Below are 144,179 nucleotides of genomic sequence, written 5' to 3'. Positions count from 1 at the left end.
TGAGGTGCTTCCTGCAATTGGACTCCATTGGATTTAACTAAGGATGAAGCAGCTCTGGTGTTGTGAAAGTTTCTTTTGAAATGAATTACATCCAAGTGCACATTATATAGACTGCTTTTGCAACTGCATGCTCTCAGGGTTCTCTGTGCATTGACACATTGCAGGCACAGATGCCTCCAGAAGGAATTGCTCATCATTATAGAGCAAATATTCATACACTGATCCAGGTCCTGTTGCTTGCATTTCTAGATTTAGATGAGTGCCAGGAAAACACAGACACTTGTGAGCAGATCTGCACAAATACGTTTGGAAGTTATAACTGCAGCTGTGAAGCAGGTTATGCAGTAAATGCAACAAACAGTTCCATGTGTGATGGTAAGTTACCAGAGTTTATTATCTGAAGAAAGAATATATTTTATGGAGGAAAAGAACAAGGAGAAACATACTTCATTGTTCAAACCTCTTGAGGTGCACATTTTTGAAATTGGTCATACTGTCATTGTTGTAGCAACTAATTTTGATTGCAGTTTTAATGCATTTGTTTCAGACTTAATTGAATCATGAAGATAATTCAATTTGTTTTCAATTATCCTAAAAAATTGTAATACAATAAACACACTATATGAGGGTATTCAATGAATAATCAAAAGCAGCGAATTTGCATCTTAGGATATCTTTGCATGTCATACACGCTGTAAAATCTATCTGAGTTTGTACTTTATAACAAAATCTCAAAACAGTTTTGTTTGAAACCAGGACTTTATTGCAGTTTATGATCATAGGAACTCTTTCACCAGTGTCTTCAGCTCATTACAAAAATCAAACTTCCATGTCTACAACATCCATCTCTTTCACAGTATGCCCAATTATAAACCAGTGCATTTACCAGCAGCTTCCCCGTTACAGTACGCTTTCTTCAAATCCAACATGTAAAAATATCACAGGCTATTATGCATTTTATTACTTCTAATAGGCAATATTGGGAAGGGATGGGGGTATGTAGGCAAACTGAAAAATTCACTTATTTAACTCTTTTTTTTCCCAGACATCGATGAATGTAGTGACCCATCTGCATGTCCCAAAAATGCAGACTGCATTAACACAATGGGAAACCATACATGTGTGTGCAAGTCTGGATACGATGGAAAGCCATACGAGTTCTGTGTTGGTATGGTATTTTTTTTCTTTATATTGCCATTTAATATGTAAATAATGAAGACTAATTGTAAAAATGTGAATATTAAGGTAACTGCATATCAAATTTTCTACAACTGCAGTTCTTCAAAACACTCAGAGCTAGTTATTCTCATTTACACTTGCAGCATGCAATGTATTCCTGTTTAAATAGAACAATGTATTCTGATGGTTGAGATCCTGAATTGTATTGATCTCATACAGACATTGTTACAGTATTCACGAGGAAATCTGCAGATGCTGGAAACTCAAACAACAACACACACAAAATGCTGGTAGAACACAGCAGGCTAGGCAGCATCTATAGGGAGAAGTGCTGTCAAATTGTTACAGTATTGTTACTTCCTGTCCAAAGTTAAAATAAACTATGAGCTGATTGCTACTTTTAAAGAAACAATTTAAAATGGCTTCCGTTAACTGACTACATTCATTGCATCAGATAATTCTTTTCGATCCTTATAAATCATAATTTTGGAATTGGTCTCTTTTTATATATGGAGTTAGTCCTCCCCCCGAATTCATTTTTTATGTGGCACCAAGCAAATAGTTCATCTGCTCCATACTTCATTAAGAAACCAAAAATCTTCCTGCAATTTCTGAACTATACACTTTAATCCCAGATTATAAAGCATTTTTAGATTGTTCATTTCAATTTCTGTTTAGTCCAGTAGTCATTCTAATGTACAGAGTTCCTAAAAAATTTGTCGTGATTTTTTTAAAAATAGTTAGTAGATAGCACAAAAATTTTATTTCTCATGTTATGAGTAGGAAAGATTTTAAGGCCAAAATCATCAAAGAAATTTCTAATTCATCCTGGCCAGCTGAAATGTATCCCATGTGGTTAAAAGAAGAGGTTGTGAAAATTCTGTATCTTTTTACAAATTTTCAGCCCTTTCTACTTACAGGAGTGGTGCCAGAAAACTAAAGGGCAGTTGATGAAGCATTGCTTTATAAATGGGAGGGTTTATGCCTGGTTAGTTTAATGATGGTGGTGAACAAATCTTTGTAATCAATTCTAAAGAAAATAGAAACCTCCAATGAGAAAGGCACAGATTAATCACTTTGCCTGACAGACTCTCTGTTATTTTGACTATACTTCCCACTCAGTCACATGTTAAAATGTTATTCCTTTCTCTCAGTTTATCTGTCTCTGCTACATCTTTTCTCAGGCTTTCCATTTCAGAACATCTGAGTCCTCTTATTTTTTCCCCAAAAAAGGGGGTTTTACCACCACTGCCCTTACCTGCACATCCTCCATTTCCACTGTCGTACCTGAGATAGGATTCTCCTTGACTTTACTAGCCCCCAAGAAATCCCCTCAGTTCTTCCACATAGCCAAAAATCCTGCCATTAACCCTGTATTTGGCCTTCAAAGTCAGCCTTCTAAAATGAATGACCTCACAGTTCTCTGGTTTGAACTGCTTTCTGCCACTTCACTGCCCAGCTGTGCATCCTATCAAAGTCCTATGGTAACCTACGACTATCTTCCATACTACCCACAACCCCACCAACCCTTATGTCATCTGCAAACCTACTAGCCCACCCTTCCACTTCCTCATCCAGATCATTTATTAAAATCATAAAGAGCAGGGATCTCAGAATAGATCCCAGTGGTCATTGGCCTCCAGGCAGAATATGTTCTATTGATAACCACATTCTGTCTTCTGTGGGCAAGTCAAAACTGAATCCTTGCAGCCAAGGGTCCCTGGACCACCATGCCTCTTGAATTTCTGAATGAATCTACCATGGGGAGCCTTATCAAAAGCCTTAATAAAATCCATATACAGCACCAATAGATTATTTATTCTTTCCTTGTCCACCTATTGCCTCCCAGCATCTGACTTTTCCCCAACCTAACCTATACCTGCCAGTTTATACTTTGACCACTCCCCCCACACCCATCTTCTTACTCTAGCTTCTGTCTCCTTCCTTTGCAGTCTGATGAAAGGTTTTGGCCCGACACGTTGATTATTTATTCCCCTCCATAGATGCTGCCTGACTAGCTGAATGCCTCCAGCAGCTTGCGTGTTGCAAGTAGATTAGAAGTATCTTCTTCCCTCGGAATGGTGAAAATTTACATCCTAAAACTCTGACGTCTCTTGATCAATCATTAAGCATAATCAAAGCCGACTTTAACAAATAGTTGGCATTGAATGGATATTAGGATAAAGAAGAAAATGGAGATGAGGCATAAGAATATAAGAATACCAAGTTGAATACCAGAGCTGGTTCAAATGACTATGTTGCCACCATGTGTTTCTATTCCGAAGTTCATTACTTTAGATTTTCTTTCAAGGATGCTTGTTTTTACTTTACTACACTTAAGAAATAATTGTTCACTTTAATTTCATTATATTTTCATCCCATCCTCCTTTTCCTATTTCTAATTCTCTTCCTTTCCAGGACTTGACGTAAGTTATACATTCAAAGTTGGACTTGCTCGTTTAGAATGTTTAAAATGTACTTAATTGACAGTGGATTTTTTTCCTACTCACTGCTTTCACTCAATAATAGGGTAGTCTACACTGTAAAATACACAGAAACCCAATTAATAATTGTATCAAAGTGGTGAGGTTCATTCCTTTGTTGAGGATTGCAAAATCCAGGCAGACATTTTTATAACTATGTTGTTAAATTACTTATTCTTTCAGATGTGGATGAATGCATTGAAAGTACTGACTGTTCAGGGAATACCTTCATCTGTACTAATACTGAGGGCTCTTTCAACTGTACGTGCAGAACGGGATATGGAGGGCCCAACTGCACAGGTGAGTACACAAGTGTATTCCACTGGAGAGAACTGCAACACTGTTATTCATTTTTTCCTTTTGTTAAAGGTGACAGAATCACAATTTGCTTACATTATATTTGAAAAAGATGAAAAGGGAAATAATTCTGATGTAAAAGGAATCAATGTTTACTTCATCACTGGGATGTAAAATGTGAAAAATAAACTATAACTGAAGTTGCAAAGTTACGTACTGTCAACATTGTACAGTAAATTATTTGTCGTCATTTCTGGCTGTTGTATGCAGTCACCTGTCCCCCTCATTCTTTTGGCTTTATTTATATTTCTTACATGGTCTGCTCTCCATGTAGGAAAATTATTGCTTCCATAGTGAGTAATGTTAGCAGAAAACATTTGAAGTGTCATCGCAAAGGTGGGTGTTGCACAGTTGGCAAAAAGAATCTTTAATGGCAAATTGGGTAACATTTTTTCATTGTTGGGATAATGAGAGGGGGGTGAGTAGTGTTAATTACTAGCCACGTAGATTCCAGCTCCAGTGTTCTTTAATGAGGATTTCTAAATGTCTCGTGTGATGGAAAGTTGGAAGATTTTCAGGATAGAGGAGGCCTAGATTTTTTTCTTGAGCCCAAAAGAACATTTCATAAAAATTGAAGACAGCCAATTAACAGTAGTTAGGTCACTTTACACAAAAATACAGCAGTTCAAGATACTGGTTCATCACCATGTCATTGAAAGCTGTTGGTGAATGCCAAGACATATTTGCTTTGTTACCAATGCTTTCAATGAACAAAATTAAACTTAATTTTTAACTGTCTGCTCTCCTGATCTCTTTTGGTTGGATAAAGTTACTATTGGCTTCCAGGTGGCAGGGAGTTCCCAATTTACTCAGTGCTCAATGATTTCCTTGATGTATGTTTACTTAGCTCTTATACCAGCCCAATGGTTCTGAATTCCTAAATATCTTCAGTTCCCACTCTACTATTTTCCTCTTCACATCTCCATCATTTCCAAATCTCTCAGGTTTCTTCTGTTTCCTGTTTACAAATATTTGCTCTCCAATCTTTGTTTCTCCCTGTATTTTTCTTTTTGGTCTTGTCTTCAAAATTTTCCCATACTTGTCATATTCCCTTCTTGTCATCACAAGTTCTTCATAGTCATCTCCCCATACTCTTCTTCATTATCAACTCTTTCATTGTCTCTTTGAAATGTTTTTCCACTCTCTGAATGTTGTTCAGATACTCCATCAACATGTCCGTGTCATTTCTTAAATTGATTCTTAGACGATCCTAATTTCAGATCCACCCTGATTCATTTCACATTAATTGTTGCCTGTCTCCTGGTTTCCATGGTACCTTCGTCATTCAGCGGAAAATTGTAATACAACTTACAGTACATAGAACAAAATAAGCAGATAAAAATTTACCAAGTGATCTTGAGACTACTAAATAATGCATCCTACGACTTCATTTCACAAAATTTAATATTTTTGTCTTTATTTCATATAAATATAGATATTGATGAATGTGAACAAGGTCAGAACAATTGTCCTTTGAATTCCAAGTGCAACAATACAGAAGGCTCATATGTTTGCAACTGTAATAGTGGATATGAAGGTCCTAACTGCACTGATATTAATGAATGTACCTCATTACTGGATAACTGTGACAATAATGCCGACTGCCAGAATACCCCAGGTTCATTCAACTGCTCCTGCATGTCAGGAACGAAGGGAAATGGGACGTTCTGCGAAGGTATGTGATCCTTAGCTATATGTTGGTTACCTCATATATATATTTGTAAGAAGACTAATAATATATTAAGTACATTCGGAATTAAATATTTGTATGTTTTCAGAGTCAATCCTTTATTTCCCCAAAATTTCACAGACTTTCCCCATGTTTCAGTGTGGTTTCTGGCCATCTTTGACCAGCCAGGGGCCCAGCTCCATGAACCTATTGTATGGCCCAATATGACAAGGGCTCTGACATCTTACAAAGTAATGAAGTAATTCGTGAAACATGTACTTTTTCTTGGGTGCTGCCTGTCTCTGTTCATTTAGTGAAGCACCATTGCTCTTGTACCTGGCTTTGGTTCAGAGTCAGTTTTGCCAGCTTTAAGAGATGGGAACGCTGTGTTTGAACACACTGTCTTGTTCAACCCTGTGAGAAATTAGCTGGAGGAACACAGGGCAGGCAACAAGGCAGAAGTTTCAAGTGCTGACAGAGACCAATGGCATCATTGGAATTCACAGATCCCTGATGTGGCTTGGCGTTAACAGTCGGGATTAACGAGACCTAACTTGTTTTGTAAATGAAAGCACTAGTAAATTCAGACCTGGCTGTAAGTTCAGAGCTGCATAGTACCTCTCTTAAATTCTAAAATGTGACAAGTATCAGAATCATCTAGCCCAGAGTCTCACTAAAATGAATCAGTTATGAAATCAAAATGAATGTTAAAAATGTAATTGTTTAATAAATAGAAGCATCTCATGGCATTATCTTTGTTGCAGATATTGATGAGTGTTCAAGCCAAGCAGGAAATTGTTCTGCAGTAGAGCGCTGTGAAAACAGCTTTGGAAGTTATACTTGCATTTGCTCTGAAGGTTACAAGGGAGTAAACGGTACTTGTGAAGGTAGGCATCAAAAAGTCTGTTAATTTCTAGCATCCTTTAAACTTTAGAACTAAAAATCCAATTTTCTCCAAATAACAACACTGGGACATATGCCTTCAAATATTGTGTGATTAACAAATACTAGCAGATTATATTTTTCTTCCACAGTAAGAATTAATTTTATCTCTATTTTTGATTGTCCACTTAAAACATGTCAATGCTAGCAAAAACTGTGCTGTAGACCTTATAAAATGGAATGTTATTAGGCTGTTACTTTCACTCTTCATTTTAACTGAGGCAGAAAAATTAACAATTGGTTAATAGTACACTATTTTGAAACGCTTTTTGTTAATTTCCAATTACTAAGGATTTGAAAAATAAACTCTTCATTCAATTATTTTATTTTATTATAATTTCAGATATTGATGAATGCCAAGACATGACATCTTGTCCAGATAACGGCCAAAAATGTGTTAATACTGAACCACATTTTACTTGTGAATGCGGAAGTGGATTCCAGAGTATAAATGGAACATGCAAAGGTACTAATGAATTGCCAACTGCTTCCTGCTCAAATAGTGGACAAAAAAAAATTGATGATCACCAGGTTAGGATTCAAGTTTGCTTCGTCAGTGTGAAAGAATCTGGAAGATTCCCAGTTTACAACAACCATTCACTTGAAGACTTGTTAAATTCATTCAACCATTTATTTTACTTGGTACATTCATAATGTTTTAAATATCAAAAGTTACATCATTTCACTCGGAGAACATACCAATGTAGATTACAGTCCTGATGTTTGAGAATGATGAAATTAAATATTGCACATCAGTGTAGAAAACAGAACAAACTTTTCTGTGCACATTCTACATTGTGCTTATCATCAAGTCAGTGATAAAGGGATAATCTAAAAACAAATCGTCCTTAGCTGATTAAGATCATGACATAGGAGCAGAAATAGGCCATTCAGTGCATCACGTCTGCTCCAAAGTCACTTCATGAGTTCCTACATGATTTACATCAATTGCTTCCCTTATAACATGACCTGCAGGGTAAGATTTTGCATGGCAAAGAGAACATACAGCACAGAGACAGGTCCTTTGGCCCACCAAGCCCATTAAAATCATCAAAATGCCCATTTCTATGCCATTACTACCTTAACTCATTTTATTCTATCCACATTCCTTTCTCACTCGATTCTACACACCCCCCCCCCCAACTTGAATGCCTTTGGGATTTGGGAGGAAGCTGCGTGGCCACTGCTTTACTCGCTGTACCTTTGTCCTATCTATGAAGGAGATTTGTAATGGACAGTTGATGTTTCAGGTTGGAAGGTTCCTGGTGAAGGATCACCACTCGAGGCATTGATTTCCTATTGTCTATACATGCTGCCTGACCTGCTGCAGTCCAGCTTTGTGTATGTTGCTCCAGATTCCAGCATCTGCAGTCTCTTGGGTCTCCAAGGAGATTTATAGGCTGTTATCTGCAGACTGTCAGGATTTGCATTTTGTTGTGCCATTTTCCACTATTATTATAAGTACTCATCTTTGATATTGTTTTTCAGCCCTGTACCCTCCCCCACAGATCTCAGCAGGTTGACTACTTAAAGTATGCAACTCTTTTAACTATAGCTCCTTAGAAGCTGTTCCTAATCTTCCCTGTGCCCATTTGACTTGCAATGCAGAAATCAATACACCCCAATACATCCTTCTGCTATTGATCAGCATCATGATTGCAGGGCAGTGCGATGGACATCATTATATGTGCAGCTGAAGATGGAAGTAGCACCCTTAACCTTGGCCTGAAGATTCCAGTCCAGTTTTATGATTACAAAGTTGCACATAGAAACATTCTTTAAAACAGTTTACTTTGACTTGTACAGATGTTGGATTGCATTGCTCTAACACAGGGCCATCAGTTAAAATTCTACATAATGAGGTCTTGGTGATGCACATCGTTTAATTCAGAAAATTTGTTCTGCAGATATTAATGAATGCCAGAATGCAGAAGCAAATAACTGTTCCAAAAGTCAAGGACTTTGTGCAAACTTGGAGGGATCATATACCTGTCAGTGCATAGCTGGATATGCTGGAAATGGTTTTACATGCTCTGGTAAGCATAAATTATCTTTTTTCTTAACTTGTGTTGCCCTCTACAAAGGTTAGTAAAGCAGATGAAGGGTTTTGACCCAAACGCCAACTATTTATCACTTTCCATTGATACAGCCGAACCTGCTGAATTGCTCCAGCATTTGGTGTGTTACTCTTAATAAAGCAGATGTATGCCATTAATATATTCAAACTATATTGGCATAGACCTTGCTGGTGTAATGATGGCAAGCCCAGCTGCAACTGCACAAGTATATAGTGTTACATACTCGTGACATGACAGTGGAGCCCTTGTCACGTGACTGGGGTTGAAGCTATACTGGACTTGAGGTAATGGTCTTGTGATGGTGGAGTGATGTCATTTTCCCGCCAGTAGAGATCATGTGACAGTTTTTTTTTACAGGCTATAAAAGGAAGACCCCACCCTGTGAGGAGGGGCAGTTCGTGGCTGGATTTGCCATGTTGACTTCATGCCACTGCGTGATTTAATGTGATGACGCAGTTTAGTTGAAAGATGAAGTTTTATCTAATGCCTAAAGTTTAAAAGGTCATTGCCAGCAGTTTCTTTACAATACCACTAGTTGAGGATCAGTGGAGAGTGAAGATCGGAGTTCGGGAGTTAAAGATCGAGGAGAATCAATTTTCAACGGTGAAACGGGTTCGACCTTATTTAATCCTTATTCGGAAGGAATTCGTTGACTGTTCTCGTGTTAATCTCTGTGGGATAGCAGAAGATTGAGGATAGTGTGATAAAGGAAAGGTCAGTGCCTTTAAGCCGTTTCGTTTCGTTTCATAAAGTCTTCGTGGGAAAAGTTCGACATCGGGGATCGAAGCAAAACGAAGTGAAAGAGAATTTGAATCGTCTTAAAAAGTCTCTCCCTTAAATGGACTGTGAGCATTTCAGAAGTTTTGGCAATACAACTTTTAAGAACTGTTTGAGCTGCATCGCTTTAAGAACTGTTTAAGCTGCCGCGCAGCAGCTGTTTCCAGTTACGTTAGTGTTTGTTTACTTGTGGGGGGTTTGTTTTCAGTGTTTAATAAAAGTGTTGTTTGTTATAAAATCCCTTGCCGAACTCATATATTTATTGTTGCCTGAATACGTAACAATAGAAGTAAATAACAAAATCTTACTAAAAGTAGCAGTTACAGCCAGTTCCATCATGGGTAAAGCCCTCCCTACTATCGACCACATCTACAGGGAGCGCTGTCGCAAAAAAGCAGCGTCCGGCATCAAGAAACGCCACCATCCATGCCAAGCTCTCTTCTTGCTGCTGCCATCAGGAAGAAGGTACAGGAGGCTCACAACCCATATCACTAGTTCAGGAAAAGTTATTACCCTTCAACCATCAGGCTCTTGAACCAAAGGGAATAACTTCACTCAACCTCACTTGCCCCATCATTGAAATGTTCCTGAAACTTATGAACTCACTTAAGACTCTTCATCTCCTGTTCTCAATTTTTATTCCTTATTTATTTTTAATTATTTTTATCTTTTGTATTTGCATAGACAGTTCTCTTTTGCACATTGCTTGTTTATCCATCCTGTTGGATGTGGTCTGTCATTGTTTCCATTGTGTTTCCTGGATATACTGTTAATGCCCAGAAGTGAATTAATCTCAGGGTTGTATATAGTGACACGTATGTATTTTGAATATAAATTTACTTTGAAGATTAAATGTTGAACTTTGAATCCTTAGGCTGCTATTGGTGATGACTTTACCCTCCATAAGTGATGTTTACAACATTATTCAGTCTATTCACTGAGCAACTCACTTTGCAAATGACCTAAAGATTTGAACTATGTTACAGATGTTATAATTGATTTTTATAATAGAAGTCTTAATGTTAGTATAAGTGTTATTAAATTTAATTGATGTCAGTTAGTTTAAGACGTGCCCACTTACTATGTGTAAATCTTTCACATGTTATTGCCACCAAATTTCATCCAAGGTCAAGAGTAACAGATACATTTGTAATAAGGAGGACGGTTGTAAATGTGCATCTTCCCTAATGCAACATCTTGGTTCTGGATTGTTTCTTTCAGACATTGATGAATGTCTTGATAATAACACCTGTTCCATGAAAAACAATTCCCATTGTGTCAATACCGACGGCTCTTTCAACTGCGCATGTCTGAGTGGATATGAAGGACCCACTTGCACAGGTGAGGAATATAATGAAATATTGTATAGTCCCTGGAGAAGGACTAGGTTTATTAAAACAGTTGTTCACATTTGCCTTTAGACTCTGAATAACTTGATAGCATTTGTTATTTTCTATAATTAGCTTCAGCTCTGCAAACAGAAGTTGGATAGCAGTAATTTCATCAGAAAATTAATTTATCGAGAGAATAATTTGCAAATACAATATCAAGTAAATACAATTTACATGTAGTACCTTAAAATTGTGGACAATGTTTTATAAGCTATTTCTGCACAGTCTTTGTTGCTTTGGTGATGCCAAAACCAACAAGATCTATGCAAATAACTCCCAGTGAAATCCGAAACTGGTTTTGGCAGTACTTGGTCCTCTGTTTTCAGCCTTGTCATTTGTAATCACTGACTGATGTTCTGTGCAAGCTCTCCTGATGATGTGAAGCTCTGTTGTAGATAGTTTAATTAAAAATTGAACATGCAAGCTGCAGAACTAAAATACACACTCTTTGGATTGAATTCACGGCACAATTTTGCAGGAAGTGTGCCCATTTTTCACATACAAATCTTTAAAATGTTACACACTTGCAAATTTAATCTTGAGTTGAAACAACTGGATACCACAGTAAATCTAGTGACAACTGTAAACATAGATGTTCTAGCGTTATTTTGGAATAAATAGCAATGTGTTGTTTGTGGTTTATTCTTTCAGATGTGAACGAATGTCTTGATAGTAACATCTGTTCTTGGAAAAACAATTCCTACTGTGTCAATACCAAGGGCTTTTACAACTGCACATGTCTGACTGGATACGCAGGACACAATTGCACAGGTTTGTAGCAGTGAGTAATAGAAAACTCGCATTGAAACGCTGTCTTTGCTGAGTAAATTCATCTTGTTAGTCGCTTTCGGCCAGATTTTTAAATAAATTATAATCAAAAGGGAGAGACGGTGATATTGATAGTTCTAGCTGGTTTGGAAACTTGCGGTCAAAGCCCTCCCTACCATTGACCACATCTACACGGAGCTCTCTCACAGCAAAGCAGCACCATCATCAACGACTGTCAGCATCCAGGCCATGCTCCCTTGTCGCTGCTGCTGTCAGGAAGAAGGTACAGAATCCTCACAGCCCTCACCACCAGGTTCTTCAACCAAGGATGATAACTTCACTTGCCCCATCATTGAACTGTTCCCACAACCTGTGAATTCATTTTGATGGACACTTCATCTCCTGTTCTCAATATTTATCCCTTACTTTTTTTTTTCTCTCCTGTACTGGCACAGCCCTTTTTGACTTTTGCACATTGCTTGCTTGTTTGTCCTGTTGGATGTGGTCTATCATTGGTTATATTGTACTTCTTGGATTTATTGTTAATGCCTGCAAGAAAATTAATCTCAGGGTTGTATGTGTTGACACACATGTACTTTGATAATAAAGAGTAACAGGTACATTTGTAATAAGGAGGACGGTTGTAAATGTGTATCTTCCCTAATGCAACATCTTGGTTCTGGATTGTTTCTTTTAGACATTGATGAATGTCTTGATAATAACACCTGTTCCATGAAAAACAATTCCCATTGTGTCAATACTGATGGCTCTTTCAACTGCGCATGTCTGAGTGGATATGAAGGACCCACTTGCACAGGTGAGGAATATAATGAAATATTGTATAGTCCCTGGAGAAGGACTAGGTTTTTTAAAACAGTTGTTCACATTTGCCTTTAGACTCTGAATAGTTTGATAGCATTTGTTATTTTCTATAATTAGCTTCAGCTCTGCAAACAGAAGTTGGATAGCAGTAATTTCATCAGAAAATTAATTTTTCGAAAGAATAATTTGCAAATACAATATCAAGTAAATACAATTTACATGTAATACCTTAAAATTGTAGGCACTATTGGCAAAGCCTGCATTTACCTACTTATTTTCCTTTGAGGTGTTTTGTTTTGCTCTTCACTTGATCCCTGCTCAATTTCTGCCAATCATTGCCTCATTTAATTATATGAAGAAGATAATAAACTTATTGATGGATGGATTAATTGTGAGGGATTGTAAGATTGTCTGTCATGGCAATAGAAGTACACTTGCTGTGCTGAAGCATCCTTTCGTACTGACAAGAAATCATAGAGACCGTATACAACTCTCTGTTGCAAGGCATCCTGCATCCCTATCTCCCACATGCTCCATAAAAATGCAGTGGCCTCTTGCATCATAAGGTGTCCCTTTAAAAGCTGAGTGGCCCTTTAAATGGCACCAGAGCATAAACTGGAGCTGTGCTCCTTATTCCATAATTGACTAACAAGTAACAGTTCTGATCTGGGGATTCCAAATGGGTTGCGAAATCAATAAACCTGTTGCCAACCAAAACTGATTTTATTCGTTACATGTCTGAAGCTGGGAAGATATCAAAAACAAAATGCAATCTTGCTCAATTTTACATACAGTGTAAGTTTTTTTTAATGACCCTGATTTGAATTACTTTTTGATTGGCTAACTTTTAACCATTCTAAACAATTCAAGTTTCGTTCATTCTGATTATAAGGATGTCTGTTGACTCATGTATGCTTAAATTTGAACCAAATAATAGTGCTAATGCCAAGGATTCTGTGCTAGTTTGGAGGGGTTTAACAACTTTCAGTGAAAGGGTAGAAATATATGAATTGTTTTCCTGAAGATGGTTAGCAATGTAAGTAAGTTATCATCATAAGTAAGGTAACATCTGAGTTATCTGTTTTAGTTTGTGTTGCTCTTCGGAAAGTTAGTAAGACAGATGTATACCAAGAATATATTCACACTATTTCTGCTCAGTCTTTGTTGTTTTGGCAATGACAAAACCAACAAGAACTATGCAAATAACTTACAGGGAAATCCCAAACTGGTTTGGGCTGTACTTGGTCTTTTGTTTTCAGCTTTATCATTTGTAATCACTGACTAATTCTCAGTGTAAATTCTCCTGATGATGTGAAACTCAGTTGGAGGTGGTGTAATTAAGTATTCAACATGCAAGGTGCAGTATCAGAATACACACTCTTTGGATTTAATTCACGGCACAATATTGCAGGAAGTGGTCCCATTTATCAGATGTAAATCTTTGAAATGTACACACTTGCAAATTTAATCTTGAGCTGAGACAACTGGATACTGTGGTACATTTAGTGACAATTGTAAACATAGATGTTCTAGCGTTATTTTGGAATAAATAGCAATGTGTTGCTTGTGGTTTATTCTTTCAGATGTGAACGAATGTCTTGATAGTAACATCTGTTCTTGGAAAAACAATTCCTACTGTGTCAATACCAAGGGCTTTTACAACTGCACATGTCTGACTGGATACGCAGGACACAATTGCACAGGTTTGTAGCAGTGAGTAATAGAAAACTCGCATTGAAAAGCTGTCTTTGCCGAGTACATTCAGCTTGTCAGTCACTTTCTGCCAGAAATGTTTAATAATTTTATAATAAAATGAGAGAGGCAGTGAGATTGATAGTTTTGGCTGGACCAGCTGTTTTGTCTATCTCTTAGTACTAGAGATGATTGAAGTGATTGCAACAATCCTTTCTGAAAGCATGGGAGTCCAAAACTAGCGAGCATAGATTTACGACGAGAGTGGCAAGAATGAAAAGGGATGTGAAGGGCAACTTTTTCACACAGAATGTGGTGATACATGGATTTAACTGCCAGATAGTGTCAATAATATAATTTAAGAAACACTTGGACAGGTGCATGGCGCAGAGTAGCCTGCAGGAGTATGGGCCAAACATAGGAATGTGGGACTAGCTGTCTGAGCATCATGGTCAGTGAGCTGAATGGCCTGTATCCATGATCTATTGCTTGATGATTCCTCAATTCTAAGTCATGCCCACATATGATCTGAGATTGCAAGCGTAGGGATGCAGACGTTCCATCACTGGGGCAGGAGATAGCTGGTAGGGTGAGTGGTTGGGTAGTTTGTGAGGGGCTGTGTTCTCCTGTAAAATCCTACGGTTCTCAATATTATCAGAATGTTGCTTCTCCACTTTTGAGTGTTCATGGGACAAGGATTTGCAGCTGTCCTAGTGAGCTTGAGTTTTCTAGCTATGGGGGAAGCTTTGAGCACATTCTAGAATCTTTTCCTCTGCTTGATCATCTCTTACCATGGCAAGTTTTGGTTGTCTCCAGTTGATCATGTGAACAACATGGCTTGTTAAAAGGAACTGACTGAGATTTGCAAGAGACTCACTACAGGCATGGTTGGTCCTAGTTACTTAGTGTTTAGCTGACCATATCAATTGTATGCATAACAACAGCCGCTGCTAATAGATCTCTACTCTGAGCTCTCTGTACTGGTGATATTGGCTTGTGGGAGTATTTACTTATCATTTAGTGATTAGAGGATTTATCTGATTTTTCCAATGTCTTGAGAAAACTACTGTAAGTAATCCAGGCCTCAAAAGCATTAAAAAGAGACAAATACTGCTGCTTGGTAAACCGAGTGCTTTATGCCAAATCTGAAGTCTTAATTTTCAAGCTTTCCTTCACTTAATCAAAGGCTAATGGAAGGCACTAGTGAGTTCACTATTGATGTATGCTTTCACCAAGATAAGGCTCCCACAGAGTGGTAAATGATTTCCAGGTTATCAATCTGAACCTTTATAGCTGAGGACGGTGTGATGCAGAAGTGACACGTTGGTAGAGGACCTTGGTCTTGATGTTGATAATAAAGCCCATCCTCTTGTATGATTCAGTGAGTGTGATGACAATGTCTTGCAGTTCTGCATTCGAGCTTGCACAAACAAAAGCATAGTTCATAAACTGCAGGTCAGCTACTGAAGTTTGAATTATCTTGATTCTGGAATGTAGTCATCATGTATTGAACAGTTTCCCATGAGTTATGAAGACTCGCTCCACTCTGCTAGAAGTGAGGTAATTAAGGAAAGTGCTGGGGCAGTGACTCTGCCAGGTTTGATGTTGGTCCTTTCTGAGATAAGTTCTGTTGTAGATTCATTGGTTTTATTTCATAGGCTGCTTGCCTTCGTGGAGCAATTGTAAAATCAAGACAGATTTCTGTGGCCTGCAGAAATTGTGTAGAATGTTCCAAGGTATTAGTGACTTAAAAGATAGCCTATGTTATGCTGGCACTAGTTCCTGTGCTTTCTTGGAAGTTGTCATGGTAAAGGTCAACTTCACTGTGCATCTCAATGGACAGAATTTGTAATATGATTTGGGGAAACATTGCTTAGCATATGGAAGAGGTAATACTACTTGGCTTCATTTGAAGCTTCCAGGGTTGAGGTTTGTGCACTGATAACCGTAATGACCATGTTAGAATGAACTGAAAGAAAATAAAGTGTTTGCCAATTCTGTTGGAGGAGCCAACTAGACAAGTTCATTCTTATTGTGTGTACAATGTACTGTGTATGTTAATCAAAATGGCTTCTTTGTTTTGTTAAGAGTAGGAATGCTTCTTTGTCTGATAAGTGCTTTTTCTCGCAGTTGTTTAGCTTTAGACTTGCTGATATTGGGATTGTATTCATTTGTTGACCAATGGGGAATGTTATTTTGTCTTGAGGGTCTGGGAGCGGGGGTTTCGCGGTCTTTTCAGGGGAGTTGGGAAGAAGACGCCAAGGAAGATGGACGTGCGCTGCACTGCTCGGTCGACCACCTGGGTGGTCCCAGGTGTGAGGATGTGGAGGTCGGAGAAAAGTGACGAGGGGTCGAATGGTTCGATGGTTGAGCTCCAACGATGTGCACTAAACTGACTGAACTTTGATAAGTTGGCACCTTTTACCTTATTTTCTTTTCCTTCATATATATTGTATAGCATAGTACTCTTTTAGTTTTAGTAAAATCTTTAAATTGTATTCCATAATGGTATCTGGTGTGAGTTTGATATGGTGTGTGTGTGCGCAGCATAAACTTGATTTTCACAGCACCTGCATGTACGGGAGGTGGGGTTGGTGAGTGGCTGGATCTCCTTATCCCCTAGACATATACCAGCCTGTTGGGTAAGTGTTACATTTGTGGGGGCTCATCCGGGATTGGATTGTCAGGAGCTGTGGAATCGCATATGCAGCAGTGTGGAGATGGACAGAGATAAAATTGTTAGCTGGTATGAGTTGGAAGATGTACTGGTGCAGTATGCCTGTGTAGTGAGCGGAGTGGATTTTCGAGTTTTGGGAGATGCGTTAGTGCAGGGGTTAAGTTTGTTAAAAGGTATGGGGCAGTTGGTAGCTAGATGGAGTCTAGTTGGGTGTTGGTTCGTACGAGTGCCGTCGTCATGATGTTGGAACTGCCAGCGATGGTTAGTGTTCTGGGGGAGGCAGGGCCGTGGGGGCTCCACACTCTCTCCGAGGGGGAGGATGAGGAGACACCAGAGGAGGAGCTAGAGCTAGAGGTGGACCCCAGAGAGGTGCCCGTCACTAGTAAAGGGAGGTCGGAGAAGGGAGGTGTGACTAGGCCCCGTCCCCCAGGGATGGTGGAGGCCTCAGAGCTGGCAGCCGCACTTAATTCCCTGGTGGGGGTGGCCGAGAGGCCACGGCTGAAGCTGGGGGTGTTCTCCGGAGCCAAGCCTACTCTGGACGGGGAGGTGGACTATGAGACCTGGATCGAGCATACATCTTTGATGTTAGAGGAGTGGCCAGGCTCGGAGGAGGAGAAGAGGTGGCGATTGGTGGGAAGTTTGAGGGGTTCGGCAGCCAAAGCAGTCCAGGAGTTGAAAGCTGAAAAGCCTGGGGCTTCAGTGCAGGAATGCATAGAAGTTTTGGAGGGAGTGTTTGGGTTGTCAGGGGAACCCTGCTGCTTTTAGCAGCGTTCCAACACCTGGAACAACAGAGAGGGGAAAAGCTCTGTGAGTTCATATTGCGGATGGAGGGGATGCTTACGGGGTTGCGGCGCCGGGGGGTAGTGAGGGCGCCTGAAGTGGCTAGCGTGAGGTTGAGTCAGATATTCAGTGGCTCTCTGGAGGAGGACAAAGTGGCGTGGACCATCCGGCAGGCTAATAGAAAGGGCCCCTCTCCATCATTCGGGCAACTGATTAGAGAGGTGCGGGAGGAAGAGAGAGCGTTGGGGCGGAAAAGGGGCTCAGGCCACCGGGAGCGATCCTCAGCGATACAGGAAGTAGTGGCTGGGTGGAGGACTGAAAACCCCCAGGGGATTAGGGACCCCCCTTCTGGAGGGAAAGGACAGGGAAGGTATCCACTCCCAGGGGCGACCCGTGCAGTGGGTTTGGAGCAGGGGCTGTCCTGGGAGAGGAGGGACGGCGGGCAGCATGTGCTTTAACTGTGGGAAAGAGGGGCATTTCAGGTGGGAATGTGGGTGGCCGAGGGTGTGCTATAGCTGTGGAGAGGAGGGACACTTTTGGTGGGATTATGAGAGACCAGAAGTCCCGCGGAGGGCAAGCCCCCCCTACGACTAAGGAGGGAGAGGTGTCGGGAAACTTAGGAGAGGTTCAGTGACGGAACAGACTGGAGCCTCTGGAGGAACATATTCCTGGAGATCAGCCAGGGGACTACCGGGTGCCCACGCCTTTATTCTGGATGGGCTGGTAGGACCCCATGCCAGTGTGTGTCTACAGATAGAGGGAGTTTACGCAAAAGCCGTTCTTGATACGGGATTGCAGGTGACCTTATTGTACCAGTCGTTCTACAACCAATATCTAAAGCATTTGCCCATAACCCCATTTGATGCTGTGCAGATTTGGGGTGTGAGCGAGGGTGATTACCCATACGATGGGTACCTATCGGTGAGATTGGAGTTCTCGGAGGGCGATGTGAGAGTGTCCGAAGCCATTGAGACTTTGGTGTTGGTGTGTCCTGACCCGGTGGAAACCGGTGGTGCTGCCCTCCTGGTGGGGACTAACTCCCCCATTGTGCAACGGCTCCTGGGAGCTTGTAAGGAGAAAGGGGGGGAACACTTTCTGGAGACCCTCTTGGTGCATCCAGTGTTTCGAGCAGTGTTCGAAGAAGGGGTTGCCTCCCAAGGGCTGGACCCGGAGTGTAAATGAGGGAAGGTGTGGTGTACGCAGGCGAGGCCCAAGGTGATCCGACCAGGGGAGGTAGCACTCGTGATGGGGACCCCCAGATTCCCCGAAATGCCAACAGGTAAAGCCCTGTTAGTAGACGCCCCGGACGATCTTGAAGGGGAGACACGATTTCCGGCGGGGGTGCTGGTGAGGCCGGAAGTGCAGAGACCAGGGGTGGAACATGCGAGGCACATAGCCGTAAGTGTCAGGAACACCACGGCAAGAGAAATCACCTTTAAAAGGGGAATGCCGCTGGCACATCTGTTCCTGGTGACGATGATGTCTAGCACCCCAGTGAGGACCCCTACCGGGGAGGGATCGGAGCATCAAAGGGAGCTGACCGTTGAAGCCTTTAACTTCGGGGATTCCCCTGTGTTGCTGGAGTCGAAACACCGGCTAGTGGAGAAGATGCTGAAGATGGAAGCTGTTTTTTCTCGGGGCGAGTTTGATGTTGGCTGCTCCAAAAGCACTCACCACACCATCCGGGTGACGGAGGACACCCCGTTCCGAGAGAGATCCCGGCGGCTGGCTCCGGCAGATGTTGAGGACGTGCGGCAGCACTTGTGCAAATTGAAGGAAGCTGGAATGATAGCTGAGTCCCAAAGTCCCTATGCATCCGCAATAGTGGTGGCACGGAAGAAGAATGGGCGAGTGCGCATGTGTGTTGACTACAGGACGTTGAATCGGCGAACTGTCCCTGATCAATATACTGTCCCAAGAGTCGAGGATGCGTTGGCCTGCCTGAGCGGTGCGAAGTGGTTCAGTGTGCTGGATTTAAGAAGTGGGTATTACCAGATCCCGATGAGTGCGGGCGATAAAGAGAAAACCACTTTTATCTGCCCACTGGGGTTCTTTCAGTTCGAATGAATGCCCTAAGGCATATCGGGGGCCCCAGCCACCTTCCAGAGGCTCATGGAGAGAACTGTGAGGGATATGATTCTGCTGGAGGTGCTGGTGTACCTGGACGATTTGATAGTGTTTGGATCGACTTTGGAGGAACATGAGGAGAGGCTGTTGAAGGTGTTGGGCCGGCTTAATGAAGAAGGGTTGAAGCTTTCCCTGGACATATGCCAGTTCTGCAAGTCGTCGGTTAGTTACGTTGGCCATATCATTTTGCAAGAGGGAGTGGCTACTGATCCAACCAAGATAGAGGCTGTGACCACCTGGCCGAGACCCCAGAAAGTGAGCGCTCTGCGCTCATTTTTGGGGTTCTGTGGGTATTACCGGCGATTTGTGAAAGGATACTCCAAAGTGTGTCACCCGTTGATTCAGCTGTTGAGTGGCTATCCCCCGGTGGGAAAGAAAAGGAAGGGGGACCGGAGGCAAGACGCTGGAGGATACTGGAACCCGGCGGAACCTTTTGGCTCGAGATGGGATGATCAATGTGAAGAGGCGTTCCAATCTTTGAAAAGGGCACTGACCCAGGCTCCGGTGTTGGCTTTTGCTGATCCCCAGAAGCCATATGTGCTGCACACAGATGCCAGCCGAGAGGGTCTCGGGGCTGTTCTGTACCAGGAGCATGGCAGAGCATTGAGACCGATAGCCTTTGTCAGCCGAAGCTTGTCGCCCTCTGAGAGAAACTATCCCACTCACAAGTTGGAGTTCCTGGTGCTGAAGTGGGCGGTGGTGGACAAGCTGGGCGATTACCTGTATGGAGCCAAGTTTGAGGTGACAACGGATAACAATCCTCTCACTTATATTCTGACTTCGGCTAAACTGGATGCCACAGGACATCGGTGGCTGGCGGCCTTGTCGGTATATGATTTCAGCCTGAGGTACCGCCCCGGAAGCAAGAATGTCGATGCAGATGCTTTGTCTCATCGGGAGCCGGGGGAGGAGGAGAGGGACGAGGAGTGGGAGAGTGTCCCTGCCCCTGGAGTAAAGGCGATGTGTCAGTTTGCTATCACCGTGAAGGCCGAGGGAAGAGGGAGGCTGGAACGAGCTGTGGACCATTTGGGGGTTTTTGACGACACCATACCCCTAGCTTACTGTGACCTGACCACACTGCAGACTAAATAGTTGCTGGAATTGAGTCCGGGGGAAGTGGCAACTGCTAAGCAAAATGACCTGGGTCTTGGCACTGTGTGGAGGGCAGTAGAGAAGGGGGATGTGGCGTTGGCTGAGAAGGCAAAACACCTGTCCGTGCCTCTGTTATTAAAGGAGTGGCCTCGGTTAAAATTAAAGAACCAAGTCTTGTACCGGGTCACGGCGCCTCCGGACCAACCCCGCTGTTGGCAACTGGTCATGCCGGAGAAGTATTGGCAGGCTGTACTCCAGGCCTTGCATGATGATTCCGGACATTTGGGGGTGGAAAAGACCTATGGATTACTCAAAGACCGGTTCTACTGGCCCCGGATGAGGGGGGACGTTGAAGAATATTGTAGGGGATGCAGTCGTTGCATCCAGAGGAAGACCCTGCCAGCGTCGGCGGCTCCACTGTCGCACTTGCAGAGTGCGGGACCTCTGGACCTGGTATGTATGGATTTTCTGTCGATTGAGCCTGACACCAGCAACACCGCGAATGTCTTAGTCATCACCGATCATTACACTCACTATGCTCAGGCATTTCCCACTAAGTATCAGAAGGCGACGACAGTGGCGAAGGTGTTATGGGAGAAGTATTTTGTGCATTACGGCCTTCCCAGGTGAATCCATAGGGATCGGGGCAGGACTTTGAGAGCCGGCTTATCCATGAATTACTGACTATACTTGGGGTTGAGAAATCCAGGACTACCCCTTATCACCCACAGGGTGATCCTCAGCCTGAGAGGTTCAACAAGACCCTGTTGGTTATGCTCAGGACACTGGAGATTGTGCAGAAAAATAAGTGGAGTCGTCGTATTGGACAATTGGTTCACTGTTACAATTGTACTCGCAATGATGCTACAGGGCACTCACCTTATTATCTGGTTTTTGGGCGGGAAGTGAGGTTGCCCATTGACTTGTGTTTTGGGGCTGAAGTGGGTGAATTATCCGGGAAGCCCTATCTAAAGTATGTGTCTGATATGAGGAGGGAGTTGCAGAGGGCGTATGAGTTGGCCGAGGTGGCGGCTACCAAACAAAATCAGAGGAATAAGAGGAGATATGATCAAAAGGTGAAGTTTGCTCAATTATTGCCAGGCGACCGGGTCCTTTTACGGAATTTGGGACTCCCCGGTAAGCACAAGTTGGCAGATCGATGGGCGGCCATCGATATTACATCGATGTAATAGAGAGCCAGATGCCGAATCTACCAGTTTACCGGGTGAAACCTGAGGATAGGAATGGGCCTGTCAAGGTACTCCATCGGAATCACCTGCTGCCCCTGGGCCAAGCGGTGCAAGTGGACAAGGAGCCAGAGTGTGAGGGCACAGAGTGAGGGAGGAGGCTGCTGCTGAAGAGCGGGGTAGGGTCCTCAACCCAGGAATGGATATCGATTCGGAAGATGATGACTCAGATGAGTGGCCCCTGTTCCCATTTGCTGGCACTCCAGTACCAGAAGAGGAGGCTCCTGGTCCCTCCCCTACTGAGTTGGATGAGAGGAGAGAAGGTGTTGATGGTCAGATGGAGAGGCAGCCAGCGTTGGGAGGAGAGAGGGTGGAACCAGAACATGAGCCAGAGGGTTCTCAGGTGAGGGGGGAGCCCCGTGGGGGAAGGGGTAAGGGTCTGACAGGAGTGTCCCCCACGGGGTCTGAGGCGGAAGGGTCGGCAGAAGGGGTACGGAGATCTCAGAGAAGTAGGCGCCCCCCGGTGCAGTTGACATACGTGGTGCCAGGAGAACTGAGTGTGATTTCTACTGCTCTGGGTAGTTATGTCGCTGCTTTCTGCACCTGGCTTGGGTTTTGTGTGTTGCAAGAAGCCTTGGGGAACTCTTGTAATGTCATGAGGGCATGACATTTGCTGGTGGGGGGGGGGGGGGGGGGGAGAATGTACAATGTACTATGTATGTTAATCAAAATGGCTTCTTTGTTTAGTTAAGAGTAGGAATGCTTCTTTGTCTGCTAAGTGTTTCTCTCACAGTTGTTTAGCTTTAGACTTGCTGATATTGGGATTGTATTCATTTGTTGACCAATGGGGAATGTTATTTTGTCTTGAGGGTCTGGGAGCAGGGGTTTCGCGGTCTTTTCAGGGGAGTCGGGAAGGAGACACCGAGGAAGGTGGATGTGCGCTGCACTGCTAGGTCGACCACCGGGGGTGGTCCCAGGTGCGAGGACGTGGAGGTCGGAGGAAAGTGATGAAGTGGGTGAATTATCCGGGAAGCCCTATCTAAAGTACGTGTCTGATATGAGGAGGGAGTTGCAGAGGGCGTATGAGTTGGCCGAGGTGGCCAAATGGTCGAATGGTTCGATGGTTGAGCTCCAACGATGTGCACTAAACTGACTGAACTTTGATAAGTTGGTGCTTTTTACTTTATTTTCTTTTCCTTCATATATTATATTACATAGTACTCATTTAGTTTTAGTAAAATCTTTAAAGTGTATTCCATAATGGTATCTGGTGTGAGTTTGATATTGTGTGTGTGTGCGCGGCATAAACTTGATTTTCACAGCACCTGCTCCCTGTACGGGAGGTGGGGTTGGTGAGTGACTGGATCTCCTTTTCCTCTAGACATATACCAGCCTGTTGGATAAGTGTTACATGTGTAAGTTCATTCCTTCTGACTGAATTCCCCCTACAGTTTGTCCAACAGAAGAAAGTGTACCCAGCACTTTGTTCTTTAAACTAGCTATTTCCTGATTGACGTGCCTCACTCATTGTTAAAATGTTGTCAAAATGTCTGGATTGCCATACTCTTATGGAATCTTCTAGGGTGCTCACTTACCTTCTCTGCCAAGGTTAATTTGTGTCTCCTCTTGCTTTCCTGATTTCTTTCCTGAGTGGGCCTGTCGATTTTAATTTGCAGAATATTAACTGCAACTGCCTTAAAGTCAGAGGGGGTGTAATTTTTCAGGACTGTCCAGGAGAGTGCTTTGCCAGAGTAGGTAGCTAGACCAATGGAGAAGGACCATTAGGGGAACTTATCTTCAGGGCTAGCTAAGTTATACAAGAAGGAATATAGGTTTTAAATTGGGAAAAAGTTAATTTTATTAAAATAAGACAGAATGTGGTAAAGCTAGACTATAAGAATCTAAGTCTCCATCTCCACAGTGGGAAGCACTCACAGAAGGCATAGTCATTTTTCTGTAGGGATGAAAGACAATGGTAACAAGTAAATACAACACTAAATTCTGAGGTGTATTGAGGACTTGATAAAGTGGAAAATATGAAGCATATGGCAAGCTTAGAGAAATAAAGAAGGAGTAAAGGCATCAAGGTTATAAAATGTGTAAGGTGGCACTTAGAAAGGAAATTAATAAAGCAAAGAGGAGTCAAAAAAATCACACAGAATTAAGATAAATCCAAAGATTATTTAACTTGTATTAAGGCGGGTAAATAGCCTGGAAAAGAGTAGATCCCATTAGGAACAACTATGAAAATCTATGTGTGGAGCTTGTCATGGTATTGGTAAAGTCTTAAATGTGTACTTTTCAGTAGTATACAAAGGAAACATATTTTGTAGATGTGGAAGGAAAAGTAGAATTTTAGTGCAAATTGCCATAAATGAGGAAGAATTACTTGATGCCATGGCAAACTTAAAAGTGGATAAATCTCAAGAGCTAGATGAAATTTATTGCTGGTTGCTATAGGAGGCAAGGGAAAAGATTACTGTGGCTTCTGCAGAGATTCTTTAATATTTGGTAGTCAATACAGGAGGACGGCAAAACGGTCCCCATTTTCAAAAGAGGCAGCAGGAAAAATCCTGGTAATTGTAGACCTGTGAGCCTAACATCAACAATGGGGATGTTTTTGGGGAAAAAGAATTCTGAGGACTAGAATAATGATTACTTAGTTGCTTTTGGCTTTGTCAAGGCAGATCTTAAATGACCAATCTGATAGAATTTTCGAAGAGGTAGCTGAGTGTATTGATGAGAGCAGGGCAGTAGATGTGATTTACATGCAAGTCCTTTGACACCCATGGGCTCCAGGGCAAGTCAGTATATTGGCTTCAAATATGTCTGCCATAGAAGACAAGAGGGTGGAGATGTAGTGATTGAAATATGTAAGATCCTGAGGGATGTTGACAGGGTTGATATAGGGAGGATGTTTACATCGGTGAAAGAATCAAAGAGCCACCCATTTAAAAAAAAACAAATGAGGTGATTTTTCTTCTCAGAATTCTGTGAGTGTTGGAAACTCTCTTCTTCAAAGGGAATTGGAAGCAAAGATTCTTTTTGACTATTTTAAAGGAAAAGTTAGATAGATTCTTGTTAAACAGAGGTATGTAACAATACATTCAGACCACTCATGATCTTATTAAAATGGTTGAGCAGTCATGGGAGGCCAAATGACCTTTTTCTTCACTTGCCACCTTCTGTTGGAAATATATCACTGCTCCAGAAGGACGTGGGTTAAGTAGATGGTTTACCGTCAGCTTCTCAAGGATAATTAGGGATGGGGAATGAATCTTTGCCTTCCCAGTGATAGGCTGATCCACAAAATGAATGAATAAATGGGATAACTACTATTCATTTTCAGGGGTCATGGAATGGTGTCGGGAATTGGCACCAGAAGGGGAAGGTATTTTTAAATTAGAGCAAAGCTCTTAGTTGGATGACAACACAAAGCTTGTATCTTCCATTCTGCTTCCTTGCTACATACACCTACTTCAAAACTTCCTCCAAATTTATTTCCTTCACTGAGATATTAACTGCCTTTGCATCACCTTACATTTTGAAATTTGTCTGGACACTGTTGTTTTAGTCATTATATAATTGATTGCTTTACAGAGCTTCCCTCCACCACCAGTGCAACAGCAAGTCCTTCAAGTACAACACTAAATCAGACATCCAGTCCTGCAAGTGGAAGTATATCGACATCTACAGTTACCTCAGTTCCACAACGGGATTCTACAATTGCCTCAGAGCCAGCAAACATAACTACAACTACTTCAGAACCAACAGGCACCACTACAACTACTTCAGAACCAACAACCAATTCTGCAATTGCATCCAAACCAACAAATATAACTAGAACTACTTCAGAACCAACAACCAATTCTGCAATTGCATCCAAACCAACAAATATAACTACAACTACTTCAGAACCAACAACCAATTCTGCAATTGCATCCAAACCAACAAATATAACTAGAACTACTTCAGAGCCAACAACCAATTCTGCAATTGCATCCAAACCAACAAATATAACTAGAACTACTTCAGAACCAACAACCAATTCTGCAATTGCATCCAAACCAACAAACATAACTACAACTACTTCAGAGCCAACAGGCACCACTACAACTACTTCAGAACCAACAACCAATTCTGCAATTGCATCCAAACCAACAAATATAACTAGAACTACTTCAGAGCCAACAACCAATTCTGCAATTGCATCCAAACCAACAAATATAACTAGAACTACTTCAGAGCCAACAACCAATTCTGCAATTGCATCCAAACCAACAAACATAACTAGAACTACTTCAGAGCCAACAACCAATTCTGCAATTGCATCCAAACCAACAAATATAACTAGAACTACTTCAGAACCAACAACCAATTCTGCAATTGCATCCAAACCAACAAACATAACTACAACTACTTCAGAGCCAACAGGCACCACTACAACTACTTCAGAACCAACAACCAATTCTGCAATTGCATCCAAACCAACAAATATAACTAGAACTACTTCAGAGCCAACAACCAATTCTGCAATTGCATCCAAACCAACAAATATAACTAGAACTACTTCAGAACCAACAACCAATTCTTCAATTGCATCCAAACCAACAAACATAACTAGAACTACTTCAGAGCCAACAACCAATTCTGCAATTGCATCCAAACCAACAAATATAACTAGAACTACTTCAGAACCAACAACCAATTCTGCAATTGCATCCAAACCAACAAATATAACTAGAACTACTTCAGAACCAACAACCAATTCTGCAATTGCATCCAAACCAACAAATATAACTAGAACTACTTCAGAGCCAACAACCAATTCTGCAATTGCATCCAAACCAACAAATATAACTAGAACTACTTCAGAACCAACAACCAATTCTGCAATTGCATCCAAACCAACAAATATAACTACAACTACTTCAGAACCAACAACCAATTCTGCAATTGCATCCAAACCAACAAACATAACTATAACTACTTCAGAGCCAACAGGCACCACTACAACTACTTCAGAACCAACAACCAATTCTGCAATTGCATCCAAACCAACAAACATAACTAGAACTACTTCAGAGCCAACAACCAATTCTGCAATTGCATCCAAACCAACAAATATAACTAGAACTACTTCAGAGCCAACAACCAATTCTGCAATTGCATCCAAACCAACAAATATAACTAGAACTACTTCAGAGCCAACAACCAATTCTGCAATTGCATCCAAACCAACAAATATAACTAGAACTACTTCAGAGCCAACAACCAATTCTGCAATTGCATCCAAACCAACAAATATAACTACAACTACTTCAGAACCAACAACCAATTCTGCAATTGCATCCAAACCAACAAATATAACTAGAACTACTTCAGAGCCAACAACCAATTCTGCAATTGCATCCAAACCAACAAATATAACTAGAACTACTTCAGAACCAACAACCAATTCTGCAATTGCATCCAAACCAACAAACATAACTACAACTACTTCAGAGCCAACAGGCACCACTACAACTACTTCAGAACCAACAACCAATTCTGCAATTGCATCCAAACCAACAAATATAACTAGAACTACTTCAGAGCCAACAACCAATTCTGCAATTGCATCCAAACCAACAAATATAACTAGAACTACTTCAGAACCAACAACCAATTCTGCAATTGCATCCAAACCAACAAACATAACTAGAACTACTTCAGAGCCAACAACCAATTCTGCAATTGCATCCAAACCAACAAATATAACTACAACTACTTCAGAGCCAACAACCAATTCTGCAATTGCATCCAAACCAACAAATATAACTACAACTACTTCAGAGCTGACAAGCACCACTACAACTACTTCAAAACCAACAACAACTACTACAACCTCTACAACTACAATGTCAACAACTTCAGAAAAGACAGGCACCATGACAACAGCTTCAAAACTGACAAGCATTGATACAACCACCTCAAAACCAACAAGCTCTGGTACAACCACCTCGAAACTGACAAGCTCCACTACAACTACTTCAAAACCAACAAGCACCACTAAAACTACTTCAAAACCAACAACAACTACTACAACCTCTACAACTACAATGTCAACAACAGCCCGACCAATACAATCTGATGGACGTAAGTACATTAATTATCTCAAATGATATGAAATTAAGTTTGATGTAACAATGTGATACCACCATGGAATAAATCAAATAGCTTTGAAGCAAGAACTGAGTTAAACTGCAAGGAGCAATGGAAATAATGTTTTAAAACTGATTTGTTGTAATCTGTAATGCAAATTCACTAATAGCTTTCAAAGGATTAAATAGATGAAGAACTAAAATGTATTTTTCTCATTTTGAGCAGAGAAATGAGAATAACTGGATAAGTCTTTCCCAGAAACAACAATCGTATTGGAATGAATAGCCTCTTTGAGAGAATAGTTTCTATGAAGTCATAGTATCATAGAGCTCCACAGTAGGCCCTTCAGCTCAAATGATCCATGCCAATCTAGATTCCCATCTAAGCAAGTTTCATTTGCCATATTTAGCCCATAATCCCTCTTCTTTTCCCATCCATAAACTTCCTATCGAAGCACCTTTTAAATGCTGTTAATGTACTGGCTTCAGCAACCTCCTCCTGCAGCTCATTCCATGTACTGACCATTCTAGGTGAAAAATTTGTCCCACAAATTCCTAGTAAATCTCTCCCCTTTCACCTGAAATGTATGCCCTCTACTTCTTCATTCCCCAACCCTGGGGGATTAAAATTGTGTATATTCACCCTATCTTTGCCTTTTGTGATTTATATACCTCTATAAGGTCACCCCTCATTCTCCAATGCCCCACTGAGTATGTCCTGCCCTGCTTATTCGCTCTCCATACCGCAATCCCTCAAGCACTGGAATGTACACATGAATCACCTCTACTGTCCTTAAAGATTAATGACATCTTTTCTATATCAGGGTGACCAAAACTGAACACAGTCTCCTAAGTGTGATTTCACTAATATCTTAACAGCACCATAAAATCTTAACTTGAATACTTGATGCCCTGACCGATGAAGGCTAACGTGCTGAAAGCGTTATTCATTGTCCCATGAACCTGTGATGCCACTTTCAGGGGACAGTGTGCTTGTTCCTCCTTTATTTTACAACACTCCCCAGGGTTCTGCCATTCACTATGAAAGTCCAAACCATTTACCCTCCAAAATTGCTGCAAGTTAGTCTAATTTAAGCTGTATTTATTTTTCATCTCAGCCCACTTACCCTGCTGATCCAGATTGCTTTATAAATCCTGATGACCATCTTTACTTTCAATTACACTGCCTATTAGAAACATAGAAAACCAGTAGCACAATACAGGCCTTTCGGCCCACAATGCTGTGCCGAACATGTACTTACTTTAGAGATTACCTGTGGTTACCCATAGTCCTCTATTTTTCTAAGCTCCATGTACCTTTTTAATATTATTGGCAAACTTACTAACCATTCTCATCCAAATCATTAACATAGATGTCAAACAGTAATGGGCGTAGCAATGACCCATTGTAACATCACTAATCATGGGTCTCCTGTTTTAAAACCATCACCTTCAGTTTCCTGCCATCAAGCAAGCTATACACTGAATAAGCTAGCTCTATCTGGATCTCATGCAGTTTAACTTTCCATAGCATCCTTCTGCTGCAGGCATTCACCCTCAACCACAATTGGTATGGCACACAAAATTTCTTCTTGAGCTTCCCACAGTGTGTTTGCATATACATTTTCAGACTCTGAAAGTGTCTTTCATATGTTTAAAGGCATCCAGTGTCACCTCCAATGCAATATGGACTATCCTCAAGACATCTCCATTATAAATATCTTAAGTTCTGAGATCTTCATGCTTCATGAGATCTCACTACTTACTTTTTAAAAACAAGAGAAAATCTGCAGATGCTGGAAATCCGCACAAGATGTTGGAGGAACTCAGCAGGCATCTATGGAAAAGAGTACAGTAGATGTTTCGGGCCAAGACCCTTCAGCAGAAATTGACTTTGATTTCTGTTTTCTCACTAGTTATCTTAATTTATCTTTTTAATATACATATGTATACTTAACGTAATTTAGTTTTTTTTCTATATTTATCTTGTAATTCATTGTACTGCCGCCGCAAAGTTAACAAGTTTCACGACATATCCCAAAGACCATAAGACAAAGGAGCCCATTGAGTCTGCTCTGCCATTTCATCATAAGCTGATCCAATCTCCCCTTTAGTCCCATTTTCCTGCCTTCTCACCATAACCTTTGATGCCCTGACTACTCAGATACCTATCAATCTCTGCTTTAAATACACCCAATGACTTGGCTTCCACTGCTGACCGTGGCAACAAATTCCATAGATTCACCACCCTCTGGATAAAATTTTTTTTTTTGCATCTCTGTTCTGAATGGGCGCCCTGCAATCCTCAAGTCATGTCCTCTCGTACTAGACTCCCCCACCATGGGAAACAACTTTGCCACATCCACTCTGTCCATGCCTTTCAACATTCGAAATGTTTCTATGAGGTCCCCCTCAGTCTTCTAAACTCCAAGAAGTGCAGTCCAAGAGCAGTCAAATGTTCCTCATATGTTAACCCTCTCATTCCCAGAATGATATTAAACCTGATTCTGACGTCCTTCTCCATGGTAACAACAGAGGATAAATACACAGAAATGATTTCATACATCTCCTGTGGTTCTACACAAAGATGCCCACTGAGGGGCCCTATTCTCTCTTGGGTTACTTTTTACTCTTTAATATACTTAACAATTCTCTTTCAATGATTTTCTGCTGAAGTAGTATCTTATGCCTCATTTTTGCCTTCCTGAATTCCTTCTTGAGTACACTTCCATCTGCTCGATACTCCTCCAATGATTATCTTGACCCCAATTGCATGTATCAAATCCACATGTCACACTTCATCTTTTTCTTTTAAATTGCTTACAGAAATGAGTGCACCAAACAACCAGGTGTATCAAAACTTCATTGATAGTTAGGAAGGGAGAGTTAACATCGGCCAGGTCGAAATTCAAAAAACAAGTTTCTGAAAATTTGTTTCTCTTCTTTAGTGATCAAGAAATTTCTTTTGTTGATATTTGTATATTTTTTCTTTAGATGTGATTCTTTTTCCATATGGAGATCAAGTCAGTGATAAAAGGCTGAAGGATAGTTTGTCTGCTGAAAGAGCTGCAAAAACAAATTTAATCAGTCCCACTTTTAAGCCTAAGATGTTCTTCACTTTTGGGGAAACTATGTTGTCTTCAGTTTATGTAAGTAATTTCAGTCTATTCATAGACTGATCATAAGAACCAATTGGTAATAAGGTGATTACTCTGCAGTACAATGCAGCAGACTGGCAGAGTGCCGTGTAATTATAACCAGTGAGCAATTGCACACAGTTAGGTAGACACAGAAACGAATTCACCAATAACTCCCTAAGCAAAGTGATGAACTTTTTTTATGTACCTCAGTCTTCCTGTTCTGAGTGTCTGGAATATGATCATGGAATTCCTGGGAATGTCCAGGAAGATGTAGCTCCAGTAAGCCCAGGATAAGAGAAAAGTGGCAGGAACAGCTGTCCCAAACTCTGAAGTCCTGATTTCCTGTACAGCTGAAGGGAACCCATCTTTAACACAAGGATTCTGTACTGCAAGCCTGTCACCAGATAGACTGCCTTTTCTGTAGTTGGGCTTGTGCCAAAACAACATTTTGAACATGAGGATACAAGAAAATAGGAGCTGCCTTCCTGACCATTGAATATGATCATGACTGATCTATGCCTCAGCTCTTCATTAGTCGCATTTCCCCACTTCCTTCAACTTTTTAATCTATTAAGTGACCCATTGCACCAGATCTGAGCCTAATGGACTGTGAGAGATGCAGCATGGTAGTGTGGTGGTTCGGACAACACTTCATAGTACCAGTGACCTGGGTTCAATTCCCATTGCTGTCTGTAAGGAGTTTGTATGTTCTCCCCGGTATCCACATGGGTATCCTTTGGGTGCTCTGTTTTCCTCTCACAGACCAAAGACACACTGATTGGTAGATTAATTAGTCGTTTTAAATTGTCCCATGATTAAGCTAGGGTTAAATCAGGGGTTGCTGGGCAGCGCAGCTCAAAGGGCCTATTCCATGTCTTATCTCAATCAATCCAATCAATTAATCAATAAATAGATAGAATGCCATTGAACATTTGTCCTGTGGTCCTGACATGCTTGATAGTGCTGTTTACTTCAATTTTATGCATTCTTTCAGATAATAAATCACTGTTAATATCTTCAAATCAAATTATTAAGATGAGTTGTACTGTTGCAAATTAGATTAGCTCAATTTTGAAATGTATCATTGTCAACTAGTTCTTTTCCAATATACTTAAATTACCTGGTTAACTGTCCGATGATCTTTTTTGTTGACAGTTTACAGAGGATGGGCTGATAGTCTTTCCATTGCCAAACTCTGTAAAGTACAATTATGCAAACCCGTTTCAAAATGGATTTCAAAGCAATTCCCAGCCACCGATGATTGCTGTGTTTTGGATCAATGCATTCCTCTCACATGGAGAAGTTTTCTATCAGGTAGATTTGCTGTTAAATGTTGCTAAAATTTTCCATTGAAAACTGGATGAAATAAACAAGCTATTGAAGAATAGTTGTGAGGGATGGGATATATGCTGGGATATAAAATGGGTCTGGCATGCCAGTGAAACAAGGTCCATGCAATGAAGTTGGCATTAGAGAGAATGTGGATCATTTGTGAATTACAAAATAATTTCGCATTTGTGTTGAAAGGAAATTTTGGAACATATTCGAACTTCTGTAAGTTTTTTTTTAATATAACAATTGTAAATACATTTCCAAAAGTGTTTTCCCTGCAACGCACTTTGTTACATCCTAGATGTAGTTTAAAAAAAGTAAGATTTTTACATTGATTACATTTGTTTACAAAACAAAAATCAGAATCAGGTTTATTATCACTGTATGTGACATGAAATTTGTTAACTTAGCAGATGCAGTTCAATGCAATACGTAATCTAGCAGAGAAAAAAATAATTAATAAAATAAAAATAATTATAAATAAACAAGTAAATCAATTACATAGATTGAATAGATTTTAAAAGTCATACAAAAAAGAAATATTTTAACTTCTCAATCAGGACTGTGGGAATGATGCATTAAATGCTAAGCTATCATATTATTCTTCTTAGGCACTGGTATAATTGTTGCCTTTTTGAAGCAAGTGGGAACTTCCACCCATAGCAGTGAGAGGTTGAAAATGTCCTTGAATACACTACTCCTGCTAGTTGGTTGGCACAGGTTTTCAGAGCCTTACCAGGTACTCCATCAGGACCTTCTGCCTTGTGAGGGTTCACTCTCTTTAAAGACAGTCTAACATCGGCCTCTGAGACAGAGATCACAGGGTCCTCAGGTGCAGCAGGGACTTTCACAGCTGTAGTTGTGTTCTCCCTTTCAAAGCGTGCATAGAAGGCATTGAGTTCATCTGGTAGTGAAGCATCGTTGCCATTCAGGCTATTGGGTTTCGCTTTGTAGGAAGTAATGTCTTACAGATCCTGCCAGAGTTGCCATGCATCTGATGTTGCCTCCAACCTTGTTTGAAATTGTCTCTTTGCCCTTGAAATAGTCCTCCACAAATCGTACCCGGTTTGATGGTACAGGCCTGGGTCGCTAGACTTGAACGCCACAGATCTAGCCTTCAGCAGACGATGCACCTCCTGGTTCATGTTTATTGTTATTGTATGTTTATTGAGTTTAACTATTTCTTCCAGCTTTTAAATTCTAACACTTAAACAGCCATCAAGAAAGGGAGAAAACAAACTGTTAACAGACTGGACCATCTCCCCTCCACCACCACCCTACTCCGTCTGGCGGAACTGGTCTTCACACTCAGTAATTTCTCTTTCGGCTCCTCCCACATTCTCCAAACCTAAGGTGTAATCATGAGCACCCACATGTTACAGTATGCCTGCCTTTCTGTTCACAACATGGAACAGTCCATGCTCCAAGCCTTCAGTGGTAACACTCCACAACTTTCACCATGACATTGACAAATGCCATTTGTGCTGCTTTCTGCACTCTTGCCGAGCTTGTCAAATTTAATCAACTTTGCCTCCACATCCACCCTGCCCTTGAATTCACTTGGTCCATTTCCAACGCCTCTCTCCCCTTTCTCCACCTTTTTGCCTCCATCTCTGGAGACCGACTATCTGATGATATCTTTTTTAAACCTACCTCTTCCCACCATTCACTTGTAAAAATTCCATTCCCACTTCTCAGCTCCTTTGTCTCCACCATATCTGTTTTCAGGATGAAGATTTCCATTCTAAGTATTTCAGATGTCTTGCTTCTTCGGTGCCCCTTCCTCTACCATTGCCCCCACCCACATCTCCTCCATATCCTAGACATATCCTAGGCTCCTACCCCATCTTCCCACTGCAATAACAGAGGTAGAGTTCCCCTTGACCTTACCTACCACCCTACAAGTCTCTGCATCATTTTCTGCACCATCTTTACCTCCCCCACTCTCTGCTTTCCACAGGGATCGGTCTCTCTGTGATTTTCTTATCCACTCAACCTTCCCCACTACTCTCCCTCCTGGCACCTATCCCTGCAAGCAACACAAGTGTACAGTTGCCCAGTCACCTACTCCTTCATCAATATTCAGGGTCCCAAATAGTCCTTCCAGGTGAGGCAACACTTCACCTGCAAGTCTGTCAGGGTCATCTACTGAATCCAGTGTCCCCAGTGCAACCTCCTCTACGTCAGTGAGACCTGACGTAGATTGGAGGACCACTTTGTTGAATATTCTCACTCCATCTGCAACGGGGTAGGTTTTCTCATGGACAAGCATGAAAGACCTTGATAGAACGGATGTAAAGAGTATGCTTTTTTTTATGGTGGGGGAGTCTAAGACCAGAGGACACAGTCTCAGCATAGTGGGTATCCTTTTAGATGAGGAAGAAATTCTTTAGCCAGAGGGCAGTGAATCTGTGGAATTCTTTGTTGCAGGCAGCTGTGGAGGCCAAGTTGTTATGTATATTCAAGGCAGAGGTTGATATATTCTTGATTGGACAGGGCATGAAGGGATCAGGGGAGAAAGCAGGAGATTGGGGCTGAGAGACAAATTGGATCCGCCATGGTGGAGCAGACTTGATGGGCCACTCTCCTCTCCTATCCGAACCTTTCTTCTTCAGCCCTCTAGGTTTTCCACCTAAAACCTCCCATCATTTCACTTCATCCCTCCTCTCCCACCCACCTACCTACCTCCTCATCTGGCTGCCTCAATCGCCTTAATCTGGCTTCTTCCCCCTTCCTTTCCAGTCCTGGTGAAGGGTCTCGACACGAAATATCAGATGTTTATTCTTCTCCATAGATGCTACCTGATCTGCTGAGTTCCTCCAGCATTTAGTATGCATTACCTTGATAGAAATTTAAGACATAATTCCCTATGTACAACTGAATGCAGAGTATTTTACCCTTGAGTAGACAACATTGTGTTTTCAGGATATGTACCCTAATGAAAGGTTTAAGATTATCACAAAACGAGATAATACAAACTCAAATTTAAATGAAAGAGTAACTTCTGAACTCCCGTAGTTGGAAAGGAATGTATGGGTATGATGGGACAGGCAGTTGCTAAGATCTTAAAGGAAGTGCGGGGGTGAAATTAGGAACATTATGTTGGTGAGCGACTGAAAAGACAGTGGCAGGTAAAATCTAGAAAAGATCCTAACTTTTTGTTAAATACATGAAAAGAATGGAAATAATAAAGGAAATAGCACACCCTTAAAATGCACTAAATGTGAAGTTGGAAGAGAAATAGAAGGAATTGGCATATGCATTGAGATTGAAGAAGAATTTGAAATATTGGTTCTAATTTATTTCTGTTTGCAATGGGTATTATATTTTTGATATAGGAATGAGGCTGAAGGGTGCAGACCTCTTAAATGCACCTTCATTAAAAGAGGGTAAAGGATAAAGCAAATAAACAACCAAGTCATTAGTGATGGGATCATTACTGTCCCATCATCATTTCAAGAAGTACCAGGTAGTCAAGGATTGCTTGCATTGTTTTTGAGAAATCGATATAGGAGGTGGTAAGGATTAGTGGACATTTAATGAATTTTAAGCAAAATTCTTGATAAAGTCTCGTAAAGTAAAAGCTCATGGCATACAAAAGAAATTATATAAGCATTGGCTGTGTACGAGAAGGGAGAAGACAATAATCAACATCAGTTTTCTGTCGTGTGCTCTGTGTACAATAATAACTTCAACTAACTATAGGATCTACGACTGATAATTCTGCTGAACAAAAGGGTATGAGTAAGGAAGAAAGGTATAATCTGTAGGAAGATATCATGGACTGGAATGGACCAAAAGTTGAAAATAAACTTTGATCTGGGGAATGTTGGTCAAAGGATTTGGGCAAAGCAGACAAGTTCAGGGAATATATGAGAAGCAGTAATGCATTAAGAAGTGTAGAGGAGCTGAAGGATTCAAAATAGTTTTAAAAAATGAAATTATTTGAATGTTACTTGCCTTCAATGGCAGAAGCATAAAATATGAGAGTGGAGTGGTTCTGTTTGAACTGTAGAACCACAGCCACAGTTCTTGTTAATATAATACAGGAAGATTAGATAGAACTAGAGAGGGTGCAGTGGAGAGTTAAGAGGATTTTGCCAGAATTATAGAAATGTGAGACACCGACAAGGACAAGGATATTTTCTAGGGTATCAAGAAAGCCTGAGACATGATTTTACTTGAATATGCAGAAGGCCTAGACAAAGCAAGATTGAAGGACCTATTTTACACAGCACAACATTCAGTCACTGGGGAAGAAAATAAGTTCATTGGTAGAAGCATCAGAAAAGAATTAAGGAAAAGATGCATTTGGGCAAATGATGACAGGGATCTGGAATTCACTGCATAAAAGAACGACAAAGGGAGAAACCCTCATCAAATTTAAAAGATACCTTGATGAGCACTTGAAGAGCTGGAAACTAAAGACTACAAATGGAGACTTTGGAAGATTAAGTAAACTTTTAAAGCATATATTTCAACTGCATGGTCTTGATGGCCACCTTCTGTTCTGTGAATGCCCATGATTTCCAAAAGGTGACCTAAATTTAACTACATTATACAGAGCACATTGAATGAGTTTATCAATGAACTAATAATGTGGAAAGCAATTAAAGGAAGTGAAGTAAGCATTTGAAGAGTAATATCTTTTGGATTTATCAGGGGTTTCCTTCAATCATCTGGATTCTGATGTTTCTATAACAACCAATTAACACCGGGTAATGTATATTTCTTAAGTACTGATAAGGATTTTGTTACATTTATTTTATAGGAATATGAAACATTTGGTTTGAATACTTCCAACTTGGTACGGGGAGTGGAGAAAATAATAGAAAATAAATTTACAATTATGTATAAGGCAAGATGGACCTTGAAGATAACCTGGGTTAAAGTAACTGCAGATCCTTCTTCTCCGGTAGATGAGGTATTACTAGTGCATATTTTTTCTCAGAATTAATGTAAATGCTAGATTATTTTTATATTAATTCTTCAATAAATATCATGCAGAGTTGCTAAATTACCTTGATACTCATTTGGTAACAGTTACTAGTAAGATGGCGGCACGCACAGACACGGCAGCCTTGCTGGGTCCAAAGCTGTATTTCTTCATTTTATTCATCTTTTTATGGTCGTATGTCACTGCTAGATAATAAGACCATCAAGTACTGCAGGAATATTCCATCATTGAGTTGCTCGATAGTAATTGAGCAGGACATATTGCGTACCGTTGCTGTGTTGTCACCTGGACTTTTGTACTGTTAGATGGTGCATGGTCCAAAATAGTTGTGAGTGATTGTCTAGGATGTTTTCATTGTGATCACAAGACCCTGTTGGATATTGGTAACAAAGAATGCTGCAAGTGCTGGTTCATTTACGAAACCGATGGCAAGGAGAGCTGTGTTGCCTCATTTGGGGTGAAGACTATGCCCAGGCCACGGGGTTAGTTGTTGCAGTTGCCCAGGAGAGGAGACGCCAAGGTGGGATGCCTCCATGGGGTAATAGAATCTTTTCTGGGTGGGGCCTTGGCCCTAGAGGAATACTGTTTCTTTTAGGGCTATATCTGTGTATGGTTGACTGATAATTAAATTTGAACTTGAACCACTGCCTGGGCTGACAATGCAGAAGCACAAGTTCAGAGGTCACCACAGCAAGCTATGTAATTTAAATTCTGTTAATAATCTGCAACAGAAAATAAAACATATTAGCAGTGTTGGTCATAGTACTACTAAGTTGTGAAAGACTTTACTTCACAACAACTATGTATAAGATGATGAGAGGCATTGATCGTGTGGATAGTCAGAGGCTTTTTCCCGGGGCTGAAAGGATTGCCACAAGTTTAAGGTGCTGGGAAGTAGGCACAGAGGAGATGTCAAGGTTAAGTTTTTTTTTACTCAGAGTGGTGTGTGTGTGTGGAATGGGCTGCCGGCAACAGTGATGGAGGCGGATATGATAGGGTCTTTTAAGAGACTTTTGGATAGGTACATGGAGCTTAGAAAAATAGAGGGTCATAGGTAAGCCGAGTAATTTCTACGGTAAGGACATGTTCGGCACAACTTTGTGGGCCAAAGGGCCTGTATCGTGCTGTAGGTTTTCTATGTTTCAAACATACTTCATTAGGTACAGGAGTGGAACACTGTGTAGTTTTCTACTGTTGTAGTCCATCCACTTCAAGGTTCGACGCACTGTGCATGCAGGGATGCTCTTCTGCACACCGCTGTTGTAATGTGTGGTTATATACTGTTGCCCTTCCATCAGCTTGAGACTGTCTGACCATTCCCCTCTGACCTCTCTCATTAAGAAGGTGCTTGCCCCAACAGAACAGCCACTCACTGGATGGTTTGTTGTTTACACCATTCTCTGCCGTCACGGAGTAAATTCCAGGAGATCAGCAGTTTCTGAGATACTCAAAACACCCCTTCTGGCACCAACAATTATTCCATAGTTAAAGTCACTTAGATCAAATTCCTTCAACATTCTGATATTTGGTCTGAACAACAACTGAAACATGTCAGCATACTTCTATGCATTGAGTTGCTGCCACATGATCGGCTGATATTTGCATTAATGAACAGGTGTATCTAATAATGTGGCCCACTGAGTGTATTTCAAGGGAACAGACCTTATCAGCTCTAAGTGATATGTGACTCCAGAACTCTCTGGGTGCCTCCTGAGGTGGCCTGACCAATCACCTAGTTCTACCACAATGATTCTATTGAAGCTCAGTGTGAAAAATAAACAGCAGGTGTGCTCTGACTTCAATCTGGGCAGTGACATCACATCCCAGTTGATCTTGTGAAGGCCACCTCACACATTTTTGGTAACTGGTGCACATTTGAAAGAACTGTCTCAGAAATGTAATCAGGCTCACAGGGTCCTGCTTGGTCAACAACTATCGAGAAGCCTGATTCCTGACAAATAGACGCAGTACATTGGGCATTCAAGAGGTGCAACAACAGAAAGGTGCACTAGCATAATCTGTAAACCCATGCCCTGGCATATCCTTTATTCCATCATGATACTGAAACCAATTCAATGAGGAGTGCAGAAAGATGCACCGGGAATAGTGTGAGGTTAAGTGAAAAAAGAGGTGCCAAACTTGTGAAAATGCAACACAGGGCAGCAAAATCAACCTGAAGTAGATAAAGTGAGCATTCCCGCAACCAACAGGGCAGACAATCGTCGTCCAGTCGAATTGCGTCTTTGCCTTTTAAACATTGTAATTGTATTTGCCTCTGCCATATCCTCTGGCAACTTGTTCCAGGTCACCCTCTGTGTGATCACAGATAAAGATTTCTCCACTCTCACATTAAACCTGACCCTCAAGTTCCAGATTTCCCTGACTTAAGAAAACGACTCCAACAACCAATATGATTGATTAAACTTGAGCAAATGAACCTTCCGGACTCTGAAAGATTTAAGCCTGATAGGAGAAAAGGAACAAATACAGGTTTGCTTTCATTCATTATATCCTAGAAAGATGACTTCATTTAAATATAAATAATTGCACTTGGACTCCTCTGGTAGAACCAGTATGATTAATTAAACTTGAAATCCTTCTTCATCATAGCTGGAACTCTGTGCCCGACATCTTCTAAGAGCAATTATTGATTAGTAATAAAAACTGGCCATGCCAGTTATACCTTTGTCCTGAAACATTAATAATCTTTGTTTTTAATTTACAGTCGAATACCTTTCAAGCGGTAATAACCACAGATGGAACTTATTCATTTGTTTTAATGTTGTATGAATTTGGAGGGATGAACTGGAATGTTTCAAAGCTTCCATCCAAAAACGTTGTTATTGGGTACAACAGGTGAGCTTTATTAAAGCTGTGCACTTCTGAAACTGTTTAGAAATAGAAGATAATTTGTCTGTATTAATATTATTAACCAGGCAACCAACTTACAGATGGAGATTTTTGTGACCAAAGTCTTTTCTTTAATCTAATTTTCTACACATAAACATGCCGTCAGAATTGTGAACTAGAAAAATGAGCTGATCTTTTATTCCGCACCCTTTCAAAGCATTTGAAATATAAATCCATAGATGTGGTACATCACTGCAAGGCAAAAAAAAACAGAAATATAATCAAAAAAGACAAGTAACTTGTGAAAAATCACACTCTGAGTAATTTCATTTCCAAAGGCAATAAAATACTTCAGAGGACTACAGACACCAGAAAACAATTTCTCAGAATCCTACTGTCCTTTGACTACAATTAAACTTGCAGCATGGCCACCTCACTTCAGTGAGAGACTAACTTTAGTAATACTATCAAAGGTCTTAAGATTTGCTTCAAGAACCTGAAGAAATTATTTTCCTATAGGTTGCACAGGAAAATTAAATAGAAAAATCAATATTCTGAAAGGGTCAACCAGTAGTTTAAACCAATTAGTCTCAGAATTGCTATGACGTAGGCCAGAATCCCGGATTCATTGTATTTCCTCCATTGCCCAGTCTCTTGCTTTTACCCTACAACCTCCCCGTCATCCTTCACCTATCACCTCCCCAAACCATGAGAATGAGTTATTGTCTTTAGAAAAATGTCTATTCCTGAGGATAACTACTGCGATGCTGCAAATTTTCAGGATATTTGAATGGTCCAAGCAGCCAACACGGGGCCTCCCCTAGGTCCAGAAAACCTGGCTCATAGAAACCAGGAATTCGCTCTTAAAATGTTAAAGAATTTTTCAGGCTAGTAATAATATTTGTGGTAATCATTAACAACTGAATACAGTATATGCAGCATTAGTTTAATTATAAAGGCGAGGGTGAACATAGAAGACATCCAGTGAAATAAAAGAATTATAGATGTTTCTGAAAAATCGGCTGATGGACTTTTCTCGGGAATGGTACATAGAGACTGCCTGGTTTTACAGTCAGAATGCAGGATACAGTCAGGACTTTGGATGTGACATCTGATGACACATTCAGGACCTCAAATATGAAATATTAACTGTTTTACATTCCGTAGAGGCTGAATGCTTCTGGTTTTGTTTCATACTGATCTGTTTGTCTTGTTGCCTAAGGCTCATGTGGTCATATTGGCGCTCTGATATCTAATGTGAGGTAATCCGCTAGAAAAGGTAATGGATGAAATGATCAGCAATTTACTTGAATGTGAGGAAGAAGCAGTTACAAAGTGGTCACAAAATATTCAGCTACCAGGTGGTGTTCACATAAAAAAGAGCTCAGGCAAGGCTGATCTTTTGCCATGAATGCAACCTTACAAACCCTGGAATTCACATGAAGAATTCTTCATACGTGAACATTGAGGGGTCATTCTGCAAATCATAGGCCTTCTATTGAAACAGAATGGAAGGAGGTAGAATAAATGCAAGTGCTTGATTCTTTGAGTAACCCAGCAAACTGGTAAACATAAAACTGACTGAATTCCATGTCTTCCTGTATAAGTGCCAATTACTTGATTAATATAATCTCCAGATAGTTCACTCCACAGGTCCCTTGCAGATACTTGAAAATGAATTCACAGAAACAAAGTAAAAATTAAAGATCAGTTTTTATTTGTCACGTGTATACTGAAACATATAGTCAAGTACATTGTTTGTGTCAAATCAAATCAGTGAGAATTTTGCTGGGCAGCCTACAAGTGTCAGGACACTTCCGCCACCAACATAGCATACCCACAATTCACTATTCCTAACCCATACCTCTTTGGAATGTGGGAGGACATTAGAGCACCTGGAGGAAACCCATGTGGTCATGAGGAGAATGTACAAACTTCTCAGGGAAAATGGACAGAGTCGAACTCTGATCTTACAGCTAACACTGAAGCTTGCACTATCAGCCAAGCTATCGTGCCATCCCAACATAAGTTGTGAAGCACATCACTGAGAATATAGGATGGATGAACACGGAACTTAATCCCACCTAGACCTCTCCACAGAGTTGATGGTACACATTTCACCCCAGAATTTCTTAAAAATCAGCTAATATGGAATCATTTGCTATTATTTAACAATTGAAGGAAAACAGTTGATATTTTAGATTATGTTTTTTTTTTATTTTTGTCATAGTGGCAGTGGATTCTTTAAAAATGATGAACAAATGAACCTTCCAGACTCTGAAAAATTTAGGCCTGATCAGAGAAAAGGAGCAAATGCAGGTTTGTTTTCATTCATTCTATCTTACAAAGTTGACTTCATTTAAATATAAATAATTGCACTTGGACTCCTCTGGTAGAACCAGGTTTATTAATGAGTTTCTAAGTGAAATTGTGCAAATACTTGAAAAAGGAAACAGAGGGAGGAGTTGGGGAAGTGTGTATAATTCTGCTTCTTTATATTCATGAGTAGTGGATGTAGCTGACAAGGTCAGTACCTAATGCCCATTTGTAATTGTTCTTTGGAAGATTGTGGTGAAGCCCCACCTTACACAATTGCATTCCATAATGCAAAGTACTGTTACTTCAAGTTTTTTATCCAGTAACTATGAACAGCAATATATTTCCAAGCAACTAGGAGGGTAACTTGGAACTGGTGATCCAGAACAATACAAAAAGTCCAGGTAGGACTTACAGAAGGCTATTTTAAGAGTGAAAAATAATACAGATTGAAGTTAGAGATGGAATGGGACTCACGTCAGCTCTGACAGGGTTTGCAGGCCCTACAAAGCAAAACCTAACATCACAAATGCTGAGGTGCTTCACTCCCAGGTGAGCCCAATCCCTTTTATGCATACTTTGAAAGGGAGAATAAAACTACACTTGCGTAGATCCATGCCAGAACGTCTTTCAAAAAGGTGACCCCTCACAAGATCTCAGGCCCTGATGTTGCATGTGGCAGGGCATTGAATATCTATGCCAACTAACTGGTGAGAGTGTTCAAGAGCATCTTCAATCTCTCACTGCTGCAGTAGTAAGTTCCGGCCTACATCAAAAGGGCAGCAGTCATACGTGCCCAAGAAGTTCATGGTGAACTGCCTTATTGACTATAGCCCAGTTGCACTCAAATGTCACCTTGCTTTCAGCAGCAACGTAGCATGCCCAAAACTTACTAACCCTAATCAGTAGGACTTTGGAATGTGGGAGGAAAATGAAGCACCCGGGGGATACTCAGGGAGAACGTACAAACTCCTTACTGGCAACAGTGGCAATTGAACCCTGACTGCTGATCGCCGGTGCTATCTTCTGAGATGCCATCATTGCAGAAGTCAGTTTTCAGTCAATTCAAATCACTTCATGTTGTGAAATGCAGAATCATTTTCTGAGGGAGGGTGGAAGGTCACAATCAGCTGGAGATTTCCATGCCCATACCTGATGTCACAATATTGAGCCCTGATAAAATGAAGATTGCAGGAGATCCTGGATAAGCATTAGGATTACTTAAAGACTAGGTGCCAATCTACTAAAGCTGCAATGTGGGACTATTTGCTAGAGTTAAGTAGTCTGCAGTAAACAATGAAAAACAGCATACAATCAAAGCAGCTAAGCGATGTAATAACCAATATATCATATTAAAACACTGTCATATTGCCGTGATTTAGTTATAAATACTGGTGGCTTACTAATAGGAGGTGGAATCTCAATGGCAGTCCCCATTTTCATCAATGCGAGTTGAAAAGCGTAGGTTAAGACGATCACAATTTTGTTTAGATGATCCCCTTTGATTTTATCCTGAGATTCCCCCATTACAGAAGTGTCTTCAGCCTGTTGAGTTCCTTCATCTGACATTTGGAAATCACAAGCAGCACCGAATATAGCAAAGGCTATGGAAATGAAACAGATAAGATTCCAAGTGATATTGAAGACCTGTGCTCTAGAGAGAGCAGCGCCACAGGCTAATAATACTGGCATCTTCTGCCTGGACGTGTCTGCTCACACAAGAAGCAAATCCATTAAGAACATTTACCATCCAGTCTGTCTACAGCATGATGGAAGGTGTGACTGACATTGCCAATTAACAGCACCGACCCACCAAAAACCTATTCACCAATGTCCCTTAATGTTCTCTTTTCCAGGACTATTTGAACATGGAGCAGTACCAGCCCTTCATCCCGCAATATTGTGCCGACCCTTTAACCTATTTTGACTCTCAATCTCATCACCATCTTGGACTAAACATAGACTAAAGAGCTTAATTCCAAGGGCAAGGTGAAATTGGCTGTCCTTGATATTGAGATAACATTTAATCAAATGTGCTATCAAGAAGGTCTTGTAAAATTGAAGACAATGGGCATTAAGATAAATATATTGTTGTGGTTGGAACTGTACATCACACAGGTTTTGTACTTATTGTAGGTCAGTTCTTCATGTTCCTAGAGATCATTTAAGTTCCTCAGGGTAACGTGCTAGACATTTCATCAGTAACTTGCTTTCTGTCTTAAGGTCAGAAGGACAGCTAGCTATTGATGATTGCACACTGTTCAATCCCTTTCAGGGAAGGAAGCAGTGCCAATATACAACAGCACTAAGAAAACAGTAAAGCACGGGCAGTGGGCTCCTGATTTGCTCTTGCCACATTCTTCTCCACTCCCTTCACAAGCAGCCCAAATGGAGCTCAGAGAAGTCCATTGTATAAAGCTGGTACTTGGCCTGTCCCAGAAAGCTGTGCAGACTTGTTAAGGTTGAGACAATTTAATTTTAAAATGTGATCATACATTGCCAATCTGTATGTCTTAACATTACATTCAAAATTTGCAAACATTTCAACACTAATATTCTCTGGTTGTCTTTTAGATTTGCAAGGCTTATGGATATATCAACTGAATCAGGAGAATTCACCGATCAATTACAGAGCAAAATGTTTGCAGTGGTTTCATTTGGAGCCATATCCATCTGAGTGGAACGAAGGGTTATCTGCTTGTCCATGTACCTTTCCCCAAGGACAACGTGATAGGCAATTCCAGTTTTTTAAATCAGGTAGGGATTTCTTTTGCTACTGTGGAACTGTCAAATATAATAATTTAATTATTTGTTTCAGAATAGAACTGAGCAAATTGGTTAAAATGCAGTGTTAAGTAGGTTATATGATCACTTCTTTAAAGTACATACTTAGACTTTATATGCTAAGAAACCATAAAGAAATTGAAAGGCTTTAATGTCAACCATAGCTGAATACAGTATTACATGTACATGTATTTCTAGTTAAAGTTACTTTCCCTAAATACATATGAATTTAAATCTTATCTTCACAGAGCATAATAAGCTTGAAAATGTGTAGAAAAAATACGACAATATTGTCAAGACTTGAGGGACTAAGTTATAGGAAGAGGTTGGGCAGGCTACAACTTCATTCCTTGAAGCATAGGAGACTGAGGTGTGATCTTATAAGGGTGTATAAAATCATCAAAATGTAAGATAAATGTACTTAGCCTTTTTTCCTTAAGGTTCGCAAATCAAGAGCTAGAGTTCATAGACTTACATTGAGAAGAGAAAGTTTTAATGGGAACTTGAGGGACAACTTCTTTTCACAAAGGGTGATATGTATTTGAAATAAGCTGCCAGAGGAAATGGTTGATGCACATTTAGTAACAACTTTAAAAAGACAATTGGACAGGTACATGGAGTGGAAATGTTTAGAAGGTTATGGGCTAAACACCGGCAAATAGGACTAGAGGAATGGGACTCTTGGTTGGGCGTAGACCAGTTGGACTGAAAGGTCTTTTCCATGCTGTATGACTCTATGAGAAAGCAAGACTATTGACAGGAATGTGGTGGTCACTTTTTTTATCTGACATTGAAAGGTGGTACTTTTGATTTCTCAGGAAATTCGCAGTTACGTTGCATCTACATGATTAATAACAACTTCTTGTTGCATTTCCACAGGTACTTCAAACAAGATTCTTCGTAGAGTCAACAGAAATACACATAATGCTAGCCAAAGGTGTATTTACAGAAAGGATGGAGCTTTTATTGAAGGTTGGCAAGAACGCTACTGGATACCAACTATACAGTCACCCTTATTAAGCAAGAACAAAGGTAAGCTTCTACTTCAAGTTGCCACTGAATACTTTAACATTTTATATGCCTGTTTAATCACATCCATGCGTAAATGTTCTTTCACAGGATATGACCTGGACCCATATACGTGGTGTTGTGAAGAGGTTGATGATCCAAAGTTCTGTGACTATTATAAAGTAAAAAGACCAAGCATTACCTGTGAGGAATACAGGCCTCCAGGTCAAGGTAATTGATTTTATTTAAAAAGGAAAACTAACTATCTTCTCTGAAATTACTGTACTAAAATTTGATTGTAATGCAGTAATCTTTAACAATATACTGTTTTTGTGAATTTCCATAATCAGGCTCAGTTTTTGTTGAAAATGAATTTGCATATGGGGAACATGTTTTACAATGGTTGCAAAAATTAGTTGTATCATTCATAATCGGTGCAGATCAAAGGCCAGCATAGTCTTGCACTACAAAAACACAGAACAGTGAGTTCAGAATTTTAAAAGACATGTTAAATCATAACAATATCTTAACAAAAGAAATGCCTTGTATACAAAAACACTTTTAATTAATTATGCCTATCAGAAACACAGGCTGCACCTACATTTGAATCACAATTGGTCATAGAATTAGCAACAGTCCCATTCCTGTGAAATGTTTACTACAGGTCAGACTCCATTAATGCACTGGCTATGCATTCCTACCAGCAGGGTCTGAAACAGTTACCTTTTTTCTCCCCACTCTGTCCTCATACGCAAATATGCTTCTGCCTAAGCATCAGAATTTCAATCATTTCTCCAACATAGGCTGTTCTCACCTGAACAGCTCATTTAACTGTGTATTACAGTTTCTGCCAGACAACTCTGCTCCTCCCAAACCATAGCAGGGACTCTGCTAAACCAATTACCAGCTCATTCCCCTCTTCTCCCCCTCTGGTCTGTTTATTCCCCCTAATTCTATCTCACATAGCTTCATTAATATATTTAATCCTGATTTTCACTGTTTAATATTACAGGAGATTGACCAATTGGTATTAAAATAAACAAGAAGTTTCTGAACAAGTTTGCCTCTGATTTTCCAGAATCCACAATGTTTCTGAACACATTCACAATATCCTGTAAAGGGAGGGTGATCAGCTGGAAGTCGCAGTACATATTGGCATGAACAACGAAGGTAGAAAAATAGAGGAGGTCCTGAAAACAGAGTACAGGGAGTTAGGAAGGAAGCTGGCAAACAGGAACTCGAGGGTAGTAATCTCGGGATTGCTACTCGAGCCATGCAACAGTGAGGATAAGAATAGAATGAGGTGGCAAATAAATGCATGGCTGAAATATTGGAGCAGGGGGCAAGGATTCAGATTTCTGGATAATTGGGTCCTCTTCTGGGCAGTTGTGATCTGTTCAAAAGGGATGGGTTGCACCTGATTCCAAGTTGGATCAATATTCTTCTGGGCAGGTTTACTTGAGCTGTTGGGAGTTGTTTCAATTAATATGGCAGGGGGTGGGATCCAGGATGATAGAGCTGAGGATGAGCCAGCAGGTTTACAAGTGAAACTTGAATGAAAGGAAGGACAAAGCCATTGATTGGGTACAAATGCAAACAGAGTAAAGAGTTAAATTATACCACAGAGGAAAACTTCAAAGAATGCAGGACTGAAGGTGCTGTATTTAAATGCGTGTAGCATTTGGAATAAGATGAACGAACGTGATGCTATTAGAGATTGGTTAGTATGATTGGTTGGGTGGACATCACTGAGTCATAGCTGAAAAAAGACCATAGTTGGAAGCTTAACATCAAAGGATATACTTTATATTGAAAAGACAGGCAGGAAGGCATAGGTTCTGTTGGTGTGTCTCTATTGGTAAGGGATGGAATTACATCTTCAAAAAACGGTGACATCAGGTCAGAGAATGATGAATCTATGTGGATGGAGTTAATAAACTGCAAGGGTGAAAAAACATAATGTGAATCATACATAGGCCTTCCAATAGTAGTCAGGCTGTGGGGTTGTGATTGCGAAGACAGATGGAAAAGGCATGTAATACAGGTAATGTCATAATTGTAATGGGGGACTTCAATATACAAGGGGATTGGGAAAATCAGGTTGGTGTTGGATCACAAGAGAGGGAATTTTGTTGAATACCTATGAGATGGTTATCGTAGAGCACCTTGTACTAGAGGAAAAGCCATCTTAGATTAGGTGTTGTATAATAACCCTAATCTTATTGGGGGGCTTAATTTTTAAAGGAACCTTTCAAAGCAATAATCATAATATGTTTGCATTCATATTGCAATTTCAGAGGGAGAAGCATAAGTCAAGTGTATCAGTATTGCAATGGAATAAAGGGAATTACAGAGGCAAGAGAGAGGAGCTTGCCCAGGTGGATTGGAGGGGGAAACTGGCAGGGATGATTGCAGAAGTTTCTGGGAGTAGTTAACAAGGCGCAGGATACATATGTCCCACAGAGGAAGAAGTTCTCAAATGACGGGGTAGGCAACCGTGGCTAACAAAGGATGATAAAGACTGCATAAAAAACAAGGAAAGGCATATAAGGTAGCAAAAAAAAAGCAAAAATTGGATGATTGGGAAGCTTTAAAAGTCCAACAAAAGGCAAATGGAAAACCTGTGAGAGGGGAAAAGATGAAATATGAGGGCAAACCAGCCAATAATATAGAGCAGGATACTAATTGTTTTTCCAGTAACATAAAGAGTAAAAGGGAGCTGAGAACCAATATCAGACCACTGGAAAATGATGCTGGTGAGGTAGTAAAGGGGACAAAGAAATGGCAGATGAACTTAATGAGTACTTTTCATCAGTCTTCACTGTGGAAAACACTGGCAGTGTGTCAAAGGTCTGTGAGTGTCATTGCTAATACAAAGGAAAAAGTGCTCAGCAAACTCATGTTACCTGGACCAGATGGACTACATCCCAGAGTCCTAAGAGAGGCTGCTGAAGAGATAATGGATGCATTGGTCACGATCTTCCAAGAATCACTTATTCTGGCATGGTACCAGAGGACTGGAAAATTTCAAATGTCTGTCCATTCTTTAAGAAGGGAGGAAGGCAAAAGAAAGTAAATTATAGGCCAGTTAGCCTTCCCTTAGTAGTTGGGTAAGTGTTGGAGTCTGTTATTTAGCATGACGTTTCATGGTACTTGGAGACTAATGATAAAATAAGTTCAAGTCAGTAAAGAAGAATTTAGCCTAACAAATCAGTTAGAGTTCTTCCAGGAAGTAACAAGCAGGATGGACAGAGGAGAGGCAGTGGATGTCATTTGCTTGGATTTTCAGAAGGCACTTGATAAGGTGGCAAACATGAGACCACTTAATAAGATAAAAACCCATGGCACCACAGGAAAGATACTCCATGGATAAAGGAATGGCTGATTGGCAAGAGGCAGTAAGTGGGAATAAAAGAGGCCTTTTACGGTTGGCTGCCAGTGACTATCGGTGTTCCTCAGGGGTCAGTATTGAGACTGCTACTTTTCACATTGTTTGTCAGAGATTTGGAAAATGGAATTGATGGTTTTGTGAGAAAGTTTGTGGATGATACAAAGAAAGGGAGAGGGGTAAGTAGTGCTGAGGAAGCAATGTGATTGCAGCAGGACTTAGAAAAAATAGAATAGGCAAAAAAGTGGCAGATGAATTTCAGTTTTGGGAAATGTACGATAATGCATTTTGGTAAAAGGAATAATCGTGTAGACTATTATCTAAATGGGGAGAAAATTCAGATGTCAGAGGTGTAGAGGGACTTAGAAGTCCTCGTGCAAAACTTCCAGAATGTTAAATTACAGATTCAGTCTTTGGTAAAGATGACAAATCCATTGTTAGTATTTATTTCAAGGGGAATTGAATATAAAAGCAAGGAGATGATACTGAGGTTTTATAAGACAGTAGTCAGGTCATATTTGGTGTATTGCAATAGTTTTGTGCCCCTTATCTCAGTGGAGAAAGTCCAGAGTACGTTCATGAGAATGATTCCAGGAATGAAAGGGTTAACTTATGAGGAGCATTTGGCAGCTTTGGGCCTGTACTCACCGGAATTTGGAAAAATGGAGGGATCTTATTAAAAACGACCAAATGTTGAAAGGATTAGATAGGGTGGATGTGGAAAGGATATTTCCTTTGGTGGATGTATCCAGAACTAGAGTGAAACTGTGGAATGCTCTGCAAAAGACTGCAATGGAGGCCAAGTCTATGGATATATTTAAAGCATAAGTTGATAATTTCCTGATGTCAGGGTGTCAAAGGATATAGCAAGAAGGCAGGTGCATTGGGTTGAGTGAGATCTGCGATCAGCCATGATGGAATGGTGGAGCAGACTCGATCTGAATGGCCTAAATCTGCTCCTCTGTCTTAAGGTCTTATGTCACTATGTCAGGACAAGATCTCTCAGTTCTGAAGAAGGGTTTCAGCCTGAAACATCAATTTTTTAATAATTTCCATAGATGCTGCCTGATATGCAGAGTTTCTCCAACATTTGTGTTGTAGGTGTTGTTTCTTTCAGAAAATTTATGCTCGCCCCTCAAAGCAGAACTTTAAAAACAATTCTGTTTAACGGATATAAAATTTAGAACTGGAATCATCAATTTGAAAGCTTAAATTACAAAATGCATTTCTTAGGCTATTAGCTGAAAAATGTAGATCATAGAAATTTTATTTTATTATTAAATCTTCACACATTAATTTTGTTTGCTTGTAACTTTGGTAGGGTTAGGGAATGGAGATCCCCACTTCTTCACTTTAGATGGACTTCCCTTCACTTTCAATGGTCTTGGAGATTTTGTGCTACTTAATATTACTGAATCCAATGATACAACCAGCTTTCAACTTCATGCACGCACAGTCCAAACTGGTGAAGCTCAAGCCACAAACTTTGCAGCCTTTGCAGCTTGGCACAAAACAATTACAGTGAGTACATCTTTTGTATAGGAACAGCTTCAGATCTAATACACCCTCAGCTTCTTGGGTAAGGCATTATGCACCTAAATTGCTAACATAGTTCATTCTGTCAAAATTATTATCTCCTGTTCTATTTATGATGATTTTTCGACAGGTCCAGATGACCTTGAAAGGCAATGATACAATTGATGTGCAACTAAATGAAGATAATGTGCAATTCACTCCTACGGAAGGTGAGATAAATTTATTCTTTAAAAATATATAGTTTAACCGCATACAAGATATCTCTGTTGAAAGCTTCAATCTTTTGCAAATCAAACAATAAAATATAATTAAACTTGATCAAGGTTTATTCTCCCACCATCTCTTACAATATAACCTCCTGATGTGCTGCTATAGTCTAGACATAAGAACAATGGTGTTTTGTTTTCCCGATTTTTCGGCATAAACTGAAGTATTAATGGAGTCATCATCCAGTGTCCATTCCCATTATTTGGGCTGGACTTATAAACTCAGATGATTCAAGTTGAAACTCTAGTTTGGCACCCATGGGACCTGATTAATACGGGACCACAGGTATGTAAACGTTTGCCTAACCCCTAGGCTTGCCAGTTCACTCCACCTACCTATTGCTCTGCCATATAGAGTTGAATAAAGTTTAAAACAGAAAATAAAATTACCATTAATGCTATCAGAGTACTTGGAAGGTTAATATGGTTTCCTTAAGGGGTGATCTTGCCTGACAAATCTGTTAGATTTCATTGAAGAGGTAACAAGCAGTTTAGACAAATTAGAATCAGTGCACATTATTTACTTGCAATTACAGAAGACCCTTAGCAAAGTGCTGCATACAAGGCTGCTAACCAAGAACCCAAGGGGTTAGAGGCAAGCTGCTAGCATTAATAAAAGATTGGCTGACTGGCAGAAGGCAGAGAGGGGGGAATGGGAATTTGGTGCCACAGACAGCTATAGAGGCCAAGTCATTGCTTCCATTTAAGGCAGAGATGAACAAATTCTGACTGGTAAGGGAGTTAAAGGTTATAGGGTGAAGGTGGGAGAATGGGGTTGAAAGAAAAATAATTAAGCCACAATGCACTCGATGTCTTAATTCTGCTCCTATATCTTATAGTCTTATTTGTGCAATTGTCTTTTGGAGTTGAGTTATCATTTCTGGAGAAGTCTTCTGAGTCAGGTTCAACATCCCCTCCCACCCACCCCGCTTCCATTCAGCCTTCTCAACTGCCACCTCACCCCCAAGTCCATCCTCATCCCACTCCCACTCTGTTGCCCCTTAGCCCACTTTCCCATTTCCCTCTATGCATATCTCCTCTGGGCCAAAAGAACATGGAAGCTCCCATGGGCCAGGTAAGCAGTATCACCTTCCTTGACTCAATCGACTTTGACAGGTTCAACAGTGGAGATCTGAGGTTTCCATTCCTTGACCAGAATGTGGCATGAATTAACTTGGTGTATCACTGACAATTCCAGACAGAAATAAAGGTGATTCTTTTGCTCTCATTCTTCTGGTAATTTTTGCAAGTTGCAACATTTAGCTTGAAACTCCAATGTGTGAAATTAAGTCGTTGCAAACTCAATACAAAATACCACAGCATTGTTTACAAACTGCTATTGGTAATAAATGGAGGACCAATTTAAAAATGTCATTCAGCATTATTCCTGATTTAGACTGGGCAGTAAACTTTACCAAATACCAGACAAAATAATGTTTCTGGTATTGTTGGTTGTCATTTCTAGACAGTATATTACATTCAGGTCTGCTATTTATCTTCACAGGTAATAAGGAAGTATTTTATGTAGATAATTTTTATCTGGAGAAGAAAGGAAACTCATCAGTGCTTGCTGTATTTGAGAATGGCATTTCATTAAATGTAACAGCAGAATTTGAAATGTTAAGTATCGTACCCAGTTTACCAAAAATATTTATGAACAAAACACAAGGTCTTCTTGGTAAGTTAATTTTTACTGATGACGTATTTGGGCACCATAACATATTTGACTCTGGCCAACTTGTCACTGTTATTGATGCATTGTTTCATTGTAGATCTTGCTTCCTAGAAAGTTTGTGTGCTGAAGGCTGCTCTAAGAAATTTTGGAGCATTAACAATGCAAAAAAAGATGTGATTGTGCTAAAGACACAAGAGACAAGATTCACTGGCATTTTACACAGTTACATAGATCGGAGGAGTTCAATTACGAGGAGAGGGTGGATATGCTAGCCTTGTTCCTCAGGAGCAAGGAAAGTCAAATAGTGAGATTATGAGAGGCGTAGGTAAGGTAGATGATGAAAATCTTTTGCCTGCTAGATACGGGCCATTTGGCCCATCTAGTCCATGCTGAAATCATTTAAACTACCTACTCCCATCGACCTGTACCGGGGCCATATCCTTCTGTACCCCTACTATCCATGTACCTATCCAATCTTCTATTAAACCTTGAAATTGAGCTTGCATGCACCACTTGTGCTGGCAGCTCATTCCACACTCTCACGACCCTCTGAGTAAACAAGTATCCCTTCATGTTCCCCTTAAACTTCTCACCATTAACCTATGGTTATTGTCCCTCCCAACCTCAGTAGTAAAAGCCTGCTCACATTTACCCTATCTATACCCCTCATAATTTTGTACATTTCTATCAAATCTCCTCTCAATCTACTACATTCTAAAGAATACAGTCCTAACCTATTCAATCATTCCTTGTAACTCAGATCCTTCCTCCAGACACAGCAATGTCCTTGCAAATTTTCTCTGCACTTTCAACCTTGTTTATATTCTTCCTCTATGTAGGTGACCAAAACTACACACAATACTCCAAATCAGACTTCACCATCGTCTTATACAACTTCAACAAAACATCCCATCTTCTGTACACAATATATTGGTTTATGAAGACCATAAATTTCATGTCATATGCTAGTGATATTAAATCTGATTCTGACCCAGTTAACCACGTTATCATTCAGATCATATATTATATAGATGCCAAACAACAATGGACCCAGCACCGATCCCTGTAGCACACCACTAGTTACAGGCCTCCAGTCAGAGAGGAAACCATCTAGTACCACTCTCTGGCTTCTCCCACAAAACCAATGTCTAACCCAATTTACTACCTCATCTTGAATGCCATGCAACCATATTTTCTTGACCAGCCTCCCATGCAGGGCCTTGTCAAGTGCCTTGCTGAAGGGATTCTTTGAACATAGTGGTTGATATCTGGACCACCATTGGGCTGAGACGTCTCTGCCCAAAACGTCGACTGTTTACTCTTTTCTATAGATGTTGCCTGGCCTGCTGACTTCCTACAGCATTTTGTGTGTGTTGCTTAGATTTCCAGCATCTGCAGATTTTCTCATGTTTCCAGTTGCAGTTCATATCATATGGAACCTGATCCTCTGGCCAGCAAGTTTATGCCAACCAGCACACACCATTTACTGTAATCGCAATTTAGTCTTCAGATTCTACTACTCATCTAAATTGTCAGGGAAATTTAAAATGGCCAATTAACCTAGCAGCCTGCAGGTCTACAGTATGTAATGTGGGAGAACATCTTGGGATACTCATGGGAGAACTTCACATGGACAGCAAAGTCCTGCCAGCATGAGGCAGCAACTCTATTAGCTGTAGCACTCTGCCATCCTTAGGAAGTCAACGCTAAGCCTGGTACCCTTCAGGTTAGCGTATATATTTCCCATAATAAATTATCTATCTTGTGACTTTCTATCAATTTAACACTGTACACTTCCATCTGAAAATTATCCTTATGTTACCATTTGTTAACTCAATCTAAAAATAATTACGGTAGTAATGCTGTAAGACATATATAAAGATTTTAAAAAATACTGATTGTAACATAACATGTCTAACCATATTCCTGTGTAGTATCCTTTTAATTCTATAACAGTTTCAAATTTAGATTTAAAACTTGGCTGATTTCTATTTTTATCTGCTTTTTGTTTGCATCACCATATATGTAAATCCAGTTAATTGAATGTATTTCTGATTTTGTAATTCAAAAGTAGAAGTCCAGATAATTATTGAAAAAACTGAAGCAGCCTTTCAAATTTGCCATATTTTATTCCATTACAAAATTGTTAAAATGCAAAGCTGTTACAATTTTTGTTTGTCATTGTTGATTGCTTCTAGGATTGTGGAATGATAATCAAAATGATGATTTCACAATGCCCAATGGGTCCATTATTCCAGCCAACAGCTCAGAATCTACACTTTACAGATATGGATTAACATGTGAGTTCTAAAATAATCTAATATAAGCATTGGAAAATTAAAACTTTCTCTATACCAAAAGAATGCAAGTTGTATTGTGCATGTCCAGTATCCATCTTTACTTACCTCTCAATATCTTTACCAATAGGGGAAGTGCCCAGTGACCAATCTATTTTCACAATTCAAAGTGTTATAGCAAGAACTGCAAACAATATGTTTACACCTGTATTCCTGGATGAGCTCCGGCAACAGAACATAACGTTATACAACAAGGGTGTCGCTGCATGCAACACCAACACTCAATGCATTTATGATGTGGTCAGTACAGGAAAAATAGAAATTGGGTTGTCTACAGCAAAAACATTCACACAATTTAATGAAGATATGAAAACACTAAGTAAGCAATTTATGATTATTAAAAGCTATTAACTAGTGTAAGTTCCACACACAAAATGCTGGTTGAACGCAGCAGGCCAGTCAACATCCATAGGGAGAAGTCAAAACGAAGGGTCTCGGCCCGAAACATTGACAGCGCTTCTCCCTATAGATGCTGCCTGGCCTGCTGCGTTCCACCAGCATTTTGTGTGTGTTGCTTTAATTTCCAGCATCTGCAGATTTCCTCGTGTTTGCCTATCTAGTGTAAGTTTGTATTTTTCTATGTAAGGTAGAAAGGAAACTTGCCAGTCATGTAACTCCTGATAATTGTTTATAAATGTAGTAATTTGAGTAAAACAATTTTGTGTCTTGAAAATATGTAATTTGTCTGAGAAAGTTTGAGTTGTGGCATACACATGCCTGACATCAATATTATTTAATCATGATAAATGAAATGTATACCGCTATTATTATTTAATCCACACCTTTACCCAATTATAGATTCATTTCCACCTACAATTGAAGGAAATAGTGTTATTTCTACAAATCTGTCTGAACAAGTGATTAGTCGCTACACAGTAAAACAACATGGAAGTGTTGTATTTAATCCTTACATATCCAAGGATCTAAATATAACAGGTAATGTTTTATCATTTATGATGTTCATTGCAAAGTACATATATCAAAACAAACTTTATTATTTGGCTTCAATTTTACTTTGGACAAATTATTGAAATGCAACTTGTCATATTTTTAAGTTATTAAAGGATCATCTTAATAAATGCCCCCCCCCCACCCTCAGTAAAGATGTGTAGATGTGTTTACAGAAAAAGTTTTCTCATAAGTCTGCAGAAAGTAAAGTAGCATACAGCATTGTTTATACCCGGGTTCACTTCCTGCCGTAAGGAGTTTACAGGGTCTCCCCATGGGTTTCAGTTTCTCCCACAGTCTAAAGGCATACCAGTTAATAGATTAATTGGTCATTGTAAATTGTCCTGTGATTAGGCTAGGATTAAATGAGGGACTTGCTGGGTGGTGCAGCTCAAAGGGGTTGTTCCATGCTGTATCACAATAAATAAATAAATCATGCTGTGCAAGAGGAACTATTTCTCAGCAAGAATAGTGAACATTATTGGGAGAAAACACTTGAGAAATTTAGTTATTTCTTGCCAAATTCTAGTATTCTGAAAGTAAGACCTTACCACTGTAGGTAATAAAAAGAGGAAACTTATCCTGATTAAAATGTATTATGCTTTAAGTAATAACTGGCTCCCAGATTAGACACACTCACTGTTTTAAAATAAACTTTGCAAAAACTTTAATACTTTACATTCTACAAAAAGGAGCTACTGAATATTATATTGATAACATTATAGCATGTATGCATAATACCCTGAGATCCTGGGTCTTTTCATTTCAGTGAGGACACATGATCCTCAAAAATTTTCTTTCAATTTTATTTGCTAAAATTAAAAGAACAAAACTTTAAATTAAACAGTATCAATTGTAACAACATTGTTCCAGCTCTTGTGTATTTCTTTTAACATTTTTTGTTTAATTCAACAGCAAACGGAACTTTGATTTGGCTTCCAACAAACAGAAATGGATTAACAGTAGATGTTGAAGCTATTGACTCTAATAACCTAACCTCGGTCTTAAGACCACAGCTAGTGCTATGTGACTGTGGTGAGAATGGAGAATGCAATTTCAATGACAGCACACGAATCAATCGTTCTTCTGTCTACGTGAGTGTGCACATTACAAGGATAGATTCTTGCATAACAATTTCTGTGCTGTCCTTATTGAGCAATAGAAAGTGAATTTCATTGAAACTCTGGAGGAAAATATATCCTGAATGTGAGATTTGGAGCAGGTACCTCTCAAATGTCAATGTCTAGGAGAATTAGCTCTATCAATTTCATGCATCTTAAATATACCAGATCACCTTCAATTCCTTATATATTTAGAGATATTATAAATTACTGATTATCTGCACAAAGAACCATCCTGTTAAATATTCCTCGCAAGTTATATTATCTTTAGCAAAAATTTGGTATCCAGTGTTCCAATCTCGTTTGAGTTCCCTTATATTTGAACTCTGTAAATGAATACTTTGCTTTTAAGATTTAACTACACTAATTTAATTACTTGCTCACACAGGAATTATGTCACTTGGGATTTGAAACCACTTGTTGTCAACCAGAATATTTAAGTTTACAATTAAACAAAGTGGAGGATTCTGAGGGTGGTACTAGTCAAACTGAGACTTGCCTGGTTTAAAAAGTTTGCTTAATTACACATTATTCAACTCTTCTATGGACAGATGGTACACAGGAAATGACCATGCACAGCTTCTGGGCATTAACGTAACCACTGTTCTGGCCTTTGATGGCAAAGCTGGGAGGTTCCACCAGTCTACTCAGCTTGCTCCCATGCTAATTACTTTAACATTAAAAAATAATAAGGAATACTGGAACACTCAGCAAGTCAGGGAGCATCTGGGGACATTTAAACAGCAAATCTTGTAAATCTAGGACTCTCTGTCAGAACCAGTAAAAACAGATTAGGTTTTCATTAGCAGAGAGGTTAAGGTTGAAAGGCAGCATGGTAATATAGTGGTTAGCACAATGCTTTACAGTCCCAGCAGCAGAATAGATTTTAAAAAATGTGCAAAAACAGAAATACTGTATATTAAAAATAGTGAGGTAGTGTCCAAAGCTTCAATGTCCATTTAGGAATTGGATGGCAGAGGGGAAAAGCTGTTCCTGAATCACTGAGTGTGAGCCTTCAGGCTTCTGTACCTCCTACCTGATGGTAACAGTGAGAAAAGGGCATGCCCTGGGTGCTGGAGGTCTTTAATAATGAATGCTGCCTTTCTGAGACACTGCTCCCTAAAGATGTCCTGGGTAGAAACATATAAATTAGCAAAAAAGAAGCGGCACACCTGAGGACTGGGAGAAATTCAGAGACCTGCAGAGGAGGACAAAGGGCTTAATTAGGAAAGGGAAAAAAAGATTATGAGAGAAAGCTGGCAGGGAACATAAAAACTGACTGTAAAAGCTTTTATAGATACGTGAAAAGAAAAAGATTGGTCAAGACAAATGTAGGTCCTTTACAGTCAGAAACAGGTGAATTGATCATAGGGAACAAAGACATGGCAGACCAATTTAATAACTACTTTGGTTCTGTCTTCACTAAGGAGGACATAAATAATCTTCCGGAAATAGTAAGGGACCGAGGGTTTAGTGAGGTGGAGGAACTGAAGGAAATACATGTAAGTAGGAAAGTGGTGTTAGGTAAATTGAAGGGATTAAAGGCAGATAAATCCCCAGGGCCAGATCGTCTGCATCCCAGAGTGCTTAAGGAAGTAGCCCAAGAAACATCCCATTCCCATTCTGATATGTCTATCCATGGCCTCCTCTATTGTCAAAATGAATCCAAACTCAGGTTGGAGGTACAACACCTTATATACCAGCTGGGTAGCCTCCAACCTGATGGCATGAACATTGACTTCTCTAACTTCTGTTAATGCCCCTCCTCCCCTTCTTACCCCATCCCTGACATATTTAGTTGTTTGCCTGTTCTCCAGCTCCCTCTGGTGCTCCCCCCTCTTTCTTTCTCTTGAGGCCTCCAGTCCCATGATCCTTTCCCTTCTCCAGTTCTGTATCGCTTTCGCCAATCACCTTTCCAGCTCTTAGCTTAATCCCACCCCCTCCGGTCTACTCCTATCATTTTGCATTTCCCCCTCCCCCTCTACTTTCAAATCTCTTACTATCTTTCCTTTCGGTTAGTCCTGACGAAGGGTCTTGGCCCAAAACGTCGACATCGCTTCTAACTATAGATGCTGCCTAGCCTGCTGTGTTCTATCAGCATTTTGTGTGTGTTGTTGTTTGAATTTCCAGCATCTGCAGATTTCCTCACGTTTGCCCAAGAAATAGTGGATGCATTAGTGATAATTTTTCAAGACTCCTTAGATTCTGGATTAGTTCCTGAGGATTGGAGGGTGGCTAAAGTAACCCCACTTTTTAAAAAAGGAGGGAGAGAAAAACCAGGGAATTATAGATCGGTGAGTCTGACATCGGTGGTGGGGAAAATGCTAGTCAGTTATCAAAGATGTGATAACAGCACATTTGGAAAGAGGTGCAATCATCGGACAAAGTCAGCATGGATTTGTGAAAGGAAAATCATGTCTGACAGATCTTATAGAATTTTTTGAAGATGTAAGTAGTAGAGTGCATGGGGAGAGCCAGTGGATGTGGTATGTTTAGATTTTCAAAAGGCTTTTGACAAGGTCCCACACAGGAGATTAGTGTGCAAACTTAAAGCACACGGTATTGGGGGTATGGTATTGATGTGGATAGAGAAATTGGTTGGCAGACAGGAAGCAAAGAGTGGGAGTAAATGGGACCTTTTCAGAATGGCAGGCAATGACTAGTGGGGTACCGCAAGACTCAGTGCTGGGACCCCAGTTGTTTACAAAATATATTAATGATTTAGACAAGGAAATTAAATGCAGCATCTCCAAGTTTGTGGATGGCACGAAGCTGGGTAGCGGTGTTAGCTGTGAGGAGGATGCTAAGAGGATGCAGGGTGACTTGGATAGGTTAGGTGAGTGGGCAAATTCATGGCAGATGCAATTTAACGTGGATAAATGTGAGGTTATCCACTTTGGTTGCAAGAACAGGAAAACAGATTATTATCTGAACAGTGGTCGATTAGGGGAGATGCAACGAGACCTGGGTGTCATTGTACACCAGTCATTGAAGGTGGGCATGCAGGTACAGCAGGTGGTGAAAAAGGCAAATGGTATGTTGGCATTCAAAACAAAAGGATTTGAGTACAGGAGCAGGGAGGTTCTACTGCAGTTGTACAAGGCCTTGGTGAGACAGCACCTAGAATATTGTGTGCAGTTTTGGTCCCCTAATCTGAGGAAAGACACTCTTGCCATAGAGGGAGTACAGAGAAGGTTCACCAGATTGATTCCTGGGATAGCAGGACTTTCATATGAAGAAAGACTGGATTGACTAGGCTTATACTCACTGGAATTTAGAAGATTGAGGGAGGATCTTATTGAAACGTATAAAATTCTAAAGGGATAAGACAGGCTAGATGCAGGAAGATTGTTTCCGATGTTGGGGAAGTCCAGAACAAGGGTCACAGTTTAAGGATAAAGGGGAAGCCTTTTAGGACTGAGATGAGGAAAAACTTCTTCACACAGAGAGTGGTGAATCTGTGGAACTCTCTGCCACAGGATACAGTTGAGGCCAGTTCATTGGCTATATTTAAGAGGAAGTTAGATATGGCCCTTGTGGCTAAAGGGATCGGGGATATGGAGAGAAAGCAGGTACAGGTTTCTGGGTTGGATGATCAGCCATGATCATACTGAATGACGTTGTGGGCTCAAAGGGCTGAATGGCCTACTCCTGCACCTATTTTCTATGTTTCTATGTACTTGGTAGGCTAGTGCCAAGATGGAGCTGACTAGATTTGAAACCTTCTGCAGCTTCATTTGGTCCTGTGCAGTAGCCCCTCCATACCAGACAGTGATGCAGCCTGCCAGAATGCTCTCCACGGTACAACTATGGAAGTTTTTGAGTGTATTTGTTGACATGCCAAATATCTTCAAACTCTTAATAAAGTATAGCCGCTGTCTTGTCTTCTTTGTAACAACATTGATATGTTAGGACCGGATTAGATTCTCAGAGATCTTGACACCAAGGAACTTGAAGCTGCTCACTCTTTCCACTTCTGAACCTTCTATGAGGATTGGTATATGCTCCTTCATCTTATAGTTTTGGAAGTCCATAATCAGCTCTTTCATCTTACTGACATTGAGTGCCAGGTTGTTGCTGCAGAACCATTCTATTAGTTGCATATTTCACTCCTGTACGCCCTCTCGTCACCACCTGAGATTCTACCAACAATGCTTGTATCATCAGCAAATTTATAGAAGGTATTTGAGCTATGCCTAACCATACATCGGGTATTGCTTGGAGGCGTAACTCGAGGAGGCCTTTCAGGCCCTTACGTGCTATATGTCAAGAAGAACTAAGAAAATAGTTTGGCCAAAAGGTATAACTTTTAATAGAGGCAGTTAGAGCAGCTGCTGGAAGTAAATTAAATATAATTCCCAAGCTTATTAATTGAGATCATTAAGATTCTTTGGAGATACTCTGATAAAGTAGTACCAAGGAGCAACACTGACATATTTCCATGTTTCAAATACCAAGCACAGCAAGATTAACTCATGTAATACCACAGTGATATAGGTGGGTTAGAGTTCCTGTTAGCATAGCCACCACAATCAGTGCAAGGCTGCACAATTCTTGTGTGCCCTCTTAAATCTATCTGACATACATAAATACTAAGGAAAACTGTCATATGAATCCTTCACTTCTGGCATCCTGGTTTTGTATTTTACTGTCTTATGGACCACCTGATCCATCTGAACACATTTCTATTTCATTGCCAGTACCAAAATGAAACTCAGTGTGAATTACACATCATCACTAATTCTGCATGTTGTACCTTCTCAGAATCCTCCACTTAGTTTAACCTGTGAGAACTAATTGGGAGTAATATATAAAACACTTGAAATTGTTCTTTTATAGATAGCTGCATGCATATGTAAAGATGGATTCAATGATTTGAGCTGCCGGTCTTCAGTTGATATCTGTCAGACCCTCACATGCTTCACTGGAGTAAACTGCTCCTCGACTGGATGTGGATCATGTCCTGCTGGTTTGAATGGCGATGGAATACAGTGTTTGGGTAACATATTTTTAATTTTCCTGCTTTAAAAAAAATGAACAAATGTTGTAATGTCATTCTGGAAACACAAATTGTACAGATCTTATTCAAGCTAAATTGTGTAAATATATATATCCCAACAGACATAGACGAGTGCAAAGGCAACAACTCATGTTCTCCAAATGCAACATGTATAAATACTGTGAGAAGTTATAATTGTATTTGCAAAGAAGGATTTTCAGGTAGGTGTGATCTAAATAATATATAATAAACTTGTTTCTCTAGTAGTATCATTCCTTAAACATAATATATTAAACACATAGTCTGGTATAATTTTATAAACTTCTCCCTTTATTACACATCTATCAAAAGATTTTGTATGTTTGCCATTTGCCTATATGTCCATTCATTCTTAATTAAACTCATATCATGATCCATGTTCTTCCAATTGATTACTTATTTTAGCCCCTTTTCAGCACCCCCAAAGGGCTCGATGATTTATAAATTTGTTAATGATCTTTTTGTTTTGCAAGCTTTCAAAAATTGCTGCCACATACCAAAAAACTCTATTAACACCACATTTGTGTGTTCTGTTTTCTTATGTTAATTTGAAATGCAGTATTCCAGCAGAACTCAGAAATCGCAGATCAAGTTGAACAAAATGTATTTACAAATTTAGCAATTGCATATGACGATATAGAGACATTCAAAATACCAACAAGGCAAAAAGATTTCCCAAAAGTAGAAAATTGCCACTCATGTGTGTGCTGCCCTTTCTGAGGTGTTGAAACATCAAATATTTCAGTCAGCCCAACTCCATTCAAAAATGACATGAGAGTCAGGATGCCGAGTCCTAGCTCCTTGGATTTATTGCAGATTCAACTGCATGACATAGTGAAAAAAATGAAAAATAACAAAATACATTGCAATTATCATGTTCTATTCACACAAGTTAATATTCACACTTAAGTAAGAACTTAGTTACGTTTCCTGCAGGTAAATATTATAAGATTCTGACAAGTAAATAGCACAGGAAAATAGTTTGTATAAACCATTCGCATTTCAAAAATTACATTCTATTTCAGCAAAATCTTATTGATACCTTAGATTAACTTCTAAATAATATAACATGAATTTACAAGCAATGTTTCTACTGGGGAAACAACAGGGTGGCTTTAGATAGAAACTTCTTTAGCTTCTAACATAAAACTCTGGCCTTCTGCCAGCTAATGTGTTTTTATACTTACTAGTTCCTGATTGCACTGGAAGTGACCTAACATACATGTGAAACTGCTCATTAAAGTGAAAGCTGAATATGCTTAATCACATAGATAAACATAAATGAATTTCCTGAAAAGCAGTTTTCTGAGAAACCACGATTGGCAATTTTCTACTTTTCACATTGAATCTTTGGGTTTTCAGCAGTCAATGAAACTGGTGGACTACTCAACTGAAATATCTTATGCTTGCATTGACTAAGTAAGTAACAAAAGACTACTTAATTCTCCTTGAGGTTGTTGACTTAATAGGATGCATGGAGGATGGCATCATGACTATTATAAGATAAAACTACTTTCTGGAAATCAAATACCATAGTGATAAAAGTTTATGATTGCACCACTCTTCACAATAATGAAATCAATGTTTTAAACACTTCTAGGCAATGGGATATATTGCAGTGATATTACTGAATGTTCAACATGTTCACCTAATGCTGTCTGCAAAGAAACAGAAGGAAAATTCAAATGCATTTGTAATGAACGATTCACAGGTAAGATTGTGATTAATGATTTTTAGAAAAGCTTCTTCATTTTAGTTTCCGTGTTTATTTTAATCCATGTCTAAATGTTAGCTGATCCAAAACATACAACCATGCTTCAAAATTTAGCAAGAATTTTGCAGTGATTTATCAGCTGTTCCAAGTGATTTCTTAACACAAGGACTAGCACTTACTAGGATTGCAGAAGATCTGAACTTATTGGCCACTCCTTGACTGCACTCTGATCTGAATTAGGGAGTCTGACCCTGGTATCTGGACCATAAGATATAGGATATCTACAATACTCTTTCAAGAGTTTTGTCACACAAATCTAACCAGCTAATTAACAAAGGTATATGTTGATAATTTTGAAAAATAAGAATTCTGATTTTTCCTGAGTGGAAATATATGTTGGTCAACCTTCCCATTACCCTGAACTTCTTGGGATCTGGGGAGATCAATCTCATTGTCAACATGTTCCTGAACTTGGATGCTAGACCTGGAATAACAGCAGGGTTTTGAATGACATTAAAATGACTGAAAAACAGCAAAACTCAGAGACCACTTTGTCACTTATCAAGGCAATTGTAGTTTTTCAATATTTCTGAATCAAAAGAATGAGTTATAACATAACAGTTTAAATTGTTTAAAATATGTAAAATTATCTGCCAACCTTAATAATAAATAATAATTTAAAAAATACATGCAACTAACTTCACTCACTCTAACCTTTTTTCCCTGTTGTCTTACAATTTTCAATATAAACAGGATCCCAAAACAGCATTATCTTAACCAGAGAAAAAAGAAAATATTTCCTGCTTGGAACTAAGATTATCCCTCATACTGATTACCTGACATGTTAGTTAAAAGCATTCTTATTCCTGTTGTTGATTTAAGATGTGTTACCAGAGCAAAGTGGAGGACACTGTAATTACTTCCAAGGATAATAAAGCTAACTTAGCATGCTTGGTGTAGGTATTAATAATATCTTGCAGATATTTTGAGAAGAGATTCTGAATCTTAAAAAAACACCCATTAATTTCAGTGCAAGCCTTGTTATGTTTCTCATTTGTACATGCTGTTCCTTACTGATATATTTTCTATTGAACAGAAAGCCACTATCATATTAAAAAGCAATGGTTTTTGCTTGTGAAAATATCTTATAGCTCTCTACTCTTTTAAAAGATTGCAATAGCTGCAAAAGTTTAGAACATAAAATTTTCCTTTAAAATGTTCTTTTACTCCAGGAAATGGAACAACCTGCACACCACTGCCAGGACCATGTGACTCTTCCCAGTGCTCTCCCACATTCTGCAGGAATGGTGGAACCTGCTCTCTCAATCCTTCTCTAAACTGCACACCTGTCTGCCAGTGCCCAAGTCCGTATACAGGAGAGCAGTGTACACTTGTATCTTTGGTATTCCTTGCAGCACAGTCACCAGGTGTGTTACTATTTGTTTGTGTGAACTTATTTAATGCAAATGGGACTATTTCAATGTTGTACAAGTCAGATATTTGACACATTGAAATCATAGATGATAATGAAGCTTAAAAGATAAAACAAAAATACAGTGAACTTACAAAGAGGCTTCCAGATCCTCAAGATCTCTATGACTTCACACATTACATTGTAGAAAACTCAGACACAAGAATATTCCACCAAGGGCAAATTATGCTGGAACATGTATGTATCTAGATGAACTTACTGAGCAGTACCACAGAATATATGTTATATGTTTGTGTTGGTTTGAACACATTTCTATATTTATTGTGTTTGTTTGGACTTGCATGGTGCCTCACAAAATTCAGTGTTAATCTGAGTTAATGTGTAGAAAATGAAAATCCATCATGTAAACTTGATATATAATTAGCAAAGCAGCTCCCCTGCCCGTTGCAGATTTGTCTGAGTCAGAGTTGTTGTAATTCCATAACCAAAATTTGATCACAGTTACAGTCAGAACATACAAGCCAGAAAATAATTTAAGTCTATTTCAGAATACAAGTAAATATAAATGAGAGAAAATCTGCAGGTACTGGAAATCAAAGCAATACACGCAAAATACTGGAGGAACTCAGCAGGCCAGGCAGCATCAATGGAAAAAGCCCTGATGAAGGGTCTCAGCCCAAAACATCGACTGTTCACTCTTTTCCTTAGATGCTGCCTGGCCTGCTGGTTTCCTCCAGCATTTTGTGTGTGTTGTAGTAATAAATATGATTTATTTTACTATATATATTTTGAAGCTGTAAACTTCTAATTTGATAAAAATATAACATTTTATGTTCAAGGGAATAGTGGGAATCAATAATTTTGTTACAAAGTGTCCCAGCCTTAGCTGCTAATAGAACTCTGTTGAAGAGGGACATTTAATTAAACAGTTTTATGGACGAGATACTCAGAGGATGGAATTGATCCATGTGTTGTCATAAGAACAATGAAGGAACTTCCCCCTTTCCCGAGCTTGTTTACAAATTCAATAAATGATAAATGGAAAAGGTCGGCCAGACATCCAGACATAATTTCATATTTTTGGAATTAGGTACACAGTCTAACAGTACTATTAAGTATTAGCTGTGAGAAAATATATTTCAATGTTTTTACTTACAGATCTTCCCAAGAGAGTAGTCAATATCACATTGACTTTAACAAATGTTAACGAAACTTCAGAAATTAACTCAACTTTGGCTGAGAGCATCAAAGAAAAGGTATGATCATTTTATTTTCTCTTTTTTTCATTGAACATTTATTTGTTGATGGTGGCATTTGAATATTTGCATGAGTGTAAATGATCTAAGAATGATAATTTCTTGTAGGTATTTACAAATATTGACTATGATATTTGTCAATGTGAAGCAGAAATATAGCATAGATTTTGTCACAAGAATCTAATGTTATATTATTCCAAATCAAGAATGAGAAATAGTCTCACACTACTTCGGTATCACACAAAGCAAAGTTTGAAAAGCTTGTCGCCCAGCCCATTAGACACTTGGAAACACTGAAGTTTTATTTTCAAAGTCAATCAGATCAGAATTATTGGGGGGGGGGGATTGCAGTTATCACATTTCTATATAACTCTAAACATATTAATGATTGATTCATTATCATTTTTAAAGCTGAATAAGATGTTAAGCGTGAGTTAGTATTCTAAATAGATATCGAAACTAAAAGAAAAGTGTCTCTAAATCAGATGGAGAATAATATCCATCAAGCAGAAGATAAATACGTGTGTAAAAAGGCCATTGTTGAAGATGTAATCATACAAGTTCTTTTCTGTAGTTTTTTTGGCACCTTCCCTCTTAAACATGAGAAATGCTACACATGCAAAATGTAAATGCTTCGTAATGCTGAGCAGAAAAGCACAGGAACAAGCCCATAGGCCCACAAATCATGTTGCCAAACTTATTAAGCTATGACATCTGATTAAACTAACCCTTCTGCCAGAACATGGTCCATATCCCTCTGGATATTCACATACATACAGTATCTGCCTCCGCCATCATCCCGGCAGCCCATTTCAAGAACCAACCAGAAATAAATGCAATATTCCAGATGCAGACTAATCAGAGTTTTATAAAGCTGCAACATAGCTTTCTGTTTCCTGCATCCCATGCCTCAGCTAATAAAAGGCAAGCATGCCATAAGCCTTCTTTCCCACCCCGTGCAGCCATGTACAGAGATCCCAAGTTAACACATACAGCAAACCTCTGGTGTTTATGGTTCCCTCTGTACGTCAGTGTTTTTAAGGCTCCTACCATTAACTGTGTTCTTTTCCTTTATAATGCTTTTCCTTATAGTGCAACTAGCACTTCAACAGCTTGAACCACAGAGGAGTTCGTAGCTCAGAATTCACTCTGCTTCTGAAAACATTGATGATAACTCATGACATTTACAGAGCACTGAGTATTTGTGATATCTGTGCTCAGCCCATTGTGTTAGACTGCCCACTGCCCATTGTAGCAATTTGCATAACTGCTGCAAATACTCTGCCAAGTGCCTCTGCAGGACACTGTTTATTTACACACTCAAATTAATTTCCACTTCAGCATGTCTAATAATATGTCTATCCATGAAAATAAATTTAAAAAAATCTTTTACATGTTTTAGGTACTTGAAAAGGCAAATAAAGTGCAACAATTTAATAATATTGCAGAACTTCGCTACTGGTAGGTACAGATCTCTATTTTTGTGTTTATTTTGAAAGGATTAAAGTTAAATTTATTTATTATTATCCTACATTTATCATACACATAATGAATGATTGGCCAGTATTTCCCACAAGTTTATGTTATTGTTGTCTGTCCCCGTGGATTTGTTACTGTGTTGTGTTCTTTTCAGCGGGGATAACCACTTCTGTAAATATACTGTGGGCTTCTCTAAAGATGGGTTTTCTGCAAGCAAGTTCAATGTGTCCAGATCTGTCCAATCAAATAATCACGTTGATGATATTGTGGTTGTAATAGCTATCAATGGGCAATAACTTATTAGGCTATTGCTTCCAATTAAGTTTATTTGAAAAATTCACCTAAGAATTCCTTCCAATTGTTAAATGTTATGAAGAATATTTATCAAGGTGGCAACTGCTATCATTGAAAAAGAAAATTATTGGAAATATATGAAAAAGTATGGATGAATAGAGGCAAATTAATACATCCTATTTACCAGCACTACAGCCTTCTATGACTCAGCAATTCAAGCATTCAACCAGATACTTCCAGAATGTTTTAAGTGTGCCTATTTCACCATCTACTCAGGCTGGGGTTCCAAACTCCAACGACCTCTAGGTGAAATATTCTTCCTTATATCCGGTCTTCACCATTTTCCAATTCACACCGAACCTATGCCCTTTAGTTAAATGCAGAAAGGTTTCCTACATTCCTTGCATTCTCCATCTCCCTTGCCCATTCCAAAATTATCTCCTCTCAATACTCAGCACTCCACCCACTTTGCACCAATTCCAACACTATCAGGCAACTCACAGATTAAGGTAGTGCCATTGTGGTCTGGTGCACTGGGCTCAACCTTGCAAAGTCCAGGCTGTAACTCTCAAACACCTTTTCAGGCCATAATCCCAGGAATAAACATCATGATCTCATGGACCATTACAAGATCTCATTGCATTAAGTGGCCTCTCCACCAGAACTCCTCCAATATGATAGTTCAAGCTTGCTGTACCTGCTTCTATCACATTCCCAAGATCCGTAAGCAGGACTGCCCTGGGGGACTCATTGTTTCCGCCTGTCATTGTCCCATTAAATGTACTTCTTTATACTCTGATTCTGTCCTATCTCACTTGTCCATTCCTTGCACATCTATATATATCTGACATACTTCTAATACCCTCCCCCATCAAGTTATAGCCATGGACACCTGTGTGTGTCCCAGCTATGCCTGCCTTTTACTTGGCTACATGAAATAGTTCCTGTTCCAGGCCTACACTGATAATGCTCCCCAACTCTTTCTGTACTGCACTGACTGCATTGGTGCTGCTTCCTGCACCTGTGCTGAGCTAATCAATTTCATTAACCTGGTCTCCAATTTCCACCTTGCCCTCAAATTTACTTGGTCCATCTCTGACACCTCTCTCCTCTTACTCAATTTATTTGTCTCCATTGTTGAGGACAGACTGTCTACTGATATCTTTTATAAACCTACTAACTCTCACATCTTGACTATGTCTCTTCCCACACTGTCACTTGCAAAAATGCTATTTCTTTTTCTCAATTCCTCTGTCTTCACTGCATCAGTTTTCAGGATGAGGCTTTCCATTCCAGAACAACTGAGATGTTAAAGAATAGGATTTTACCTTCCTCTACCATATTTCCTGCAATCCCGATAATCCATCCTTATCCCATATTCCCGTTGACAACAGGGATAGAGTTCCCCTTGTCCTTATTTACCACCCCACTAGCCTCCGCATTCCGCACCTCACTTATTGCTTACTAGCTCATCTGAGTTCTTCCAGCAGTTTATTATTGGCTTATTTTTCCAGTATCTGCCCTTTGTTGTATCACTACCAATTTTCATGTCATCTGCAAACTTCCTATTATTTCTCATGCATTTATATTCAAATCATTAAGGTATATAACAAACACTGAGGTACACACGATGTGACAAGCTTTCAGTCTGAAGAAAACAAATCTCCACCATCACCCCATGCCAAACCAGCTCAGGATCCAATTTATCAGCTTTCTTGGATCCCCTGTGCTCTTGTATTTTGGGCTAGTTTTCCATGTGAAACCTTGTCCAAGGTTCCACTGAAATCCATATTGACTTTATACGTTTTATCAGTCTGTAAAGTTCAGATCTGACAGATCTCCCCCTAAGAAAGCCATGCTATTTTTGATTACCCTTCCTTGTCCAAATGTAGTTTAACTTTGTTCCTAAGAATTTTTTCCAGTAATTTGCCTTCTACTGATATTAGGCTCCCAGCACTGTAATTATTCAACTAATCCTGGCTCTCCCTCTCCTTCTTGAGAAAAGACACCATACCTGCCATCCTTAAGTTATCTGACACCTCTCCCATGGTCAGCAAAGATTTAATAATCCCCATCAAACCCCCTGCAATCTCCTCCCAGGACTATCCCCATCTGATTAGCCCTTATGTGATTGATCTACTGTGAGGTCTGCTAAGACATCTAATATCTCCTTTCCAATGGAAGTTTCATCATCTTCTATAAGTCACAAAGCATCTCCATAGTCAAAGGAATGCTGAAAGTCACAAAGTTCTTCATCGGTGATGACCCAATTCCAGTGGTATCTGAACAGCCTGTAAGCTTGGGTAGATAGTATAACACAAGCCTCACGGACAAAGAGCAGGTGCAGTAACTAAAACAACACATCGCCAATGGCCTGAATAACATCGACAAGACCAAGTTGCCTGGAAAACTGAAGCTCTGCTGCTTACAGTTTGGACTCCTACGCTGGGTGATGTGGCCACTCACTGTCTATGAGGTCCCACTAACAACTTTGAAGAAGCTCGAGCGAACCATTACATTGTTTGTTAAGAGGTGGTTCAGTATGCCAAGGTGAATCAGTAACATCAGTCTCTATGGTAAAGCAGTCCTTGAACCACCTTTCACTGGCCTTACAGAAGAATCCAACTGTTCTAAGGTGCACCTACAAATGACACTCAAAGATGCTTGTGACAAGACCATTAGTAATGCTGCATGGTCCTTGTCAACTGGGTGCAAACAGATTTAGCTTTCTCATCAGGGCTACATATGATGTGCTTCCCTCACAAAACAAACCTCTGCCAGTGCTTCAGTGAGAACCAACATGTTCCCTGTGCCCAATTCCGGCAACCCAGCAAGCTGCAAAACCAGCCTCACACAAAGCAGATACACCTGGCGTCACAACCAGGTCTTGGATAGTCTGACAGCAGCAATTGAGACCAAGAGGATAGCAACCAACTTCTTGTCTCCTAGAACAACTAATGCTCTGACACCAACAGCATTCATCTGGTGGGGAGAGAAAAGACAAACTAAGCCAGAAACAGGATGGATGAACATGGCCTGTGACTGAAAGATGCTGGTGGATGTCAATAAACAACTCATCTTTCCACTGGAAATTGCTACCACAAACGTTAGACCAGACCTTGCTCCCTAGTCCAATTCATTACAGATCATCTACATCAGGGGTGTCAAACTCAAATACACAGTGGGCCAAAATTAAAAAATCGGTACAAGTCGAGGGCCGGACTGGTTCAGCGTTTATTCCAAAACTTATTGAAATGAATTTATTACACATATTAACCTGGAACTAACAAAGCTTAGGTTATTGCCTACAAAAACACCATTGAACATTAAATAAATAAAAAACCAGTTGCATTTATTTCTTATGGCTTTATCTGCAGCTTTTCCAGAGTAATTTCTAATGAAAACATTTTTCCATAGGCCAACACTCTGTGATTCACACTAGTCTAAGCCAGATACTTGGCATCTCATCTTGGATGCAAGTTCATCAATGTTTGGAGTCAGGCTCTGAGCTGAGGAAATCCTCAGAATTGAGTGAAGGTGTTCATCAGAAAGACGACTCCTGTGTGATGTTTTGTTTATCTTCATCAAAGAGAACAGTTGTTCACACAAATATATGCTGCCAAACAGAGAGCATTTAAGCAGCTTGGGTACGCAGCTGGGGCATTGTGTTGGGAATGAAACGTAGAAACTGTGCAGCGCCTACCGAGTCATACTTTGCCTTGAGTGTGTCACTACATTGGAGTTCAATCAGCTCCATTTGCATGTTGGTTGGTGCGCTTTCCACGTCAGCTGCAAATGGATTACTGAGCAGTTCAAACCTGCTTTTTTGGGCTTCAAAGTCGGCAAATCGCCGTGTGAAGTCCGCACCAAGTATGCTAAGTTTTTCAGCAAACTTTGCACGTGGGAACACTGTGGTAGAAACCTGCTCTTTCATAGTTTGGCAACACGGAAAATGGCTCAAGTTTTCTTGCTGCATCTGCGTCTCCCACAGGTGCAGCTTGGTTTTAAAAGCCCTCACTGCAGCGTATGTGTCTGTGATCACACGACCCCACCCCTGAAGCTGCAGGTTGAGCGCATTGAGATGGCTCGTGATGTCACACAGAAACGCCATTTCACAAAGCAACTTTTTATCCTGGAGCTCTGTTGTGTCTTTCCCTTTGATTTCCATGAACTGACAGATCTCCTCACACAACTCGAAACATCTTTTCAGCACTTTTCCTTGGCTTAACCATCGCACCTCTGTGTGATAGGGCAAATCATTATATTCTGAACCCAACTCCTCCAGAAACGACTTGAACTCGCGGTGATTTAAACCTTTGGCTCTGATGAAGTTAACTGCTCATGTTATGGTGCTCATTATATGTTCCATTTTCAAGGCTTTGCCACACAACGATTCCTGGTGTATGATGCAGTGATAAGCTGTCAGCTCACCTGCGCCGTTTTCCTCCCGCATCTTCTCCAGGATCCTGCTCACCAATCCACTCTTTTGACCGCACATCGCGGGCTTCTGTTTCTTGTCCAGATGCTTGTATTTGTCGTGGTGTTTCGTTTCATAGTGTCATCTTACGTTATATTCTTTAATTACAGCCACACTGTCTCTGCACACAAGACAAATAGGTTTGCCCTTTATATCTGCGAACATATACTCTGCCTCCCACCTGCCTTGAAAACCCCTGTTTTCAAAGTCCACCTTTCGTTCAGCCATTTTTGGGGAGAGGGATAGCTGAAAGTTGACCACGCGTGACTAGCGCCATAAGGATGCTGATGAGAGAGTAAGGCAAGCACGAGCAATGCACTGGCAGTGCATTGTGGGATTTGTAGTATTAGTGGTGCATGCAATATACCGGCGGGCCAGCTCTAATAGAAAAAAAAATCATTCATTAATGATATTCAGGAAATAAACCAGGGAAACCGAATAAACACTAAAAACCCTGAAAACCTGGTACCTGAATAAACTCAGCATTAGCCATACCATATAGGCGCTTTGATTACTGGGGCCAGCTTTAATAGTAATTAGATATTATCTCGCAGGCCAAAGATAATTCCACCGTGGGCCGAATTTGGCCCGCGGGCCTTGAGTTTGACATATATGATCTACTTCATGGAATTCACAGTCCTGTGGGAGAATTCAGTAGCTGAAGCATGAGCGTAAAAGGCTACACTATGCAGATCTAGCAGCTGAAGCTCAGGGACAAGGCTGGAAAATCAAAGTTTGACCTGTGAAAGTGGGTTTGTAGGTGATTTATAGCCACATCCACCATCAAATTGCTGAAGGAGCTAGGGATCGGCAAACATTAGAGCCACAATCACCAGTTTTGGATCAAGTGAAAAGACCTCCCCTGGGCTCCAGAATAGTATCAAGAATGTGGGTAGACACAATGGGTGGGGGTGACTGTAGGAAGCCAGAAGTAATCGACAAGCCCTCCAGAGATATAGCGGACTAATCGATAAAACATCGAGGAAGGAGGATGCCCACTTGAAAACCCCTGCGAGACAACCCTGTGCCATTCCCAACATCAAGGCAGTCTTGAGCAAGTGCTCACGACCCATTGGCATGAGGGACATAAATATCCCATCCTATGTTTTTTGATTTTTTTATGTATACGAAGGGAACTCAATCTAAAGTAAATTAGCCAGTTATTGGGTAGGATCACGCTCAAGGAAAGGGTACTTCCTTATCGAGCTATTGGTGAGTTGCAATAGTCAGGCCACTGTGTTTCTTCAACTCTTGCTCATTATATTGCACAAAGTACAGAACTGTGTGGAGTTCCTCTACTGATACATCAGACCTCTCACTAGTCAGTTTTATTTTGTTCATTCTAGTGACAATAAGTAAATACAATTAATGAATTAATGTATAAACAAGATGACTAACTTATGCATCTGCCATACACAAACAGGAAACGGGGAGGAAACGTGGTTGCTTCATCTCAGTATTTCTTCAATTACAATGGAAACAGGACCATAATTGATTTTCTAAATGAAAACTTGCATTCTGCAATTCTGACTGCCTTCAACAATGCAGAACGTGCTGCGACTTCTGTTAGTGAATTTGCACCTTTAAATACGAGTGACATTCAGGATGTATCTAGACGTAAGTGGAAGATTTTAGCACTTATTTGGTAATATAGACCAATAATCCAGAAATAAGAGTGCAAATCTCACTATAGCAGCCGTGGAATTTAAATTAAGTTTATAATTTGAGAAAAGAACCACCACCTACTGTGAACCAGTGCTCCTCTGTCCTGAACAATACTTGGCAAAAGCACAAAATGTATTCTAGGTGGGTGCCTTTGGTAGGTCGGTTCTGAACATCAAATCAGTCTGACATCAGGCATTAAATATTATAGTGATTGAATTCATAAGTGGCACAAAGGAGTATGATAATGAATGTCAATGGTCAAATATCCCACCCCTAGGTTAGCACTGATGAGCATTGTCCTAGGACCAACCATTTTCAGTTGCTTCATCAATGACCTTCCTTCCATCATAAGATCAAAAGTGGACATATCTGCTGTTGATTGTACAATATTCAAACCCATTTAAAGCTCCTCCACAAATGAAGCACTCCAAATCTTCCTGCAGAAGATCTGGATAGCATTCAGACAGGGGCAGATAGGTGAAAAGTAATGTTTGTCCCACAAAAGTACAAGGCAATGGCATTCTTCAACAGAAGACAATAAACACATATCCCATTGTAAACCCTTTTTTGTGTCACTACTGACCAGAAATGAAACTGGAACAGCCACATAAACATGATGAGAGACTTGTTACTCTTTGTTGAGTGACTCGACTCTGATTGCCCAAGGGCTTTCCTCCATCTGGAGGGTGTAAGTTAGGAATATGATGAGATTCACTACACTTTTTTGACTGAATGTAACTCCAGGAAACATTATACCATCCATAACAAAGCAGCCCTTTAACTAGTACCCTTTCCTCAGACCTAAAGATTTATTCTCCACCACTGTCATACATTAACTACATTGTGTGCTATCTACAAAACTCACAAAAGTAATGTTGTAATCATCATTGGGCTATATTTCTGGAACAGTCTACCCGGTACTTGGGTAGTTGGTGTAGCTTCAACAGAAATTCTGCAGTGGTTTAAGGAAGTATCTCACCATCACCTTTGAAAGGAAAGTTAGGGATGGGCAACTAATGTTAGCCATTTCAACAATGCCCAAATCCTGAAAATAGATTTAAGAAGATTTTTCTGTTTTATTAATATAGGACATTGTTGTCCATTTATCCCTAAAGGAACATTAAATTGCCAATTGTCAAAAGAAAAAAAATCAGTTACTGCTTACCCTGTTAGTAAAATAAAATGTAAATCAGATTCATACTTTAGAATTGTTTTAAATAAGCTAAATATGTGCATGAAGCTATTCTTAAGAAAAATGCGCAAGGACAAGAAAAGAGCAACTCAGAATAGTAATATAGATGGTAATTTGAAAAATCAAGATGACAAAAAGATGACTGATTTTAACTGTAAAGCATGGAGATAACTAACCTTTGCACAATTACTCTTCAAAGTACTGAGTAGAAATGTTGCTCTTGCTAAACATTCTTGGTAATACAATCCATTATTAACAACAGCCTTAAAACATAGAACAACGTATTTTTCGTTACAGTAACATACAATCAGCTACTGAAATTCTTCAACTGCAATAGTACTATATTTTCTGGTTATGTGCTTCAATGGGATGAGCAACATGGAGTCGTTTGCCGATCTCCTTGTGACATGGACTACTGTTTCAATCAGGCAGAGTGTCAACATCAGCCAACTGGACCTACGTGCAAGTATGAAGACATATTTTAAAACATTGAATAGTTTCTTACCAAAGTGCAAGGAAATTGATTTACTTGTGTGCAAATTGTCACTGCTATAGGCAAACTTGTACATATCTTACCACCTACCTCTCCTCACCTGGCTTCACCTGTCACTTTTCAGATTATATTCTTTTCCCTCACCCCACCTTATTCTGACTTCTTCCCCCTTTCCTTTCCAGAAGAAAGATCTTGGCCTGAAATGTCCTCTCCATAAATGCTGCCTATATTTTGTGTATGTTGCTCTAGATTTACAGTATCTGTAGAGGTTCTTGTGTTTATATATCTTTTGAGAATCTCTTCTCTATGGTGAAATGAAAAATCCACTGTATAATCAAGTCACTTTTTATTGTCATTTCAACCATAACTGCTGGTACAGTACAAAGTAAAAACAAGACATCGTTTTTCAGCAACATGGTTTTACATGACACAGTACAAAAACTAGACTGAACTATATAAAAAACAACACAGAAAAAAAAAATGACACTAGACTACAGACCTACCCAGGACTGCATAAAGTGCACAAAACAGTGCAGACATTACAATACATAATAAACAAGACAATAGGGCAGTAAGGTGTCAGTCCAGACTCTGGGTATTGAGGAGTCTGATAACTTGGGGGAAGAAACTGTTACATAGTCTGGTCGTGAGAGCCCGAATGCTTCGATGCCTTTTCCCAGACGGCAGGAGGGAGAAGAGTTTGTATGAGGGGTGCGTGGGGCCCTTCATAGTGCTGTTTGCTTTGCAGATGCAGAGTATAGTGTAAATGTCCATAATGGTGGGAAGAGAGACCCCGATGATCTTCTCAGCTGACCTCACTATTCACTGCAGGGACTTGTGATCTGAGATAGTGCAATTTCCAAACCAGGCAGTGATGCAGCTGCTCAGGATGCTCTCAATACAACCCCTGTAGAATGTGATGAGGATGGGGGGTGGGAGATGGATTTTCCTCAGCCTTCACAGAAAGCAGAGACGCTGCTGGGCTTTCTTGGCTATGGAGCTGGTGTTGAGGGACCAGGTGAGATTTTCCGCCAGGTGAACACCAAGAAATTTTGTGCTCTTAACGATCTCTACCGAGGAGCTGTCGATGTTCAGTGGGGAGTGTTTGCTCTGTGCCCTCCTTAAGTCAACAACCATTTCTTTTGTTTTGTTCATATTCAGAGTAAGGTTGTGGGCTCTGCACCAGTACGTTAGCCGCTGCACCTCCTCTCTGTTTGCTGACTCATTGTAATTGCTGATGAGACCCACCACGGTCGTGTCATCGGCGAACTTGGTGATGTAGTTCAAGCTGTGTGTTGCAGCACAGTCTCGTGGGTCAGCAGAGTGAACAGCAGTGGACTGAGCACACAGCCCTGGGGGGCCCCCGTGCTCAGTGTGATGGCGTTGGAGATGCTGCTCCCAATCTGGACTGACTGAGGTCTCCCAGTCAGGAAGTCTAGGATCCAGTTGCACAGGGAGGTGTTCAGGTCTAGTTGGCTCAACTTTTCAATCAATTTCTGAGGGATGATTGTGTTGAATGCTGAACTGAAGTCTATGAACAGCATTCGAACGTATGTGTCTTTTTTGTCCAGGTGGGTTAGGGCCAGGTGGAGGGTGATGGCAATGGCATCATCTTTTGAGCCGTTGGGACAGTATGCAAACTTCAGGGGGTCTAGTGATGGGGGCAGCAGGGTGTTGATATGCCTTGTGATGAGCCTCTCAAAACACTTCATGATGATGGATGTGAGTGCAACAGGATGGTAGTCATTTAGGCAGGACACTGAAGACTTCTTTGGCATGGGGATGATGGTGGCAGCCTTGAAGCATGTTGGAACGGTGGCGCTGCTCAGGGAGATGTTGAAGATGTCAGTGAGAACATCTGCTAGCTGGACTACACATCCTCTGAGCACTCTACCAGGAATGTTGTCTAGTCCAGCAGCCTTCCATGAGTTGACCCTGCACAGGGTTCTTCTCACATTGGCTATGGTGAGACACAGTACCTGGACGTTTGTAGGAGGGGTGGACTTCCTTGTTGCCACGTCATTTTCCACCTCAAAATGGGCGTAGAAGTTATTCAGCACATCTGGGAGGAAGGCATCACCTGCACAGTCAGGTGATGTTGTACTGTAATTGGTGATGTCCTGGATGCCCTTCCACATGCGCCACTGTCCTGGAAGTGGCTGTGGATTCGCTGGGCGTGTGCACGCTTTGCCCTCTGATGGCCTGAGACAGTTTGACCCTTGCTGTCATTAGGGCTGCCTTGTCACCTGCTCTGAAGGTGGAGTTATGGGTCCTCAGCAGTGCACGCACCTCCAGTCATCCGTGGCTTCTGGTTAGCGTGTATAGTGATGGTTTTAGACAGAGTAACATCATCAATGCACTTGCTGATGTCGCTGGTCTCTGATGCTGTGTACTAATGCTGCCTTGAATTTTAATTTTCATACTTTTGTGGGTCATTCTAATGTTTGTTCTATGAAAGCAGCCCTATCGTAAAACAGTTACAATTGGACAGGTCAAGTAATATTTATAATTAGAGGAGATACTGATACGAGCTCAGGTTTTTAATTCAAACAGAACTCTCTATCTGCTAAATTTTAGATACGCTTGAGTTCCCTCAGTAAAATTCCTTATCGTGTCCCATGTATCATAAATTTCACTGAAGTAGTACTAAACCCAAGGAGACCTCTCAGATTGTAAATGCCTAACAAAAATATTTAAGCTTTGTTTAAGCATCTAAGTAAACTGATTTAACAATACCAAAAAAAAAGAACAGTCAAGCAGCACTAACCTCTCAGATTCACGTTCATACCTTAAGTCTCTGGATAGTGCTGACTAACTGTAGAGTGTTTTTGAACATTTTATTTTTATTTATAATTTCAAAGATCTGCTGCAGTTTTTTTTTTGCTTTTCCAGGATCCTCAGTTCAATTTACATGGTACTGAGAGGAAAAAAAACATTTAGAAGCTCGTAAATATTTTTGGAAATAACTAAAATTTCAGCAGCTGCTGAAATTCTCAACATTATGCAACATAGCACCAATACACCTGGTCTTTGACCACCCACCACCCCCTAACCATTATTTTGAGGCTTGGCAAATCTCTTGAAGAATTATTAATTGCATCTTAGTTGCAGAGGTGGTCACTGATTTCTCACTCAGTGAAAACAACCAAGCCTTTGGCAATCTTGCTTAACCTCAGCCTCCCTAATCTGACTTTTCTGCGACAATTACAGTGAATTCCAGTTAATTCAGACACATCAGGAGTACATTTTGGCCCAATTAAGTGGCTGTCCCAATTAGCCAAAATTTCATGAAATAGTTAAAAAGATATAAAAAAAAGACAAACTAACATTTGACTGAGTAAGAAATCATGTACTTAAATGAAATACAGAACAAATTAGAACACTATAATACTACTACAGTACCATAAAACTGTGTATTGGTTCCTAATAGTTAACGACAGAAGAATTCATTCATATTCTTTTGATTGATTGTAAACGAACCAAATCAGTGTCCATCTACTTCAGACAATGGACTGCTCTCATACAATACTTTCAATGATTGCATCTCCAAATCTTCATTTTCATTGTAACTTTCAAGATGATTGTTGATACCCTCAAATTCTTCTTAGTTCCTGACTTGTAGTAGTGAAATCGTTTCATTTTCACACCTGGCCATTTCCCACATCTCAAAGCCTGAATGCTTGAAACTGCAGTGAACAAAACGGTTCGGTATTGTCTCACTGCTTATTTCTCACTGACTCTCAGTAACAAAAGTCATGGTTTTTTGAACACAATGGAATTTATACTATTTAAAACTGGTCGTTCTAAGCATGGTGTAATGTCTAATGACCACAGAAGTACACACGACTGATGTGTGTTAGAACCTATTCAGCAACAGTCTCCTGTCCCAATTATGTGGCAAATAATTTTCTCAATTAGTTTTTGTTCTTTAAGGGTTGTCCCAAATAAGAGGTTGCCCCAATTAACTGGAATCCACTTTACCATGTTAGGGCTCCAGTGAATTTTTGACTCTTATCATTTCTCAGCTGCTATTTACCTATCCATGGTTAAAAAAGGCTAAATGGGTAAATAGTAATTCATCATATACAGCTGTGATTATGTGTATTTGTATCTAGTTCCTTTATTTGGTTTAACTTGAATTATTTCCAGAGAGAATTTTAAGATACATCAAAATGCCAGTGTGAAGATCAATGGGTAACAGTTTTGCCTCTGAGCAAGAAAGTTAATTTTCAAATCAAAGTTGAAAAACATTAAGTACAAAAAACACAGATATTGCTTAGAATTGCACCAGTGAAAGAGCCATCTTTTGGCTGAAGCACCAAACAGAAGTTCCATCTGCTTTCTCAGTAATAACGATAATCTCAGGCACCAATTCAAGGAAAGACTGGGGAGATAAACCTGGTACCTTGGCCAATATTGAGTCCTCAAAAAAGGAACAAAACAAGTTGATTTACTACTTTGCTGTTGTAGGAATATGCTTTGTGCAAATTTCAGAATATACTTCTGTTGGCTGAAAAATGCTTAAGAACAAACTAGAAACAGAAAGGCTGTGATAAACTTTCAAAAAGGCTGGAGGAGCTCAGCAAATCAGACAGCAACTATGGAAGGGAATAAACATTTGATGTTTTGGGCCAAGATCCTTCCTCAGAACTGAAGTCTTCATCATAAACTTGCTAAAGTTTCTCATTGCTAGCTTGACAGTGCCTAATGCAATTATGTTTTTTTTTGCAGATGTATTCCACGCACAATATATGACAGTTTTGGTGATCGCTGTGAGCACCTAGCAATGAACCTCAGGGCCTTTTTTGGCATTCTATTTGGAGCTTTAGCATTCTTGCTCTTATTGATGTTAGCCATATTTTTAATTGTGTGGAAGTGCAAATCATCAGGAAGATCAAGATTCTCAAATGACTCAGACAGGTATATTATTTATATTGCTCAAAAAGGATTGTGGAACATCTACCTTTTTTTATTATGGCATTGATTTCCATGATGCTTATCACCAAGCATGAGTGCCCGTTAAGCCTAACAGATTTGTTAATACTGTAGCTGATAATGAGATAAAAAATAACCATTACACAGGCTGTGATTTTCTTTATGAGCAAAAATGTATTTCTTTATTTCAACTGTACCGTAATGTCATTGTAGACCAAATCTATATCATCATAGTTGACTCATGCCTGTTTTTTCCAAGTTCTCCTTCCTTCAGAAATCAGAATTGGGCATTTTCTGATGATTATTATATAATGTCCAATTCCATTCATAGCTCATTGGCAAATAGACCAGATCATACCTGCCTACAGCAGGACCTAAACAACCTTAAAACACAGACTGATAAGTGTCAGTTCCCACAGTGTCACCTGTAAAAATGCCCTTCCCTTTTCTCAGTTCCTCCATCCTTGCTGAATCTGATAAGTGCCACATACAGTTCCAACAAGAGAGCAAGTAACCAGCAACTCCTCTTTAATTAAGGCACTAAAATTATCATGTCCCCTAACAGGATTATTCAGGGGATTATCATTGACTGGAAATTAATGAGGCCTGCTACATATTTTTTGTTGCTATACTGAATGTTGCAGAATGTTGATTTGCTGTTGCACAATTGGCCCTCCAGTCTGAACACTTATCATTACGTCTCCCCTCATGGTTTAAAGAAGTCCTACAATGTGTCTGCACTGTTGCACAGGAAATCTAACATGAACCCTTGCCCTGGGTTGGTGTCCCTGCAGCAAACAGTCACCCGCAGCTTGGTGTATAGAGAGGCTGCCAGGCAGGCTGAGGTTAATGGCACAGTGCTCAGTACAATGATATGTGGCTCAGGGATCCATAACGGCTGGCAATGAGAGTGTTAGCCATTGCTGTAGATCAGCAGCACCTGCTCTATCTGCTTTTCTCCCCAAATATATAAAGAGCAAAAGAGAGGCAAGAGTGGATATCAGACCATTAGATGGCTCTGGGCCTGTACTCACTGGGGTTTAGAAGAATTTGGGGGGGGGGGGGGGAGCTGGAAGAGATCTCATTCAATCCTATTGAATGTTGAAAGGCCTAGAGAAATGTGCATGATGTTTCCTGTAGTGGGGAACCAGTGGGGAATCTAGAACCAGAGCACAGAACCTCAGAATACAAAGATGTTCCTTTAGAATAGAGATGAAGAGGAATTTCTTTAGCCAGAGGCCACAGACAGCTATACAGGCCAAGTCTATGAGTATATTTAAAGCAGAGGTTGATAAAGGCCATCAAAGGTTTTGGGGAGAAAGCAAGAGAATGGGATTAAGAGGGGATAATGAATCACCCATGATTTAATGGGCTAGCCTGGTTCTGCTCCTGTGCCTTATGATCTTATGGTCATCTAATAGAAGCTGCAGTCTCCTCCTCTGTTTAGCTGCCCAGTTCTTCCCTGTTGTACAAGCTTCATCCTGCTGTGGCGATTCATTGTGTTGCCGGCATCCACACACACAGCTGTGGGAATGGCAGGTGTTGGCCACCAGGGTCTCAGCACAGCAGCTCTATGGATGTTGCAACTCTTTCTCCAAATAACACTGTAATAAACACTTTTTGAAAGAGAAACACTCATAGAATGGGCACTGAAAACAAGTTCAGAACATAAAACAATGTTCTGGTGATTGAAAACAAGTCAGAACTGGGGCAGCATGCAGTAAGCAAATCGCGTCCCTGCTTTTCAAATTTGAAGGGCATAGATCAGGAATGTGATGGAATACTCTTTACTTGCCTGACTGAGTTAGCCTCCAGCAAAACTCACCAAAATCAGTACGAAAGAGCCTATTTGACTGGTACACCACCTAACACCACAAGTGCACAGTTGCTGCATTGCGTATCACAACAAAATGCAGTGCACGTACTTGCTGAGGCTTCTTCACCACATTTCTACTACCACAACTGCCACCACCATCCCCCCACAGACAACTCCAACAAGTGCATGGAACCCCACACCATACACATTGCTGGATCTCCATACTCAACAATGCTGTGGATACCTTGTGGAGTACTGTAGCTTTTCATCAGAGCAGTTCATCACCAGTATATTAAGAAATTAGTAATGAGCAGTCAACACTGTATACAAAAATCTAAGTTATGACAGGTTTACACCTGAATTCCACATCACCTTTTAATTCAATCCATTTTCTCGAGTGTCCATCCTCCCCAATGGTTCCAGTGAGTATGACCAGTTATGCCAAGAATTCCACATTTAATCTACTCCCGAGATCTTGACAAATCTTCACCCAACTACATTTCCATTTCCTCAAACTATTTAATCCAAAGTGGATCAAAACCTTTTGACGAGATGCAGCTTTTCCACTTGGAGCAAATGGTTCAAAAAACAGCACACACTGTAGCTCTGATCCAATCAGAACCATCCAGTTTATTAATAAATTAGTTTTATTTTACAGCATTACACCTGGAAACCGACAGATATTCTCTTGGCAAAGTAATCCATGTAAGTACTTTAATCACAATCTTATCATGTTCAATCTCCAGCCAGTGATCAAAGTTTGGTGACCTTGTATTTAATTTGCCACTGGATAGATGGTCATTCATTTGAATACTTTTACATTACAGCACAGTACAGGCCCTTCAGCTCACGATGTTGTGCTGACCTTTTAATCTACTCTTAAGTTCAATCTTACCCTTCACTCCCATTTAGCCATCGATTTTTCTATTATTCATGTACCCATCTTAGAGTCTCTTAAATGTTCCTAATGTATCTGCTTCTACCACCACCCTCTTTGTAGCACATTCCATGCATCCACCACTCTTCGTATGAAAAAAAAACTTGCCTCTGACATCCCCTCTATAACTTTCTCCAATCACCTTAAAATTACATGCCCTTTGTATAAGCCATTTCTGCCTGGGAAAAAGTCTCTGGCTCTCCACTTAGTCTATGCCTCTCATCATTTTATACACCTGTGTCCAGTCACCTCTCATCCTACTTCGGTCCAAACAGAAAAACACTAGCTTGCTCAACTACCCTCATAAGACATGCTCTCCAATCTACACTATCCACAGTATCACCAGCCTTCCTGTCATCTGCAACCCACCCTTCCACTTCCTCATCCAAGTGATTTATAAGAATCACAAATAGCAAGGGTCCCTGAACAGATCTCTGCGGAATACCAACTTCCAGACAGATTTTATTGCGATGTAGCCTTGCTTGCAGGAAATGTGGAGTTCGTTTCAACCATTTATCAAGACAAAGTTAGCTGCAGAATATTGTGTTTAAATTTAACATACATCTGAATATAACTGGGTAGCAGATTCAAATCAGATATTAACGAAGAGAAAAAGTCTACCAGCCAGATTTGACCTCAGCAGAAAATCAGAAATATTCATCTTAAAAACAGTTAACATATTTCCAGCATCAAGCATTTCTATAAACAAGAGTGAAATATGTGGAGATACCTCACTCTTTTGCAAGGTGATAAAAATCCACCAGCCAAACTGAGAAAATAAAACTTAGCAGACATCAGCAACCAAACTGCTCTGCTCTGCAGAGTTACAGCAACTTCTGTGCCTTTGAGGTGTGCAAACCAGCAGTAATGCAACCATTTACAGCAACAACGGCATGTCCGTCAGTTACACACAAGGCAAATTAATCATTTCTCTAAACCATGTTTAGTTTATATCCATACCTTTAAAAACTAGGTATGTTATTGGAGAAGTGTATTCATATTATTTCATCATTTTACCTGTGGAACTCAAATGAAATGTATTTATTTATTTATTATTTCAGTTTCTTCTAAAATAAAAGACACTGCCATCTTGCCTTCTTTGGATGAAAAGAATCTGTCTCCAATAACCTGGAAGCCACATCTTGATAATGTCAATCCAGCTGCAGAGGTACAAATTAATAAAGAATAGTTACCAGTAGTGTATTCAGTACGGTATAATAGAAACTTTCCTAATTGAGTTTTGTGTAATGCTATTCCAGTAAAAGCATTAATCTCACAAACTATGGTTATTAATGTAAACTTCTAATTTTAAAGATTACCAACACTATGGTTCAAGCTTTTATACTCCTTTTCAAGTTTAAATGAGATGTAAGAAAGTAGTAAGTTTTATGATTCATTCCTTTTACCTCAATCTTACTTCACAACTTATTTGGTTTGTTTTCTAACTCCTAACTATTTTTTACTCAACAAGACATGTCCTGAACATCTTAAACAGGTAGATGCAGTTATTCACAGAAGGATAGCATTAAGAGAGTTTTTCTAAAGTGAAATGAAAGAACAGGTCATTTGTGCAATTCCAAAATTTCAATTGGGTACTTGTTAGCATGGGTCACCCCTGCACTCCTTGTGTGACTTTTGCTTCAGTAGCACATGAAATTATGCTGTTTCCTGTAAAGTATTCATTTGTGAGCATTAATGTTTAAAGTTAATTTATTATCACAAAATACACACAAAAATAGAAATCCAACCAACCAATGTTGTGCAAAAAATGAATTCTGAAAATGTAAAAAATAGAAATAATAATAAATAAGTAAATAATATTAAGGGTGAGCTTGAACTAATTTGTCCCAGGAAGGACTATCTTCCCAATACAACCCATGGTAGATAAGACCCTTACCCATTTGGTAGATGTCCCTTACCCATTTATCAGACTGACCCTCTCTAATCCCCTCATCATCTCCTCTCCTCCACCTTTGCCTTCCCTCTATCCACCTCCCTGCATCACCACCATCTAATGCCACTTGTAGGCCATTTGATCAACCAAGGCACCCAGCAGACACTTCAGTCTCCAACTTTACGTCTGATACGCACCTGTTCCTTTGCATACCCTTCATGATCCTTGGCTGGTCATCATGTTCCCTGGGCTATGGCACAGGTTCCAATCCTCCTACCCCTTAACTGATCTAAGGCATCAGACAGAAAATTTCTTTGCCCCATCCCTTCTCCACCTCCCATGTTATAATTATAACCAAGATTCCAATCGACCCTAGGGCACCAGCTCTCATAACCTGGCAGTGTCAGGATCAGATTCCAGGCAGAACACTTCTGTAACTAGAAACATGCAACATACAAACATCTGACCCTATGGACTCAGGTTAAAAAAGATTGTAAATGCCCCAGTACAACCCCCACCTGGCACAGGGATATGTGAGCATCATTAGGCCAAAATATTTGGTTTCAGTTAATCTGGGTGTTAAGCTGGAAGTGCATTTGGAAAGAACACAATTTTTTCTTCCATCTTTATGATTAACTGCTACCAGTTAGGGGTCTACACTTACCTTGTCCAGACAAACAGGAATTATTGTGTGTTACCTGTACAGTCACAGGGCCTGGCTACCACTCTGAAATCAAACCCCCTCCCAACCCTATCTCGCTCCCCCACCACATGAAAATATGTGGTGAAGACCTTTGCTGGATATAAAACCTGCCTGTAACTTTAATAGTTCTCTTAAATATTTGAAAATTACTAAGATTTTGTTTTCTTTTGTAAATGATATTGTAACCAAGATATACTCAGCTAATCTATGCAATATATAAATTACTTGAGAGAAATTTTAGCTTCTTAACAACTGAATACCAGTGAAACAAATAGTAGAAAGGTGGTTCAGCATGTATAACAGGAATTAAATTTAACTTGCTCAGTTTTCTGTTTATCTCTTGAATCTATTCTTTTTTTTCCCTACACACTCTGTTAAATTGAAAATAAAGCATCGGGGAATGAATAAGACAGTTTGCCATTTCCGACTTTCATTTCCATGATCCCAGGCCAGCAGCACAGAAGCATATCATTCAGTCCATTAAAACAGCTCCCCTTATCCCCATGCCCTCCAAGTTATAAATTTTTTGTTTAAAGCTTATTGTTCTAAAGCTTTTAACTTACAAGGTTTCTGTTGGGTTTTCATCTCCTCTTTGTCCTGCTTCTGCTGATGATTCAACCTAGAACTGGCTGTCTGGTGTAGTACGCAGATTGGGCTCATTTCCAAGTTCCACACCTGGACATTGTAAAGCAGGAGTCAGTTAACAAACCAGAGGTTAGATGTTGGTGCATCTGACCTCCCACACCACCAATGGACTCAGCATAGAAGTATCTGAGAGCAAATGCTATTCATAGCTCATCCTTCATCTTAGGCAAGGTATAGCTGTTTTGAATTATTTTTGGAAGTGTTTTTCAGCAGCGTGTCCTCAGGGCTGGTTCATACAATGCAGTAGAATAGGCCTCAATTGCATTTTTCCTCTCAGCTTCATGGGTTGTTTGAAGCAACCAAGTCTCAAGCCTCCAGCAAGGCCACAAAACAGTGAGGCCTCAGGGACAAGTGTGAGGCAAGTGGAAGTCTCAAACCAGATCTAGAGGTTCTAATTTCATACCATGCTCTTTTAATTTGTGGTATCTTGCTAATCGGAGTATTCTTTGTTAATTTACGTTCATAATATCCCAAATAATTTCAGCTCCCTGATTAGAGTTCCTCACATTATTTCATTTCCAATGAGGGGTGTATCAACTTAACAATGTTCCACAAGGTATCAAAAATTAGGTATCATATTGTGGTCTAATTAAATCTAGAAATGTCAATTAACAATTTCTGTATCTCTGATTATATTACACCATTTATATTCCCCATATTGGCTGATTGTTACTGATTCATTTAACGTTCTTAAAAATATGACAAAACTATACACAAAGTTGCCTTCTCAAAACAGTTTGGAATAATGAGTTATCCCATTCTCAGCAAAAAAGGTGCAATTTCGTGTAATAAAAGAAAGATATTTTTCATATTTTTCCCTGACCAATGATCACACTTAATGCAGATCCTTATTTCAAACCTGGAATTCAGTTCTTAGATTTCCCATTGTGTTTAGCCATTCAAATGACAGTATAAGCCACTGTTGATGAACATGTTCTTTTCTTTCCCCTCCACAAAGATAAAAATTGAAAGACCATCACTCAAACGGATTGGAAGTGATTCAGAAATACCATAACTCCATCAGTCTGCCATTGAGAGTTTCTCTGATATTCTCCACTATACGTCAAGTGACTCACAGACATAATGTTTTGCTGCAATAAAAATCTCTTGCGGGTATTCATCAAATTATATGTACTTGAATATTTTTAATTACCTACACTTTAGATCAACATTATTTTTTTATTATTTTAAAATATAAACATTGTTAAAATTAATACTAATTTTGTCATAATGTCAATGATGTAATTGAATCTCAAAGGTTTATAGGTGTTAATGAATCTGTTTTGTTCCTACTCTCTGATCATATAAGCAACTTATTCTATATAGTCAATTATCATTCATGACAGTTTTAAAGTTACAAGTGCGTGATTTTGTTAAACTAACTGGATACTATCAATGCAGTCATGCCTTTGACAATACTTAAGTACAGGGACTTACAAATCTGTTAAAAATATCATTAAAACATTACATAGAACATTACAGCACAGAAACAGGCCTCTTGGCCCTTCTTGGCCATGCCGAACCATTTTTCTGCCTAGTCCCACTGACCTGCACCTAGAAGTTGGTGAAAAAACTCCTACTTTTAAGTACAAATATATCACTTTGCATGGTAGGGTACAGATGCATCTCTATCAAAGAAGATGTAAGGCACTCATTCCCTCCACTAACCTGCAGGTCACCCATGGGCAAGGTATAGCACCTGCTCAGCTCATTGACCAAGGTCACATCAAGCCAGGCAAGCAAGTGGTGGATGGTACATAAACATACACATTTTAGAGCACTTTAATAAACTCATGACTGTATTTTATATTGACACTGGAAATAATTGTGCATGTTTTGTAAAAGTTTTAGATTCTGATTTTTGGGATAAAGTATATTTTGAATATGAATTGTATAGTTTATCGTGAGGTGCAATAGAGTTTGCACCACATATTGATATGCATTTAAATATGTTAATTAATCCAAAGAAATCAGATATAAAATTTTATTCTAAAGATTATAATTTTGAAGATATTAATAAAACAAGCAACTAGTTAAATAAGTGCATGTTTTAATTGAGACGCAGTTAATATTAACAAGGCCACATTTATTTCCTATCTAACCTCTTGCTCTAGCTCTCCTATCGAATTCCTTTGAACTGTTTCATTTCTGCCTTTACCATCTACACTGAACACATTTATTCTTGAGTGACTGCATTGCTCTGTTACCCTGCCTGAATTCCCTCCTCCATGTAAACTCACCAACCCACATTCAATGTGCCAATTCCAGTTTGTCATCCTATATGACTTCAATAGTTCCATGATCACAAATATGTTCAGACTCTGATCTATTTATCACATGTACATTGAAACATCTGTGAAGCATGTCATTTGTATTAAAAAACCAACATATCTGAGTGTGCTTGGGGCAGCCTGCATATTTTGGTGCCAACAAAGCATACCCACAATGCTCGGCAGAACGACTCAGAACACAACAAAATGGAACATACTGAGCAACAACAGCAAAACAGGCCCCTTTCTTGGCTGCGTCCCAGCCACCCAAGCACAAACAGAGCCCTTAAACCCCAGGACAGGCCGTCATCTGCCTGCAGCTTGCAGCGGACTCACAGATTTACAAAGACTGGGCTCCAACTTCCACATCTGACTCAGAGATTGGCACCCTTGGGTTACGGCCATCAGGCCTTGAATTCTGGACTCGCCACCTACCTTTGGGTTTCGATCTGGACTTCCAATTGACCTACAGGCTTCGATCTTTGGTAACAATCCACAACTCACAAATGATGAAAAATGAGGGCCTGGACTCCAGGACTCAAAAGCCAGAAAACAACAGAATCTGTGACATACTGTATCCCAATGATATTAAACCTGATTCACAGAACAGGGGATCAGCCAAGATTATTTCCTTAGATATTAAGAAAGAGGATGTGCTGGAGCTTTAGGAAAGCATCAAGTTGGATAAGTCTCCAGGACCGGATGAGATGTACCCCAGGCTACTGTGGGAGGCGGGAGGAGGAGATTATTGAGCCTTTGGCAATGGTCTTTGCAACATCAATGAGGAAGGGAGAGGTTCCAGAGGATTGGAGGATTGCAGATGTTGTTCCTTTATTCAAGAAAGGAAGTAGAGTTAGCCCAGGAAATTTTAGACCAGTGAGTCTTACTTCAGTGGTTGGTAAGTTGATAGAAAAGATCCTGAGAGACAGGATTTATGAACATTTGGAGAGGCATAATATGAGTAGGAATAGTCAGTATGGCTTTGTCAAAGACAGGTCATGCCTTACGAGACTGTTTGAATTTTTTGAGGATGTGACTGAACACTTTGATGAAGGAAGAGCAGTAGATGTAGTGTATATGGAGCTCAGCAAGGCTTTTGATAACATATCCAAAACAAGGCTTATTGAGAAAGTAAGGAGGCAAGGGATCCAAGGAGATGTTGCTTTGTGGATCCAGAATTGGCTTGCCCACAGAAGGCAAAGAGTGGTTGTAGGCAGGTGATATTCTGCATGGAGGTCGGTGACCAGTGGTGTGCCTCAGGGATCTGTTCTGGGACCCCTTCTCTTCGTGTATTTTATAAATGACCTAGATGAGAAAGTGATGGGATGGGTTAGTGAATCTGCAAATGACATGAAGGCTGGGGGTGTTGTTGATAGCGTGGACAGCTGTCAGAGACTGCAGCAGGACATTGATAGGATACAAAACTGGGCTAAGAAGTGACAGATGGAGTTCAACCCAGATAAGTGTGAAGTGGTTCATTTTGGTAGGTCAAATATGATGGCAGAATATATTGTTAATGGTAAGACTCTTGGCAATGTGGAGGATCAGAGGGATCTAAGTCCATAAGACACTCAAAACTGCTGTGCAGGTTGACTCTGTGGTTAAGAAGACATACGGTACATTGGCCTTCATCAATCATGGGATTGAGTTTAGGAACCGAGAGGTAATGTTGCAGCTATATAGGACCCTGGCCAGACCCCACTTGGAGTACTGTGCTCAGTTCTGGTCACCTCACTATAGAAAGGATGTGGAAACTATAGAAAGGGTGCAGAGGAGATTTACAAGGATGTTGCCTGGATTGGTGGGTGGGGGGTGGGGTGGGTGATACCTTATGAGAATAGGTTGAGTGAACTCAGCCTTTTCTCCTTGCAGTGACGGTGGATAAGAGGTGACCTGATAGAGGGGTATAAGATGATAAGATGTATTGATGGTGTGGATAGTCAGAGGCTTTTCCCCCAGGGCTGAAATGGCTAGAACGAGAGGGCTCAGTTTTAAGGTGCTTGGAAGCAGGTACAAAGGAGGTATCAAGGGTAAGTTTTTTCTTCCACAGAGAGTGGTGAGTGTGTGGAATGGGCTGCCGGTGACGGTGATGGAGGTGGATACGGTAGGGTCTTTTAAGAGACTCCTGGATAGGTACATGGAGCTTAGAAAAATAGAGGGCTATGGGTAACCCTAGGTAATTTCTATGGTAATGTCATGTTCGGCACAACTTTATGGGCTGAGGGGTCTGCATTGTGCTGTAGGTTTTCTATGTTTCTGTCACTTCCCATTCACACCCTCACTGCCCTTCCTGATGCCACTAAAGAGCTTCCTCTTAGTACACATCTTCAAAGCATCAAAATCTGAAATTATCTGTCACTGTAGCTCTGCACCCTAACCTTTGATGCCATATTCTACACTAAAACTATTACTCTCTTAGAAATTGTGGATTTTAATTTGGAATGCTAACTTTTTTTTTTGGGGGGGGGGAACTGAATTGCTTCAAAACTCACTTCATATGAAGTCACTTCATATCTTCTATCATCATCATCACTATTACATGCCACGTCATACAACGTGGGTGATCATGGTCTATCTGTTTTTATCCTGAGAAGTTCTAATAAGCTCTTCAAAACCTTTGCCTGTCTATCCCTGGACATAACTCAGGAAATGTCATGAGCTGTTGACCGTGACTTTTCACGGACTGTAACAAATCTCAAAGTTCATGGTCTGTTGATCATGACAAATCTCAAGAGTTGTATCCTGCAAATATACTTCAAAAATAAACTAACATTTGAACCTCTTTTACTTCTGTCAATTTTCCCCTCACTGCAAGATGGTCAAGCTTCTTTCCTCAGCACATGGAAGTGAATGTTGGACAATATATTCAATCACACACCTGAAAAATTTGCTATAATACAACGTCCACAGATCCTCCACTGTCATTGCAACTCCTGGAAATTAAAAGCAGGTACAGAGATGAATGCTGAAGCTGTTTTTATTGCAAGCATTGACATATACTAGAAAGTACCAGCAAATTGCATACCCCATTTCTGCATATAATTTCTTAAGTAAGACCTTGTTTCCTATCTGCTTTTCATTCCTAATTTACTTGTCTAAAATTTTCTGTGGTTTACACAGAATTGACTTATATATGACAGCATTGGTTTCCTTGCTACTTCAGAAACCTAGACATCAGGAGCTATTGCTGTCCCTGACACACCAGCTTCCCAACAGTGAAGAACCTGGAGTAGCAAAGGATTCCAAACCTAATCCTTGAGGTGCTGTATTTGATGTTAAAGAATTTATGAAGTATGTTCTCTGCCACTCTCTGAAGAGAGTAACATTTGTCCCCTCACCAACTATGCACATAATTGTAAAGTATCACTACTGCAGGAGCTCCCAACCTTAGTTATACCATGGTCCAATACCATTAAGCAAAGGGCCTGTGAGCTGCAGGTTGGGAACCCCTGTGCTAGTGCCGCAGCAGGTTCTTGCTTTAATGGATGAGTACCACTACCTAAATCAACACTGCACAGAACTTCATTATAAGTTTTGGGGGTTTCAGAAACTTTATGAACTTTTTGGATGCAATTCTGAGTTGGAGGCTATTAAAGAGAAAGCTCCAGCTATACTGGAGGTCTCAGCAGAAGTAAAAGAGAACAGTAGAAATTAACTGTTTCCACTCGGACCAGAAGGATCTCCTGACACTCTACAATGGGCAGAGATAGTCATGGTGGTTAATTGCTGAATTTCAAGCCCCAAGTTAATGCTGGAAACACTCAGCAGGCCAGGTAGCTTTCTGGAAAGGAGTGAATATTTGAGATCCAAGAATCTTTGTATGCTGTTCTAATGGAGGCTACTTCAAATTCAAAGTACAGTTATGTCACCATCTACAACCCTGAGATTCATTTTCTGGAGAGCATACTCAGTAAATCCAAGAACCATAATAGAATCAATGAAAGACAGCATTACAGAACTGACAAACAATGTGCAAATACCAAAAATAATAAGAATAATAAATAAGCAATGAATATAGAGAACATGAGATGAAAAGTGCTCGAAAAATAATCCATTGGTTGTGGGAAATGTTCAGTGATGAGACAAATGAAGATAAATGGCATTATCCCCAGTAGTTCAAGAGCCTGATGGTTGAGGGGTAATAACTGTTCTTGAGCCTGGTACTGCAAGACCTGACTACCGTTTTTCTCATCGTACCAACAAGAAGAGAGCACGGTTTCGATTCTGGAGGTCCTTGGTGGTGGATGCTGCTTTCCTGTGACAGCACTCTGTGTACATGTGCTCAATGGTGGGGAGTACTTTACCCATGATGGACAGGGCCATATCCACTACTTTATGTAGGATTTTCCATTCAAGAGCATTGGTTTTTCTATACTAGTCTGTGACGCAGCCAGTCAATATACTCTCCACTACACAACTATAGTATTTTGTCAACATTTCAGATGTCATGCCAAATCTTCACAAGCATCTAAGGAAATAGAGGTGCTGCCATGATTTCTTCATAATAGCACATATGTGCTGGGCCCAGGATAGGTCCTCTGAAATGATAACACGAAGGAATTTAAAGTTGCTTTGCCTCTCCATCTTTGATCTCCCAATGAGGATTGACTTATGGACCTCCAATTTCCTCCTCCTGAAGTCACTATTCATCTCCCTGGTCTTGCGAATATTGAGCGAGAGGTTGTCATTGTGCCACCACTCAGCCGGATTTTCAATCTCCCTCCTATTTGCTCATTCATCACCATATTTGTTTTGGACATCAACAGTGGCGTCATCAAAAAGCTTGGATATGACATTGGAGATGCGCTTAACCACACAATCATAAGTGTAAAGTGAGTAGCTCAGGGGCTAAGCACACCATCTTGTGATGCATCTGTGCTGATGGAGATTGTGGAGGAGATGTTGTTGACAATCTGAACTGACTGGGATCTGCAAGTGGCCAAATTGAGGCCAAAGTCTTGAAGCTTATTGATTAGTTTTGAAGGAATGATAGTTTTGAAAACAGAGTTGTTGTCAATAAAGTTCATCCTGATGTGCACATATTTGCTGTCCAGATGTTCCAGGGTAGAGTGAAGAGCCAATGAAATCAAAGTTCAAAGCATTTTCATTATCAAAGTATGTATACCATACACAACCTTGTGATTCATCTTGGAGGCAGCCACAGAACAAATAAACAGCGTAAAACCCATTTAAAGAAAAAAACCCACAAGCTAAGACAATCAAACATGCAACAAAAAGGGCAACTCGTGCAAACAAATAACACACAAAGCATTAAACATCAGACTGCAGAGGCCCCAAAAATGAGTCCACAGTCACAAGCTGCCAAATCAATTGAACCTTCCAGCATGAGACCCAAGACTCCTGCACCATCTGCAGGCAGTTGTGAGAGGGAGGCAGGTCAAACACAAGATGGTGTCACTGAACACTCATTCGTTTTCCACTCTCATCCTCATTGATTTTAAATTTATTGGACACTTTGATCGGTGACAGAGTAATGGAGCTGACCATGGGTTTGTTTTCTGCCACTAGGAATCGATGAAGCAAATATCCACAGCAATGGTCATAGCTGCACTCCGCGTCAAATCTCCCAGATCATCATGGAAGTGCCAGAACGTTCAGTCAACCCAAAAATACATTCATAACAGGGAAAGCACAGACTGCATTCAATTGCAGTTCAGAAGTAGGATATTGAGATGAAGAAGAGTATTCTGTAGTTTGCAAGCTACCTGCAAGGTGATTGAAATGTCAACTGTTGAGCCAGAAAGAAAATTGAAGTGCACTTCTAAGACAGGAGTTGCTGAGTTTCTTCACCAAACTTTCAAAACTCTTCATCAGAGTGGATGTAATTGCTACTGGATGATAGTTATTGAACCAAGTTACCACAATCTTCTTAGGTACTGATATGACTGAGGCCTGCTTGAATCCGGTGGATGCCATAGGCTGCCGAAGTGAGAGTTTAATGATATAGTAGAACATTCCAGCCAGTTGTTCAGCACAAGTCTTTAGTACTTGGTCAGGTACTTCGTCTGAGTCGGATGCTTTCCGTGGGTTCATCCTCCTGAAGAATGCTCTCATGTCAGCCTCAGAGACTGAAATCACAGGGTCCGTAGGGGCCATGGGAGTTTGTGAAGGTTCCTTCATAATTTATCAGTCAAAGTGAACACAGAGAGCATTGAGTTCATCTGGAAGTGGATCCCTGGTGAGGTGACAGCATTCAAGCCCTGCCACAGCTGTGGACTCACTTTTGGGAACTCTGTGGTTTGATATTTAATGCTCTGTGTGTTGCTTGTCCACTTCTTATTGTTTGAGCTCAGCACCTTTCAGACCCACTTTGGAAGGGAGAATATAACTACATTGGTGAGGATCTGTGCTGCACCCTGTGACCCTGTGATCTCTGTCTGTCTCAGAGGCTGATATCACACTGTCTTTCAGGGGTGTGAACCCTCGCAAGGCAGCAGGCTCCGATAGAGTACCTGGTAAAGCTCTGAAAACTTGTGCCAACCAACTGGCAGGAGTAGTCAAGGACATTTCAATCTCTCACTGCTGCTGTCGGAAGTTCCAACCTGCTTCAAAAGGGTAACAATTATACTAGTGCCCAAGAAGAGTGGTTTGAGCTGCTTTATTGACTATCATCCATTAGCACTCACATCCAGAGTGATGAAATGCTTTGAGAGGTTGGTTATGGCTAGAAACCAACTCCTGCCTCAGCAAGGACCTGGGTACATTTAATTTGCCTATCACTACAATGCAATCTCAATGGTTCTTCATATGGCCTTAGATCACCTGAACAATACAAACCCCTATGTCAGGGTGATGTTCTTTGGCTATAGCTCAGTGTTTAACACCATCATTCCTACAGTTCTGATCAAAAAGCTACAGAATCTGGGCTCTGTACCTCCCTCTGCAATTGGATCCTCTACTTCGTAACCAGTAAACTACAATCTGTGTGGATTGGTAATAACATCTCCTCCTCACTGACAATCAATGCTGGTGCACCTCAGGGATTTGTGCTGAGCCCACTGCTCTACTCTCTCTATACCCATGACTGTGTGGCTAGGCACAGCTCAAATACTATCTATAAATTTGTTAATGCACATCCATTGACGGCAGAATCTCAGATGGAGACTAGAGGGTGTACAGGAGTGAGATATACCAGCTAGTTGAGTGGTATCATATCAACAATGTTGTACTCAACATCAGTAACACCAAAGAGCTGATTGTGGTCATCAGAAAGAGTAAGACGAGAGAACACGAACCATTCATAGAGGAATTAGAAGTGGAGAGAGTGAGCAACTTCAAGTTCCTGGGTGTCAATATCGCTGAGGATCTAATCTGGTCCCAACATATCGATGCAGCTATTAAGAAGGTAAGACAATGACTATATTTGATTAGGAGTTTGAGATTTGATTTGTCACCCAAAACCCTTGAAAACTTCCTACAAATGTACCGTGGATCTGCACCAACAGACTCAATTATCTTCCAGCAAACTCTGACTAATACTCAACATTCATTTATTTGATCTCCCTCACTCCTTTAGCACTGCTGCTCTTGGAGTCATGGCATAGAACCAAGCCCTTTGGCCCATATCGTCTGTGCCAAACTATTATTCCACCTCATTCCAATGACCGGCATCTAGAACACAGCCCTCAGCAACCATCACATCCATGTACAGATCCAAACTTTGAAATCAAGTCCACATTCACCATTCCACTGGCTGCTCTTTCCACACTCTCACTAGCCTCCAAGTGAAGTTAACCCTCGTTCACCTTTCACCCTTAACAATTGACCACTCGTTCTAGTTTAACCCAACCTCAGTGGAAAAAGCTGGTTTCTATTGTTACGAAATCCCGTAATTGGATCACATACCAGCAAAGATAGAGAGGTCCGTTGAAGTCTGATGGTACTATTTTTAAAAGTCTTTATTTATGAAAGGGGCACAAACATAAGATTAATACAAACATTCAGATAATATACGTAGTCACTACTTAATCTAAAAGCGCGGGTCTAATAATAACCATCAATAAGAAACAGCTCGATCGTTTGTCTAGGGGATAATATATTGTCCGATGGAAATATAAAAGTCACTCAAATTCCTGCAGGCATCTGGCTTTCGGGGGCGGGGGGGGGGGGGGGGGGAACCGCTGGGTTTTCACATGTTGGAGAGAGAAAGAGATTGGTGAGAAAAGAAAACTTGCCCGGGTCTTTATGAAGCAAATCCATTGAATCAGGGGAGCGGGCTTCCCCGTTGTTAGCTAAAAGCGGTTTTCCCTGATTCCAGGCACAGAATCCAACGCACGTGGCTTCCTTCAAATGGCTTCCCGCTACTATGGGATCGTTAGTGTTTCTTCTGGTGCGTCTGAAGGGGGTGTTTCCCCAGACCCTCCTTTAAACTTCCTCACGGGGTCTCAGATGTCAATCAGGTTGGGATGATGCAATCTCTCTCTCAACCAGCCCACTTTGCCCGAGGGCTTGCACGTGGTCTCCATGAGACAATGGTCAATGTCACATTATTTTGCATTGCGGTGGAACGAAGTATTCGGCACGTCTCTCTCTCTCCCATTTCCTGGGTCTACTGACACCCCCTCAACTAGTGCTCTTACGATTCTCACAAAGGAGGGGGCTCCCCCGCCCCTTCGGCCCCTCAGAGCTGTGGTGCATTCATAACACTATTTACCCTATCAAAACTCTCATTTCTTATGTTTAAATCCTTAACAGTCCATAAACTACAGAATTGTTGATCAAAGTAGGGAATAACAGTTCTTTGCAACATAATGAAAGAAGGAACACTGTTCAGTTTTGAAATACTTGAAGAGAAACACATTAGAAAAACAATATTTTTATCGGTATTTACAGATGCAACAATATGTTAATAAGACGCTTAAAAATGTAATCAAGGCAAGTACATGCTTGATAAAGCTCTTTACAAAAGCATATAATTCAGATAATGGTAGTAGAATCATTTTAAGCATGTATAAGGGGTTGTCAAATCTTAAAACACATTTGACTTCATACATTAAAACAAAATGGGAAAAGGAAGGAGGGATAATTATATCTGTGGAAGAATGGACAACAATATGGAGGTATCAATGGAAATGGAGAGAATTCGGATGGAAAAACTTGATAAGATATTTTATTACACCCTCTCAGAAATCCCATTGATAGTAACCTCCCTGATTGCTGGAAAAATTGAGGAAATCAAAATGCAAATCATTATCATATTTTTTGGGACTACCCTGTTATCAAAACTATTGGAGGGGGATACACAATGCCCTACAAGACATCTTTAAATGTGAAATACCCTTAGAGAGTAAGACCATATATTTTGGATATATACCTCAAGAATGGTTGAAAAGAGATAAATATTTAATGAATCTACTGTTGGTGGCTGGTAAAAAGACTCTTACTAGGAAATGGTTATCACAGGAGAGGCCAACTTTAAATACATGGATGGAAATTACAATGAACATTTACAAATGGAGCAGTTAACAGCATCTGTTAATCATAAGCTGGAACAATTTGATTCATACTGGGAAAAATGGTTTAACTACATAATGCCTCATAAGCCTGATTTTATTCTCACAAATCAATGAATCTGTTGTAAAAAAAATCACTCCCTACTTGTACATAGTTCTGTCCTTTTGCTTGTTTTTTCTTTCCACTCTTTTCTATAAATGTATACCTCAGATAAATACTTTGTGGAGATTTGTCATATATATGATTATATGATACATATGTACAATGTCTGAAATACATCTTATGGAAATGTTTGTTTGATGATCTTCAATTAAAAAAAATTACAAAGTAGTGTCAAATGGAATGCATCTAAACAAATGGAAAGTTGAGAATATGATCAGAGGAAGATCTCTTGTGGAGAGAAAGAGGTGTTGCTGTTACAAGAACATGAATTAGGTGGAGGAGACAATCCTACTGTCCTAGCCTTCTTCGTTCATTGAGATCATGGCTGACCTTCTTCCACCGTGCCACCTACTACTCCAGAAATATTACTTCATGTGAACAAATGACTGAGCTTTCTCAACCCCCTGCAGCTGAGGATTCCAAACTCTCTTCATAGTAGAATTTTGCTTCATGTGAAAGTCCACAGCTTCCCGAAAGTGGCAACATAATGAGAAGGAAGACAAACTTCCCACGGAGTTGAATATAAAAGTTGAGAACTCACATTAGTTACATAAAATTTAGTTCAGTTATTAGGTTAAAATTAGGTTATTGGTTGTAGTTTTGATTGCCACACCATAGAAAGGATGTGGAGGCTTGGAGAGAATGTAGAAGGGGTTGATCAGGATATTGTTTGAATTGGAGAATATAAGTGACTATCTTGGGCAGTCTTAGATTGTTTTAACTGGAGCAGCAGAAAGGTTGAGAGGTGACTTGTATAATAGACCACCCCCCTCCTCATAACAGGTGGGAATTTGAGGAACATATGTATACAGATATACGTGTGCTCATAGCTTCCCCAGTACTGCTTGCTTTAGTTAGAGTGAAAGGTAGCCTTGCAAGTTTAGGGAACCATAGCTAATGAGAGGTATTGAGGTTTTAATCAAGAAAACGAAGGAAGCTTACATTGAGTTTAGGAGGCTGGGAATGGGTGAATCCCTTAAAGGCTCTCAAAGAAAACTAAGAATACCCTTAAGAGAGAAGTCAGGATGCCAAGAAGAGGGTATGAGATGGATCTGGTAAGTAAGATTAAGGAAAATCCCAAGAGGTTCCATAGTTATATTAAGAATAAAAAGAATGGCTGGGAGAGTGCCTCTCCTCTCAGAGATAAGCAGGGCCTCCTATGCCTCGAGTCGTAAAGAGATAGGTAGGATTATTAAGAAATATTTCTCCTCTGTGTTTAATCATGGTTTGCTAAAGAGAAAAGGGAAACAAGTGTAGATGTTTCAGAGGACAGTCACATCACAAAGGAGGTCCTCTCAGCCTTACAGCCCATTACAGTGGACAATTCTGACCCATTATGGCGGACAAAACCCCAGGGCCTGTCTGATGTGAATCATTAGGTTTTGTCAGAGGCTAGAGAGAATATTGTGGAGGCTCTTGTAGGATATTTGTTGCATCATTCATTACTGATTAAGTTACTGGGTACTGGAAGGTAGCTAATGTTGAAAAAAGTGTAACATGATCAAGCAGGAGACAATAGGCTGGTAAGCCTGATATTAGTAGTGGGGAACTTAATGGAGAGAATTCTGAGGGACAGAATCCTCCACTATTTAGATGGAGGGAGCCTCATTTGAAGAAGTTGGCATAGCTTTAAGTGTGGAAAATCATTCTGGATGAAATTTTAGAGTTTTTTGAAATGTAACAGAAAAGGAAGATAAGGGTAGGATTGTAGAGTTGTCTATTTGGACTTTAGCAAGGCCTACAACAACTTCCTGCATGGTAAGCTGGTCTGGAAGATTAGATCCATTGGAGCCTGGGGAATCCTACTGAGGTAAATTCAAAATCAGTTCAGAAGTAAGAAGCAAAGGGCCTGGTAGTTAAAAATTGCTTTTTCAATAGAGGCCAGTGACTAGTGTTGTGCCATGGGGCTCGACCCTTGTAATACATTATTTATATAAATGATTTGAATGCAAATATACAAGGCTTGATCAGTGAATTTGCATATGACACAGAAGTAGGTGGTGTTGTAGACAGTGAAGAAGGTTATTGTAAATTACATGGGGTTCTTGATCAGTTAGGGAGGTAGGCTAAGAAGCAACAATGGATTTCAGTACAGATACATGTGAGGTGATACCTTTTGAAAAGTCAACTCATTGTAGGACGTATACCATGAATAGTAGGGAATTAGGGGGTGTAATGGAACAGTAGTAACAATAGTAGTTCAAGAACAGAGTTCATTGAAAGCAATGACACAGGCATTCAGGATAGTGAAAACAGCATTTTGTATGATGCATTTTGCATTCATTAGCCAGGGCATTGAGTACAAGAGTTGGAAAATTACATTGCAGTTGTATAAGTGATTTGTGAGGCTGCGTTCAAGTACTATGAACAATTTTGCTCATGCTGTTATAGGATAAGCATGGCTAAAGAGTGCAGAAAAAGATTCCTGAAGATATTGCCTGGACCAGAGCACTGATTTATAGGGACAGGTTGGCCAGGCTGATCTTTATTTCTTGGAGCACAGGAGATGAGGGGCAACCTTGCAGAATTGTTCAAAATTTTGAGAGGCACAGATACTAATTTCTTGCAGTAGCTGCAATTGTTACAGTATGACATCATTTGCAATAGTATAGGATTAACTGCTCAGCCTTCACTGCATCTCACCATCAAGATGTTTCTATGGATACCTTCTCTGATTCTATCATAACAGCACACAAAATGACAATCAGCCTGTCACACACAAAGCAGGGATAATTAGATGGCATTAAGCAAAATATTAAGCTGTAGTAGAGCGTGTGTCAAGCTTCAAATTCCTTTGTGTCCACATTTCCGATGATCTCACCTGGTCCCTGAACTCCTCCATCCTGATCAAAAAGGCACAACAGCACCTTTATTTCCTGCGGGGCATCAAGAAAGCTCACCTCTGTCCCAGGATACTGATGGACTTTTACCGCTGTACCATTGAGAGCATACTCACCAACTGCATCTCAGTGTGGTACGGCAATTGTCCCATATCGGACCGCAAAGCATTCCAACGGGTGGTGAAAACAGCCCAGTGGATTACTGGCACCCAATTGCCCTCCATTGAGAACATCTACCATAAACGCTGCCTGGGAAGGGCAAGAAGCATTATCGAGGATGCATCTCACCCTAACCATGGACTTTTTACTCTCCTCCCAGCCGGTAGGTGCTACAGGAGCCTCCCTCCACTCCTGCACCATCAGGCTCAGGAAGAGCTTCTTCCCTGAGGCTGGGACCCTGCTGAACCTCACATCACAGCGCTAAGCAGTATTGCACCCATATTGAATTGTCTCAGTACTTTTATATTTGTATGTTGTAGCACTTTTTATTCAGTTATTTTCTACATAATACTATTCTTTTGCACTTCTGGTCAGATGTTAATTGAATTTCATTGACTTTGTATCTGTCACAATGACAATAAAGTTGAATCTAATCTAATCTAATCTAAAAAGAATACCCACATAAATCCTAAAGGCAGCAAATTCACTCTGATGTAATCATGTAATCTCCCTCCCCCCAATGATGATCCATTCTCCTGGCTTCTACGCTCCTCCTCCTCCTGGACACTCCCATCGGGCCTGCTACCTGCTCTCGACCTTTTCATCTTTAACTGTCGCCAAGACATCAACCGTCTCAACTTCACCACCCCTCTCTCCTATTCTAACCTCACTCCCTCTGAATGCTCTGCCCTCCACTTTCTCCGCACTAACCCCAACCTCACCATCAAACCTGCAGACAAAGGTGGTGCCGTAGTAGTCTGGCGGACGGACCTCTACCTCACTGAGGCCAAACAGCAGCTCTCCGACACCTCCTCATACTTATCCCTGCCACAGGACCCCACCAAAAAGCATCAATCCACTGTCTCTGGCACCATCTCCACCCTGACCAACTCCTAACATCTTCCTTCCTCAGCCAAAAAACTCATAATTCCCACCCCCCGCACAGCTCAGTTTTACCTCCTCCCCAAGATCCACAAGCCTGACTGTCCTGGCAGACCCTTAGTTTCAGCCTGCTCCTGCCCCACCGAACTTGTGTCTGCCTACCTGGACTCCATTTTATTCCATAGTTCAGTCTCTCCCCACCTACATCCAGGATACATCCCATGCCCTTCACCTCTTCAATAACTTCCAATTCCCCAACCCCGACTGCTTCATTTTTACCATGGATGTTCAATCCTTATACACCTCCATCCCACATCAAGAAGGCCTCAAAGCCCTCCGCTACTTTTTGGATAACAGACCCCACCAGTTCCCCAGCACCACCACACTTCTCCGGTTGGCAGAGCTTGTTCTAATTGTCAATAACTTCTCCTTTGGTTCTTCCCACTTTCTCCAGATCAAGGGCGTAGCCATGGGCACTCGCATGGGCCTCAGCTATGCCTGCCTCTTTGTGGGTTATGTGGAACAGTCCTTGCTCCAAATCTATACTGCCACCACTCCCCAACTTTTCCTCTGCTACATCGACGACTACATTGGTGCTGCTTCCTGCACCCATGCTGAGCATGTCAATTTCATCAACTTTGCTTCTAACTTTCACCCAGCCCTTAAATTCACTTGGTCCATCTCGGACACTTCTCTCCCCTTTCTTGATCTCTCGGTCTCCATCTCCAGAGACAGACTATCCACTGACATCTTCTACAAACCCACTGACTCCCATAACTATCTTGACTATACCTCTTCCCACCCTGTCCAATGCAAAAATGCCATTCCCTATTCCCAGTTCCTCCGTCTCTGCCGCATCTGCTCCCAGGATGAGGCTTTCCATTCCAGGACTTCTCAAACATCCTCTTGCTTTCAGGATTGTGGTTTCCCTTCTGGCGTCATCAAAGATGCCCTCACCCACATCTCCTCCACTTTCCACCCTTCAGCCCTTAACCCATCCTTCCATCACCACAACAGGGACAGGGTTCCCCTTGTCCTCACCTATCACCCCACCAGCCTCCGGATCCAACACATTATCCTCCGCAACTTCTGCCACCTTCAACAGGACCCCACCACCCAGCACATCTTTCCCTCCCTACCCCTCTCAGCTTTTTGCAGGGATCGTTCCCTCCATGACTACCTGGTCCACACGTCCCTCCCCACAGAACTCCCACCTGGCACTTATCCCTGCAAGCGCAAATGCTACACCTGTTCCCACACCTCCCCCCTTACCACCATTCTGGGCCCCAGACAGTCCTTCCAGGTGAGGCAACACTTCACCTGCGAGTCTGCTGGAGCCGTCTATTGCATCCGGTGTTCCCGGTGCGGCCTCCTCTACATCGGCGAGACCCGACGCAGATTGGGGGACCGCTTCGTCGTGCACCTCCGCTCTGTCAGTCACAATAGACAGGACCTCCCGGTTGCCACCCACTTCAACTCTGCCTCTCATTCCCATCTAGATATGTCCATACATGGCCTCCTCTACTGCCATGATGAGCCCAAACACAGGTTGGAGGAGCAACATCTCATTCACCATCTGGGTAGCCTCCAGCCTGGTGGTATGAACATTGAATTCTCCAATTTCTGGTAATTCCCTCCCCCTCCCCCTATCCCAGGTCCCTCTCTGCCTCTCTCCCCTTTCAACTTCTTTATCTCTACAGTTCTTTCATGCTTATCCCCTCCCTCTCCCCCTTTTATCTTTCCTCTGATTGGTTTTCTACCTGGCGCCTCTAGCCCTTCCCCCTCCCCTATCTCTATTACGGGGCTTCGGCCCTCTCTTCCCCCCCCCCCCCATTCCTGATGAAGGGTCTCGGCCCGAAACGTTGGCTAATCTTTTCTCACGGATGCTGCCTTACCTGCTGAGTTCTTCCAGCGCTGTGTACGTATTCTTTGATCCACAGCATCTGCAGTAGTATTTTTCTGTTTTAATCATTTGCTTATCTACGCATTTGAAAACTCCTTTAAACCATGGAATGCAAGTTTAGATGATTAACACATTTAGCATCCCCTACTAGGGATGCCCGGATCAATACCATTGGCAGCTGCTCTCACCTGCAATTATTGGTCATTTCAGGATCACATCAGAATGAAAAGATACAGTAAATTCCTCTTTAAATTGCCACTTTAAACCTCTCTACAAGTTCACTGTACTCACATGTGGTACCAAGTGTGAAGCGTGCATGAACTTAACCAAGATAAAGATTAGTGTCTTGCCTTTACTATTTTCTTTCTTCTTTCAAACGTTCATTTTCTATGATTCACCAAGGCCTAAGTTCCAAACTTCCTTTGCTCTGTACAAGAACAAAGAGAGGTGAATTTTTAAACACGTGAGACTTTGTAGGCGCTTGTTGGTAAACACTAAGAAGATACTATTTTAGTGGATGAAACAACATGTAAGACTGAGGATTATTCTCCCAGAGGGCTACTCAAAATTGTGAGGCATAAATATTGAGCCATTAAGTCTACTTAAGGCTGAGACCTCAGTCAAGACCCGCTTAATCTCCTCACACAAAGCAAAATTAATCCAGTTTCCAGTTTTTCTTTGCAACTAAAAGGCTATACTTCAGGCAAAATCCTGGTGAACCTGGTGTACCTCTGCAGAGCAATCATGATGTTTCTAAAATGTGGTGACCTGAACTTTGATGCAAGAGGTATCTTGGGGTGAAAGTGCACAGCTGCATGAAAGAGACAATATAGTAGATAGGGTGGTAAATGTTGTGTATAGTTCAAAGTACATTAAAGTATGTAAGCATTATACAACCTTGAGATTTGTCTCCTAACGGGCAGCCATGAACCAAAGAAACCCAAAAGCAAACCCCATATGAAAAATATATGAAAAAAGAATGTGCAGAGATTTAAAAAAAACACATGCCCATAAGAAGATAACAGAATAACCCATAAAAAGACTGTGGAACACCCAATGTGCAATGAAAGAAAAACATGTACATTGGTTGAGGCTTAAAAGTTGGGAAGTCATGTTGCAGCAATATAAAACTTTGGTTATGTGCCATTGTTATCACTACACGGCAAGAAGGATTTGGAGGCTTCAAAGAGGATACATTGTCAGAGTCTCTCTTTCCCAGGCTGCAAATGTAAAATATCAGATGGTATAGCTTTTAGGTGAGCTGGTGGGGGGTGGGGGGGGGGTTTAAAGAAAAACAGGATAAGTTTATTTTAAGAAAACATACAGAGTGATGGATTCCCGGAACACACTGCCAGGGAAAGGAAGGATATGGACCTTGTGTAGGAAGATGGGATTAGGTTATGCTGATCAAGCAGAGAATTTGTGGGCCAAAGAAACTGCTCCTAGGCTGCACTATTCGAGGCTGAATCAATGTTTATAAAGATGCACCACAAACTCCCTGCTCTTATATTCTGTAACTGCACTAATGATGAAAGGCATCCAGTGTATGTTCCTTTCCACCTTATACACCTGTGTGGTTAATTCTGATATCCTTAGGCTTGAACTCCAAGGTCAATCTGCTCTGCAATGCTCCCTTCAGCATGGATTGTTTATGTCTGACACTTACTGGTCCAACAAAAATTGCACCACCTTGCATTTACCGAGATTAAATTCCATCTGCCATTACTCTGCCCATTATACTAACTCAATAACCTCCTCACCATCTACAATACTAATTGTGCTGTAAATTGCAGACTTACCAATCGTACTTTCTGAATTCATATCCAAATTATTAACAAAAGGCAAAGCAATGACAAATAATTGATCACAAGCCTCCAATCACAAATTTAATGTTCTGTGACCTACTATTAAGAGGCCAATTTACTGACCCACAGAATCAGTAAAAAAGTTTATTATCAATGACATGTCAGGAAACTTGCTGTTTTGTGTCAGCAGTACAGTGCAAGACAGAAAAATTACTTTAAATTACATAATCAAATAAATAGGGACAAATTTCAACACTCCTCGTGCAGGATTCCCTAAAGGTTAATTTGCAGGTTGAATCGGTGGTGAGGAAGGCGAATGTAATGTTAGCTTTCATTTCAGTAGGACCAGAATGTAAAAGCAATGATGTAATGATGGGACTTTATAAAGCACTGGTGAGGCCTCACTTGAGTTTTGTCAACGGATTTGGGCCCCTATTTAAGAAAGGAAATGCTGACATTGGACAGGGTTCAGGGGAGGTCCATAGAACAGTACAGCACAGTACAGGCCCTTCAGCCCTCTATGTTGTGCCAACCCATATAATCCTTAAAAAAAAGTACTATACCCACACTACCCTATAACCCTCCAATTTTCTTTCATCTATGTGCCTGTCCAAGAGGCTCTTAAATACCCCTAATGTTTTAGTCTCATTTTTGTGGTCCACAAAAATTATTTTGGGAATGAGAAGAATACCATTAGCAGTGATTGAAGGCTCTGGGCCTGTACTCACTGGAATTTGGAAGAATTAAAAAAGTGGGGAGGAGGGCTCATTGAAATCTATCCAATGTTGAAAGGCTTAGATAGAGTGGACATTTCCTTTGGTGGGGGCATCAAGGAGCAGAAGGCACAGACTAAAAACAGACGGACGTCCATTTAAGACTTTAAGACCATATGACCATAAGACATTTGGAGCAGAATTAGGCCATTCTGCCCACCAAGTCTGCTCTGCCATTCCACTCAACCCATACACCCGCCTTCTCACAATATCCTTTGATGCCCTGAACAATCAGGAAACAATCAGCTTCCGCTTTAAATATAAGTACAGGCTTGGCCTTCACCGCAGTCTGTGGCAGAGCATTCCATAGATTAACCATTCTCTAGCTAAAACTATTCCTCCTTACCTCTCTCCTAAAGGGTCACCTCTGAATTTTACAGCTGTGCTCTCTAGTTCTAGATACTCCCACCATAGGAAACATCCTCTCCACATCCACCTTAACTAGTCCTTTCATCATTCGATAGGCTTCAATGAGATTCCCCCACGTTCTTCTAAATTCCAGTAAGTTCAGGCCCAAAACCGCTAAACAATCCTCACATGTTAACCCCTTCAGTCCCGGAATCAACCACGTGACCCTCCTCTGGAGTCTCTCCAATGACATTATCTAGCATTATTGTGTTTATATTCTAATCCCCTTGAAATAAGTGGCAACATTAAATTTGCCTTCTGTACCACAGACTCAACCTGTAAATTAACCTTCTGGGATTCTTGCACAAGGACACTCAAGTCCCTCTGCACCCCTGATGTTTGAATTTTCTCCCCATTTAAATAATAGTCCACACTTTTGTTCCTTTTACCAAAATACATCATACATTTCCCAACATTGTATTCTATCTGCCACTTATCTGCCCATTTTTCCAATTTGTCTAAGTCCTGCTGCAATCGATTGCTTCCTCTGCACTACCTACCCCTCTACCTATCTTTGTATCATCCACAAACTTTGCCACAAAGCCATCATTATCTAAATCACTGGCAAACAATGTGACAAGTCACTGACTCCTGAGGAATACCACCAGTCACCGGCAGCCAACCAAAAAAGGCCCCTTTCATTCCCACCCACTGCCTCCTGCCTGTCAGCCATTCCTCTATCCATGTCTGTATCTTTCTTGTAACACCATAGGATTTTATTTTGTTAAACAGCCTCATGTGTAGCAAATGTCTTCTGAAAATCCAAGTAAATTACATCCACTGCTTGTCTTTTTTCCACCCTGATTGTTACTTCCTTGAAGAACTTTAACAGATTTTTCAGGCAAAATTTCCCTGACTTTGAATTATTTTATCATCAGTCTCCCAAGTCTCTCGAAGCCTCATCCTTACAAATGGACTCCAACACTTCCCCAACCACTGAGGTTAGGCTAACTGACCTATAATTTCCTTTCTTTTGCTTTCCTCCCTTCCAGTCCTCCAGGACCATGCCAGAATCAAGTTATTCTTGAAAGATCATGACCAATGCATCTGTTATCTCTTCAGCAACCTCTCTCAGGACTCTGGGATGTAGTCCATCTGGTCCAGGTCACTTATCCACCTTAAGACCTTTGAGTTTGCCTTTGTATTAGCAATAGCACTCACTCCTACTCCCTGACATGCATGGACCTCTGGCACACTGCTAGTGTCTTCCACAGTGAAGACAGATGCAAAGTACCCATTAAGTTCATCTGTCATTTTTTATCCCCCATTATCACCTCACCAGGTAGAAAAGAGGTGATGAGGAATTTGTTCAGCTAGAGTGTGGTGAATCTGTGTAAGGTCAAGTCACTGAGTGCTCTTAAGGAGATAGATTGTTGATTAGTCAGACCATGAGACCATAAGGTATAGGAGCAGAATTAAGCCATTTGACCCATTGTGCCCGCTTCGGCATTTGATTTATTACCTTTCTCAACTCCATTATCCTGTCTTCTCGCCGTAGCTTTTGATGCGCTGACGAACCAAGAATACATCGATTTCTGCATTACAATATACCCAATTACTTGGCTTCCAGCCTTCTGAACAATGAATTCCACAGACTCAAGATTCTCTGGCTAAAAACATTCCTTTATATCTCCATTCTAAATGGACACCCCCTATTCTGAGGCTGCACCCTTTGGTCCTAGACTCCTCCACTACAGGAAACATCCTCTTCACTCTATCTGTGTTATGTGCAAACTGCAGGAGAACAGGGTTGAGAGGAAAATGGAACAGCCATGATGAAATTGCAGAACAGCTGATGGGTTGAATGGCCTAATTCTGCTCCTCTGTCATATGGTCCTATTGCCTAAATGGAACAAAAGACAAATAACGAGGTAGTGTTCAAGGACTGTTCTTAAACCTGACAGTGAAGGAAAGAGGTCGTTCCTGAATCACTGTGTGTGAATCTTCAGGGTCCTGTATCTCCTCCCTGATGGCAATAATGAGTAGAGGGCATTTCCCAGACGGTGAATGCCCTTAGTCATCCATATGGTCCTGGCATTCCATAGTGTCCAAACATGTTGCCATCATTACTGTGTTTTAGGAGGGTGAGTCAAGACTTCACCACCCAGGCCTTGCTTTTTTCCTCACTGCTGCCATCAGGTGGAAGGTACAAGAGCCTCAGGACTCTCACCACCACGTTCAAGAATGGTTCCTACCCCTCCACCAACAGGCTTTTGAACAAAAGGGGATAACTCCACTCACTTGTCCATCCATTGAGATGCTCCCACGACCAATGATCTCACTTTAAGGACTCTTCATCTTGTTATTTCATGTTTTCATTATTTATTGGTATTTATTTATATTTGCATTTGCACAGTTTGTTGTCCTCTGCACTCTATTGATCTTTCATTGATCCCGCAGTATGCCCGCAGGAAAATGAATTTCAGGACCATATGTGGTGACATATACGTACTCTGATAATGAAATTTACTTTGAACTTATATAAACATCGAAGAAACCTGTAACATAAGGAGAAGCAATAGATAGGGTGAATTGGTATTGAACAGACAAATATTTTAACAAGTCCTCATTTTTTTAAACAATCAATGGGGCTGGTAAAACATATTCTACATTCCAGGCTATCAAGTGCATAGAACCTGTCAGATAAACTCCCTTCGTGTTCAAAGCTAGCAATTAACACAATTCTATAGGATGCAAATTGAGCAGTCTTTAGACTGTTTCCTGTAAGCTGATAAAAGGATAAAGTTACTAATCCTTTACCTGTGTGGTGAACTACATATACCTGTCTGGACACGCCCCTCTGCTGACTGCTCCTGTGGCTCCTCCCACAGACCCCTGTGTAAAGGCGATTGGAGGCACTGCTCCCCCCTCAGTCTCCAGGATGTTGTGTGGTCGTTTCTTGCAGTTAATAAAAGCCTGTCGTTTGCCTCCCGTCTCTGAGAGTTATTGATGGTTTATCAATTTTATTAGCTGCAATTTTGAACCATGGAATGCATTTTACGACCGGACTGGTTGGACATTGATCCTCAAGATCCCGAAGCAGCCACTGCCTTTGAACTCTGACTTGCATGCTTCCAATTGTACCTGGAAGAGATTCCCGTGACTCAGCCTGCTATCATGCGCAGAGTTCTGCTCTCCAGAGTCAGTCCTTGAGTGTACTCCCTCATCAGAGACTTGCTGACCTACCAAGGGGCACTGGACACCCTCAAAAGACAGTACCTGCGGCCCGTGAACACTGTCTATGCAAGACATTGCTTAGCGACATGGCGGCAGCGGGCCAGAGAGTCGAGCGCTGAGTTTGTCTGGGCCCTACAGACACTCGTGCAGCCCTGCGATTGCAGGGGACTGACGGCAGAACAGCATGTGGAGCTTCTGGTACGAGACGCCTTCATTACGGGGATCAGGTCAGTGTACATGCGCCAGCAGCTGCTGGAAAATCCCGATCTTACCTTACAGTCGGTGATCGAGCTGGCCGACATGCTGGAGGCTGCTCTGCACAACGCTGATGCTGTCCAGCCGTGCGTTCTCCCGCCAGCCCTGTGGACGCCGCAGACCCCGCCACCCACCGGCGAATCGACCACAGCTGCTGCCACTCGCGAATCTGTGAACTCCCTGCAACCCTCCAGCGAATCGACCATGGCTGCTGCCAGTCGCAAGTCTGCGCAGTGTTACTTCTGCAGACTCGAAAAGCACCCCCAAAAACGCTGCCCGACTCGAGAAGCTACCTGCTCCAGCTGCGGAAAGAAGGGCCACTTTGCCAAGGTCTGTAAGTCTAAACCATGAGCAGGGTCGAGCAGCGCCGCATGCGAGGCATGGGGGCCACTATCTTTGTCGGCGCCACCTCGCCTCGCCTCCGACCCACGGGTGCTTACTGGACACCAAGATGGCAGTTCAACTCTGGCCTCCGTAACCCTCAACCAAAGTGCTCCACACCAGCTTGCAAGGTCAATGATGGACATCCTGGTGGAGGGGCACAGGACTAGCTGCCTGTTTGACACGGGCAGCACTGAGAGTTTTATTCACCCGAACATGGTGCAACGCTGCAGACTCGTGACACAGTCGGTAAGCTAGAGGGTCACCATGGCTTCTGGATTGCATTCCACAGACATCCGGGGGGGTTGTGTAGCGACATTGGTGGTGCAGGGCACACTGAATATCGAGACTTTGCTTTACTGGTCATGCCTCAACTGTGTGCCCCTGTGCTATTGGGGCTCGACTTCCAGAGCCACCTGAAAAGTGTGACAATGCAGTATGACGGGCCTCTCCTACCAATCACTGTCAGAAATCCTCAGTTTTGTGGGGTTTCGTCATATACCCCGCTACTGACCACACACACACTCTGACCCGCACATCCAACTCAGCACCATGCCAACAGCCATGCTACTGACACCACTTGCAACCTCTCCACCCTCAAGGTCCCTCCCCCACCGCTGTTCGCCAAACTGACCCCTGACTAAACTTGTGGCAACTAAAAGCAGGAGATACAGCGCGGGGAAAGGGCCTTCATTAAGTCAGAGGTGCAGCGGCTGCTCAGGGAGGGGATCACTGAGCCAAGCACAAGTCCTTGGAGGGCCCAGGTGGTCATTGTTCGGACAGGGCAGAAAAATAGGATGGTCGTGGATTATAGACAGACCATCAATAGGTTGACGCATACCCACTACCCCGCATCGCGGATATGGTCAATCAGATAGCAAAGTACAAGGTGTACTTGACCATAGACCTGAAAGTCGTTTACCATCAGCTCCCTATCCGCCCGGAGGACCGCCCCTATACCGCCTTCGAGGCGGGCAGCAGGCTCTATCACTTCCTGCACGTCCCCTTCGGTGTCACGAATGGTGTCTCTGTCTTCCAGAGGGAAATGGACCAGATGGTGGACCAGTGCCAACTGAAAGCCACATTCCCATATCTGGATAACGTCACCATCTGCGGTCACGACTGGCAGGATCACGACACTAACCTCCAACGTTTTTCCAAGCGGCCAAAGCTCTTAACCTTACCTATAACAGGGACAAGTGTGTGTTCGGAACCACCCGACTTGCTCTTTTTGGGTATGTCGTGGAGAACGGGGTCATTGGCCCTGACCCCAACCGTATGCGCCCCTGTTGGAACTCCCTCTTTGCACCACCCTCAGAGCCCTCAAAAGGTGCCTGGGCTTCTTTTCCTATTACGCCCAATGGGTCCCTCACTACGCAGACAAGGCCCGCCCCCTAGTCAAGTCCACCGCATTTCCCCTCTCAGCCAAGGCCCATGCGGCCTTCAGCTGCATTAAAGGGAACATTGCCAAAGCAACGATGCATGCGGTGGACAAGACCATTCCCTTCCAAGTAGAGAGTGACGCCTCCCACTTCGCGCTGGCTGCTACCCTCAATCAGGCAGGAAGGCCAGTAGCATTCTTCTCTCGTACCCTTCATGGCCCTGAAATTCGGCACTCCGTGGTGGAGAGAAAAGCCCAGGCCATAGTGGTAGCTATTAGGCATTGGAGGCACTATCTCGCCGGCAAAAAGTTCATCTTGCTGACCGACCAGCACTCAGTTGCATTCATGTTTAGCAATCAACAGTGGGGCAAAATCAAAAATGATAAAATTTTGCAGTGGAGAATGGAGCTCTCCACCTACAACTATGATATCCTGTACCAGCCTGGAAGGCTCAATGAGCCCCCTGATGCCCTATCCCGGGGAGCGTGTGCTAGCACACAGCTCGACCAGCTATATGCCCTCCATGCAGATCTTTGCCACCTGATTTTACCATTTCGTGAAAGCCCGGAACCTGCCTTATTCCCTTGAGGACATCAGGCTGATGACCAGGGACTGCCAAGTCTGCGCTGAGTGCAAACCGCACTTCTGCCGTCCTGATAAGGCACAACTTATCAAGGCCACCCGCCCCTTTGAGTGACAGAGTAGTGACTTTAAGGGCCCCCTTCCCTCCACCAACCGCAATGTCTACTTTCTCAACATAATTGACGAGTACTCGCGGTTCCCCTTTGCCATTCCCTGCCCCAATACTACTGCCACGTCCGTCATAATAGCCCTGCGCCAGCTCTTCACTCTGTTCGGATATCCCTGCTATATCCACAGTGATAAAGGGTCCTCCTTTATGAGTGACAAGCTGTGCCAGTACCTGTTGGCTAGGGGTATTGCTAGTAGGACCACGAGCTATAATCCAAAGGGGAAATGGACAGGTGGAGAGGGAGAATTCCACTGTGTGGAAGGCCACACTCTTAGCCCTTAAGTCAAAGGGATTGCCGGTCTCTCGCTGGCAGGAGGTCCTCCCTGAGGCGCTCCACTCCATCCGCTCCCTATTATGCACGTCCACCAATGCCACCACTCATGAGTGACTCTTCTCTTTTCCCAGGAAGTCTGCCACTGGGACCACCCTACCGGTTTGGCTGACGTCCCTGGGGCCAGTGCTGCTCCGGAAACACGTGAGGAGCAATAAATACTCCCTGATGGTCGAGAGGGTTCGATTACTTCATGCGAACCCCCAGTATGCCTACGTGGTCTTACCTGATGGGCGAGAGGACACGGTCTCCGTCCGCGACATGGTGCCCGCAGGAGCACCAGACCCCTACCCCGAACACTCCACGTTGACTATGAACCCCGTACCCACCAAGGTGTATACCCACAAGACACTGCGCACACCAAGCCCTACACAGACTCCTCACGACACTCCCATACCGGGCGCCTCGCACATGCATGAGCGATTACTGATACCTAATGGGCTGGCACCTCAAGTCAGGCTGGAGCCAGTACAACCACCATTACCGGTGCTATGTAGATTGCAGCGACAGATTTGACTGCCTGATGGACTTAACCTGTAAATATACTTGTAAAAAACTTTGCTCCATGGGGACTTTCTTTTAAAACAAAAGGGGGGGGGGTGAATGTGGTGAACTACATATACCTGTCTGGACATGCCCCCCTGCTGACTGCTCCTGTGGCTCCTCCCACAGACCCCTGTATAAAGGCGGTTGGAGGCACTGCTCCCCCCCCCCCTCAGTCTCCAGGATGTTGTGTGGTCGTTTCTTGCAGCTAATAAAAGCCTGTCGTTTGCCTCCCGTCTCTGAGAGTTATTGATGGTGCATCAATCTGCAAACCAGTTATTATCACATGATAAATTACACCATCAGCTAATAATCATGGAATATGGACAGAAAATTGAGCACAAACCAAAATGAAAGCAAAATTAGAGAAGTTAAAATTTAATTTGAAAAGAGGGTAGAGGAAGTCTAAAGCAAAAATATTGCTAAAGAACTTTAGAACCAAATGGCTTATTGTATATAACTAAATATTTTGTAATACCAGTTACTAGTGCTCATGTAAATTTGGCCTTTAAAGAGGTGAGCTGCAGAGTAGTTACAATGAGATGCAGTTCTCCAGTCAATGCCTGACAAATTCCCACCGTTTTCAATGTCACATTGATCTGAAAGAAATCCGTGGATGGAGTGAAGACAAGATGGGACAATGTGAGAATGGTTTGCAGCAACCCGGAGTATTTTTGTTAAGCTGGGAAGGATTCTCATGCTCTGACAACCTTTCTGGGGGCAAATAAAGATGTTCAGAAGCAATTGCCTCAATGACCAGATTGGTCCATAAAGCACTATTAACATCATATACAATGCGAAGCTGACATGGCATTGCTATCAATCACTGCAGGAAAAGTCAAGGGTATTCCCACAGTTGCTCCATAGATTCCATTTCAGTTTCCACGGTCACTTCTAAGAGCTGATGGGATGAGGGGAAATTCATTTTGGGTTTTTCAGTCTCTGTCATCATGATGACAGAGCTGTGATGTATTGGGAGATAGTGCATCTACAATCTGATCAAATGAGTCTACATCAAATAAACTTTAGTAGATAGAGAATTCCTGAGCATCAGTTAATTTTTCTGAAATATAAGCACATCTCCTTATGACACACATGTTATTATGTCTTCAATTCTATATGCGACCTTATTACCATAGACCCGTAATGAGTTAGCTGGTACTATGAATGCCAACTAACAGTAACATAGCTCTACAATACACAGGAATAACAATGAAAAGACCATTTCCAATTAATAAACATGTCTAGGGTAAATATGTTTCAGGTAAACAAAACATAAAAGTTTCAATGTCCCTTTAAGGGAAAGTAGGTCTGTTACTGGTATGAAGACTGACACACTCATGTAAATGCACTGTGCACCAGGAAGAAATAATTGAACTCACACCAGTATAAGCTTAGATTAAAGTTGTACTCACAAAATATTTTAAACTATTACAAGCATAATAAAGAAAAGTGCCCATTATACATATATTAATTAGCCTATAGTGTACTCATAATTGTTTGAGCTCATTGTTGCGTAATCAATCCAGTTTGTTTCACTTTGTTTATAGACAATAGACAATAGGTGCAGAAGTAGACCATTCGGCCCCTTGAGTCTGCACTGCCATTCTGAGATCATGGCTGATCATTCACTATCAATACCCAGTCCCTGCCTTGTCCCCATATCCCTTGATTCCCCTATCCATCAGATATCTATCTAGCTCCTTCTTGAAAGCATCCAGAGAATTGGCCTCCACCATCTTCCGAGGCAGTGCATTCCACACCTCTACAACTCTCTGGGAGAAGAAGCTCTTCCTCAACTCTGTTTTAAATAACTGACCTCTTATTCTCAATCCATGCCCTCTAGTACTGGACTCTCCCAACATCTGGAACATATTTCCTGCCTCAATTCTATCAAATCCTTTAATTATCCTTTAATTTAGTCATGGTACAGAGCAATTCTGCCTGAAAACATAGTCTAAGCGAAACATAAATAATTATCGACACAAAGTTCAAGGACAAGAAGTCAAACTGTCTCCAAAATTGTGTGATAACTAGCTAACTAAAAAAGCTATCTGCAACTTCTCTGTGAGACCATTGTCTGCATGAGCATTTTCTGAAAGCAACGTCTGTCCTTCCAAAATAGTTCATGTTCTTCTTCTATGTTTGCTATCCATTTCTTTTTTCTTTCTTTCTCCTTCTTCCTCCAAAACTCCTGCACTCTCTCCATAAAATGGCTACCCTCAATCCCTCTGGAATGTCCAGGGGTATCTTATTGGACAAAATGTTAACAAGAGATATCCTACTGGCTTTTACAACAAACTTAACATCAGCAACTGAATCATCATTTTAAACAGCAAATAAAAATGAAATAATCTATCTGTGGAAATGGTCTGGATTTGTACATCTATTTGGTGTCCTTTAATCAACATATATTCATATTTTCCCATTCTTTTTCCTCACAACTATAGGCGGCGCATAGTGACTCCAAGAGTCAGTGATAATTCCAGCTTCCTTAAGTTTTAGTACTGCCAGCTAACATCTTCAACCTCTGTTGGTGCGAATTGGCAAGACTCTCTCTGTCACTCTGGTAGTGTGGTGAGTACCCTTGGAGTAACCAACATCAAACTCATCAGTCAAAAAGACAACTTTGCATTCCAACACCTTTTCAGTTAGTCTCTTTACCCATTTCTCTGGTATTGGTGAGTCATCAAAGTTGAATGCCTTTGATGTCACCTTTCCCGATACAGGAGACTGCTTCTCTTCCTTTTGCTCCACCGGAAAACTAGAAGCTACCCCACCCCCCACTGGAAAGAGGTGTGCAATTTGCATATACATCTGAAGGTGACATCTCTTCCTGAGGTGATCCTAACAATCACTGTTACCCTGTTATAACAGACAGCCAAAGATTTCAGTAGTTCAGGTTTCACCAGCTCTCCTGTGGGGAAGTGTGACTTTTCTTCCTGATCATCAGGAGTGATCGGTTGTATACTCATCACCCTGCATAGGAGAAACTTGCACATTCTCAAAAGCAGCTCTGAATACAGGGTGATAGATAAGGTTCTCAGAAAGTTCTCTCCCATTCTCTCCTTACATGCCCCATGAGCCTTCTCACAATGGAAGTAATCATTCCCACAGGAAAGGAAGCTTTTTCTTTTATGACTGGATCTGGGTAACCCAACACTATTGTATCAATAGTCTCAGCTCTTCCAACATCTGCTTCCAAACATTCCTATTTCAATGACAAGTAATCTCAAAAGGGTAATCATCAACACTGAGCCCCAAATTTCAGGAGCACTGATAGGAGTCAATGGTAAATGTGTCAAATATCTGTTGTAAAGGGATCTGTAAAGTAACGAGAAACTGTGCCAAGTAGGCTCTAGCATAAGTGCCTTTAATCCATATAGATACAACAGATCTTGGTCCCATTAAGCCTTCAGGAAAAGTGTTTTGCACTTTAGTATTTCTCTTGATACCTTGACTGGAACGTATTTTCTCCAAGATATCAGTCCGTTCCTTTACTGGGTCCCTCTGTAGTTTCCCATCTTTTTTCTGTTTAATTTACCGTTAGTATACTTTTAGCGGTTTTTCCGGTAGTTCACGATCCCATTTGAAACGCCCATCTCCTCCACACTTGTAACAGAAAATACCAAAAATACCAAGCCTATCCACAGTCAAGAAACCCTTTGCAACAGTGTTCATCTGCTTTGTGATTTTCTTTGTGGTTTTCCAGTGGGCGTGTCAATATTAGCTGCAACATTAGCAGACATCAAATGAGCCATCTCAACTCGAATACTTTTCACCTTATTTCTGAAAAGCTCTACTTTTGCGGCATCAGGGTACACTTTAGCGGGGGCTGCCACTGAAAACATTATTCGGCTTTTGGAAACATTTTGCTCCTCAATCATATTTTCCTCCTCTCTAATTTCTTTAAGTAACTCAATAAAAGATGAAGGGGGGTGTATTTTGTGGGTTATTTGAACATGTAGAGCAACCAAGTCTTGTGACACTTGCCCCCTTCACAACTTGCTCCACTCTCAAATGATTTATCTCACAGTTGAATAGTCTCTTTGTGCCACAAACAATGCAGCAGCTTACCTAACCTGAAAAGGTGGGTAGAGAGTTTCCCTCCTTTTTGCAATGTCTGTCTGAACTTCACCATGAGATCAGCTGAACTTTCAGTTGTGTCAAAAGCTTTTTTCCAGAGCCCTTATATAGTTAGCTGACCTGGTTAAAGGATTCTGACTTTGAAAACCTGACTATGCAAGTGGCAGGACCCGTTAAACTCTCGACAAGTCCCTGCTTCTTTATATTGCCTGAGCACTGCCATTTTTCTAGTAAGTGAGATGTCTGCTCAACTCAAGCCTCATACTCTTCCTCTCCATTTGATGTGGGCTTCACCCAGAGAACATTATCAGTTTACTATAACCTTGAATCTCAGCAGGTTCACTTTGGCATTTATTGACCAGTGATGTGATAACAGAAACCAGCTCAGAATTTAGATCAATTGCTAATGGATAACAAATTTCCAAGATCAGGCCAAGTTTTCCTTTCACATCTCAGAAAAGAGAGCAACTTGAACTGAAAATCTTGAACTGAAATTGAAACCCTCAGCTGCAGCTGTATCCTGTGCAACTTTAAACATATGAACTGGCCATGGCCCAGCATTCACACAGCATTAAATCATATAAGAACCCATCCTGGACGAGCCCCCAAAAATGTGTAACCTCATTGTAGGCTCATAATCAGTTAGCAAGTACTGTGAATGCAAACTAACAGTAACATAACTCTACAATGCATAGGGGGAAAGGCCATTTCCACTACATAATCACATCTTGGGTGAATATCATTCAGGTAAACAAAACATTAAAGTTTGAAAGATCCTTTAAGGGGAAGTAGACTGTTAGTTGTATGAAGACTAACACACCCATGAAAATATACTGTTCACCAGGAAGCAACAATTTAACTGACACCGGTAGAAGCTTGAAGTTGCATTGACAAAATATTTTACACTAGAACAAACACAATGAAGGAAAGTGCTTATTAAACATATATTAATTAGCCTGTAGTGTGCCCATAATTGTTGGAGCTCATTGTTGTGTAACCAATCCAGTTTGCTTCACTTTGTTTAGTCATGGTACCAAACAATTCTGCATGAAAACATAGTCTAAGTAAAACATAAATACATATCCACACAAAGTCCAAGGACAAGGTGTCAAACTGTCCCCAAGATTGTGTGATAACTAGATAACTAGAGGTTATCTGCACCTTCTCTGAGACCATTGTCTGCATGAGGATATTCCGAAAGCAGTATCTGTCCTTCCAAATCAGTTGATGTTCTTCTGCCATGTTTGTTGTCCATTTCCATTTTCCTTCTTACTCCAGAACTCTTGCACTCTCTCCAGAAAATGGATACCCCCAATCCTTCTGGAATGTCCTAAGCATCTCACTAGACAAAATATTAACAAGACGAATCCTGCTGACTATTTCAACTAGCCTAACTTAATGAAATGAATTATTCTTTTAATAGTGCATGGGTAGGTAATGTTGAGGAAACAGGTAGGATGCAAAAGGACTTAGACAGATTAGGAGAATGGGTAAGAAAGTGGCAAATGAAACATAATCTTGGAAAATGTATGGCCATGCACTTCGGTAGTAAAAATAAATGTGTGGACTATTTTCTAAACAGGGAGAAAATGCAAAACCTGAGATATAAAGGAATTTGGGTCCTTGTACAGAACACCTTAAAGGTTAATTTGCAGGTTGAGTTGCTGGTGAGGAAGGCAAATGCAATGTTAGCATTCATTTCAAGAGGTCTAGGATACAAGAGCAGGGATGTGATGCTGAGGCTTTATAAAGCACTGGTGAGGTACCTTGAGTATTGTGTACAGATTTGTGCTCCTCATCTTAGAAGAGATGTGCTAGCATTGGAGAGGGTCCAGAGGAGGTTCATAAAGATGATTCCAGGAATGAAAGGGTTATCATATGAGGAATCTTTGATGGCTCTGGATCTGTACTCACTGGAATTTAGAAGGATGAGGGGGGATTTCACTGAAACCTTTTGAATGTTGAAAGTACTAGACAGAGGAGATATGGAAAGGATGTTTCCCATGGTGGGAATCTAAGCCAAGAGGGCAGTCTCTGCATAGAGGGGTGTCCATTCAAAACAGCAATATAGAGAGATTTCCTTAGTCAAAGGGTAGTGAATTTGTGGAATTTGTTGCCATGTAGTACTGTGGAGGCCTAGTCGTTGGGTATATATAAGGCAGAGATTGATAGGTTCTTCATTTGACATGGTATTAAAGGCAACATGGAGAAGGCTAGGAAATGAAGTTGAGGAGGAGGAAGAAAAGGGTCAGCCATGATTGCATGGCAGTGAAATAGCCTAATTCTGTTCCTATATCTTATGGTCTAAAATGAAATATTTGATTGTGTAATATAATTAAAGGAACATATTGTATTTTGAGAAAATCTGCAGAAAGTAAAATACTCATCAGAATTACTGTTCATACAACCTCCTATCTGTCCCTTTAAACTAGGGTATTGCATGTGTAAAACCCAGTACAGATGGATTTTATAGTTCAAGTCCATACCTCCTTGAAAGTGTGATGTAAGTAGATTGAATGGTAAAGGAGAAATATAGTATGTTTGCCTTCATTGAAAGGGGAACAGAATATAAGAACCAAGAAGTTATGGTGCAGCTCTGTAAAACTTTTGAGCAGGCTCTACTTGCAGTATTGTGTGCATTTCTGGACCCTCCAATTAATGCTGTCTTGCTAACCTTGCTTGCTGCTTGAGAATCATTCTAAATTCAGTTGGATTTGATACTACATAGAATGTAATGAACAAATCATTTCTAACTGTGTTTGACATTCAACATAAGCCCTTTTAATAAATAAGCATATTAGCTATAGCAACCAGTTCCAATTAGGTCCATTACTTCCTTTGCAGAACTGCTTTGATAGTCCTGCAAAAACACAATGACCAGTGTTGGATTACCGGAAATTATCAGAACACAATGCAGTCTCTATGTCATAGGGAATAAATTTTGTCATTCATAAAGTGAAGCAGAACAACAAATCAACAGATTACCGGCCTACTATAATTAGAGGTGAAATTCTTTTTTAACTGCTAACATTCTGTTCAATAATGAAAGTGGCAGTGTTGCAGGTAAACTAGGCTGACAACGATAACTGAAAACAAACGCAACTAGATCTCCTCCAGTACCACCCTCCATCTAATGGAAATGGTCTTCATACTCAATAATTACTCTTTCAACTCCTCCCATTTTCTTCAAACTCAAGATGTAGCCATGGGTACTTTCATGGACCATAGCTATGCCTGCCTTTTCGTTGGCGAAGTAGAACTGTCCGTGTTCCAAGCCTTTTCTTGTAATGCTCCCTAACCCTTTCTACACAACATTGACAATTAAATTGGTGCTGCTTCATGCATACATGCCGAGCTCATCAATTTCATCAACTTTGCCTCCAACTTCCACCCTGCCCTTAAATGCATATGGCCATTTATACCTTTCTCCCGTTTCTCAATCTCTGTCTCCATCTATTTATTAAAAACCTACTGACAGCTATGCCTTTCTTGAATACATCTCTTCCCACCCTGTCTGCTGCAAAAACATTATTCCCTTTTCTCAGTTCTTTTATCTCTGCTAGATCTGTTCCTAAGATAAGGCTTTCTTTTTCAGGACAGCAGAGATGTCCTCTTCCTTCAAAGAACATGGTTTCCCCTTGATGCTCCAATAATAATGCTGTGCTCACCCACATCTCCTCATTTTCCAAATATCTGCCTTCATCCGATCTTCCCACTACCTTAATAGGGATAGAGCTCTTCATGTCCTCACCTTCCACCCCATGAACTTCTGCATCCAGCACATCATTTACCACAATTTCTGCCATCTTCAGTGTGACACTACCACCAAACACATTTTTACCTCCACTGCACTCTCCGCTTTCCACAGGGTTCCTTTGTCCATTCATCCTTCCCCAATAGTATCCCTCCTGGCACTTATCCTTGCGGAGGCGAGGAACCTGCCCATTCACATCCTCCCTCGCCTCCATTCAGGGCCCCAGTCCTTCTAGGTGAGGCAACACTTCACCTATGAATTTGATGTGGTTGTGTACTGAACACAAAGCGCCATGTAAACTGAGGACTGTTGTGTCGGGCAACTGTGCTCCATCAGCAAAATGCAAGATTTCCCAGTAGCCAACCATCTTAATTCCTCTCCCCCATTCCCATTCTATCCATTGCCTCTCTACTGCCATGAGAAAGCCACTCTCAGGTTGGAGAAGCAACACCTCATATTCTGTTTGGGTAGCCTCCAACTCGAGGGCATGAGCATCAATTTCTCAAACTTCCAACAAATTATCCCCATCCCCTTCCTTCCCCCCCCCCTCTCAACTTACCTGTCACCCTCTCTGGAGACCCTCATCCTTCTCTTTCTCCTATGGTCCACTCTCCTCTCCTATCAGATCCCTTCTTCTCTAGCCCTTCCCTCTCCACCTAAAAAATCCGAGTTTCTTAATTCATCCTGCCCTCTCCCACTCGTCTACCTTCAACTTTCACCTTCCAGCTTGTATTCCCTCCCTCCCTTCAGCTTCATATTCTGGCTTCTCCCCTTTCCTTTCCAGCCCTGATGAAGGGTTTCAGCCTAAAACGCCAACTGTTTATTTATTTTCACAGATGCTGCCTTACCGATGGTGGACTGGGACATGTCCACTGATTTTGTAGGATTTTCTGTTTAAGCGCACTGGTGTTTCTATATCAGGCTGTGATGCAGCCATTCAATACACACTCCACCACACATCTACAGAAATTTGTCAAAGTCTGAGATGACATGCCAAATCTTTCCAGACTCCTAAGGAAGTAGAGGTGCTTTTGTGCTTTTCTTGTAATTTCACTTAATTGCTTGGCTCAGGACAGGCCCTCCAAAATAACAGCACCGAGGAATTTAAAGTCCCTCACCCTCTCCACCTCTGATGAGCGTTGGCTTTTTGACTGCTGGTTTCCTTCTCCAGAGCTCAATAATGACCTCCTTGGTCTTGCTGACATTGAGTAAGAGGTTGTTGTTATGGCACCAATCTCCGTTTTATATGCTAATTCATCACCACCTTTGTTTCAGGCGATGACAATGGTGTTGTCTGCATTAATATGGCATTGGAGCTGTGGTTACATCTATTTACATGTTTCAAAAGATACAGCGAGGGAGGGTGTAGAAGTGTAGAAGTGGCATTGCTAATCAAGGATAGTATCACAGCTATAGAAATGGAGGGATTGTCTAATGAGTCAGTGTTGGTGGAAGTCAGAAATGAGAAGGGGGCACTCACATCATTGGGCATATTCTAAACCCGCTCCCTCAATAGCAACAGGGACACTGAGGAGCAGAAAAACAATAGAATTTGGAAAGGTGGTAAAATAACATGTTATCGTGTAACTTTAACTTCCCTAATATTGATTGGCAAAAGTTTTGATGGAGCAGAATTTGTTTTACGAATTCAGCCAAGGATTCCTGGTGCAGAACGTGGACAAGCAGACTAGAGGGATGACCAAACAGAATCTAGAACTGGTAAAAGAAGCTGGCCAAGTGACAGATCTCTTGGGGGACAATCAATTTGGGGATAGCGACCATAACTCCCTCAGGTATTTTGCATAGTGATGGACAAGGATAGGAAGACGGTGGAGGCCAATTCTCTGGATGCTTTCAAGAAGGAGCTAGATAGATATCTGATGGATAGGGGAATCAAGGGATATGGGGACAAGGCAGGGACTGGGTATTGATAGTGAATGATCAGCCATGATCTCAGAATGGCAGTGCAGACTCAAGGGGCCGAATGGTCTACTTCTGCACCTATTGTCTATTGTCAGACAGTATTGGGAAGTATTTAATTGGTGGAGGGCTACTTACAATGGCTTCGGGCAGAACCTTGGTTGTGTTCAGTCAGAGCATATGTACTCAAGGAAATGCACAGAAGAAATGTGGAGGTTAATTATGGAGCACTTGAATGTGGTTTGGGATAGGTTTCTCCCACTGAAACAGGGAAAGGACAGTGGAGTGAAGGAACCATGGTTGACAAGGAAAGATAAAGAAGGAAGCATATTCAAAGTTTAGGAAGCAAAAGTCAGACACTGCTCTTGAGAGTTATAAGGTTGCCAGGAAGGGGTTTAAGAAGGACATTAGAGGAATTAGAAAGGGACATAACAAGGCCTTGATAAGTTAGCTCACAGAAAATCCCAACATATTCTATGTTCTACTCATATACTGTGCATTCAGAACAGGAGGATGATGAGTGTGAGGACTGGACCACTCAATGATAAAAGGGAAAAATGTGTGCATGGAATTGAAGAAGTAGGAGAGGTCTTAATTAATACTTTGCTTCAATGTTGACCAGTGAGCTGGCTCATCACAAATGTGAGCTCCCTCACATCTGAAAAACATTAGGATAGATAAACCTCTGGCAAGAAGGGGTACACCCCAGGTTACTGCAGGTACTTAGTGAGGAAAGAGATTGCTGGGGCATTTACAATGATCTGTACATCCTTACTGGTCAGAGGACCGTACCTGAGGACTGGCGGATGCCAAATGTTGTTCTTCCATTCAAGAAATGTAATAAGGATAATCTTGGGAATTATAAATCTTTATGTCTTCCATTGGCGCTGGGCAAAATAATTGTGAGGATTCTTAGCGATGGAATTAAGGTGGAGCAGTGGATATGGTGTATGTAGGATCTGCATTGATCAAGTTCAACAGTGAACGTTGTGTCCCAGCTGTCTATACAAGCCAGGGCAATATGATATGGAGAGCAAGCTATTGCCATTGCAGTGGGCACCCCCTCTCCATGCAGCTGATGAATCCAAAGGATCAGCAGAAACCAATACAGTTCAGCACAAGCTGTCTCGCAGGAGTTGCCAGTCAGCATTGATCTCAACGTAGGAATGCATTAAGGACTCCAGCTCAGGATTTTTCCTCATGGTTCAATCACAAAACCCTCCCCATGAGTGGGTATGGTGGCAGGCAGTGGATGTTTGACATCAGAGCTTTCCCTCTTCGAGATGAACTGCCATCCACAGCCCATGAGCCCCCTCAGCCCAAAGCAATTGGTTTTAAGGTGCCTTTATCCCTTCTCCTGTCAGTGGAAGTGGATTTACTGGCACATGTGAATGCCACATGTGAATGCCAAGAGCTGGACGTGGTTGTCAGAGGCTATTTGAGGCACATGCTATTGGGAATATTTATTAGGCTGTGGAAGCTTATCCCTACTGCTCACCCCACCCAGCTATGACAAGCTTACGAAACCATGCAGTGTATATGGATTTTAGTAAGGCTTTTGACAAGTCTCCCCATGGACGACTCATCCAGAAAATCATGAGGAATGGATTCCGTGGAAACTTGGCTGAGTGGGTTCAGAATTAATTTGTCCACAGACCACTGCTCTTTGTGATTTTTATAAATGACTTGGATGAGGAAGTGGAGTGGTGGGCCAGTAAGTTTGCAGTAAGTTTACACGAAAGCTCATGAATAGTGTAGAAGGTGTCATAAGCTACAACAGGACATAGACAAGATGCAGAGCTGGGCTAAGATGTGGCAGGTGGGGATCACTTTGGAGAAGTGATATAATTTAGAATGTCAAAATTGAAGCCAGAGTACAAGGTTAATGGCAGGATTCTTAGCAGTGTGGAGGAACTGATTTTGGCATCCCGGTCTACATACCCATCAAAGTGCTATGCACGTTGAAAGGGTATTTAAGAAGCTGTAAGGTGTGTTGGCCTTCATCGGTCAGGGGATTGAATTCAAGAGCCACCAGGTAATTTTGCAGCCCTATAACATTCTGGTTAGATCACACTTGGAGTATTGTGGTCAGTTCTAGTTACCTCATTTTCGGAAGGATATGAAGGTTTTATAGAAGGTACAGAGGAGATTTACCAGGATGCTGCCTGAATTATAGAGCGTGACCCATGAGGAAAGTTTGAGTAAGGCTTTACTCTTCGAAGTAAAGGATGAGGGATGACTTGATAGATGATTAGATGCATTAGACAGTGGACAGCCAGTGCTTCTTCCCATGAAGGCAATGGACAACTCAAAAGTCACCTGTTTAAGACAAGTGGATGAAAGATTAGGAGAGATGTCAGAGTTAAGTATTTTTTCACACACAGAGTGGTAAGTGACTGGAACACACTATCATGGGAAGTGGTAGAAGCTGATACATTAATGAAGTTTTAGATAGGTCATGAATGAAAGAAAAATAGAGGGTAAATACCTATGTAAGAGGAAAGAGTTAGATTGATAGTGGAGTCAGTTAAAAGGAGAGCAGAACTTTGTGGGCTGAAGGGTCCATACTATGCTTTACTATTCTATATTCTCATCTCCAGAATGTCTGGTGAATCTCCTCTGTATTATCTCCAAAGCCAGTATTTCTTAAAGGATGTATCCTTTGTTGTAATCGAAAATTAGGTTAAGAAGCGACTTGGAATGCAGTCACGATGAAACCTAAGCTAGATTTGCTGCTAGACCTGTGAATAATCTTGGATGTGCCACATTACCTGTCCTTCATGAACACGTTCTTCCAGTGAGTTACTGCGTAACACTAGGCTACCGTACTGGTAAGCATTGTTCTGTCACTATATAATAACTGGGTACATTAGGTGTTAAGGCCATAGGTCTCTCAATGAATGACATTGGGTATCAGCACATAGCACAGATCTGTCAGCATTAACACGGGAATATAATACTGATGGGCACAGGTTTAGCCTTACTTCGCAGAGTTCAGTTTCATGGTTCTTTCAACTACTGTATAACGATATACAGTACTGGTGACTACAGGTCTGCCACTGTAATCTGTTACAAAAACTATCTTTCAACAGCAAATGCTATCAAACAGCATTTATTCATTTTTAACCTACTTTATAATTATCCAGATAAGATTTTTCCAACTTCTTTTGCCTCTGGACTTCATCAAAGGCTCAGTTGAAACATGGAGCAAAGAGCAAGCTTCTAGAGATAAGCTTGACATCAGTACAACATTTGATCGAGTATGGAATCAAGACATGCTGGTAATGAAGTGGATTCCTTCCTCTGGCTGGAATCATACCTGGCGTAAAGTAAGTCATTGCAGGAGCTCCTCAGACGGCGTCTTTGACCTTACCATTTTCAGTTGATTCTTCAATAATATTCCCTCCAACATACCTGTTCAGTTCCAGTCACCTGCCTACAGGAAAGCTAACACTAAGATTGAAACAACACACACAAAATGCTGTGTTCCACCAGCATTTTGTGTGTGTTGCTTGAATTTTCAGCATCTGCAGATTTCCCCGTGTTGACTAAGATTGAAATAAAAAAAAAATATAAAGATGCTGTCAGGACTTGAGGACCTGAGTTATAGGGAAAGTTTGAAGAGGGTATGACTTTACTCCCTGGAATGTAGCAGGATGAGGGGAGATTTGACAGAGGAATACAAAATTTGGTGAGTATAGATATGGCAAACGCAAGCAGGCTTTTCTCGCGGAGGTTTGGTGAAACTAGAACTAGAGGTCATATGTTAAGGGTGAAAGGTGAAATAATGGGAAGCTGAGAGGTAACTTCTTCATGCAGAGTGTGGTGAGAAGGTGGAATGAAGCGATGGTTGTGGGTTGAAGAGAAATTTGGGTAAATATATGGATGGGAAGGGTTTAGACATCCATGTTTGAGATAGCATCCTATTTAGTCAACGGGACTAGCAGATTGGAAAAACAATAGACAGTAGGTGCAGGAGTAGGCCATTCAGCCCTTCTAGCCAGCACTGCCATTCACTGTGATCATGGCTGATCATACACAATCAGTACACCGTTCCTGCCCTCTCCCCATATCCCTCGACCCTGCTATCTAACTCTATCTAGCTCTAACTCATAAACAGTTTGGCACAGACTAGATGGGGGCACAGGGCTGGTTTCTGTGCGGTGGTGCTCTATAACTCTATGAGGTGAGAACTGTGGATGTTCTTTCATAACTGACAATGTTCCTTTCCCAACTCCTTGTCAATGAAGTGTTATGAATGTATCACAGCTCTGAGGGGCCAAAGGGTGCGGAGTAGCCCCCTCCTTTGTGAGAATTGTAAGAGCATTATTGGGTTGGGTCAGAGGACCCAGGAAATGAGAGAGAGAGCCATGGCCATTGTCTCCTGGAGACAACGTTTGTGGATTGGGGAGTATGCTACGTGCAAGCCCTCGGGCAAAGTGGGCTGGTTGAGAGAGAGATTGCATCACCCCAACCTGATTGACATCTACTACCCCGTGAGGAAGTATAAAAGAGGGTCTGGGGAACAACCCCTTCAGACGCACCAGAAGAAACGCTAGCGATCCCGTAATAGCGGGAAGCTATTTGAAGGAAGCCACGTGCATTCGGTTCCCTTGCCTGGGGGCTAGTGGCTGGTACCACGGAAAATGACTTGGAACTAACAACGGGGAACCAACTCCCCCGACTCAATGGATTGGCCTCATAAAAGACCCGGGCAAGTTTAAAACCATCTCTCTTAAACCCAAAGAGCTGCAGCTTGAAAGGACAGTGACTTTTATCTTTCCATCGGACAATACAGTAACCCCTAGACAACGATAGAGTTACTTATCGGTTATTATGATGCCTGCGCTTAGATTTAGTATTGACGACGTATATTATGTGTATGTTTGCATTAATCTTCTTTTTATGCCTTTTATCAATAAATACTTTTAAAAATAGTACCATCAGACTTCAACGGACCTCTCTATCTTTGCTGGTAAGTGATCCAGTTACGGGAATTTCATAACAAAAGCAACTCATATCTGCAAGCAATGAGGTGCAGACAGAATGCAGGAATAGGCTGATAAGTAGCAAGAAAGGTTCCTGCAGAGAATTGTCACACAATGACTACTATCTCCAACAAGAGAGGATTTAACATCAGCCTTTGATATTCCCCCAACATCAATACACATGGGTCATCTTTCACCAGAAACTCTAATGGACTGTCCTTATAAGCACCCTGGGCAACACAACAAGTCAGGCATTGAACATCCTACTGTTAGTAATTTATCTTCCACCATCCATGAGGTCGAAGTCGGGAGCATATTCCCCTGGATATGTAGAGTGTCATGATCTCTCATGAATTGACAGCATTCAGGACAAGATAGCAAACCTAACCATTTACTCCCTCCACCAGTGACACACAGTAAGGAGGACCATTGCAGTGTGGACCATCTGTAAAATGTACTACAATCACAACCTCAGGCTATACCAACAGAAACTCCAAAATCCACCATCACTCCCACTGAGAAGTAAAAGGACAGCAGGTGGATGGGGAAATCACTGTCTATGGGTTCCCCTTCTGAGCCAACAACATCTCACTGTATTTTGATCTCTGTTTGAGCTACTTTTATAATTACAATCGGCCCTCCTTATCTGCGAAGGATTGGTTCCGGGACCCCTTGCGGATACCAAAAAACGTGGATGCTCAAGTCTTTTATTCAACCTGTCTCAATGCGGTGGACCTTAGGACCCAGCGGAACCCCGGACTTTATTTAACCTGTCTCAGTGCGGTGGACATTAGGACCCAGCGGCCGAGCTCTGAATCCACAGAGTTTCTGTTCATAAAAATAATCACAATCACGACTGAAAATAAAGTGGAAATAATAAAGCGATCGGAAAGAGGTGAAACGCCATTGGTCATTGGAAAAGCGTTAGGCTACAGTCGGTCAACCATTGGAACAATTTTAAAGGATAAAGTGAGAAAGACCCTGCCCTGATGAAAGCTACAGTTATTACTAAACAACGCAGTGGTTTAATTATTGGACTTTGGGGTTTTGGGTTTAAGAATTTTCAACATCAACCCGGCACGGATTGACAGCACGCTTGGGAGCGATCTGTCACTGGATTGCCTGGTGCTGAAACGTACGTTTCTTAAGTGTTTTATATGCATAGAAAGGTAAAATATATACTATATACTAAGGCAAACGTTTAACTAACTGACACTAAATAATAGCAGATGTACCTGTTAAGACTTACGTAGTAAGAGAACTTCCGTTCTTTTTTTCAATTCCCGATCCACAATAAGCTATGCATATTCTCCGGTATACTTTAAATCATCTATAGATTACTTATAATACCTAATACAGTGTAAATGCTATGTAAGTAGTTGTTATACTGCATTGTTTAGGGAATAATGACAAGGAAAAAAAGCCTATACATGCTTGAGCAACAAGTGCTAGAAGAGCACTTCCGGGTTTTCTCGCTTCGCGGTTGGTTGAATTCGTGCATGCGGAACTCACGGATAAGGAGGGCCGACTGTATATATCAGTCTATTATATATATTGACCATTGGTTTATTTTTATATACATACACACACACATATATCTTGGTTGATTGCACACACTGGATTCCACTTAATTAGGCCATCAGCCACTTATCAAGGAAAACTCTTAAAATGCAAACACTAATTGAGAAAATAGCCACATTCCCTTCATTTCTTCATTTATTTGCGATGCTATGCTGCTTTAATTGGGGCAGCAGACTGTTGACGAACAGTTTTTAACCAGCGTCAAGTGAGTGCTCTTGTATGGCCATTGAACATTACACTGTGTTTACAGCTTTTAATTAGTAGCAGTTGCCTGTGTTTATGTTCAAAATGCAGAGATTTTTGTCACTGACGGTTGGTAAGAAACAAGCAATAAGATGTTTCAGAACTGCTTTACTCACTGTGGTTTCAAGCATTCTGGCTTGGACATTCTGGCCAGCAGTGAAAATTAAACTATTTCACTACTTTAACAAATTAGAAACGATGGAGAATTTGAAAGAATTGACAATCATCTTGAATGTTACAATGAAAATGAAAGTTTGGAGATGCAACTATCAACAGCATTGTATGAAGGCAGTTCATTATCTGCACTAGGTGCCTACATTGATTTTCCTCATTGACAGTCAAAAGAACAAGATGCAGATGAATTCCTCCACTAATAAGATTTAGCAACTAATACATAGTTTTATAGTTCTACGGTAGTATTGGTAGTGTTCTAATTTGTTGTGTATTTCACTTAAATACATAATTTGTTAACCATATAACAATTACAGCACAGAAACAGGCCAACTCGGCCCTTCTAGTCCATGCCGAATGCTTACTCTCACCTAGTCCAACTGACCTGCACTCAGCCCATAACCCTCCATTCCTTTCCTGTCCATATACCTATCCAATTTTACTTTAAATGACAATACTAAACCTGCCTCTACCACTTCTACTGGAAGCTCGTTCCACACAGCTATCACTCTCTGAGTAAAGAAATCCCCCTCGTGTTACCCTTAAACTTTTGCCCCCTAAGTCTCAACTCATGTCCTCTTGTTTGAATCTCCCCTACTCTCAATGGAAAAAGCCTATCCACGTCAACTCTATCACCCTCATAATTTTAAATACCTCTATCAAGTCCCCCCTCAACCTTTTATGCTCCAAAGGATAAAGACCTAACTTGTTCAATCTTTCCCTGTAATTTAGGTGCTGAAACCCAGGTAACATTCTAGTAAATTTTCTCTGTACTCTCTTTATTTTGTTGACATCTTTCCTATAATTTGGTGACTAGAACAGTACACAATACTCCAAATTTGGCCTTACCAATACCTTGTAAATTTTAACATTACATCCTGTTATGAAGGTACCACAGCTCTGAGGGGCCGAAGGAGCGGGAGCAGCCCCCTCCTTTCGGAGAATCGCAAGATCGCTATTAATTCGGGACTCGGAAGTGAGAGACAATGCAACGGTTTTGACCATTTGTTCTTAGAGGCACCTGTGTCACGTGCAAGTCCCGGCTACGTGACAACTACCATGAACCTGAACACCCTCACGCCATGTGGGGGTGGAGATTGCATCCCCCTACTTTGATGGACAGCTACAACTCTGCAAGTAAAGATAAAAGCGGACTGCAGGAGGCAGTACCCTAGCAATGCACCAGAGGAACTTGCTCACTGAACGCTCCCGGGAGAGCTGGAAGCCACTCAGCGCCACGTGTGCTCCTAACTCCTTTGCCTGGGGAGCGGGTGGCTGGTACTACCGAGAAGGACTTCGAACTAACAACGGGGAAACCAACGCTCCCCTGATTTTAACGGAGTGGTCAAAAAGATACGGGCAAGTCTTCTTTTCGTTCTCACCGACCCCTCTAAGACATGTGACACCCAACAATTCCTCGAAAGACTTTTGAATGACTCTTTAGATTTCCAATGGACAAAAAAATATTATCCCCTAGACAACAGCCGAGATTAATGATGATTATGACTATATCCGGGCTTTAGATTGCGTATTGGTGATGTGCATTATCTGAATGTTTGCATTAACCTTACTTTTGTGTCCCTTTATAAATAAAAACATTTGAAAATAGTGACATCAGACTTCAACAGGCCTCTCTATCTTTGCTGGTAAGTTATCCAGTTACGGGATACGTAACAATCCCAACTCCTATACTCAATGCTCTGATTTATAAAGGCCAACATACAAAAGCTTCCTTCACCACCCTATCCACATGAGTTTCCACCTTCAGGGAACTATGCACCATTATTCCTAGATCACTCTGTTCTACTGCATTCTTCAATGCCCTACCATTTACCATGTATGTCCTATTTGGATTTTTCCTACCAAAATGTAGCACCTCACACTTAGCAGCATTAAACTCCATCTGCCATCGTTCAGCCCACTATCAGGGCACGGAGTTTTATCCACTTTTATATTCCTTAAAAGCGCCAGTACTTCCTCCTCTTCAATTGTCATAGTTTCCATAACTTCACTACCTGTTTCCCTTACCTTACACAATTCAATATCCTTCAAAATTTCCCCCATTTCTTTCGGCTCCACATATAGCTGTCCACTCTGATTCTCTAAGGGACCAATTTTATCCTTCACTATCCTTTAACTATTAATGTAACCCTTTGGATTTATTTTCACCTTACTTGCCAAAGCAACCTCGTATCTTCTTTTAGCTTTTCTAATTTCTTTCTTAAGATTCTTCTTACATTTTTTATATTCCTCAAGCAACTCATTTACTCCATGCTGCCTATATTGATTGTAGATATCTCTCTTTTTCCTAACCAAGTTTCCAATATCCCTTGAAAACCATGGCTCTCTCAAACCTTTAACCTTTCCTTTCAACCTAACAGGTACGTAAAGATTCTGTACCCTCAAAATTTCACCCTTAAATGACCACCATTTCTCCATTATATCCTTCCCATAAAACAAATTGTCCCAATCCACTCCTTCTAAATCCTTTCGCATTGCCTCAAAGTTAGCCTTTCTCTAATCAAAAATCTCAACCCTGGGTCCAGTCCTATCCTTCTCATAATAATATTGAAACTAATGGCATTGTGATCACTGGACCCAAAGTGCTCCCCAACACATACCTCCGAAACCTGACCTATTTCATTCCCTAACAGAAGATCCAATACTGCCCCTTCTCTAGTTGGTGCCTCTATGTATTGCTGCAAAAAACTATCCTGCACACATTTTACAAGCTCCAAACTATCCATCCCTTTTACAGTATGGACTTCCCAGTCTATGTGTGGAAAATTAAAATCTCCCACAATCACAACCCTGTGCTTATTTCAAATATCTGCTATCTCCTTGCAAATTTGCTCCTCCAATTCTGGCTCCCCATTAGGTGGACTATAATACACCCCTATAAAGTGTTACTACACCTTTCCCATTCCTCAACTCCACCCAAATAGTTTCCCTAGACGAGCCGTCTAATCTATCCTGCCAGAGCACCATTGTAATATTTTCTCTGACAAGCAATGCAACACCTCCCCCTCTTGTCCCTCCGATTCTATCACACCTGAAGCAACGAAATCCAGGAATATTTAGTTGCCAATCACACCTCTCCTGCAACCATGTTTTACTAATAGCATCATATTTCCAGGTATCAATCCATGCTCTAAGCTCATCCACCTTTCTTACAATGCTCCTAGCATTAAAATAAATGCATTTAAGAAATTCTCCACCTCTCCCTCTCTGTTCATCTCTAACAGCACAAAGAACTTTACAGTCTTCTTTTTCTTCCTTCTTCCATACATCTGTTCCTACAGAAAGCACGAGGAAATCTGAAGATGCTGGAAATTCAAACAACACACACAAAATGCTGGTGGAACACAGCAGGCCAGGCAGCATCTATAGGGAGAGGCACTGTTGATGTATCGGGCTGAGACCCTTCATCAGGACTAATTGAAAGGAAAGATAGTAAGAGATTTGAAAGTAGTGGGGGGGGGGAGGGAAATGCGAAATGATAAGAGAAGACCGGAGGGGGTGGGATGAAGCTAAGAGCTGGAAAGGTGATTGGCGAAAGTGATACAAAGCAGGAGAAGGGAAAGGATCATTAGACGGGAGGCCTCAAGCGAAAGGGGGAGGAAGCACCAGAGGGAGATGGAGAACAGGCAAACAACTAAATATGTCAGGGATGGGGTAAGAAGGGGAAGAGGGGCATGAACAGAAGTTAGAGAAGTCAATGTTCATGCCATCAGGTTGGAGGCTACCCAGACAGTATATAAGGTGTTGTTCCTCCAACCTGAGTTTGGATTCATCTTGACAGTAGAGGAGGCCATGGATAGACCTATCAGAATGGGAATGGGACATGGAATTAAAATGTGTGGCCACTGGGAGATCCTGCTTTCTCTGGCGGACCGAGCATAGATGTTCAGCGAAACGGTCTCCAGTCTGCGTCGGGTCTCATCAATATATAAAAGCCACACCAGGAGCACCGGCCACAGTATATCACACCAGCGGACTCACAGGTGAAGTGTCGCCTCACCTGGAAGGACTGTCTGGGGCCCTGAATAGTGGTGAGGGCAGGTGTAGCACTTGTTCCTACGCTCTGGTTCCCCTCCTCCCTCATATCCAGTTTAAATCTACTGGAACCTCTTTAGCCAACCTACCTGGAAGAATATTTGTCCCCCTCCAGTTCAGATGTAAACCGTCCCGCCAGAACAGGTCCCACCTTCCCTGGAAAACTGCCCAATTATCTATAAATCTGAAGCCCTCCCTCCTGCACCATGTCTTCAGCCACATGTTGAGCTGCACTATCTTACTATTTCTAAACCCACCTGCACATGGCACTGGTAGCAATCCTGAGATTGCTATCCTGGAGGTGCTGTCCTTTAACTTGGCACCTAGCTCCCTAAATTCACCTTTCAGGACCTCCTCACTCTTCCTACCCAGTCACTGTCCCCTACATGGACTATGCCATCCGGCTGCTCACCCTCCCTCTTGGGAGGAATTGGTTAGGAATTTTTTACGTGATTTTCTACTGAATTACCCCTTGACCTGCTCTCTAAATTTGGCTTATGCTATTTTTCAGCCAAAATCATTTCAAAAACAATTAATAGCTATCATTTATAAACAGTTAATGAATGCTTGCATGTCGCCTAACGACAGGATTCAACGCACTTGGGAAATAGAACTTCAACATTCACTTTCAGATAATCAATGGAGTAAAATTTATTATCTAGTCAATAATTCATCTATCTGTGCACACCAAAACTTAATTCAGTTTAAGATAGTACACAGGGCCCATATGTCCAAAGATAAATTGGCACATATTTTTCCTGATATAAGCCCTATTTGTGACAGATGTAATGCAGAAGTGGCTACCTTAACTCATATGTTTTGGTCATGTGTAAGCTTAAGTAATTTTTGGAAGGATGTGTTTGGAATACTATCTAAAGTTTTAGATGTGCATGTTCAACCTGTTACAAAATCCCGTAACTGGATCACTTACCTGCAAAGATAGAGAGGTCCGTTGAAGTCTGATGGTACTATTTTTAAAAGTCTTTATTTATGAAAGGGGCACAAACATAAGATTAATACAAACGGGGGGACGTCACGTGATGACGTAGGATCGAGATGCTGGAACCCAGCCCTCCCGTAAAAAAGTTAATAAATTAATGTTTAAGTGAAGAAAAGTTAATTAATACTTTTTTAAGGTTACTTATAAATTACTCTGGATTATTTTAAGCTATGCTTCATAAACAGAGGACGAAGAAAATTACTACCGCGAAGACCGCTCAAGTTGGAACAGAATCAAGGCCTACTTCTACTGAAGAACCACGGACTCAGGTACAACACACCACCGGTGAAACAGAAAAGGAGACCGCGGCAGCATCGGCCATTTCTAAAGGGAAAGATCAACGAGAACTGCGCAAGCGTAAAGGAACGAGCATGCGCAAAAGAGAGCAACTAGAACTACAAAACCCAGCAATGACTGAAACCGACAGTGAAAGTGAGTCTGAGAGAGAGCCGGACTCTCTGGAAAAATCAGACGAAGATGGCGAAGAAGATGAAAGTTCCTCTGAAAATACAAAAAAGACTTTGAGGTAAATAACGCATAAATTAGAAAAATTAAATGCATTAAAAGTAATTAAAAGTAACCAAAAAGTAATTAAAGAAAAAATAACAAATATGGAGGCTATGTTTGATAAAATGACAAAGAAACAGGAAAAAATGGAAAAGAAAATTACAGATTTGGACGTCAAAATGGAAGAAATGGATGGAAGAATGAAGAAGATGGAAGATGATAATGATGCCTGGACATCAGAAAGAAAACAACTCGTGGGAAAAATTGATAAGCTTGAAAATTTTAGTAAACGCAACAATATTAAAATTGTTGGACTTAAAGAAGGTACCGAAGGAGAAGACCCAATAAATTTTTTTCAAAAATGGATTCCTGAAAAATTGGAAATGGGAGAAGAAACTTTAATTGAGATTGAAAGGGTGCACAGAGCCTTAAGACCAAGATCTCAAGATGATCAAAATCCATGATCAATTTTGATAAGATGTTTAAGATACCAGGATAAAGAAAAGATTTTGAGGGCGGCTGCCCAGGGTGCTAAAAGAAGAAAAGGTCCGTTGATGATAGCGGAGAAACCAGTTCTTTTTTATCCTGCCATAAGTTATAACCTTTTGAAGAGAAAGAAAGAATTTAATCCAGCTAAAAATGTTTTATGGGAAAAAGGTTATAAGTTTTTAATGCGTCACCCAGCAACATTGATAATTTTTTTGGAAGAGGGAAAAAGATTTTTTTCTGATTATCAAGACGCGGAGGTGTTCGCACAAAAACTTCCATCTCTTCGTTAATTAAACGTAGAGATTTCTAAATGTAATGGTTAAAGACGAAGACAGAGAAAGCAAATGGAACTGATGGACATTTAAGGATAATATAAGGGAGAAAAGTAAAATTTTAGAAATATTAATTGAGAATAGTATGTTTTATATATATATATATATATATATATATATATACTTTTTAAGTTGCGGGGGGGCTGGGGAGCTTTGAATCGGTTACTACGGGATTCTCGTGTGTAATCATGGCGATTGCCATGACCCGTACAATAGAGGGGGGTAATGTTGTGTTTTTTTTCTTTCACAACATTAGTAGGGGGGTATTTTGTTTTTTTTCTTTATTTTCTATTTTTCTTCTATTCTTTTGCCTGGATGATTGGTGGGGACACACATAGCAACATGGAGACTTCTAAAAAGATTTCCCAGGATACAATGAAAGTTGAAAGATTAGGTATTATTATAGATTGGAGCAACATAAATAAAAATAATGACTAATTTATTGAATTTTTTAAGTTTTAATTTGATGATGAGACAAAAAAATCTTTATTAGCAAAGAGATCTTTAATTCAAAATAGACTTATTTCTTTCACAATGGACAATCAACTTTTATATAATTGGATTCAAAAAGGGATTAGATATATAGGGAATTGTTTTGAAGGAGGTATATTAATGTCATTTGATCAATTAAAGAATAAATATAAAATATCAAATAACACTTTATTTTGTTACTTTCAATTAAGGGCTTATTTAAGAGAAAAATTAGGTCAAACAATGTTATTGCCGAAATCTAATGAAATAGAAATTTTAATTCAAAAAGGAAATATTAAAAAATTTATATCTTGTATGTATAATTTGATTCAAAGACAGGCAATTAAACAAGGAGTCCATAAGTCAAGACAAAAATGGGAAAGTGATTAGAATATTAAAATTGACGAAACAAATTGGTCAAGACTATGTCTTGATAGTATGACAAATACAATAAATGTTCGGTTAAGATTAGTGCAGTATAATTTTCTACATCAATTATATATTACACCACAAAAAATAAAAAAATTAAATCCAAATTTATCGGATCAGTGTTTCCGATGTAACCAGGAAACTGGTACTTTTTTACATTCGACATGGTCTTGCTCTAAAATTCAACCTTTTTGGACAAATTTAAGACTTTTACTGGAACAAATTACAGGAACACAATTTCCTCATAATCCAATATTACTTTTACTAGGTGATATTGAAGGGATAAAACCAAAACTCAAACTAAATAAATATCAGAAAGAACTTATAAAAATTGCACTGGCAGTAGCCAAAAAAGCTATTGCAGTTACTTGGAAATCGGATACATATTTAAGTATAGACTCTTGGAAGAAAGAAATCTATGGCTGTATTCCATTAGAAAAAATTACTTATAATTTAAGAGATAAATATGAAACATTTCTGAAAATTTGGAGCCCTTATTTACAAAAGACAGGATTAAATATATAGATGCTCTGAAGATGAAACAATTGGTTATTAGGGGAAAGAAATAAATATACATATTAAAGTTATTACGAATTCCATGGAGCATGTGGAGATCTTCCAACAACCAGGCATTCTTTCTTTCTTTTTCTTTCTTTCTCTTTTTTTTTCTATAGGGCAGTTAGGGGGGAGGGGTCAAGGGGAGGGGGTAAGGGTTATATACTTTTTTTTTCATACTTTACTTTGTAACTATTTAAAAATGCAATAAAAAAAGTTTTCAAAAAAAAAAATTAATACAAACATTCAGATAATATACGTAGTCACTAAATCTAAAAGCGCGGGTCTAATAATAACCATCAATAAGAAACAGCTCGATCGTTTGTCTAGGGGATAATATAGTGTCCGATGGAAATATAAAAGTCACTCAAATTCCTGCAGGCTTCTGGCTTTCGGGGGTGGGGGGGAACTGCTGGGTTTTCACTTGTTGGAGAGAGAGAGAGATTGGTGAGAAAAGAAAACTTGCCCGGGTCTTTATGAAGCAAATCCGTTGAATCAGGGGAGCAGGCTTCCCCGTTGTTAGCTAAAAGCGGTTTTCCGTGATTCCAGCCACAGATTTCAGGCACGGAATCCAACGCACGTGGCTTCCTTCAAATGGCTTCCCGCTTCTACGGGATTGCTGTCGTGTCTTCTTGGTACGTCTGAAGGGGCTGTGTTCCCCCCCCCCGACCCTCCTTTATACTTCCTCACGGGGTCTCAGATGTCAATCAAGTTGGGATGATGCAATCTCTCTCTCAACCAGCCCACTTTGCCCGAGGGCTTGCACGTGGTCTCCATGAGACAATGGTCAATGTCGCATTATTTTGCATCGCGGTGAATGAGGTATTCGGCACGTCTCTCTCTCTCCCATTTCCTGGGTCTACTGACCCCCCTTCAACTAGTGCTCTTGCGATTCTCACAAAGGAGGGGGCTGCGGATATAACAAACCCAACTCACTTACAGCAATTTTTGGGATCATTCCAGAGGAAGCATGCAGAGTGTCTGCTTCCGCCCAACATGTGATAGCCTTTCAACTTTACTGGCTAGGAGAGCTATCTTGCTATACTGGAAAGACTCTATTCCATCTACTGTTTTTTATTGGCTCTCCTCCATTATGTCATGTCTAAGCTTGGAGAAAATTAGAAGCCAGACATTTGATACATCTTTTAATTTTGAACAAATCTGGCAACCCTTTATTCAATATTTTCACATGATTTAATTTATTTTGAATTTATTTATTTTTCTTTACTCTCTTTAGGGAAAATCTTTATCCGTGAAGGTTTGGAGATCGTTTTTCCTCTTTCTCTTTCTTCTAATTTTATCCTCAAATGGACTGCCCAATCTTTCTTTTCTGTTTAGTTAGTGGGGCTTGTTTTTCTCTTATTAAATAAAATTTTCAATCTTTTTTTTACGATTGTCAAGGAGTTGTGGTTATTTTTTGAGTATATTGCATATATAACAGCGTAACATTTTACATATCTGATCTTGACAATATATACTTTCTTTTTTACTGTTGTTTATATGTCCTTTGTATTATCTGTTTGCTAAACTTCTCCTCTGATTTGTATTTTCTTTACTGGAAAATCAATAAAAAGAATGAAAAATGAAATGAGAATATTGAGAATGCGATCCGAGATATCGCGGACCCTGGCACCAGGGAGGCAACAGACCATCCGGGATTCTCGATTTCTTCCACAGAACCTCCTATCTGTCCCCCTAACTATCAAATCCCCTATCACTACTGCTCTCCTCTTTTCCCCCCTTCCCTTCTGAGCTGAGGGTCCAGTCTTGGTGCCAGAGATGCAACCACTGCAACTTGTCCCTGGTAGGTTGTCCCCACCAACAGTATCCAAACCAGTATACTTATTGTTGATGGGAATGGCCACAGGGGTGCTCTGCTCTTCCTGACTATTCCCCTTCCCTCTCCTGACAGTCACCCAACTACCTGTCTCCTGACTCCTGCAGGTGACTATCTCCCTGAAACTCCTGTCTATTTCTGCCTCTGCCTCCCGAATGATCCAAATTTCATCCAGCTCCAGCTCCAGTTCCCTAACATAGCTTATCAGGAACTGCAGCTGGATGCACCTTTTGTAGGTGTAGTCATCAGGGACAACAGTGCTCGCCCTGACTTTCCACATACTGCAAACGGAGCACTCAACTGCCCTAACTGCTGCCTCCATTACCTACTCCTAATCTAATTAGATTAACTAAAGGAGCTTACCCGGCCTTACCTCACCAGGAGTAAAGCTTGTACTCAGTCTCTGCTTGCTTTTAAAATTCTCCCGCTGCCACATGGGCTGACTTTTCTTACTCATTTGTTACCTCATTTGTTACTCAGTTTGTTTTTTATGGCTTGTTACTACTTCCATAAAACTGGCTAATTAAGGCAGTTGCTTAACTGGGCAAAATGTACTGACCCCGATGAGTCCCAATTAATTGGAATCCACTGTAGCAAAAATGAAATTCAAAGCGGATCTGTAGGGAAACATTTGTCCAAGAAGTATTCTTGCCTTCTTCTATTCTTCTGAGGCGTGGACTACCTCCAGCAGAGATTGCAAGACATCACGGACACTGTCTCTGCTAAATCCTACAAATTCATTGGAAAGATAACCATGTCCTCTCTCACAGCAATGTGACTCATTACAAGGTTCTGATTATATTCAGTTAAATTGATCAGGCCACATTGTTTGCCCTTTCAGAGCAAGATTCCAAAATCTGACACAGTTTTGTTGTGGGATGAGATTACTGGGTAGACTGAGGATCTTGTATGTGCTCTCAGCCATCCAGGGAAAAAAAACCTGCAGCATCTCTAGTGGCTCATGGAAATCAGTGGCCCCTGAGCAGTTAAGGTGAAGAAGGGGCTATTGGGTGGCATGATAGTGTAGTTGTCAGCATTACACTATTACAATGCCAGTGACCTAGGCTCAACTCTCTAAGGAGTTGTATGTCCTCTATGTACGTTTCCTCCAAGTGCACCAGTTTCCTCCCACATTCTGAGTACATACAGGTTAGTAGGTTACTTGGGTGGCATAGGTCTGTTGGGTCAGAAGGGCTTGTCGCCATGCTTTATCGGAAAATAAAGATGGCAATAGTAACATTGAGTCCATGCATCAGGAGACATGGGAGCACTGCTTAAACGATGGAAGGAGTGCAGCACCTCACTAACTACCCACTCAGCAGCTCCATCAGTCACCTCCAGGCAGGTTTCTGGTCCATGAGAGAAGTGCCAGCATTTACTCCATCAGTAACCTCAAAACACATCAAACCCAATTCAAAGCAAGTTTGCCCACTTCCAAAGAGACTGTTTAAAGAGAATACAGAACCCAGAAGAGCTGACAAGATACAGACCTGTCCCAGTCTGAGAGGTCCTGCAAGCAGATTCCAATATTTTAACCAATTAGAGACCTTGCTAAATCATTTTTTCTTGCCCTATGGCCTTCCATTTTACTTGCTTCACACCTTCTCAATCAACGCTCATATCTAACACCTTTTAACTTTAAGCAAAGGGTGATCTGTGAAATATTCCCAAGAGTAGTTACTTGAGCATCTACTGATGATCTTTAATTTGAAAATATGCTGCAAGGTGACTTATGGATGAAAAGGGAAGAAATGATGCTGCGGAAGAAGGATGGAGATAGAATCTGAAACAGAACACTACAACATGCTGCAGGTTTTCGGTCCTTCATGCCTATTATGTTTTGTAACTCCAAAACACAAAACTAACTGAAAGAAAAACATGGAGCCAAGAGGTACACGTCTTATTTTCATTTTACTTTAGCGAGACACACACGTATGATGTGGTGGCATGATGACGCTTGCCATTCATGTACTTCTATTAAATTATGTAAACAACAAAGAATGCTTAATCAAACAATATATTTAAAATATTACTTAAATATTACTGAAATATTAAATACACAATGAGCCTTCCTGCTTAGCTATAAGCTCCAACTCAATATAGAATTCATCTTAACTATGGTCACAGTGTGTTTATATAATACAACTACTATATAGACATCCACAGCATAGTAAATTTTAAATTGTCCCATTCAGGCCTAAAGGTTTAATTGCTGTGGAGGATTTCTTACACTTGTGGGTTAACGTCTTTCCTGATAAGGGGAGTGGGTCACTCTGCTTGACATCTGAGACCTGTGGCTGTGAAACAATCTCAGGTTCTGGGGCCTTTTCAATGGAGGTTGTAGGAATTGACTCTGGGACTGCAGGAAGTGGTTCTGACAGCTCTGGACACCTTTCTTCTCTAACAATTGGACCTGCTCTCCTCAACTGATCGATGTATCATCTCCAGATGA

At 40.9% G+C, this 144,179-nt stretch overlaps 1 protein-coding gene across 1 annotated transcript; it reads left to right on the top strand.

The window, feature by feature from the left end:
* The first annotated feature begins 27,951 nt into the window (after positions 1 to 27,951).
* LOC132403408 (mucin-4-like) lies at positions 27,952 to 89,768 on the top strand. Its single transcript, XM_059986820.1, has 25 exons — positions 27,952 to 28,159; positions 31,159 to 31,313; positions 40,319 to 40,449; positions 42,674 to 42,762; positions 46,423 to 46,575; positions 46,663 to 46,782; positions 51,261 to 51,460; positions 51,606 to 51,684; positions 53,246 to 53,419; positions 55,615 to 55,716; positions 55,844 to 56,092; positions 56,572 to 56,709; positions 57,637 to 57,815; positions 62,682 to 62,841; positions 62,964 to 63,062; positions 64,481 to 64,591; positions 65,827 to 66,021; positions 67,185 to 67,282; positions 68,685 to 68,743; positions 74,956 to 75,149; positions 76,687 to 76,855; positions 81,614 to 81,802; positions 84,292 to 84,338; positions 85,632 to 85,738; positions 88,771 to 89,768. Exons 1-25 carry the CDS (start codon positions 27,952 to 27,954, stop codon positions 88,825 to 88,827), a joined length of 3,462 nt encoding a protein of 1,153 aa, XP_059842803.1. The 3' UTR covers positions 88,828 to 89,768.
* The last annotated feature ends 54,411 nt before the right edge of the window (positions 89,769 to 144,179 follow it).

Source organism: Hypanus sabinus, chromosome 2 (assembly GCF_030144855.1).
Source record: "Hypanus sabinus isolate sHypSab1 chromosome 2, sHypSab1.hap1, whole genome shotgun sequence".
Taxonomy (NCBI): domain Eukaryota; kingdom Metazoa; phylum Chordata; class Chondrichthyes; order Myliobatiformes; family Dasyatidae; genus Hypanus; species Hypanus sabinus.
This window is presented reverse-complemented; position numbering and strand designations above follow the sequence as displayed.

What these genes read in the sequence shown, in the direction of transcription:
- LOC132403408 (XM_059986820.1), top strand. Translation starts at nt 27,952, where the DNA reads ATGACAACAGCTTCAAAACTGACAAGCATTGATACAACCACCTCAAAA. An exon ending in ATACAGGCCTCCAGGTCAAG is followed by an intron (nt 46,783 to 51,260) that starts GTAATTGATTTT and finishes TAACTTTGGTAG; the next exon opens with GGTTAGGGAATGGAGATCCC. An exon ending in CTCTTGGCAAAGTAATCCAT is followed by an intron (nt 84,339 to 85,631) that starts GTAAGTACTTTA and finishes TTATTATTTCAG; the next exon opens with TTTCTTCTAAAATAAAAGAC.